The 144179-nt window shown below is 42.8% G+C and overlaps 3 protein-coding genes and 1 pseudogene across 3 annotated transcripts; 1 reads left to right on the forward strand and 3 right to left on the reverse strand.

Moving 5' to 3' along the window:
• Positions 1-41671: 41671 nt before the first annotated feature.
• LOC129865441 (immunoglobulin alpha-2 heavy chain-like) lies at positions 41672-42984 on the reverse strand. Its single transcript, XM_055938249.1, has 3 exons — positions 42909-42984; positions 42396-42764; positions 41672-42244 (listed from the first exon to the last, which is right to left on the reverse strand). The coding sequence occupies exons 1-3, from the start codon at positions 42946-42948 to the stop codon at positions 41886-41888; spliced, it is 768 nt and encodes a 255-aa protein (XP_055794224.1). The 5' UTR covers positions 42949-42984; the 3' UTR covers positions 41672-41885.
• A 15941-nt stretch (positions 42985-58925) lies between these two features.
• Positions 58926-77727, reverse strand: LOC129864692 (uncharacterized; annotated as a pseudogene).
• Positions 77728-96481: 18754 nt separating this feature from the next.
• On the forward strand, positions 96482-98197 carry LOC129864693 (uncharacterized). The gene is made up of 5 exons (XM_055937001.1): positions 96482-96698; positions 96928-97275; positions 97434-97517; positions 97619-97668; positions 97800-98197. Exons 1-5 carry the CDS (start codon positions 96482-96484, stop codon positions 97914-97916), a joined length of 816 nt encoding a protein of 271 aa, XP_055792976.1. The 3' UTR covers positions 97917-98197.
• A 17915-nt stretch (positions 98198-116112) lies between these two features.
• LOC129864694 (uncharacterized) lies at positions 116113-121106 on the reverse strand. Its single transcript, XM_055937002.1, has 6 exons — positions 121072-121106; positions 120880-120934; positions 117204-117570; positions 116707-116823; positions 116498-116547; positions 116113-116339 (listed from the first exon to the last, which is right to left on the reverse strand). The coding sequence occupies exons 1-6, from the start codon at positions 121104-121106 to the stop codon at positions 116178-116180; spliced, it is 786 nt and encodes a 261-aa protein (XP_055792977.1). The 3' UTR covers positions 116113-116177.
• Between the last annotated feature and the right edge of the window lie 23073 nt (positions 121107-144179).

Raw genomic sequence — 144179 nt, forward strand, 5'->3', positions numbered from 1 at the left:
TCCTGACAAATGTATTTATTTAGGCCATACTCAGGCATCTTTAAGTGTTGAACAGTTTTTTCTCTTCTCATGCCACTGACACCCCCTCACATATACAGCAACCTATTTACATGTACTCAGAGGTCTGTGCTGAACACAAGATTACGATTTCTCCATGATTAGTTAGGGCCTGCTGGCCTTGTACACACAGGACCTTCTACACTCTCTCTCTCTCTCTCTCCCTCCCTAAGGACCTGAGCCCTAGGATCATGCCTCAGGACTACCTGGCCTAATGACTCCTGGCTGTCCCCAGTCCACCTGGTCGACCTGCTGCTCCAGTTTCAACTGTTTTGTCTGCGGCTAGGGAACCCTGACCTGTTCATCGGACTCGCTACCACGTCCCGGACCTGTTGACTCTCTCTCTGCTGAAGACCAGCAACCTGCACCACAGGAGGACTGGCCTAGTTCGTTCTCTCTCTCTCTCTCTCTCTCTCTCTCTCTCTCATTTTAACAACAGTAAACCAACAATTTTTTTGAGGCAGATTACCTATTTATTGTCGACTGAACCATGCGAAAAAACACAATAAGCTATTTATCAGGTCACTTGACGTAGAGATCGGTATTGTCAATCAAACAATGACCTTGATTATAAGTGTGATGTTAGGCCACTAGAACCATTGACCTACTGAAGAACAATATCATGGGAGGGCACTCTATCCATATATACAATTGAGTGTAAATCCTGAATGAGGAATCACTAAAACAAGACTATTGTACTGTTATTGTTATGTCTTCCATAGATGTTTTTTAGTGAGGTGAAGTGACTGTGTGGTGATAGATGCAAGAAGGACAACAAGAACGACGCCTCCAGTTTGACCAATCATCTGTAACTCCATTGTTGAAGTGTTGTTTACATAGGTGGACTTTTTCCACTCAAGACAGGTTGTGAGAAGGATGACAATTTCAAAGATGATCACACTGTGTCTGATATTTCCACTTCTTCCTGCATCTACCCGGTCAAAATCATGTTATATTGTTTTATACTTTTTATACTGACCTGCACACTGCTCTCTACATTGTCCCTTATGGATCTGTATTGTCCACACCCCTTAGCGTGAAACAGACACTTAGTGCAACAAGGGCCTCTCAACCCAAATGTTTAGGTCAATGTTTACTTAATTATGTGAAGTCTAGTACCACACCATGATACGGTAAATGATTTAGGTCTCTTGCAACAGAACTACTCATAGCGAAAGTTGCACAACAGCCACCACTAGAGAAGGAGGGCAGGCTATAGTTATGCCTCATTCTCTAGTAGGGTAGGAATATGTTTGTTTTCTCTTTAAGATATAGACCTGTTCATTGCATGCCACATACACCCCCTCACATACACATTTAACCTATTTAGAGGTACTCTGAGGTAAGGCTGTGGCGGTCATGACATTTTGTCAGCCGGAGATTGTCAAGCAAATAACTGCCGGTCTCATTGTACTTGCCGTTAACCTGTTGGGGATGGGGGCGCTGTTTAGACTATTTATGCTAATGTGGCTAATTTTTTAAACGGCTTCCCACAAAATCCTTGATCGTACAATATGCATATTATTATTATTATTGGATAGAAAACAGTCTATAGTTTCTATAGGAGTTGAAATTTTGTCTCTAAGTGGAACAGAGCCCATTCTACAGCAATTTCCCTGACATGGAGTCAGATTTGAGAAATGTTGGGCACTTTTCTGAAGTCAGTTAAAAGGGCACTGTCGTTGCTATGACTATACGGACACTTCTTACGTCTTCCCCTGGATGCCTTTACGTGATGACGATTCCAACGGGCTCGATTGCTCGTTCACAGGCCCTACAAATGAAAAAACCTTTAGCTAGCAAGTCTTTTTTTGCTGCGTAACGCGCGTGGAAGACACCGACCCTCTCCTGTTCCAAGCGTTAGTTTAGCCTGTTATATTTCTCCGGTCATCTTTTCACTCGTTATAGGAGTTACAAACATCACAAAGTAGTTAATTTAAAGCGTTTTATAGCAATTTATATCCGTTTAGTGCGATTTTGGGACATTTATTTTTGCAACGATGTGAAAAGTTGGGCACGCTTTTCAGTTCATCCCGAACGTAGTTGACATTTCCACATGGCAAGAGGACAGCTTTCCACCAAAAGACGATTTCTCCCAAGAAAGGATCCTTTGCCCAAGATACTGATGGAAGAACAGCTCAAGGTAGGACATTTTTATTATGATAAATCGTGTTTCTGTCGAAACATTTTAGTGGCTTAGGACGCCATGTTTTTTGACGTAGCTTCGCTTGGCGCAAACTGTATTGAAAAGTAAGGATAAATTAAAAAAATGTAATAACGCAATTGTATTAAGAATTAAATTGTCTATCAATCCCTGTCCACCCTATATTTTTTAGTCACGTTTATGAGTATTTATGTATAAGAGTAGATCACTGTCTAAGTGGCGCAAGGACAAATTCTGACCAGCCGAGTTACATTTCACATTGTCTAACCATGATTTTGGTGGCTAAATATAAACATTTTCGATCAAACTGTATATGCATGTTGTAATGTGATGTTACAGGAGTGTCATCGGAAGAATTCTGAGAAGGTTAGTGAAAAAATTAATATCTTTTGGCGATGTTGACTTTTATCGCTCACTTTGGCTAGAATCAATGCTGGGCTGCTAATTGCTATGTGCTAAGCTAATATAACGATTTATTGTGTTTTCGCTGTAAGACACTTAGAAAATCTGAAATATTGTCTGTATTCACAGGATCTGTGTCTTTCGATTCGTGTATGCTGTGTATTTTTACGAAATGTTTGATGATTAGTAGTTAGGTAAACACGTTGCTCATTGTAATTATTCTAGTCCATTTGTGATGGTGGGTGCAATTGTAAACTATGCCATATACCTGAAATATGCACTTTTTTCTAACAAAACCTATCCCATACCATAAATATGTTATCAGACTGTCATCTAATGAGTTTTTTTGTTGGTTAGGGGCTATAAATATCTTAGTTTAGCCGAATTGGTGATGGCTACTGGTGTTGGTGGACAAATAAAAGATGGTGGATTATGCTAATGTGTTTTTAGGTAATAGATGTACATCTTTACATATTGTGTCTTCCCTGTAAAACATTTTAAAAATCGGAAATGTTGACTGGATTCATAAGATCTGTGTCTTTCATTAGCTGTATTGGACTTTAATGTGTGAAAGTTAAATATTTTAAAAAAATATTTTTTTTGAATTTCGCGGCACTGGTTTTTCAGTGGGGGGGGGGGGGGTGTGCCGCTAGCGCCACGCTGATCCTAGACAGGTTAATAAACATAAACACATTTAGCATCTCCTGGTTCCAAGCATAGCCTACAAGCCACTGATGCAGACCATTCGAACATCTACAGTATATTTTTTAAATCTATTAAATCCATTTAATATAGCATACACCATCTCAATAAATCATTATTTATTTTAGACAGGTCTAAAGAAACATGATATGAAGAAAATGTTGGAACAGAGGAACAGAGGAACAGCAAAGCATACTCTGAGTTGTCCTTATGTTGGGTCCTGATCTGGCTATGCCATATGGCTGTGGGCTACACTAGTTCCTTTAGCAGACAAGATTTGCTTAGAATTCTGATGGCATTATTTTATATTATTTTATAGTATGAAGAATAGAATTGAACATAGCTGAATAAAATAAAGGATATTTTCTCCAAACAATTTGACGGAGTGTGCACATGCGGTTATTCTGTGTTGAGCGCTTAACAAAGAAACAGGTCCTCCTATATGCTTAATTTAGAGTTATTTATGCAACATTAGTTGTGATATAAACATTTGGCTATATGTTTAGATTTTTTAGACATTCTAAGGCTGCATGATGCGACTCTAATGATGATTTGAAAAAAGTCACATGAAAGGCACGAGCTCTGCTTAGTTTTATTTACACGGGCTGCACACACTTCATCAGTCTCTCATTCACAATTCGACAAGCACTTGACAATGGCTCGAATTTCCCAGCAGCATCCCCTTTGTGTGGTTGTAATGCCCCCTAAAACAATCCATGTCTTTTGCAGCCAGTGGCTGTTGTGCCCTTGGGATAAATACAATAATTATAATTCCTCACATGGCTCTTTCAGATATCTCAATTCTTATTAACTAATATACAGTATTTTGATTTGTTTAACACTTTTTTGGTAACTACATGATTCCATATGTGTTATTTCATAGTTTTGATGTCTTCACTATCAATCTACAATGTAGAAAATAGTAAAAATAAAGCAAACCCTTAAATGAGTAGGTGTGTCCAAACTTTTGACTGGTACTGTATGTATTTCTATTGCTCTTTTTTTCTCTGTCTCTCTCTCTCTCTCTCTCTTTCTCTGTCGCTGTGTGGTTCTCTGCAGACTGTCTCAGGTGTGTCACAATCTACTGGCTCTTCAAGTTGACCGTCTATGCAACAGTAGACCACTATTTTCATAAGGCAGTTTGTTATTTATTCATAGTAAACTGAAATGTGTGAAAAAACATAATGAACTATCTATTGGGTAATTTAACCTAAACATCTGAAGTACTTTGCCACACACACATGACAGCTTTAAGTGTGATGTAAAGTATTATCAAAATCAGGGCCAAGAAGAAGGAGCCTCCTCATATTTATATCATGGGAGGGCTTATATCCATCTATACATTGGAAAATAAATTGTATATGAGATATTGCTGGTTAAGCAAAGACTATTATCATGTTTTCTGTAGATGTTTCTTTGTGTTAGAAGCCCTACAGGATGACAGTGTCATAACATGCGGCCAACAAGGTCACAACTACTGTATGACTCCCATGGACCACAATGGCAAGAACAACAGATTAAGTAAAGTGATCCATTGATGCTTATGGTTATGTCTTATACATTCAGGTGGAAAAGCCCTCAGGTGGACGGCTGTAGTACATAGTATTGTAGACAGTATGAGCTGTATTTAGGTCTAATGTCACGAATCCCGCTTCCTGAGTCTGGGTTTGCCTGTGTGTCTGTCCTGGAGTGTGTTTCAGGTGTCCTGGAACGCATCCTGTCTGGTTGCCGGGCGAATTAGCTCGTTGGGAGATTGATGTTCACCCGCACCTGTTTCCCATCAGTAATCTGCACACCTGTCCTGATCATCATCTCTCCCCTTCAAAAGCTCTGACCTGACTTCCATTCCCTGCCGGATCGTTAGCCATGAACAGTATGTTGTGCCTGAGTACCAGACTCCAGTTGGATAGTATTTGTTTTGTTGTTTTCATTTACGTATTGCTTGCCTTGAACTTACCTCCGTTTGTTTTGCCTTCAGTTACTCACCTGGATCATTCACTCCATTCCCGCCTGGTTGACAGAGGATTCTACTACTACATTGGATTCACCTATTTCCTCTCATCTATTCACCACCGCTGCCCGCTACGCCATCTGGATATATCTACCTTTTCACATTTAATTGTAAATAAAGACTCACCTTCTTCCTACGCTCCTTGTCCTGGTCTGCTTCTGGGTTCGATCTTGAAAGATCGTGACATCTAATAAAAGGATAAAAACACAGTAGTCACATTCAGTTTAAAAATACAACAAAAAATTGACATATTCAAACTTGCAATAAGATAAAGTTGTGCAGCACATGTTCACTGTATGTGTTCACATGTTCTGTACAAAAACATGAATGGACAGTGTTTGTTGCATTCATGACCTACTGGCCAGCCAATCAAATCTGAACATCCAGATCAGACGATACCAAAGATCAACCAATGAAAGCTAATGCAAGTTTACTTTCTGTTCTGTAGAGAGACTGCATTTCACACAGGTCAATCTCGTCACTTGAAGGAACAAGCAAGATGAAAAAACTCTTCATTTTTTCATCTGGAAAGCTTGTAAGTAACATCTAGCTCAATTTCCTAATCTTATAACTGTTAAACATACTTCACAGGTTCTTACTATATTTGGTGCATGTGTTGTCAACATAGTACATTTATTATTTTAAATCCAGTCCATCTCAAACACAAATAATTGTTCAGCCTGCTTCTTTTCAGAAAGCAGAGCTTGTAGGCAACGTGGCTACTGAGTGCCACATGACCAGGGAAAACATGAACTATATGGTATGGTACAAAACTGCTAAATCTTCCTCGTACCTAAATGATGTGCTATTCTACAATGAATTTGATGATGAGCGATTCAGGGGGACGGCCCCGAGAGTGAGGAACGGGATGGTCAGTACAGGGAAGGTGGATATCACAGACTATGTTAGGATACAGAATGCCCTCCACCGGAACCTAACACCGCTCCTCAGGACCGTACGCCTCCCAGTCCACCAGGTTATGGAGCCGACCCACACAACATCGGGAATCCAGGAAGGATCTGACGGCATAGGTGGGACCTCCCTCAGCGTCCAAGGGATTGCGGAGGGGTGTTGTGGGGGACAGCCTCAGCCAGGGGACCAGGGAGACATGAAAGGAGGGTGAGATACGGTAGCCAGTGGGGAGCTGTAATCTATACATAACCTCATTGAAACTCCGGAGAACCTTGAATGGCCCCACAAACCGGGGACTCAGCTTCTTACAGGGCAGGAGGAGTGGGAGGTTCCTGGTGGAGAGCCAGAGACAATCACCAGGATGGAACACGGGCGCCTCCCTGCGGTGGCGCTGCGCCTGCTCCTTCTGGCGACGGACGGCACGCTGGAGCCTCACATGAGCATCACTCCATTCGTCCACTGCAGGGGCTTCGGTCTGGCTCGGAGTCCATGGAGCCAGGGCTGGCTAATAACCCAGAACACACTGGAAGGGGGTAAGCCTGGTGGAGGAGTGACGTAATGCATTCTGGGCGTATTCTTCCCATGGAAGGAATCTGGCCCACTTCCCCTGCCTGTCCTCCCCAGCTCCTGGTTCATCCTCTCCACCTGCCTGTTGGACTGAGGCCGGTACCCGGAAGTGAGGCTGACCGGCACCAGAATCCACTAGCGCTGTAGAAACAGTACATCATGGACAGCCAGCTAGTGTGATCGACACTAAAAAGGGTTTGGCAGAAAATTTGGAAGATGGGATACTCATACCTGCGTTAGGAGTTGAAAGATCACGTGACTGTCCCTCTGCTCTCGTGGATCCAGAGTTGGGACGTACCGGACACTGCTGGAGCTGGTGCCCTCCTTGACCACAATAGGGACAGAACCCCAGCTGTTTCCGTCTCCATCGTTCAGCCGCGAGGAGGCCTGTGACCCCTACCTCCATAGGTTCAGGCTCTGATACAGAGTGGTCACTGAGGAAGGGAGAGAAGCGATGAGGGCACCGACGCGCCCAAAGTAGGTTATCCAGACGGATGGCCACCGCGATGAGTGTGTCCAAGGAGAGGTGGTCATCACGACATGCCAGTACTGTCTGGACTTCCTCGCGCTGTCTTCTTCTGAATAGCATACGGAGCACCGGCTCATTCCATCCGCTGTTTGCTGCTACAGTCCGGAGGGTGAGCTCGTACTCGGCAGTGGTCTGGTCATCCTGCTGTAGTTGGAATAGGCACTCACCTCCCTCTCTGCAGCGGATGATGGAAGATACCTCTGAACAGAGCCATGAACCCCTCATACGAATCCAGCGCCTGCTCTCCTCTCTCCCAGACGGCCATAGCCCACTCCAACGCCTGTCCAGTCAGCAGAGAAATAACCGTGGCAACCGTGGACCTCTCAGTGGTGGGGGCTCCCATCTGGCGTGCAAAATAGAGGGAGCACTGGGGTAGGAAGCCACCGCATTTAGATGGGGTTCCATCATATTTATCCGGGAGGGACAAACGGGCATCGCTGACCTGAGCGGACTGCTGAATGGACTGGTGTGAAGGCTCGCTGGGTCATCTAGTGGCAGAGTATCCTCTGAGACGTTGAAGACTGCAAAGGACCTCTTCCACAGCCTTCCCCAGTCGCGCCAGCTGGTCGTGGTGTTGACGGAGTAGTAGGTATCCCTGTTCATTGACCGTCTGGGAGATGTCCTGATTTCCTGCTGCTTCCATTTGGCAATATTCTGTAACGTAGATGTTGTGAGTTGGGAAGCAAGTGCAGGTGGTGAGTTTAGTAATAAAAAACAAAACATGGACCAATTCAAGAAACAAGGGTAGCGTATGGACATGAAACAACATCAATAATGCCTGGGGAATAAACCTAATGTCACGCCCTGACCATAGATTGCTTTGTATGTTTCTATGTTTGGTTTGGTCAGGGTGTGATGTGGGTGGGCATTCTATGTTGTATGTCTAGGTTGTCTGTTTCTATGTGTTTGGCCTAGTATGGTTCTCAATCAGAGGCAGGTGTCAGTCGTTGTCTCTGATTGGGAGCTATATTAAGGTAGCCCGTTTTTCATTGTGTTTTGTGGGTGATTATTTTCTGTTCAGTGTTTTTTTGTATTCACCGTTCAGGACTGTTTCGTTCTCGTTATTTTGTTTTGTGTTCATGATAATAAATTATCAATATGGACACTTACCACGCTGCGCATTGGTCCTCCTCTTCTCATTCCAACGACGAGCGTTACACCTAAGTTAGTGCCAGATATAAGGGAGGTAATGAGTGATGTGGAGTCCAGGTGTGCCTCATCATGAGGAGTAGGAGCGCGTAATGATTGATGCCAGGTGTGAGTAATAATGGTTGCCAGGACCGGTGGTTAGTAAACCGGTGACGTCAAACGCCGGAGAGGGGGAGCAGGAGTAGACCTGACAGTAGCCTAGAGGCATGTCTTTTTGAAGTGATCGTTTGACAATCAGATGAAAACATCATGACTGGTTGTGTTTATGCCACATTAAAAGGTAATAAATGTTAACCTTTTCATGCGTGAGTTCCAAATATGTCTAATGGGTGCCCCAGCGTGAGTTTTTTTATGCATGTGATGTCAGAATGCCCTCACTGTTCCAAATGTGATTGTTACACAACAGGACAGTTAACACTGGCTGCCCCAAACGCGTCTTTCTTTTCCCCAACGATGTTAAGGCAAAACCACGCTCTGTTATTCAGAGCAGCATTCTACAAGCTTTGAGCGCTCTCCAAGTCTCCAAGTTCGGAAGTGAATATCACGTAGCGCGAAATTTCAGTCACTGATTAACTACATTCGCCCTTGTATTTCAAGATTGAACCGAGCTAGCCATTAACGTCCCTTATCGCTCAAACACAGATTCAATGGCTGTAACATAGCATATTCGACTGAATGATAAGCTAATAAATATTTGAGAAATTATGAATAACAAACATATACTTTTACCTGATAATAGACTACTAATGATAAAACAACTTCAAATACCCAGCTAGTAACGTTCAGTAGCCTAGGTTAACTTAGCTGACCTTCAATTGAGGGAATTCAGCAGAGTTTGAGACATTTTTACAACTCATTGAAGCTCTGAAAGTAAGTACATGGGCAAATGTTACCAAAAATGATAATAATAGGCCTGCATTACGGTAGGCAGCTAATTGTTAAATTACACTTTCCATCCTTACCTTGGAAGGTCACTGTCTCTGCGCTGATTGCCTGTGAGTGAGATAATGCTAGCTAGCCAATAGGAGCATAGGTGAATGTCCCTCTGAATAACGGGGCGTGGTTTTGGCATAACTGCGTTGGGAAAAAGGAAGACGCGCCCCAAACCAAGGCACGCTGCCTGCTAATTATCTATAGGCTGTTTCAACTTCTCAATTTCTAATTATAATGAACTACTCACATTGAGGACATAAAGTTGTAAAGACTGTGTTTGTGCAAAATGTTTCAGTATAAAAACAGTGTGGCCAGCTCAAACGCTGACTGTTGCGTCAATCGTAACTGGACGTTCAAAATAAGTGTTCTAATCACAAAGGCTTGAGCATAAGCTGCAGGGACCACTGTAGACTGATCACACCCCTACATGTCAAAACGTTAAAAGTGATATGACAAATCTTTTACTAGGCCAAGGCTTCTAGACCCATAGAGATCATACATTAAATTAATAGGGATTCTATATGTAATTCTATAATTACACCTTGGCTATAAATAAAAATTGTGCGCGCTTGGGTGTCCCGTACTGGTAAGAAATTCTATCTACTTTCACCCCTGACTGAGATAGCTTGCATATGTAATGTGTTTTTCATCTTGTTTTTAATTTGAAGATGCGACTGATAGGTCACCAGTCGGTCAGGTAAACTCTTTGTTGTATCACTTTTTTCTCCATCTCAAAAGGGTTTATCTAGTAGATGTGACCAGTATAATGTCTTGTTATGGCTCCACCTCTGTCACACAGAACCAAGACAGTGACGTGGTAAACTATGCAGCTGTGAGTTTCACCACCAAGAAAATCCCCTCCAGAAGAGAGAGAGCCCAGACTAGCAGAGAGGATGCAGAGTACTCTGAGGTCAGGTACCTTCAGCAGGAGTAAGACATGGGAAGAACCTCACCACATTGAACGCAAACCACATCCATATACATTAGAGATAACTTCGAAGGCCTTGTGATGACTGGTTAAAAAAAAATGATTTTACTACGTAACTAATAACTAAATAAAATTGGAAATAGCTCTACTTGTAACCCATAAAAGCAACTTCGATGAGTAGGCTTTCATTGTTTCTCTAATGTCTTAAATATACAAATAGCCTCATAACTGAATAAATGTTGCTGATCAAAAATCACTGCTTCCATCATGAGTTTGTTATTACTCCCCAGTGTATTTTAATCACGTGTTATATGTTACGTTTAGATATATTAAACTGTTAAAAAAGATGAGAATTGTAAAGTCAAAGGGAAGACATGAGACTGACAACATGGGTGACCAAACATCATATTTTCAGGTTGTATTTTCTTGTATCCTTTCTTGCAAAGTGACACTGATTCAAACTTCATAGACAGACTGTTCCTGTTCCACAAGAGACCTACTGGGCAGCCAATCGGGTGTTCAGCTTAACACATCTGACAGATCAATCAGATGCCATCTAGATCTAACCAGTCAGACATAAGATGTGTGATTCTGAGACTTAGCACAGGATGCACTTAACAAATCACTCCAGCTCCAGAAAATCTAGAGGAGAGGACAAGATGGTTGAGCTCTTGGTCTTTCTTCTTCTCTGCAACTCCTGTACGTGACATATTTCCTAAGAAAGTCTACTTTCAATCTGGGTTCAATAATAAGTGTTTGGTATTCTGTCTTTTTCTCAATGGAAATACCTGATTTTGTTTCAGATGTGACCAAATCATCTGAGATTTCTCAGCCTGCTCCATTCCTAGCTGCAAAGTTGGGGACAACGTGACAGTTGAATGCTGTTTCACCAGTAATCTTGATCACATGTCCTAGCAATGGGCTTTTAGTGTATTGATGAAAGAAGGGATATTTCACCTAAATATATATTCTACAAAGCAAGACAACATTGTGATGTGCTGCTGTGGATCGGTGCTACAACATACTTTTAGCAAATGAAAGATTAACATCTTGTGAATCCAGCAATATTTCCGATTTTTTAAGTGTTTTACAGGGAAAACACAATATAGCATTATATTAGCTTACCACAATAGCCAAACACACAACCACATTTATTCACCGCAAAGATAGCATTCGCAAAAACAAACAAAAAATATTAAATTAATCACTAACCTAGACCAACTTCATCAGATGACAGTCTAATAACATCGTGTTACACAATACATATATGTTTTGTTCGAAAATGTGCATATTTAGAGGTACAAATCGTGGTTTACATTGTGAATACGTAGCCAAAATGCACAAAATTCTCCGGAGATATTTTGGACAGTCACCTAATCTAATCAAAGAACTCATCATAAACTTTACTAAAAAAAACATGGTGTACAGCAAATGAATGATACACTGGTTCTTAATGCAACCGCTGTGTTAGATTTTTTTAAATAACTTTAGTATGACATACAGCTTGCGTTATTGCGAGACAGCGCCCGTTAAAAGGGCGGAGAATAGGACTAAACATTTTCCACAGAAATACGAAAATAACATCATAAATTGTTCTTACTTTTGTTGAGCTTCCATCAGAATCTTGTACAAGGAGACCTTTGTCCAGAATAAATCGTTGTTTGGTTTTAGAATGTCCTCTTCTCCTGTCGAATTAGCAACCTTAGCTAGCCATGTGGCGCGAACATGCCCAAATTCTCCTGACGCAAAGAAAGGAAAATTCCAAAACTCGCAATAAACGTTGAATAAACTGATACAACTCGGTTGAAAAAAACTACTTTATGATGTTTTTATCACATCTATCAAATAAAATCAGAGCCGGAGACATCCACCGTCTATACCGAACGCTTTCAGAAGCAAATGCTGATGTCCTTCCCGCGCCTAGGTAGAGAAAGGAAATTGTGGTCACGTCATTCCAAGAGCTCTTGTTCGACCTCAGATCAAGCTAGACACCCCATTCCACCTTCCACTGCCTGTTGACATCTAGTGGAAGGCGTATGCAGTGCATGCAAATCCATAGAAATTAGGCAATTGAATAGGCAGGCCCTGGAACAGAGCATCGTTTTCAGATTTTTCACTTCCTTTCTGGAAGTTTGCTGCCAAATGAGTTCTGTTTTACTCACAGATATAATTCAAACAGTTTTAGAAACTTTAGAGTGTTTTCTATCCAATAGTAATAATAATATGCATATTGTACGATCTAGAATAGAGTACGAGGTCGTTTAAATTGGGCACATTTTTTTCCCAAAGTGAAAACAGCGCCCCCTATTCACAAGAAGTTAACAAACAGATCACCGACCATTTCGAATCCCACCGTACCTTCTCCATGCAATCTGGTTTCCGAGATGGTCATGGTGGACCTCAGCCACGCTCAAGGTCCTAAATTATATCATAACCGCCATCGATTAAAGACAGTACTGTGCAGCCGTCTTCATCAACCTGGCCAAGGCTTTCGTCTCTGTCAATCATCTTATTCTTGGTTTCTAGCCTTGGTTTCTCAAATGACTGCCTCGCCTGGTTCACCGACTACTTCTCAAATAGAGTTCACTCTGTCAAATCGGAGGGCCTGTTGTCCGGACCTCTGGCAGTCTCTATGTGGGTGCCACAGGGTTCAATTCTAGAGCCGACTCTTTTCTCTGTATATATCAATGATGTCGCTCTTGCTGCTGGTGATTCGCTGATCCACCTCTACGCAGACGACACCATTCTGTATACATCTGGCCCTTTTTTGGACACTGCGTTAACAAACCTCCAGACAAGCTTCAATGCCATACAACACTCCTTCCGCGGCCTCCAACTGCTCTTAAATACAAGTAAAACTAAATGCATGCTCTTCAACCGATTGCTGCCCACACCCGCCCGCCCGACTAGCAACACTACTCTGGACGGTTCTGACTTAGAATATGTGGACAACTACAAATACCTAGGTGTCTGGTTAGACTGTAAACTCTCCTTCCAGACTTACATTAAGCAGCTCCAATCCAAAATTAAATCTAGAATCAGCTTCCTATTTTGCAAGAAAGCCTCCTTCACTCATGCTGACAAACATACCCTCGTAAAACTGACTATCCTACCGATCCTTGACTTCGGCGATGTCATTTATATAAAAGCCTCCAACACTCTACTCAGCAAACTGGATGTAGTCTATCACAGTGCCATCCGTTTTGTCATGAAAGCCCCATATAAACTCAGCAAAAAAGAAACGTCCCTTTTTCAGGACCCTGTCTTTCAAGAATAATTTGTAAATATCCAAATAACTTCACATATCTTCATTGTAAAGGGGTTTAAACACTCCATCGTTCTATGGGGAGTTTATCAACCCTGAGTTTGCTGGTGAGAAGAGTGGAACTAGTTTTGTGCTAACCATTGCAAATGCCATACCAGCAGATGTGGGGATGTATTCCTGTGCTATATGCGATTATGCCACCATCATATTTGGAAATTGTGTGTTTTTGATGCATGAGGGTAAGTACAGAAGTTAACAAATAATATGTAATGGTGTCAGTCTTTTTGTATCTGTAAATAATGTAATTATACATTCATTGGAACCCTGGTTTTACTGTGTAAAATGTGCAAGTACAAGGAGCCAGCATGTTGTTCAGCAGGCTGTGTCTGAGTCAGTCCAGCCAAGAGACTCTGTGACTCTGAACTGTACAATACACACTAAGACTTGTGCAGGAGAACACAGTGTCTATTGGTTCAGACATGGCTCAGGAGAATCCCATCCAGAAATCATTTACACCAATGGAGACAGGAGTGATCAGTATGTGGAGGCTGGGTCTCCACATACTGATCCTGAGGTTGGGTCTCCTACACAGAGCTGTGTCTACAACCTCCCCAAGAGGAACCTCAGCCTCTCTGATGCTGGGACTTGCTACTGTGCTGTGGCCTCGTGGGGAGATACTGTTTGAAAGACGAGACCAAGCTCAATGTTGGTAATTTCAAATTAATTAGTAAATAGCCACAAATATATAGTCATAACAATTCATCTGAAAAAATTATATACTTTAATCTCAACAAAATAGAGATATACCACCATTAATTTATTGGTGCAATAATTTACAGTTTGATGATCTTACTACTAAGTGTTCATTAGTACAATACGTATGTACCTATATCTTCTCCACAGTTCCAGGGCATGATTCTCCATTTGATCTGAGTCCTACTCTTCTGTTGTTGGTGGTGTCCAGCAGTGTTTTGGGGATTGTGACTCTTTTGCTTGTCTGGGTGCTCTGCACAACTCGGAACAGAGGTATTATCATTCTCTAGTATCTCTATAAAATGTGCTTCCTGGAAACACCAATTCAACGTCTAACGTATAAGCATTGTTAATAACTATATTAGATAAATAAATAATAATAATAATAGATGGTCTTAAAATTAAGATGGCTTTCTTCTATTTCAATTACTTTGAAGAGACCAAAGATGGTGCAACATCCCAGGAGAATCAAGTACATTTGTCAACATTCATAGATACAATACAGGTCAAAAGTTTTAGAACACCTACTCATTCAGGCTGGCTGAGTGAATGCCAAGAGTGTGCAAAGCTGTCATCAAGGCAAAGGGTTGCTATTTGAAGAATCTCAAATATATTTTAATTAGTTTAAAAATAATTGGGTTACTACATGATTCCATATGTGTTATTTCATAGTTGCGATGTCTTCACTATTATTCTACAATGTAGAAAATAGTAAAAAATTAAGAAAACCTCTTGAATGAGTAGGTGTTCTAAAACGTAAAAAAAATGGTTACTTTACAAGCTTTCTTGGATGTAATAGGTCACTGTACTAGATGAATCCTTCTGATCTTTGTGATCGTTGTTCATTTTTTTCATGGAACTGTCTGTCTCTGTTCCACTGACTGTCGGGTCATTGTAGTGGGTGTAGTCTATACAGTCATGTCTTTTGTAGAGTGTTTTATTCCACAGGAGAATAGAAACATTATATAGTAGATCACGCTGTCATCATAATGGTTTTCCTCATGGCTCCACCCCCCTCAGAATCAAGACAGTGACATGTTGAACTATGCAGCTGTCAGTTTCACCCCCAAGAAGAAGTCCTCCTCTAGAAGAGCAAGAGAGAAGACCAGCAGAGATGATGCAGTGTACTCTGATGTCAGGCACTTGCAGCAGCAGTGAAAGATATCATCAGTGTCACAAAAACGTCATATCTCCAAGAATAACCATTTTAGTATTTGTAATAAAACTGCTTTTTAAACCTGAAAGTTTGTATGGAATTTAAAATGCAACACTAAAATAAATAGTACATGCTCTATTAAATGTATGCATTTTTGTATGTTCTATTTCTATCTCAGATACAGGTTGTCATACTCAAATCACACTGTTAGAAAATGATGTAAATCAAAACACATCCATTTCTTATCACGAAGGTGGTGCTTACACACTGTGAGCATCCCTCTTTTTATTTATTTCACCTTTATTTAACCAGGTAGGCCAGTTGAGAACAAGTTCTCATTTACAATTTCGACCTTGCCAAGATAAAGCAAAGCAGTGTTACAAAAACAACGACACAGAGTTTCACATAAATAAACGTACAGTCAATAACACAATAAAAAAATCTATGTACATTGTGTGCAAATGTAGAAGAGTAGGGAGGTAAGGCAATAAATAGGCCATAGAGGTGAAATAATTACAATTTAGCATTAACACTGGAATGATAGATGTGCAGATGATGATGTGCAAGTAGAGATACTGAGGTGCAAAAGAGCTAGAAGATAAATAAGAATATGGGGATGAGGTAGTTGGGTGTGCTATTTAAAGATTGGCTGTGGACAGGTACAGTAAGCTGCTCTAACAGCTGATGCTTAAAGTTAGAGAGGGTGATATAAGACCCCAGCTTCAGTGATTTTTGCAATTCGTTCCAGTCATTGGCAGCAGAGAACTGGAAGGAAAGGCGGTTAAAGGTCAACAGGTCGCAGTGGTGGGTAGTGAACTGTGTATATTTTCAGCAAACTTAACATGTGTAAATATTTGTATGAACATAACAAGATTCAACAACTGAGACATAAACGGAACAAGTTCCACAGACATGTGACTAACAGAAATGTAATAATGTGTCCCTGAACAAGGGGGGTGGTCAAAATATAAAGTAACAGTCAGAATCTAGTGAGGCCACCAGCTGCAATAAGTACTGCAGTGCATCTCCTCCTCATGGACTGCATCAGATTTGCCAGTTCTTGCTGTGAGATGTTACCCCACTCTTCCACCAAGGCACCTGCAAGTTCCAGGACAGTTCTGGGGGGAATGGCACTAGCCCTCACCCTCCGATCCAACAAGTCCCATACGTGCTTAATGGGATTGAGATCCAGGCTCTTCTCTGGCCATGGCAGAACACTGACATTCCTGTCTTGCAGGAAATCACACACATAATGAGCAGTATGGCTGGTGGCATTGTCATGCTGGAGGGTCATGTCAGGATTAGCTTGCAGGAAAGGTACCACATGAGAGAGGAGGATGTCTTCCCTGTAATGCACAGCGTTGAGATTGCCTGCAATGACAACAAGCTCAGTCCAATGATGCTGTGACACACCGCCCCAGACCATGACGGACCCTCCACCTCCAAATCGATCCTGCTCCATAGTACAGGCCTCGGTGTAATGCTAATTCCTTGGACGATAAACGCGAATCCGACCATCACCCCTGGTGAGACAAAACTGCGACTTGTCAGTGAAGAGTACTTTTTGCCAGTCCTGTCTGGTCCAGCGACAATGGGTTTGTGCCCGTTGTTGCCGGTGATGTCTGGTGAGGACCTGCCTTACAACAGGCCTACAAGCCCTCAGTCCAGCCACTCCCAGCCTATTGCGGACAGTCTGAGCACTGATAGAGGGATTGTGCGTTCCTGGTGTAACTTGGGCAGTTGTTGTTGCCATCCTGTACCTGTCGGATGTACCGATCCTGTGCAGGTGCTGTTACACGTGGTCTGCCACAGTGAGGACGATCAGATGTCTGTCCTGTCTCCATGTAGCACTGTCTTAGGTGTCTCACAGTACGGACATTGCAATTTATTGCCCTGGCCACATCCGCAGTCCTCATGCCTCCTTGCAGCATGCCTAAGACACATTCACGCAGATGAGCAGGGACCCTGGGCATCTTTCTTTTGGTGTTTTTCAGAGTCTATAGAATGGCTTCTTTAGTGTCCTAAGTTTTCATAACTGTGACCTTAATTGCCTACCGTCTGTAAGCTGTTAGTGTCTTAACGACCGTTCCACAGGTGCATGTTCATGAATTATTTATGGTTCATTGAACAAGCATGGGAAACAGTGTTTAACCTTTCACGAGCCTCTACCCCGGGTCCGGGAGCACCCTCCACCCCCCCCCCCCACACTGATTAGCATCGCTAGCATAGCGTCACAATTAAATAGTAGCATCTAAATATCATTCAATCACAAGTCCAAGACACCTAATGAAAGATACAGATCTTGTGAATAAAGCCACCATTTCAGATTTTTAAAATGTTTTACAGGGAAGACACAATATGTAAATCTATTAGCTAAACACGTTAGCAAAAGACACAATTTTTCTTTGTCCACCATTTTTTCTCAACACCAGTAGCTATCACCAATTTGGCTAAACTAAGATATTGATAGCCACTAACCAAGAAAAAACCTCATCAGATGACAGTCTGATAACATATTTATGGTATAGGATAGGTTTTGTTAGAAAAATTTGCATATTTCAGGTATAAATCATAGTTTTACATTGCAGCCACCATCACAACTCTCACCAAAGCAACTAGAATAACTACAGAGACCAACGTGAATTACCTAAATACTCATCATAAAACATTTATGAAAAATACACAGCGTACAGCAAATGAAAGACAAAGATCTTGTGAATCCAGCCAATATTTCAGATTTTTTAAGTGTTTTACAGCAAAAACACAATATAGCATTATATTAGCTTACTACAATAGCCAACCACACAACAGCATTGATTCAAGCCAACAATAGCGATAACGAATAAACCAGCAAAAGATATACATTTTTCACTAACCTTCTCAAACATCTTCAGATGACAGTCCTATAACATCATATTACACAATACACATAGAGTTTGTTCGAAAATGTGCATATTTAGCGGCACAAATCGTGGTTATACAATGAGAATAGTAGCCATGCTGCCAACAAAATGTCGGGAGAAATCTTGGGAGAGGCACCTAATCTAATCAGTAACTAATCATAAACTTGACTAAAAAATACAGGTTGGACAGCAAATGAAAGATACATTAGTTCTTAATGCAACCGCTGTGTTAGATTTTTAAAATTAACGTTACTACGACATACAGCGGGTGTTAAAGCGAGACCGCACCAAAATTAATGGTGGAATAGTAGTTTCACATTTTTCAACAGAACAACGAATTAACATCATAAATACTTCTTACTTTTTGATGTGCTTCCATCAGAATCTTGGGCAAGTTGTCCTTTGTCCAGAAGAATCGTTGCTCCGGTTGTAGATTGTCGCCTTCAACTTTGGAATTAGCAGTAAACATTAGCCATGTGGCCCAGACGTGCCCAACTCACTATAACGCAGCACAAAGAAATATCCAAAAATCGCAATATACTGATATAAACTGATATAACTCGGTTTAAAATAACTACATTATGATGTCTTTAACACCTATATCGAATAAAATCAGAGCTGGATATATCTAAGGCCTATAACGGGAGCTTTCCAGAACGCCATCCTGAGGTCTGTCTTGCGTCATGGCGAATGTTGAAAAGACTGCACCCCACGTTCCAAGACCCTTTATATGGCCTCAGATCTGCCTAGCAACTCCATTCCAATTCTTACTATTTGCTGACATCTAGGGGAAGGCGTATGCAGTGCATGTCGAACAATAGAAGACATGCAAATTAATAAACTTACCCCAGAACAGCCTGCCTGATTTCAGATTTCTCACAGGAAGTTTGCTCCAACTTGAGTTCTGTTTTACTCACAGATATAGTTCAAACGGTTTTAGAAACTAGATAGAAAACCCTATCCAATAGTAATAATAATATGCATATTGTACGAGCAAGAATTGAGGACAAGGCAGTTTAATTTGGGAACGAAATCTTTACAAAGTGAAAACAGCACCCCCTATTGAGAAAAGGTTAACTTCTTCTGGCTGCAAGCCCGAAGCCGGGCACAATATGACAACAGCCACTTCAAGTGCAGGGCGCGAAATTCAAAATATATTTTTTAGAAATATTTAACTTTCACACATTAACAAGTCCAATACAGCATTTGAAAGATAAACATCTTGTGAATCCAGCCAACATGTCCGATTTTTAAAATGTTTTACAGCGAAAACAGCACGTATATTTATGTTAGCTCACCACCAAATACAAAAAAGGACAGACATTTTTCACAGCACAGGTAGCATGCACAAAACCAACCAAGAACCAACCAAACTAACCAAGAAACAACTTCATCAGATGACAGTCTTATAACATGTTATTCAATAAATCTATGTTTTGTTCGAAAAATTTGCATATTTGAGCTATAAATCAGTTTTACATTGCAGCTAACATCACAGCTACCGTCAGAAATTGTACCAAAGCAGCCAGAGTAATTACAGACACCAACGTCAAATACCTAAATACTCATCATAAAACATTTCAGTTTTACAGCGAAAACACAATATAGCATTATATTAGCTTACCACAATAGCCAGAAACACAAGCCATTCCCCAGCAGCAAAAGTTAGCGATCGTAACAAACCAGCAAAAGATATATAATTTTTGACTAACCTTGATAAGCTTCATCAGATGACAGTCCTATAGCATCAGGTTATACATACACTTATGTTTTGTTCGAAAATGTGCATATTTAGAGCTGAAATCAGTGGTTATACATTGTGCTAACGTAGCATCTTTTTCCCACAACGTCCGGATATTTTTCTGGCACTCACATATTCTGACCAAATAACTATTCATAAACATAACTAAAAAATACATGTTGTATAGTAAATGATAGATACACTAGTTCTTAATGCAATCGGCGTGTTAGAATTCTAAAAATAACTTCATTACGATATGCAGTTTACGTTATGGCGAGAGCGTGCCCAAAACCTGGCCGCAAACTACTAGTACAACATGTTCGACAGATATATGAAATAACATCATAAAATGGGTCCTACTTTTGATGATCTTTCATCAGAATGTTGTACAAGGGGTCCTTTGTCGGGAACAATAGTTGTTTGGATTTAGAATGTCCTCTTCTCCAGTCAATTAGCACGGAAAGCTAGCAAAGTGGCGCTAAGCTCTCCTTCGTGAACAAACGCAGACAACGCAACACGTCTAACGTCCCAAAAAAAATTCAATAATCTAATAAAACTATATTGAAAAAACATACTTTACGATGATATTGTCACATGTATCAAATAAAATCAAAGCCGGAGATATTAGTCGTCTATAACGACAGCTGTACAGAAGGCAAAACCAGGTCCCTTCACGCACTCTCCAGAAAACAGGAAACTGGTGACACGTCATACAAAGAGCATTTATTCGACCCCAGATCAAGTTATACACTCAGTTTCTTCTCTCACTGCCTATCGACATCTAGTGGAAGACGTATGAAGTACATGTATACTGATATATATCAAGGACATTTATAGGCAGGCCCTAGAACAGAGCATCGATTTCAGATTTTCCACTTCCTGTCAGGAAGTTTGCTGCAAAATGAGTTCTGTTTTACTCACAGATATAATTCAAATGGTTTTAGAAACTAGAAAGTGTTTTCTATCCAATAGTAATAATAATATGCATATTGTACGAGCAAGAATTGAGTACGAGGCCGTTTGAAATGGGCACCTTTTATCCGGCTACTCAATACTGCCCCTGCAGCCCTAACAGTTTAATAACAAAGTTATATTTCAAGTGTTCTTTTAGCTAGCTAATGTTACATGTATGATCTTATTATTCGTATCTCAGAGCCATTGCTTGAATAGTTATAGCCTAATGTTAGCTAGCTAACATTGAAATTGGTTGGTTAGCTACCCGCAAATTCATGCAGTGTAGTAACGTCATGAGTTCGGATTATGGTTCACTGTTTACCTAGCTAGCTACATGTCTTGTTAGCTAGCTAATGTTGAACCTGGTTGGTTAGCTACCTGCAGATTCATGCAGGGTAGTGACATGAGTTGGGATTATGGTTCATTGTTTAGCTAGCTAGGTAGATACATATCTTAACAAAATAATCCACCATGCAAGTAACCATTTCAGGTGCGTTCGTAAATTCAGTCTGGCCATATACTCCGATGAGCACTCTCGTCTGAGTGTGCCAGAGAACAGAATAACTGATGAATTTACGAACGCTCAACACCTATTGAATATGGCCGGTGTCCGTAAACGTCGGCAAAAAAGCATAATTAAATTGTTGCTAGCAGCACAGTTACAGTCACCAATGCTCTGGATAACATGATAAACAGCCTAACCAGCTCTGCTAGGGTGAGGAAATTGGTCAGTGGGGTGTTCTCTCATTTGTATCTGTAAGTAGCTAGCAAGCTAGCCAATGTTAGCTAGTTAGCTTCGGTGCTTGACTGCCGTTGTGAGGTCAGAACGATCAGGAGCAACCCTACCATCGGCCAGAGCGTCCAGTGTGTGCTCTGAACGCTTCGAGAGCGAAACGCTCTGAATTTACGAACTGACAATCTGACAGCACAGTTGCAGTCAACAACGCTCTGGATAACATAACAGCCTAACCAGCTCTGCTAGGGTCAGCAATGTTCAGTGAGCTGTTCTCTCATTTGTCTCTGGAAGTAGCTAGCAAGTTAGCCTGGGCACTTGACTGCTGTTGTTAGTACAGAATGCTTTGATCAACCCATTATAGAGATGGCCGGGGCTAAATCTTGAGAGTGTGAATGATGCTGAATGGGTGTAGAAAAAGGGCTCTCCAGTAGTAGTACCAAAACATTCAAAGGCTTTCAACTTTCAAAGCAGATTTATTTTCCCATTGTTCCTCAACTGTAGTGTATGATATACCATTTTGTAGCTCTGAGTCTCTACATTTATCAAATTAAAAAAAAAACACATTTTCAAATGTTGCTACATAAGATCGATGAGCCGGTCGGTCACATATCAGACTGTCTTATGGTTGCAAGAGACCACCCTTACAAAAATATATGAATACTTGAATATCTTCACATGGTTTTGTAACTTCCTCATATGTACACTGTATGTTATTTCCAGGCAAAGTTCTGCCATACATTTCTAATGTTCAATGCTAATTGAAAGATAACATTGTTTTATACAGAACTGGAGTGAGGGACTACATGCTTGATTGGCTGCTGTGGCATCAGTAAACACAGAACGGGACAGATGCAGATACTTTTTTGTGCCACTGCAGATGGCTAGGAAAGGCCCAGTGCACTACTTTTGTGGTAAAAAGAACAACCTTTTGGTTGGTAGACCGGCTACGTCGAGTGCTAGATAGAGGGAGTGGGATTATGGGTGGCAATACCCCCCCCCCGACGCTCAGCTCCAGCCGCAGGACGACGCCGGTGGAGATGGAAACCCCGGATGATATTGGGGTCCAGGATGTCCGCCACCGGGACACAAGAGAGTTCCTCAGGACCGTACCCCTCCCAGTCCACCAGGTACCGGAGCCTACTCCCACAACGTCGGGAGTCCAGGAGGGACCTAACAGCATAGGCAGGTGTCCCCCTTGATGTCCAGGGGAGGCGGAGCGGTGTCACGGGGGACGGCATCAGCCAGCGGACCAGGAACCAGGGGAGCAGGAACCACCGGCCTGACAAGGGAAACTTGAAAGAAGGGTGAGATACGGTAGTTAGTGGGGAGTTTTAGATGATAGGTTACCTCATTGACCCTCCGAAGGACCTTGAAGGGCCCCACAAACCGTGGGCTCAGCTTCCGGCAGGGCAGGCGGATTGGAACTCCTTAGAAACGTCCCCAGCTCCTGGTTGGTACTGTCCACCTGCCGTTGGACTAAGGCCGGTACCCGGATATGAGGCTGACCGTGACCCCCATCTTCGCCATAAAGGCCTTTCATACACGCAACGTGAATTGGGGACCAGAGTGCTGGAAGACCTGCTGGAATAGTACCTCAGCGACCTGGAGAGCGTTAGCTAGACCAGAGATAGAGATAAAACGGCAGGATTTAGAGAATCTGTGAACAAACAGTGGACCGGAAAGGTAAAACCATCAGAAAGGGGGAGATCAGTTACGAAGTCTATAGACAGATGTGACCAAGGCGGCTGAGGCACGGGAAGGGGAAGTAGTTTCCCTACAGCATGCCGGGGAGATTTGGATTGTGCACATACAGAGCAAGAGTTGACATAGTGGGCACGTCCCGCACCAAGGTGGGCCACCAGTGCTTATCTGAGAGGGGTTGGATGGTACGGGTGATACCTGGGTGTCCAGCGGCGAGGGATGTGTGTGCCCAGGTAAACAGCCGATATCTTACCCCCGTGGGCACGTAGATGCGATCACGTACAAAGCGCATGAGAAAACAATACTACCTAATGATTGAGGGGGAGTAATCAAGGAGATAATGATGACCAGGTGTGCGTAATGATGGGGAGCAGGTGTGCGTAATAACTGTTGCCAGGGCCAGTGGTTAGTAGACTGGCAACTTCAAGCGCTGGAGGGAGCGGGAGTAGGTGTGACAATATTTACGATATGGATATACTTGTTCTCATTTCAGTTTTTGAATTATAATTTTTATGGGATGGCATGATTATGATTGGCCATCTCATATGTACACAGTCAAAGGTATCAGTATTATTATTCTGCTTATGAATGCCTTCTCAGAGAGCACACTAGTCATGCACTTTTCTGTGATATTATACTGTTGAATGTATAAACTGAAGAGTGCTTTTACATTTACATATTGTCTCATTCTGATGCTCTGAAAATGACCAATAATACTGTAGGCCCTGTCTCTGTACTTCCTCATACCTACTATATCTCCATAGGGCATAGGCGGAAATCCCAGGGGGGACGGGGGGGACACGACCCCCCCATCTTGGGAAAAATATGATTTGTCCCCCCCAATATATCACTGTAAACATAACTATGTAATTTCAATAATATTAATAATACGCAATGAAAGCACTTGTGCTGATTATAGACACTTAATAGCGCGTTTTTAAGTTTCAAAAGATTGCGACCTCCCCCTCCCTTTGCCTCATGATGGTTTGATCCACTGCCAGTTCTTTAGCTGGCAAGGTAATAAAGGGTTCGTATCTACTGTCCGAAAGGGACATGTACGTAACTGACGTGAGGTAATCCAGTCAATCCATAGCAGGTCCAAAGCAATGTTATTTATTTATTTTATGTTTTGCAGGGTTCACACACTAGCTGAATTTGCAGCGCTAGCGCGCAAACTAAAGCAAACATTAACTATCAAGCTAGTTAGTACCTATTCCATTTATGTGGCGTCGTCAAAGATGGAATCTTTGCTATCGTCAGTTTATTCCAAGATCAGCATGCAGCTGTAGTGCTTCGACGTCCCTGTGATAAGGTTAGCGACAAACTGAAGTCCAAATTGAACAGAACAGAACTACACTCTCTTCTACCATTGTCTTAAATATATATAATGGTCTCGTTGCAAAAGATAAATTGTCGCTAGTGAACTTTTTTTATTTTATTTTATTTCACCTTTATTTAACCAGGTAGCAAAGATTATAGCAAACACACAGAAACGGAATTGGTGCTCGCTAGCTTTACAAATTCAGCTTTTGTTGGAAGCCAGCCAATATGAAACAAACTATGTTAAAATTACAAAAGGTTGCAGCATGTGCTGTGTAAATGTGTGTGTGTGCAGCTAGGCCAGCCAGCCAGGTAGAAAAATGGCAGAAAAAAGTAAGAAGACGGACATCAGAGTATTTGTCAGTACACCAAAACGCATAGTAAGAACTCTAGTAGCCTAACATCTCAAAGACTAGTTGATAAAATGTTCATAAGAAAGAAGTGAAATGCTAATGGAAATGTTTCACAATGATGTCATTAGGCAGAGCAGGCAACAGATGGGACACAGACAGCAGAGCTGGGGACAGATATGCAGGGACAGATTGGCAGAGACAGGGAGTCTCAGGTAAGTTTGTTGAGTCTTTGTTTGGCAACATTATGAAAGGTTCTCAATTTTTTTGACTTGTAAAATAGGGACATAATTGGAAAATGCCATGGATACCCCCACTCTCAACTTAAACTGGTGACTAAACTAAGATTTGTTTACGGCAATGGTATTGCTGTTGTGATTAATTGTGTAGTTTTGGGTACCGGTAGTTAGGAGTACGGCAAACACCTTATTTATTTTCTTGGAGACAGACTGTGAGTCAGTTAGGGTGGTGAAAGGGAAAGAGCCAGGGAGAGAGACTTCAGAGGACAGTGTCACAGCCACGGCAGGACCAAGTGTCACCCTTGTTGCCAGCAGCACCAGTATAGGGGACAGTGGCACAGCATTGTCCAGTTACCACAGTGATGGCACAAAACCATATCAGCCACACCCACAATTTATAGAACCGCAAACTCTTGCCAACAGAGTGTTGACGTTTCAAGAGAGATGGTTTCGCGATTTCCCCTGGCTACATTATAATCCATCAATAAAAGGAGTGTTGTGTTTTCACTGTAGCCAAGGGTTTTCAAGCCAGCCATCTTTTGGCCAAAGAGCTGATGCTGCCTTCATTAGTGCAGGATTTAGGAACTGGAGAAAAGGCATTGAAAAATTCACAGCACATCAAAATTGCCAAACCCACCGCCACTTTGTAATTGTAACAGCACACCAGCTAAATCCAATCAGTGTCCAGTTATGTCCAGCGCGTGGGGTAAACAGCTGGATGACGCAAGGCATTGCTTGATGAAAATTGTTAGTTCGGTGCGGCATGTAGTAAGACAGGGACAAGCCTTTAGAGGCCACACGGATGACAGTGGGAATTTATACCAGATTTTGAAACTTAGGGCAGAAGAGGATTTTACTAAAGTGGTTAACAGAGCGTACCACAATGTACACAGGCCCCAAAGCACAGAATGAAATTCTGAACATCATGGCCAATAGTCATTCGAGGCATTGCAGCTGAGATTAGGTCTCTTCCGATTGTACAATTTTCATTAATTGTTGATGGTACTCAAGATGTCTCTGGTGCTGAACAGGAGAGTGTCTGTCTGCGTTATGTTGACCATGACCTTGTCCCTCACGAGGAGTTTATTGGGCTATACAGGGTGTCGGAGACAACAGGCGAGGGCATTGCGAAAGTGGCAACTGATGTGTTGTTGAGGAAAACCGCAAACATATGCTCGGTTCTTTTGTTCAGTAGTGTGTATAGCAGTGGTTCTCAACCTTTTTGGGGTACTGGAACCCCTGCATATTTTGAGGCAAGGCAAGGCAGGCAAGGTTTTGAGCGGTCCTCAGGGACCTCCACCCCCTCTATATTATAGGAAACCTTGTGGTACTGACTACATTCATTACACTTTTTTATTTCATGGACCCCTTGCAATTAGTCCATGGACCCCTGTTTGAGAACCCTTGGTGTAATTGATATTTGTTCTTTTGTTAAGTAGTTTTCAGTACACTTACAAATTATTTATTTCATGTTATTTTATTTAAAATTGCATAGTTTGTGCAACATACTTGTCCATAGCTGCTGTTTGAAGAGTTGAGACACTGACTGAAGGATATTTTGTTTGATTTGTTTGGGTTTTTCATTGAAGTAGTTATCTTGCTTTTAGAACTGTACTTATTTTAAGCTTTTTGTTCTTGCAAAGATATTGTAGTAGACTCAGGCCAGGTGCACATATTTAATGACTATATAAATGTATCAGAAAAAGTCAAATTAAAAGGTCAATTCAATACGGAGACCAACTTTGTGATGGGTCTCAATGGAGATTCTTTTAGATGTGATCACACCATGTTCATTGTATTTATGAAAACTACACCCATACAGTGTACAGTACCATTGTCACCTACTGACCTTTCTTGATATTGCTGGTTGTAAGTACGAATACCTGCATACATACTGGACTGGTAAGGAGCACTGCTATAACTATTATTAGTAGTAGAATTATAATGATTTAAACATTTGAACTAGTTGGGAAAACCCTTCAGTTAACTACTGTACCTATCAATTATCCAGTTGTAGGAATTATGGTTCCTCAATATACATTTAACATATTACAACATAGGCTATGTGTTACAGCACTACTTTTGGTGTCCCCCTCAGGAATTGCTCTTGAGAAAATTTAATGTAATTGTCCCCTCCAAGGTTGATATCAGATTTTCGCCCCTGCCATAGGGCTCACAGAAAGAGATTGTATCGATATAATTTGTACTTCCTCATACCTACTATATCTCCATAGGGCTCACAGAAAGAGATTGTATCGATATAATTTGTACTTCCTCATACCTACTATATCTCCATAGGGCTCACAGAAAGAGATTGTATTGATATAATTTGTATATCCTCACAATACTTTCTCAAGTTATTGAAAGAATTTTGATAGATGTCAGGCATTGCATGTCATAAAGTATTTTTTTTCGTTGTCTGATGAGTATAGTGACAAATGGTTGTGGTCTGCATATAAACATGTGGTATGAGTGTGGTTCAGAAAGAGGGTTTGGTGAAAGTTCACTATATTCCCTATATAGTGCACATACCTGTCCTGTACCTCTGACCAGAGGCCCTTCTTTTGACCAAGGCCCATAGGGTGCCATTTCAGAAGCACACTTGTTATTTGGTTGATGCTGTAGAAAGATAAGTTTTGTCAGCGAAAAAGTAAACTAAGCCCTGATGTGTGCACGGCCCACCCTCCTGCCTCCCTGAAAGTAACAATATAAAAACTATGGGCTGAAACTGTTGGACCTGAGGGTTTGTTATCAACCTCCTCAGAATCCCTCTGTCCAGCAGAAATAGTGAAATAGAGTGTGTTGACCAAAAACACAACAAGGCGTGTCCAAGACCTTAGCAACACAATTAGCAACATGATTACTAGTATGCACATCAAACTGCCTTGGTAACAAACCATAACAAATATAGAACAGATGAGGTGTGAAATCGAAAGTACCAAAGAAAAAAACAGGTATGTTTTGTTGTTCAGCGGAAACTTCTCACCACAAAGACCTTTGTATAAGATGTACGTGTTTTTTTCCATCCCTGTTCACACCAGCAAGGTGACACTGACCACAGGTCGAGGATGTTGTGTCTCCAGCGAATGCATCAGATGAGAGTTTGCAGAGAGCCTCAACCTGGACTCAGGAGTAGACGTAACATAGTAAATGTAAATCTGGGACACTCCAATTAGTATGATATGTTACGATAGTGTTAATGTTAGGGTTAGGAGTTGGGTAAAGGGTTACGTTTAGAGGAATGGTTAGCTAACAAGCTAACTAGTTGCTAAGTAGCTAAAATGTAGTAAGTAGTTGCAAAGTTATTAATTAGCTAAAATGCTAAAGTTGTCCATGATGAGACTGGAACAAGCAACCTTTGGGTAATTCTGTCTTATGTAACCATACTAAACATAACATACTAATTAGAACTTCCCTGATTTACATTTACTATGTTACGTCTAGTGTATGAAACCAGGCTGAGAGCATTGACACCTGCCGCGGCACACACAACATTAGTGCAGTAGGCCTATAGTTTATGGATGCGTTCCCTATTCATGCAAACACATCATGTATGCACTATGATTGAAGTATGTCTACAAGTGCACAAAAGTGTTCAAGAAGTTGAAAAAAATAACATTTTATGGACTTTTGAACATCGCCCACTAAATGCATGGTTATTTTACTAAACAGCAGATTGTTTATTTTTTCCCCCACCTTTATTGGCGGTGTACAGGTGGCGAGGTACAGGTGGTGTACAGGTGTCCCAAACCCCAGATGTCCACCCAAATCATTGTACATCATGCATTTAAATAAATTCAACCATACAATTATGATAACAACAGCAGATGTTTTGAAGTATTATAGTGTTTGTCATTGTGCACAACTCTCTAGTCTAGAGCCTGGAGTAGTTTGGTTTTGGTCAGGTATTTTCAGTCTGGCGGTATGGATGGAAATTGATGTGGGGCCTGAATGCTGAGAAGAGAGTGTGTGGTCAGAGACAGAGACAGAGAGACAGAGAGACAGGCCAGTCTTCCTTCCTGGTGCAGGTTGCTTGCAGAAAGAGAGAGAATGAGAGGACTTTACCTCAGTGGAAAATAACAAGGCCTATCAGTGTCACCATTATCATACACATTCAAATATATTACATAAACTAGTGCCCCCATTTTGTTGCGGTTTGCATTGTGGCAAACCTCTTCAAGGTTATGAGCGTTTGTCACAAATTGAGTGGGAAACTGTCACCAAATTACCCCAGAATGAGAGTTCTTTCAAACAGGACAGTACCTGTGTGTTTGTTTCTCCGTCATGGTCCACCCAGGTCGTAGGCAAGGTCAAGGATAGCAGGGTTCGGTACACAAATCAGGTTCTCGGTATGTCCAGGTCCAAACGCCAACAGGTAAGTCCAAAACAGTCCAGCTCATACACGGTAAATCCAGCCAATATCTATTGTCTCTTTCTCTACGGTTCATAGATCCTTCCACCCCTCTCTCCCTCTTCCTGGTTTTTCTTGACCCTTTATCTGTGTGTCGGCTCCACCTTCTGAGGGTTCCCCTTTCTTCGGGGACTTGTAGTTTTGGCAGTCGGCCATTTTGTGATCTGTAGTTCTGATCGGGGTGGCCATTTTAGTAATCGGGCAGAGCCCGTTTATTAGTTCTGCTCTCACATATCTGCCATTTATCACTCGACCCCCTTCTTTGCCACAGCATCCTAAATCTTATTACACAGAATTAGAGATACACGCCCAGGGCCATGTCATCTTTAATATCAAAAAGTAGTATAATATTGGTGATAAGTAAAAAAATATATAATAATATTACACTATCTTTCTGTCAAGACTTTTGATAGGCCCAGTGATGTTCACCTCAGCAGGTCCCACTCAACACTGAGCTGCTCCTTACTGTCACTTACAACACAGGAAGTGATGTGTTCCTCACTGGCCCCTCTACCTCAGCACTCAATCACGATGGCTGTCACAAGGGGATTGTTGACTACTACTATTCAATATATTACATCAGTTCTTTATCAGTGATACAGTACACTTTTTTTACTTTTTTTTTTTTTTTTACACTGATAAATTTTTTTTACACTGATATCAACATTACAACATTTGACAATTATCTTGTGGCAGCATAAACAACATTCGACTCCATCTCCATCATTTGACCTTCAGCTGTCTTCTTATTTCTGGACCTCTTCTGACGGAAACTCAGTGCTGAGTAGTTCAGAGACTCTGGGTCCTGATCCGGATCCTGTAGAAAACATATACTAAGGTTAGAGGTATCAAACAAATCTCAAAATAACACACAATTCTAATCAAGTACAAGTATCTGGATGTCATTTACGAAATACGACCGTTTCTATTACCTGGCTATTTTGTGGCTGCAGTTGAGCCTCGATACCTGATTAAGGAAAGAGTCATTTGGGTCAGTACACAAACAGTTATTCAAACATTCATTTTACGTTGTGTCTTACTGTAAAGAAATTTGGTCAGAGAGAAATACCCTAAGCATGTGTGTGTGTGGTTTGCGTTCAATTGATATAATCTGATATATACACACCTTTTAGAAAATGTTTATGGTCCTCCATCGTACCTGTGTTGTGTGTTTTTGTGTCTCGTCTGATCTCGAGGACCAGGATGAGGATGACTATCAGTAGAACAGCAGTCACAACAGCCAGGATCACAACCAGGGAACGGAGGTACGTCGTTCCATCGTCATCCTCTCCTACTAGACTGATAGTTTCATTACAATGTTTTGGTTTTGCTTCGGCAGTGCCTTCAGAAAGTCAAAGTGAAAATATGTTTTAGAAATGTTTACAAAGGAATAAAAAATGAAAAGCTGAAATGTCTTGGTTCAATAAGTATTCATGCACTTTGTTAGAGCAAGCATAAATAAGTTCAGATGAATGTGATTAATAACAAGTCACATAATAAGTTGCATGGACTCTGTGTGCAATATTAGTGTTTATTAACATGATTTCTGAATGACTACCTCATCTCTCTACCCCACACATACAGTTATCGGTAAGGTCCCTCAGCTGAGAAGTGTATTTCAAACACAGATTTAAAGAGACCAGGGATGTTTTCCAATACCTCACAAAGAAGGGCACCTATTGATAGATGAGTAAAAAAATAAGACATTGAAAGTCCCTTTGAGCATGGTAAAGTTATTAACCTGTCTAGGATCAGCGTGGCGCTAGCGGCACACCCCCCCCCCCCCCACTGAAAAACCAGTGCCGCGAAATTCAAAAAAAATATTTTTTTAAAATATTTAACTTTCACACATTAAAGTCCAATACAGCTAATGAAAGACACAGATCTTGTGAATCCAGTCAACATTTCCGATTTTTAAAATGTTTTACAGGGAAGACACAATATGTAAAGATGTACATCTATTACCTAAAAACACATTAGCATAATCCACCATCTTTTATTTGTCCACCAACACCAGTAGCCATCACCAATTCGGCTAAACTAAGATATTTATAGCCCCTAACCAACAAAAAAACTCATTAGATGACAGTCTGATAACATATTTATGGTATGGGATAGGTTTTGTTAGAAAAAAGTGCATATTTCAGGTAGATGGCATAGTTTACAATTGCACCCACCATCACAAATGGACTAGAATAATTACAATGAGCAACGTGTTTACCTAACTACTAATCATCAAACATTTCGTAAAAATACACAGCATACACGAATCGAAAGACACAGATCCTGTGAATACAGACAATATTTCAGATTTTCTAAGTGTCTTACAGCGAAAACACAATAAATCGTTATATTAGCATAGCACATAGCACATAGCAGCCCAGCATTGATTCTAGCCAAAGTGAGCGATAAAAGTCAACATCGCCAAAATATATTAATTTTTTCACTAACCTTCTCAGAATTCTTCCGATGACACTCCTGTAACATCATATTACACAATCCATATAGAGTTTGATCGAAAATGTTTATATTTAGCCACCAAAATCATGGTTAGACAATGTGAAATGTAGCTCAGCTGGTCAGAAAATGTCCTTGCGCCACTTAGACAGTGATCTACTCTTATACATAAATACTCATAAACGTGACTAAAAAATATAGGGTGGACAGGGATTGATAGACAATTTAATTCTTAATACAATTGCGTTATTACATTTTTTAATTTATCCTTACTTTTCAATACAGTTTGCGCCAAGCGAAGCTACGTCAAAAAACATGGCGTCCTAAGCCACTAAAATGTTTCGACAGAAACACGATTTATCATAATAAAAATGTCCTACCTTGAGCTGTTCTTCCATCAGTATCTTGGGCAAAGGATCCTTTCTTGGGAGAAATCGTCTTTTGGTGGAAAGCTGTCCTCTTGCCATGTGGAAATGTCAACTGCGTTCGGGATGAACTGAAAAGCGTGCCCAACTTTTCACATCGTTGCAAAAATAAATGTCCCAAAATCGCACTAAACGGATATAAATTGCTATAAAACGCTTTAAATTAACTACCTTATGATGTTTTTAACTCCTATAACGAGTGAAAAGATGACCGGAGAAATATAACAGGCTAAACTAAGGCTTGGAACAGGTGCGCGCCGGTGTCCTCTAGGCTCATGACGCAGCTCCCAAAGAATGACTAGCTTCAGGGTTTTTTGATTTGTAGGGCCTGTGAACGCGCAATCGACCCCGTTGGAATCGTCATCACGTAAAGGCATCCAGGGGAAGACGTAAGAAGTGTCCGTATAGTCATAGCAACGACAGTGCCCTTTTAACTGCCTTCAGAAGAGTGGCCAACATTTCTCAAATCTGACTCCATGTCAGGGAAATTGCTGTAGAATGGGCTCTGTTCCACTTAGAGACAAAATTTCAACTCCTATAGAAACTATAGACTGTTTTCTATCCAATAATAATAATAATATGCATATTGTACGATCAAGGATTTTGTGGAAAGCCGTTTCAAAAATTAGCCAAATTAGCATAAATAGTCTAAACAGCGCCCCCATCCCCAACAGGTTAATTACATTTTGGACGGTGCATCAATACACCCAGTCACTACAAAGACACAGTCGTCCTTCCTCACTCAGTTGAAGGTGAAGAAGGAAACCACTCAGGGATTTCACAATGAGTTACAGAGTTTAATGGCTGTGATAGGAGAAAACTGAGGATGGATCAAAAACATTGTAGTTACTCCACAATACTAACCTAAATGACAGTGGGAAAGAAAGTCTGAACAAAAAAAAATATATGTTATTGTTTGCAATAAGTTACTAAAGTAAAACTGATAAAAATGTTTCAAAGAAATTATCTTCATGTCCTGAGTAGAAAGCATTATATTTGGGGCAAATCCAACACAACACATCACTGAGTACCACTCTTCCTATTTTCAAGCATGGTGGTGGCTGCATCATGTTATGGGTAGGCTTGTCATCGACAATGACTAGGGAGTTAAAAAAATATATAAAAACATACATAATAGCGCTAAGCAGAGGAAAAATCCTTGAGGAAAACCTGGTTCAGTCTACTTTCCAACAGACAATGGGAGACAAATTCACCTTTCAGCATGATAATAACTTAAAACACAAGGCCAAATATACACTGGAGTTGCTTACCAAGACGACATTGAATGTTCCTGAGTGGCTGAGTTACAGTTCTGACTTAAAGTGGCTTGAAAATCTATTGCATGACTTGAAAATGATTGTCTAGCAATATGTTTGTCATTGCTAGACAGACATCTTCAAGTCTTTTCATAGATTTTCTAGCCGATTAACAGAGCTTGATGAACAATAAAAAAAAAAGGTCAAATATTGATCATTCCAGATTGTACATTCTTAGAGACTTACTCAGAAAGACTCACAGCTGTAATCGCTGCCAAAGTTGATTCTTACATGTATTGACTCAGGGGTGTGAATACTAATGTAAATTATATTTTACAGGGGCGGCAGGTAGCCTAGTGGTTAGAGCTTTGGACTAGTAACCGAAAGGTTGCCAGATCGAATCGCTGAGCTGACAAGGCTGACAAAAATCTGTCGTTCTGATCAAGGTAGTTAACCCACTGTTCCTAGGCTAGGAACATTGAAAATAAGAATGAGTTCTTAATTGACTCGCCCAGCTAAATAAATATATTTCTGCATTTAATTTTCAATAAATTTGCTAACATGTCTAAAAACATGTTTTCACTTTGTCATTATGGGTATTTTGTGTCAATCTATTTAATCAGTTTTGAATTCAGGCTGTAACACAACAAAATGTGGAATACGTCTAAGGGTGTGAATACTATCTGAAGGCACTGTACATGAGAAAGACAGAGAAACTCTAGAGACAACTCTGGTATTTCCTCACCTCCATTGTGCCCTATAACATCGAGATTAGAAAGAAAACATATGTATTTTTTTCAAAAAATTATAATGATGAAAAATATGTCCAATGGTTTGCCTTTGTTTCATGATAACACCTGATTCGGTCGATAGGCATTTTATCTTTGTCATTATAGGGTATTGTGTGTAGATAGGTGAGGAAATTTCTTTTTTAACCCATTTTGAATTCAGGCTGTAACACAACAAAATGTGGAATAAGTCAAGGGGTATGAATAGTTTCTGAAGGCGCTGTACATGAGAAAGAAAGAGAAACTCACTTTTTGTCGATGACTCTGGTATTTCCTCACCTCCGTTGTGCCCTATAACATCGAGATTAGTCAAAATAATGAATTCATTTTTTCTCAAAATTGTTATACTAAAAAATATGTCCAGCAAAGGTTTGCCTTTGTTTTATGACAACTCCTGATTAGCTTGTTACTCATTTTCAAATGTAACAAACGGCAGATAAATAATTGAAAACGTACCTTGAATTTTTAGAACTGTTGCGTTGACAAAGAACATGTGGCTATGTGGATAAAATCCACAGAAATACAGACCACAGTCAGCTATTTCCACTTTTGTGATTTTCAGAAAGATAGTGGTGTGGTTGCTGAACATTTCAAAATGTCTCCTTTGAAAACCATTGTGGAGATCAGGTGTTGAATTAAAGCCGTACATAGACGAGATACACACAGGCTCTGATCCATTGACTTGCTTGAACCAGGCTGTGTGTCCCACAGCTGTTGTAACATTGGAGCACTGCAAGGTGAAGGTATCCCCAGTACGGACCACCATAGTCCGAAACTGAGAAACCAAAACAGAGACCAAACCTGAAACAGATAGAACAAAGTTAATTACTATAGTCATTGAAATGACGTTAGAAATCAGGAAGAAGTGCTGCAACTGAACATTCTGGTTATACTTGATAGATGCAGTCAATCTTACTCTGTCTCCATGTTAGATTTAACAGTAGCTTACTTACTCAATCCATAGAGCAGTAGAGCTGGTAGGAAGGTTCTCGCCATTCTGTGTGTAAATCTATTCTGCTCTGTCTGGTTGTGAATCAGAGAACACCTCTTCATTCAGAATGAGATCAAAGGTGATTTCATTGGTAGTGGGCGTGATAGTTGGTATTGGACCACAATGTCTATTTACAGAGAGCAGAATTGACAGAGACATTTTATATGGAGTGTAAAAACAAAAGTTTAGCATAGTTATGTTGAATTAAAATGGAGATAAGTGTTTGGGTTCATATACAGTAGGTGTTTGGGTTCATATACAGTAGGTGTTTGGGTTTAGTGGGGTTAATAGGTGACAACAAGACTTCACCTTATCAGGGTTAGTGCTCTTAAGGCTTTATTTGTATTTTCCCCAACAGATGGATTATACCAGTTTTAACAAACTATGCCCTACCCAGCTAGCAATGAGGAATCTGGTCAGAAGCGGCCTTCTTCCGGGGGACCGGAACTGATTGAATCCGCCTGGAATCTGTTGTCGGACTCGGCCCGGAATCAAAATGAATGACTGCCCAGAATCGGCCCAAGTACATCGGGCCGTTTCCGTCTTAATTCATTCAGGCGACTATGCTGGCATCTTACCAGAATCCCCCCATAAAGTGTCCCGATGCAATTTTGCGACCTCCGAAAAACCTCCGAAAAACAACTCCGCCAAGCCGCACTGCTTCTTAGAACTTCTCTGCGCTACGCATCCCTTTTACGGGATCACTTTCCTAAACAACCGCTAAGAATTGCAGGCCGTCAAATGCATAAATATGACCTTTTTTTTTTATAATCATGCAATCTCAAGTAAAATATACCAAAACACAGCTTAGCTTGTTGTTAATCCACCTATCGTGTCAGATTTTGAAAATATATTTTACAGCGAAAGAAATCCAAGCTTTTGTGAGTGTAGCATTCAATGCTACATCAGCTAGCCCCAAATTAGCATGGTCACGAAAGTCAGAAAAGCAATAAAATTAATCGCTTACCTTAGATATCACAAAAAAACGCCATTTGGGTTGCGCGTTATGATGAGAAAACTACAGCCTAGCATTTTTTTTTTTAATCATGCAATCACAAGTGAAATATATCAAAACACAGCTTAGCTTGTTGTTAATCTACCTATCGTGTCAGATTTTGAAAATATATTTTATAGCGAAAGAAATCCAAACTTTTGTGAGTGTAGCTTTCAATGCTACAACAGCTTAGCCTTATATTAGCTTGGTTAGCTTGGTCACAAAAGTAAAAAAAAGTAATAAAATTAATCGCTTACCTTTGATAATCATCGGATGTTTGCACTCACGAGCCTCCCAGTTACACAACAAATGTTATTTTTGTTCGATAAATATTACTTTTATCACAAAAAAACGCCATTTGGTTGCGCATTATGTTGAGAAAACAAAAGCCGTGTTCCGTTCGTCAAATTCCAAAAAGTATCCGTAATGGTCGTAGAAACATTTCAAATGTTTTTTTATAATCAATTCTCAGGTTGTCTTTAACAAACATAATCGATAATATTTCAACCGGAGCATAACCTATTCTTTAAGAGACAAACGGAAAATGGTGAGCTCCTCCCGCGCGCGCAGGAAATATTCGGAGGACACTTGACTAGTTTTGAAAAAACTCGTTCATTTTTCAAAATAAAAGCCTGAAACTATGTCTAAAGCCTGGTCACAGCCTGAGGAAGCCATTGGAAAAGGAATCTGGTTGATACCCCTTTAAATGGAGGTTAGATGGGCCAGGGAACACAGATTAAAAAAAATATATATAACTTCCGGGTTACATTTTCTCAGGTTTTTGCTTGCAGAATAAGCATTGTTATTCTCACAGACAATATTTTGACAGTTTTGGAAACTTTGGAGTGTTTTCTATCCTAATCTGTAAATTACATGCATATTCTACGATCTGGGCCAGAGAAAATTTCCGTTTACGTTGGGCACGTTATTTAAATCTGACCCCTAGCGCTAAGAGGCAATGCATACTTATCCCGGAATGTAGCCGCACCAATGTGTCAGAGGAAACACTGTACACCCGGTGACCATGTCAGCATGCATGTGCCTGGCCCGCCACAGGAGTCACTACAGCGCGATGGGATAAGGACATCCCAGCTGGTCAAACCCTCCGCTAACCCGGACAATGCTGGGCCAATTGTGCGTCGCCTCATGGGTCTCCCAGTCGCGACCGGCATGGGTATCGAACCAGCATCTGTAGCAACGTAGTTTGTACTGCGATGCAGTGTTTCAGATCGCTGTGCCAATCGGGAGGCCCAATCTATAAAGTTTTTAATCCTTATCAACTTGAACAAAGTATCAAAATACTAAAATACTACGATTTTTGGTCCAAGTTCACCCCTTTATTTGCACATGGTGTAACTCAGAGGTAAAGGGCTCAAGTTTGGCTAATTGATGTAGAAGTAAAATATATAAATATACAGTTTGCATAAGAGTTACAGTGAAGCCATGTCAGTAATTTGAGCCAAGGTAGAAGACAATGTCAGTTATCTTTACTGTAAATAGCTACTTAAACACATGAGAAATGGACTAGGCAGTCTACTGTAGATATGCGCATACAGTACTTACAAGTGAGATGCAGAATCACCATACAGATAATAATGGGGTCATCTATGGGGCTTTGGTGACAAAGTGGATGGCACTGTGATTGACTGCATCCAATTTGTTGAGTAGCGTGTTGGAGGCTATTTTGTAAATTACATCGCCGAAGTCAAGGATTGGTAGGATGGTCAGCTTTACGAGGATATGTTTGGCAGCATGAGTGAAGGATGCTTTGTTGCGAAATAGGAAGCCAATTCTAGATTTAACTTTGGATTGGAGATGTTTAATGTGAGTCTGGAAGGAGAGTTTACAGTCTAACCAGACACCTAGGTATCTGTAGTTGTCCACATATTCTAAGTCAGAACCGTCCAGAGTAGTGATGCTGAGCGGGCGGGCAGGTGTAGGCAGCGATTGGTTGAAGAGCATGCATTTAGTTTTACTTGTATTTAAGAGCAGTTGGAGGCCGCGGAAGGAGAGTTGTATGGCATTGAAGCTCGTCTGGAGGGTAGTTAACACAGTTTTCAAAGAAGGGCCAAAAGTATACAGAATGGTGTCGTCTGTGTAGAGGTGGATCAGAGACTCACCTGCAGCAAGAGCGGCAATGTGTACAGTTGAAGTCGGAAGTTTACATACACCTTAGCCAAATACATTTAAACTCAGTTATTCACAATTCCTGACATTTAATCCCAGTAAAAATTCCCTGTCTTAGGTCAGTTAGGATTACCACTTTATTTTAAGAATGTGAAATGTCAGAATAATAGTTGATTCATTTCAGCTTTTATTTCTTTCATCACATTCCCAGTAGGTCAGAAGTTTACATACACTCAATAAGTATTTGGTAGCATTGCCATTAAATTGTTTAACTTGGGTCAAACGTTTCGGGTAGCCTTCCACAACCTTCCCACAATAAGTTGGGTGAATTTTGGCCCATTCCTCCTGACACAGCTGGTGTAACTGAGTCAGGTTTGTAGGCCTCCTTGCTTGCACACGCTTTTTCAATTCTGCCCAAAAATGTTCTATGGGATTGAAGTCAGGGTTTGTGATGGTCACTTGCAAGCCTCCCCCTTTTTTCTCCAAACATAACAATGGTCATTATGGCCAAACCGTTCTATTTTTGTTCAGACCAGAGGACATTTCTCCAAAAAGTACGATCTTTGTCCCCATTTGCAAACCGTAGTCTGGCTACTGTAGTCTGGTTTTGGAACAGCGGCTTCTTCCTTGCTGAGCAGCCTTTCAGGTTATTTCAATATACGACTCGTTTTACTGTGGATATTGATACTTTTGTACCTGTTTCCTCCAGCATCTTCACAAGGTCCTTTGCTGATATTCTTGGGTTGATTTGCACTTTTCGCACCAAAGTACGTTCATCTCTAGGAGACAGAACGCGTCTCCTTCCTGAGCGATAAGACGGCTGCGTGTTCCCATGGTGTTAATACTTGCGTACTATTGTTTGTACAGATGAACATGGTACCTTCAGGTGTTTGAAAATGTATAATCTGTCTGTAAACAATTGTTGGAACATTTTCTTGTGTCATGCACAAAGTAGATGTCCTAACCGACTTGCCAAAACTATGGTTTGTTAACAAGAAATTTGTGGAGTGGTTGAAAAATGAGTTTTAACAACTCCAACCTAAGTGTATGTAAACTTCCGACTTCAACTGTATATCTATGAGGTATGTAGAGTCAGAGAGATTCTTGCGGTGTGCAAGCACAAGGTCTCTCTTGAATTACTATAATTTTAAAAAAAATTCAACTAGTCTAAACATAATTAAATAAAGGTTCAATAAAAAGGCACTTCATCTGTGATAAGAAATAGATGTGTGTTGGTGTTCCTCCATTTCTAATGGTGTGATGGAGCCTGACACATATTCAGCTAAACTGCTATTCCTTTAATCATATTGTATGTTTGTATATGTGGTGGCAGAGATGTTCTGTAGACAGAGAATAGAGATGTACAGAGTGTAAAATTGTATGGTTTATTATGTTATATCTTTAAAAATGATATATAATGACGGCTGACTATGGCCTGTCCTCGTTCTGTGGTAGTGGCTGTTGTGCAACTTTCACTATGAGTAGTTCTATTGCAAGAAGCCTAAATCATTTTCCATAACATGTGGTACTGCTAGACATCACATCATTAAGTCAACTTTGACCTACACATTTGTGTTGATTGGCCTTTGCTGCACTAAGGGTCTGTTTCACACCCACTAAGTAGTGTGAACAGTAAGGGGCCCTAAGGGACAAAGTAGAGAGCAGTGTGGGTGCAGGTCAGTCTTCCTGTGTTAAATGTCTATAAGAGGATAGTTTCCATCAGTGGAAAGTCACTGCAACACCTCCACCTTCACCACAAGGCTTTGTAAACAGACCATAATGTCTGAGACAGTTAAGAACATCCGTCTGTAAAAAGCGCCATATCATCATATATGCAATGAATTCAATTTATTCACATTCAAACAGTTGGAAACACTTTATTTTTCTCTACACAAGTAACTGGTTTACTGTTGCTAAAATGGGCACACAAATAAATACAAATAATAACAATCTGTCACTGTGCCCTTGAGCAAGGCACTTAACCCTAATTGCTCCAGGGGTGCTGTACAATGGTGACCCTGGCTGTGAACCCACTCCCTGTGGGTGTCTCAGGGGGAGTTTGGATTAGCAACAACAACAACAAAAAACATTTTCATTACACACTTGTCTATCAAGACAAATATAAGCACCACCCCTAATTATTATTATTATTATTATTGTTATTCAAATAAAAAAATAGCAATGCATTCAATTATTCCAACATTGAATAACAAAAAAGCACCACTGTTTTCATCACATTTGACTGCTTATGCGTTCATAGATAGTTAATGAAGCTAGAACGAGTTATTAAAGAGTTATCTAGTATAAACTGATCATTGGTTAATTCATCCAGTTCTACTGTCTGATCCCAGCGTACACCACTGTCTCCATGTGACCTCTCTGTCTTCTAGACCTGTTCTTCTTGTTGCTCAGATTCAGAGCTACGTAATGGAGATGGTCTGCATCTTGGGCCTGTGAAGCACAAATTAGCATTGTTGACATAAAATAATTATTATAATTTTATTTTTTACCCACAATAGTGACGTTGGTTAAAGACAGGCTTCACAATAGACTTCAAACAATATAAAATGATTTCTGCTTACCCCTGCGTCTGACCTGGTAACTGCAGGACCTCTGGTCTGTGAGACGAGTCCTGAAAAGAATGACACAAAAGATTAGGATACTTCTACTTCTTCTACTACTGAAACAACAACAAATGGTGACATCAACGAATAGCAAGGGATAGTAACTTACCTCTGCACTGCACACATGTCGTGTTGTTCATCTTGTACATGATGCAAACCAGGACAATGATCAAGGTGAACGTGACTCCCAATACTACACCCAGACAGGACACCAAGAGAAGAGGATCTGCTCTATGGTCTGTTGAAATTCAAACAGTAATAGAAGAAACCAGAATAGCAAGTAAATGTATGTTCTACACGGTAGACTATACAGTAGATATAAAATGAAATAGAAGCTGTATCATATACCCTCAATGTCCAGCTTGGTCCCGTTCCCAAACAGTATCTCCCCACATGAGGCCACAGCACAGTAGTAAGTCCCAGCATCAGAGAGGCTGAAGTTCATCTTGGGGAGGTTGTAGACACAGCTCTGTGTAGGAGACCCAGCCTCAGGGCTCTTCTCATGCTGGTCATTCTTGCCTCCATGGGTGTAAATTATTCCTGGACGAGATTCTCCTGAGCCATGTCTGAACCAATAGACACTGTGTTCTCCTACACAGGTCTCAGTGTGTATTGTACAGTTCAGAGTCACAGAGTCTCCTGGATGGACTGACTCAGACACAGGCTGCTGGAGCACAGACATGCTGTTGGACTCTGAGTCTGAAGAGAGTGAGTAACTAAAGTAAGACTAAGTGGGTGAAAAACATGAAAAGCCATGTATTCATTACTAGCATTTGATGAAGCAGTTGTACTAACACACCAACATACAAGGCCACACATTTTGACATTGAAGAAGCAAATGTTTAGTTACTTTTGACAATTAAAACAGTTCCCTCTCCAAATGTTTGCTCATAGATGGCTGTAGTGGAACAATAGTATGTAGCTGAGTCCCCTGGCTCTGTCTTTGATATGGTCAAGTTACAGCTGTAGTCTCCTCTCCTCACACCCAAACGTTTTGTCCCGGTAAAGTCCTTGATAAAGTTTTTGGAATAATAACTCTCTTGGCCAACATAAAGAGATGATGTCATGTAGAGAGGTTTCTGTCCAAAACTCTGCTTGAACCAATTAAATCTGGTCACCGACACATTATGACAAAGGCAAGTGAGAGTCACAGTGCCTCCCAGCTCAGTAACCATCACAGGGGTTGGTTGGATTACTTTTGGTTCGGTGAAAGCACAAACTGTCAAAGCAAACAAACAAAATGGAACAAAGTCACAGGCCTTTCTACCCATTACAGACAACATCCACTTCACTTATCATATTTAAACTACATACATACTACAAATGATTAAATAAGGAACTCAATTAAATGTCTTACACTTACCCAAGTTGATGTAAAATATAAATACTTCTCTATTCATCATTGTAACATTAGTCCCTTCTTCACTGTATAGTGTGTGGGTCTGACAGTGGGTGACTTTATTTGCACCTTGTATATGATGGCACTTTACATGTACCCATCATACAGTAGGAGGGAACACTGAAACTAGAGATTTTATTGGCCGACTACAATCTCAGAAGTGTGTCCTCTGGTTACCATAGTTTGAGCTTCACGGGAATGACTTTTCAAGAAGACATTATAAAGCGATTCAGAGTTACTAGATCAAGGCAATCAAATATTTGCCTGATGTTTTTTTGAGAAAAATTTTACTTTTTCTGAAATGAGATGTTTGGACAAGAAACAGTGAAATATCTCTAGTGCTGCTAATACCACCGACCCCAACCCAACTCAGCCCAGCCCAGCCCAGCCCAAGGGTTAAAGTGATTCATAATGTAAATTTACCCACCACTGCATTTCTGGCTATTGGTTTTCATCATATGCCTCCAACATTAAATACGAATATTATTTGTAACCGCAATAGCATTCAATACTATACGGTACCAGTCAAAAGTTTGGACACACCTACTCATTCAAGGTTTTTTTTACACTGTAACTCTGTTTTCTACATTGTAGAATAATAGTGAAGACATCAACACTTTGAAACACATATAGAATCATGTAGTAACCAAAAAAGTATTAAACAAATAAAATTATATTTTAAATTTTATATTCTTCAAAGTAGCCAACATTTGCCTTGATGACAGCTTTGCACACTCTTGACATTCTCTCAACCAGCTTCAGCTGGAATGCTTTTCCAATAGTCTTGAGTTCCCACATATGCTGAGCACTGGTTGGCAGCTTTTCCTTCACTCTGCAGTCCAACTCATCCCAAACCATCTCAATTGGGTTGAGGATGGGTGATTGTGGAGGCCAGGTCATCTGATGCAGCCCTCCATCACTCTCCTTCTCGGTCAAATAGCCCTTGCACAGCATGGAGGTGTGTTGGGTCATTGTTCTGATGAAAAACAATGATAGTCCCACTAAGCGCAAACCAGATGGGATGGTGTATCGCTTCAGAATGCTGTCGTAGCCATGCTGGTTAAGTGTGCCTTGAATTCTAAATAAATGACTGACAGTGTCACCAGCAAAGCACCCCCACACCATAACACCTCCTCCTCCGTGCTTCACGGCGGGAACCAAACATGCGGAGATCATCCATTCATCTACTCTGCGTCTCACAAAGACACGGCGGTTGGAACCAAAAATCTCAAATTTGGACTCATCATGACCAAAAGACAGATTTCCACCAGTCTAATGGCCATTGCTCGTGTTTCTTGGCCCATTAAGTCTCTTCTTCTTATTTGTGTCTTTGCAGTAGTTAGACCATGTAGGCCTGATTCACACAGTCTCCTCTGAACAGTTGATGTTGAGACGTATCTGTTTGTCACGTCCTGACCATAGAGAGCCCTTAGTTCTCTATGGTGTTGTAGGTCAGGGCGTGACTTTGGGTGATCTAGTATAAATATTTCTATGTTGGTGCTAATGTGGTTCCCAATTAGAGGCAGCTGTTTATCGTTGCCTCTGATTGGGGATCATATTTACGTAGGCTTTTCCTCCACCTCTATTTGTGGGATATTGTTTTGTGTTTGTGCATGTGCACCACTTAGTCACATTTAGTTGTTCGTTTATTTGATTTATTGTTTTTTTCTTTAAGTTTCACTTTGCAATAAATATGACAGAATATCCCACCAACCAAGGACCAAACAGCGTGCTACGATGGGGAAAATAAGTTGGACCTGGGAAGAAATCATGGAAGGACAGGAGACCCTTCCTTGGCAGGAGTCGCAGTGGACGCAAGAAGGACGGCGACGACGCCAGGGACCGCGACCACAGAAACCCCAAGATTTTTTTTTTTTTGGGGGGGGGGGGACATGGACCTGGCCGGCTGAGCAGAGGGAAGAGCCAGAGAACATATGGGAGGAGATAGAGAGGTTGTCGGTCGACCCAAGGAGAGTACCAGAGCCCACCTGGGAGTCAATGGAAGAGTGTGAGGAGGGATACCGGAGAATGGAGTTGGCTAGGAGTATGCTTCAACGCAGGCGTTTGGAGGAGCGTGTCATCAGTCCGGTGAAACCTGGGCCGGCTCCACGCATCTGGCCTCCAGTGCGCCTCCCCAGTCCGTTACGTCCTGTGTCTCCTCCTCGCACTCTCCCTGAAGTGCGTGTCTCCAGCCCGGTACGTCCTGTGCCTGCTTCCTGCACTCGCCCTGAAGTGCCAGAGATGGTCAGGGAGGCATTGATGAGGTTAGGAGAGAGAGAGATGAGAGAGATGTTGTGCAAGTGTGTTCTGCTCAACATCCGACCAGGGGATCCGGTTAGCAGCAGTCTGGTGCAACTTGGGCTGGCTCCACCCTACACGTCTCCAGTGCACCTCCCCAGTCCTGTGTCTCCTCCTCGCACTCGCCATGAAGAACGTGTCACCAGTCCGGTACCACTTGTGTCGGCTCCGCACACTAGGCCTCCAGTGCGCCCTCCCAGTCCGGTATGTCCTGTGTCTCCTCCTCGCACTCGCCCTGAAGAGCATGTCACCAGTCCGGTACCACCTGTGCCAGCTCCACGCACTAGGCCTCCAGTGCGAAGAGGAGGAAGAGTTGACAAAACTATTGAGATTACACTCAATCTTTATCTGCACTATGTCCTCTTCCTGAATGCTTTCGGGTTCTTAAATGTTAACTCGAGACCCAAATGAGAAATTGACTGTCCCACCGTGAAAAATCAACTTCCAATGACTCAAAGTAAGAAGAACTAGTGTGTGATTATAGATGTATTCTCAGAACTCATAGTTTAAGAAACCCTGCACATTTTAGGGTTTGGAAAATGCTTCAGCTTGTTGCTAGTATTCTTGACATGGTTGGTATATCTAACTGAGCGGCAGGGGTCTGGTGTTTACCGTTCAGATGAAGAGAGGTGTGTAAAGAGTCCCACACCCTCAAATCACCAGGCATTTACTCTTACACACAACTATTTTGCACATTCTATCTGTTGGCAGGTGGACTGGAAATATGGCGAGACATAGAGAGAGACATAGAGAGAGACATAGAGAGAGAAAGAGAGAGAGAGAGAGAGAGAGAGAGAGAGAGAGAGAGCATAAGGGACATTTCATCCCCCAGTGTTAGTCTATGAGAGACCAAGTGATGTTCACCTCAGCAGGTCTCACTCTACACTGAGCTGCTCCTTCCAGTCACTCACACCACAGGAAGTGATGCGTACTCTCATTGGGCCCTCCTGTACCTCAGACCCCAATCATATTCTCCTTATAAGGTGCTTCTCGGAATAGGGGGCTGTGATTAGTGCAAAGCCAAGACAGGAAATACTAAGGGAAGAATAACATCATGACAAAGGCAATTTTGTTTTAGCTCTTTATTTGTCTTTAGAAGTGATCAGTATAATGCAATTCTCTACTGCTGGGTAGTTTGTCCCTCAGGGTCATCCTATAAAAAAATTACCAAATCACTGACACACACAACAGAGATCTAAGTTAAGAGAGGCCAAATGAGGCAACTACTCCTACAGCCATTAAACAGTTGTGTTTTTATTTCTAACTCCTCCTCTCTAACCACACTCTGAACCACTGAGCTGTGTGAACTAACTGACTTGGAGAGGGCTACAGTGGCCCTGAGGTACTTACAGAGATATTTACTGATTTACATTTCAATACATTTAATTTATCTACACATACAATATAGAAGGATTTAAACTTGAATTCAAAGACATGGCAAATCAATGTATTCAAAGATATGGCCAACCAAACTTCCATCCTCCTCCACTTTATCATCTTGTAGCAGCATACACTACATGGGGGTCCAGCTCCTTCTCTCTTCTCCTCTCCATCTTCCTCTTCTTAGAGGTGAAATTCAGAGTGGCATAATTGGAAAACCATGACATAACCAACATATGCTATTTTCAAGATTTCTGAACTGCTTATATTTCAGTATTTAATCATACAGTATTTACCTGATCATTGTGTTGTTGTCTTTGAGAATCAGGTCCTGAATATGATATAAAAGATAGACGAGACAACGGATTCATAGATCATTCCATTCTAGTGAACTCACTGACTCATGGGAAAAACATCCTCATTAAAGGTGTAGTTCACAGGTCCAATATAATCATGAAATGGGCTCCTACCTGTGTTGTGTCTGTTTGTGTCTCGTCTGATCTTGAGGACCAGGATGATGATGACTATCAGTAGAACAGCAGTCACAACACCCAGGATCACAACCAGAGGAAGGAGGTACATGGTGCCATCATCATCCTCTCCTACTAGACTGATCGTTCCATTACAATCTCCTATTAGATTACATTTTATTAAATCACTTGGTGATCCTTTAATCACAGACCTGAACATTTTGTGTTTTTTGTTCCTTAATTATAATGTTTACATCTACTTGACAAACATTGAGAAACTCACTCTCTTTAGGTAACTGGTGTTTCCTCACCTCCGTTGTGCCCTGTAACATTGAGAAACTCACTCTCTTTAGGCGACTCTGGTGTTTCCTCACCTCCGTTGTGCCCTGTAACATTGAGAAACTCACTCTCTTTAGGCGACTCTGGTGTTTCCTCACCTCCGTTTTGCCCTGTAACATTGAGAAACTCACTCTCTTTAGGCGACTCTGGTGTTTCCTCACCTCCGTTGTGCCCTGTAACATTGAGAAACTCGCTCTCTTTAGGTGACTCTGGTGTTTCCTCACCTCCGTTGTGCCCTGTAACATTGAGAAACTCATTATACTTAGGTGACTCCGGTGTTTCCTCACCTCCATTGTGCCCTGTAACATTGAGATTAGTAAGAATAGAGAAGTATATTTTCTCAAAATTATAATGCAAAAAAATATGTCCATCAATGGTTTGCCTTTGTTTCATGTTAACTCCTGATTCGATTGATAACATTTTATCCAAAGCCAGATAAATAGTTGAAAACTTACGTAGAGTTGTTAGAACTGTTCTGTTGACAAAGAACATGTGGCTATGTGGATACAGTCCACAGAAATACAGACCACAATCAGCTATTTCCACTTTTGTGATTCTCAGAAAGATAGTGGTGTGGTTGCTGAACATTTCAAAATGGCTCCTTTGAAAACCATTGTGGAGATCAGGTGTTGAATTAATGCTGTACATAGACGAGATACACACAGGCTCTGATCCGTTGACTCGCGTGAACCATGCTGTGTGTCCCACAGGTGATGGTATCCCCAGTACGGACCATCATAGTCTGAGACTGAGAAACCAAAACAGAGACCAAACCTGAAACACAGAGAACAAAGTCCTACATTAATGATTAGAATCATTGATATCACATTTACATGTTAAAAATCAGGAAGAAGTGCTGCACTGAACATTCTGGTTATACTTGATGGATGCAATCAATCTTACTCTGTCTCCGTGATAAACTATAGGACTGTTTTGCTATCACAGACTGGAACATGTTGGAACACCACATCAGTCACTGGCTTTATCAATTGCATTGAGGACGTCGTCCCCACAGTGACTGTACATACATACCCCAACCAGAAGCCATGAATTACAGGCAACATTCACACTGAGCTAAAGGGTAGAGCTGTCGCTTTCAAGGTGCGGGACTCTAACCCGGAAGCTTACAATAAATCCTGCTATGCCCTGCGATGAACCTTCAAACAGGCATATCGTCAATACAGGGCTAAGATTGAATCATACTACACCGGCTCCGACAAATGTCTTATGTGTCAGGGCTTGCAAACTATTGCAGACTACAAAGGGAAGCACAGCCGCGAGCTGCCCAGTGACACGAGCCTATCAGACGAGCTAAATCACTTCTATGCTCACTTCGAAGGCAAGCAACACTGAGGCATGCATGAGAGCATCAGCTGTTCCGGACGACTGTGTGATCACGCTCTCCGTAGCCGACGTGAGTAAGACCTTTAAAACAGGTCAACATACACAAGGCTGCGGGGCCAGATGGATTACCAGGAAGTGTGCTCCGGGCATGTACTGACCAACTGGCAGGTGTCTTCACTGACATTTTCAACATGTCCCTGATTGAGTCTGTAATACCAACAGGTTTCAAGCAGACCATCATAGTCCCTGTGCCCAAGAACACAAAGGCAACCTGCCTAAATTACTACAAACCTGTAGCACTCACGTCTATAGCCATGAAGTGCTTTGAAAGGTTGGTAATGGCTCACATCAACATCATTATCCCAGAAACCCTAGACCCACTCCAATTTGCATACCACCCAAACAGATCCACTGATGATGCAATCTCTATTCCATTCCACACTGCCCTTTTCCACCTGGACAAAAGGAACACCTATGTGAGAATGCTATTCATTGACTACAGCTCAGCGTTCAACACCATAGTACCCTCAAAGCTCATCACTAAGCTAAGGATCCTGGGTCTGAACACCTCCCTCTGCAACTGGATCCTGGACTTCCTGACGGGCCGCCCCCACGTGGTGAGGGTAGGTAGCAACACATCTGCCACACATTGAGCTACCATACCGAGAGGGTTTGGACGTCTGTTTTGAAGCCAGGGCATGAGTCTGAGTCATATGTCTGTGTTAGTGTTACACAAATAATTGTACATTTCCAGTTATAAAACAGACAATTGTTATTTTTTATTAGAAGTACAGGTGATGGGTGTACTGTTGCTTCATGTGTTGTACATGTGTGCTTACTGTGACTGTCACCCTGATATTGGCTACTACAGTAGGTAGCTACTTCCCACGCCTTTGCCGGACATTAGTGCTTGACAAACGGGAGCAAAGGGCACTGTGTCCTGGTGTTGTTGCCGTTCATACCCTCCCCATTGAGTAGTATAGTGTATGTACTGTATGAATTAATGTCACATCTAGATGGTTTTTAATATTACTTATTGCGTGTGCTGCTATCCAACTTGAAATAGAATAATGGGATGGTAAAACGTGGTCACGTTAGCTATCGCAGGCGACACGACCATGATATAGCTGTTCACTGGTCGCTGGCTTATCGTCATTCAGCAAAATCAACCATGCAAAACAGTCTGGATTGGCAACAAATCTGCACAATCAGCTGATTTGTTTCCGTACACCCAATCGTTTCGACACACTCACTCACCCATACTGCAGTATGGCTGCAGCTACCCATACTTGTTTTTAGCTCATGATCATATCATGCAGACCTGTCTGGGTGTCAGTGCTACTAACCCACTGGTTCCCAAACCTTTTTGCCCGTAACTCCATTTTGATATACATTATGTAGTCAACGGCCAATGATTACTTTTATAATTGGAGCTATGACAGACTATTACAAGTCAGTAGTTTTGACAGTTTTTTCAATGTGAAGGAAGTAAGGTTTGAAGTGACTGAAATGCATCCGAAAGGCAATGGGAAGTTGAGATGATCATCAGGCAATAATGTTGTATGATATTTTGTGTAGAAAAGAACATCATCATTGACGATATTCTTTGTTCCACAGTCTGATTTAGTGCCTGATCTTGTCCAGTTTGTTCTGGCTTCTGGGAATTGTAGAGGGAAACACAAGACACATACGTGTTCCTGAGAGTATTATCCTTCAGTGATGGGGTCATAATATTTTGTAGTTTAAATCATTCATAAGAAGGAGTCACATTTGTAGGAAGAAAACTGAAACCACTCTATTTACTACAACCGCATCTAGAGGTTACTGACGTAACCCCGGTACTATGAACCAAGCGCAAATGTTTTTATTTTATTTCAGTTTCTCTGGCGACCCATAGTTTAAAATCAGGTGACCCCACATCAGGCGACCCCTAGTTTGGGAAACGCTTCACTAACCAATATTATTAGGTCAACACTGGCTCCAGCCTTGTAGTTCCTGTCACCTCACACGGTGGTTGATGCATTTGTCACCTTTCTAATGTCAGTTATAAAACAAACAGCAGGAAATGGCCATTAGCTGACACCTATGAAGGACTCTTTTCACGCTTGAATCAAACTCTGCTGACGCAATAAACTGCGGTTGAAGTGACCGATCACACATAGGCAGTTCCTGGTGGACTTTGGAGAAAACGTACAGTAATTAATACTGTTCTACTTCATTTCACTTGAAAATATTGTTCATTAATGTACATATAAGTGTAGATATAGTGTAAAAATCTGAAACATGTTAATCATCATCAGTTTATTCAGGACTTTATTAACTTCAGAGTTCACTGTTAGAGGCAGGACTGATGATACAGTAGGCTGTCCTCTTCCTTCTCTCTGCCGTTCTCAGAACAGCCAATCAGGCCTAGGGACCATCATTATAGTCATGTAAGACAGCCAATCCCCTGCCTCTCACTGACAGAATGACAGACAGAATGACTAGTATACACCAGTGGTGGTCAGTGACGTTTAAGATAAGGGAGTATGATAATTTTTTGAATGAACATGGCCTTATTTCTATAATTGTCACGCCCTGACCTTTGAGAGCCGTTTTATTTCTCTATTTAGTTACGTCAGGGTGTGATGTGGGGTGGGCATTCTATGTTTTGTATTTCTTTGCGTTTGGCCGAGTGTGGTTCCCAATCAGAGGCGGCTGTCTATCGTTGTCTCTGATTGGGAATCATACTTGGGTAGCCTTTTTTCCCACCTATGTTGTGGGATCTGTTTTTTTTGTTAGCTCTGTGAAGCCTACAGAACGTGACGTTCGTTATTCTTTTCGGGGTTTTTTGTCTGGTTTTCCGAGTAATTAAAGAATCATGAACACTTACCACCCTGCACCTTGGTCTCCTTCAAACAACGAATGTTACAATAACAGCATATTGGATGACTGTCATTCATATTCCATTCACCCAGCTCAACGTAAAATCAATATGTTTTGTCTCCTACATGATTTTAAAATATTCCCTGTACTCATCATGAGGTTGCTACAATCTAGCCTATGAATGAAAGTTTACAACGTAGGTTCACTGGTCGAGAGAATTTGGAGTCATCAAGATACCAGACAGTGACACATTCAATACCGTCTTGCACACTGTTTCCTGCATCTAGCTGATCAAGGGTGTAATCATTAGTCCAACAGTTGCAAACTAGAGTTTTTATTGAACAAATTCAGGTATGTTTATCCCCATTTTGTTCCGTTTGCTTCCGTTTTACAAAGTTTTTCAACAGAATCGGTGCAATGAATACACCCCTGATCACACGCAAACACAGTTCACTTTCATAGCATCCACATACAAACAGCTCGTTGTCATGCGGGACTAGGTGGGTGAAAGAATCAGACGCAGAGAGAAAGCCGCTTGGAAAAAACATTCCTTTTTACTCTTTCACAAAAATGATAAGCCCGAACATCCAGGGCGCAGAGAAACACTTGCCAACAACCCAAAACACACACACGTAACAAAAAGACAATCCCGCACAAAACAAGGGCGGGTAAAACTCCTAAATATAGGGAAGCTCATTACGAAACCAAAAACCACAGGTGCAACTAATAAGACAAAACAAACAGACAAACGAAAAAGGGATCGGTGGCGGCTAGTAGGACGGTGACGACGACCGCCGAGCACCGCCGAACAGGCAGGGGAGCCAACTTCGGCGGAAGTGGTGACAGTACCCCCCTCCTGACGCGCGGCTCCCACAGCGCGCCGCCACCGGCCTCGAGGGCGACCCGGAGGGCGAGGTGCCGGGCGATCCGGGTGGAGGCGGTGGAAGTCTCTCAGTAGAGAAGGATCTAAAATGTCCCCCACCGGAACCCAGCATCTCTCCTCCGGACCGTACCCCTCCCAGTCCACGAGGTACTGTAGGCCCCTCACCCGGCGTCTCGAGTCCAGAATGGCACGTACTGTGTACGCCGGGGACCCCTCGATCTCCAGAGGGGGTGGAGGGACCTCAGGCACCTCACCTTCTTGCAGGGGACCAGCCACCACCGGCCTGAGGAGAGACACATGAAACGAGGGGTTAATCCGGTAATACCTAGGGAGTTGTAACCTATAACACACCTAGTTTATTCTCCTCAGGACTTTAAACGGCCCCACACACTGCGGCCCCAGCTTCCGACAGGGCAGGCGGAGAGGCAGGTTTCGGGTCGAGAGCCAGACCCTGTCCCCCGGCGTGAACACGGGGGCCTCACTGCGGTGCTGGTCAGCGCTCCTCTTCTGCCGTTGTCCTGCTAACTTTAGCGATTCCTGGACGGCTTTCCAGGTGTCCTTGGAGCGCTGTACCCATTCCTCTACCGCAGGAGCCTCGGTCTGACTCTGAAGCCATGGGGCCAGGACCGGCTGGTAACCTAACACACACTAAAACGGGGACATGTTCGTTGAGGAGTGGCGGAGGGAGTTCTGAGCGAGCTCAGCCCAAGGAACATACCTCGCCCACTCACCAGGCCGGTCCCGGCAATATGACCACAGAAACCTGCCCACATCCTGGTTTACGCGCTCCACCTGCCCATTACTCTCGGGGTGGAAACCCGAGGTCAAGCTGACCGAGACCCCCAGTCTTTCCATAAACGCCCTCCAAACTCTGGATGTGAATTGGGGGCCCCGATCAGAAACGATGTCCTCAGGCACCCCATAGTGCCGGAAGACATGGGTAAACAAGGCCTCCGCAGTCTGCAGGGCCGTAGGGAGACCGGGCAACGGGATGAGACGGCAGGACTTAGAAAACCGATCCACAACGACCAAAATCGTAGTACTTCCCTGGGACGGAAGATCGGTAAGAAAGTCCACCGATAAGTGTGTCCACGGCCGTTGTGGAACGGGGAGGGGCTGTAACTTCCCTCTAGGCAAGTGCAGAGGAGCCTTACTCTGAGCGCACACCGAGCAGGAGGAGACATTAAATCTCACGTCCTTAGCCAACGTGGGCCACCAGTATCTCCCTCTAAGACTCCGCACTGTCCTCTCGATGCCAGGATGACCCGAGGAGGGGAGAGTATGAGCCCAACGGATTAGCTTATCCCGGACCCCCCCGGCACGTACTGAACCCCCGCTGGACAGTTAGGGGGGGTCTGCTCTAACCGTGAGGCTCTCTCTATCTCCGCGTCCACCTCCCATACTACCGGTGCCACGAGACATGAAGGTGGAATGATGGGAGTTGGCTCAACGGACCGCTCCTCGGTATCATAGAGACGGGACAGCGCGTCGGCTTTGGTGTTTTGGGAGCCTGGTCGGTACGAGATGGTGAACTGGAACCGGGTGAAAAACATGGCCCATCTAGCCTGACGCGGATTTAGTCTCCTCGCTTCCCGGATGTACTCGAGATTACGATGGTCAGTCCAGATGAGAAAAGGGTGTTTCGCCCCCTCAAGCCAATGTCTCCACACCTTCAGAGCCTTGACTACAGCTAACAACTCCCGGTCCCCCACGTCATAGTTTCGCTCCGCCGGACCGAGCTTCCTCGAAAAGAAGGCACAAGGGCGGAGCTTGGGTGGTACGCCCGAGCGCTGGGACAGCACGGCCCCGACCCCCGCCACGGACGCGTCCACCTCCACTATGAACGCTACAGAGGGGTCCGGATGCGCCAACACGGGCGCATTGGTGAACAGCTCCTTCAGACGACTGAAAGCTCTGTCCGCCTCTGCTGACCAACGCAAGCACACCGGTCCTCCCTTCAGCAGTGAGGTAATGGGAGCAGCCACCTGACCAAAACCCCGGATAAACCTCTGGTAGTAATTGGCAAACCCTAAAAACCGCTGCACCTCTTTCACCGTGGTCGGAGTCGGCCAATTACGCACGGCTGTAACGCGGTCATCCTCCATCACCACCCCGTAGGTGGAAATACGATAACCCAGGAAGGAAACGGCCTGTTTGAAGAACTCACATTTCTCCGCCTTGCAATACAGGTCATGCTCCAGCAGTCACCCAAGTACCTTACGCACCAGAGACACATGCGCTGCGCGTGTGGCAGAGTAGATCAAGATGTCATCAATGTGCACTACCACTCCCTGCCCGAGCAGGTCTCGGAGAATCTCATCTACGAAGGATTGAAAGACAGCTGGAGCATTTTTCAACCCATATGGCATGACGCGGTACTCATAATGTCCAGATGTAGTACTAAATGCGGTTTTCCACTCATCTCCTCCCCGGATACGCACCAGATTATACGCACTCCTCAGGTCCAATTTTGTGAAGAAGCGTGCCCCGTGAAATGATTCCACCGCCGTAGCGATGAGAGGTAGTGGGTAACTAAACCCCACTGTGATGGAATTTAGACCTCGATAATCAATGCACGGGCGTAAACCGCCATCCTTCTTCTTCACAAAAAAAGAAGCTCGAGGAGACAGGTGATGCGGAGGGCCGAATGTATCCCTGTCCCAGTGATTCAGGAACATATGTCTCCATAGCCGCTGTCTCCTCCTGAGATAAAGGATACACATGACTCCTAGGAAGTGCAGCGTTCTCCAGGAGGTTTATCGCGCAGTCCCCTCTACGATGGGGTGGTAATTGGGTAGCCTTCTTTTTAATGAAGGCGATAGCCAAATCGGCATATTCAGAGGGAATGCGCACGGTGGAAACCTGGTCTCGACTCTCCACCGTAGTCACACCAACGGCAACTCCTATACACCTGCCTGAACACTCCTCTGACCACCCCTTAAGAGCCCCCTGTTGCCAGGAAATCCCCGGGTTGTGCTGAGCTAGCCAGGGAATTCCCAACACCTCTGGAAACGCAGGTGAGTCGATAAGGAACAGACTAATCTGCTCCTTATGACTACCCTGCGTTACCATGTCCAGTGGTACCGTGGCCTCCCTGACCATTCCTGACCCTAATGGTCGGCTATCTAAGGAGTGCATGGGGAAAGGTAGGTCTAACGACACAAGGGGAATCCCTAGCCTTAATGCGAGCCCCCGATCTATGAAATTCCCAGCTGCGCCTGAATCGACTAGCGCCTTATGCTGTAGAGAGGGAGAAAACGCGGGGAAATAGGTTAACACATACATATGACTGACAGGAAGCTCTGGGTAAGTCTGGTGCTGACTCACCTGGGGTGATCGAGTAGTGTTCCGCCTGCCCTCCCGACTCCCAGAAGAGTTCCTCCAGCACCGGTCGGCCGTGTGCCCTCGCCGACCACAACTGGTGCAGGAGGACACTCCTCCTCCGGTCCCCCTTGACGCTGCCCCCCCTAACTCCATAGGGATAGGAGCAGGAGGGCTGGGAGGTGGAAACGACAGGACCTGTTCCGAACGTCCACGGGCAGCCAGCAGGTTGTCGAGACGGATGGCCATGTCAATGAGTTCATCCCGCGTGAGTGTGGTGTCCCGACACGCTAGCTCCCTGCGGACGTCCTCCCTAAGGCTACATCGGAAATGGTCTATTAAGGCCCTGTCGTTCCACCCTGCTCCTGCAGCCAAGGTCCTGAACTCCAGGGCAAAGTCCTGTACGCTCCTCGTCTCCTGACGCAGGTGAAACAGCCGTTCACCCGCCGCACAACCCTCTGGTGGGTGGTCAAACACAGCTCGGAATCGGCGGGTGAACTCAGGGTAATGATCCCTCGCCGAGTCTGGGCCATTCCACACTGCGTTGGCCCATTCGAGAGCTCGTCCAGTCAAACAGGAGACGAGGGCGCTCACGCTCTCCTCTCCGGAGGGAGTAGGACGAACGGTCGCCAGGTAAAGCTCCAGCTGGAGAAGAAACCCCTGACACCCGGCCGCCGTTCCATCATACTCCCGTGGGAGCGCCAGCCGAAGAGCCCCGGAGCCGGATGCGGTAACAGGAACAGGAGGTGCTGGAGGAGGGGGTGCTGGAGATGAGGTGGGAAGGCCACTCCTCTCCCATCGATCCATCCTCTCCATCATTTGGTCCATAGCTGACCCAATTCTGTGGAGAACACTGGTGTGATGGAGGACCCTTTCCTCCATCGATGGGAGAGGAGACGCGGCTGCTCCTGCTGATTCCATTTGGTGGTGCGGGATTCTGTCACGCGGGACTAGGTGGGTGAAAGAATCAGATGCAGAGAGAAAGCCGCTTGGAAAAAATATTCCTTTTTACTCTTTCACAAAAATGATAAGCCCGAACATCCAGGGCGCAGAGAAACACTTGCCAACAACCCAAAACACACACACGTAACAAAAAGACAATCCCGCAAAAAACAAGGGCGGGTCAAACTCCTAAATATAGGGAAACTCATTACGAAACCAAAAACCACAGGTGCAACTAATAAGACAAAACAAACAGACAAACGAAAAAGGGATCGGTGGCGGCTAGTAGGACGGTGACGACGACCGCCGAGCACCGCCGAACAGGCAGGGGAGCCAACTTCGGCGGAAGTCGTGACAGTTGTATATATAATTCCTTCTTGTATCTATCTATCATTGGCTAAAGAGAACCACCTAACATTTCGACATTCTGATGGAAAATAAACTGAAATTCAAATTGGAAACATAGTTTGCTACTAAACTTTCAGTTTCTTCACTGACCTTCATGGCATATGCACCATCTCCAAAATATTATTCATTATACCAGAATATTCCACAATGATACGAACCAACATCAGTATGGGCAAATTAAAACTCAAGTCATCCTTTGCAGCTCAAGACAAAATGTATTTGCGGAATCTCCCTGGAATTATACTTTTTCATTGTAAGTTGGTACATGGGTACAAGTCCATGTCCCGGTGGTCGCAATATTGGAGATAGCTTCATGAGATCAGACATGCACCCTGAGCCCACTCAGACACTCTTGACACACATTCCAAATGGGAACTACAAATGTGTCTCATGCGCACAGTGCAATATCACAATAAAAACATCCTTCTTCAGACACCTTCATACAGGTTGAAAAAACCCTGTTCGGGGTACCACCTCATCTCCTGTTCATGTGGGAAAGCCTATGTAGAACAAATGAAAAGACAATTAAAATAACGCATAGCTGAACACCGCAGCTCAATCAGGTGTAAGAACATTGATTTTCCAGTAGCAGGTGACATTGTTGAAGCTAACCATCCAATCTCCTCCCTCAAATACACAGGCAATGAGCATGTGGCTTAACCAAGGAGAGGAGGTAACATTGAGATCCAACTTCTACAAAGGGAGGCTTACTGGATATCCTATGTAAAAACATTGACCCCTAGTGATCTGGATATTGACTATGATCTCAGGCCCTTCTTGAAAAAGTCTTAGAAATTGATATATTCTTTCTAGAGCTAATCAGAGCACACCCAATATGTTCCCCCAGTTAATGATCCTTATTATGCATTATGGTTGAACCAAAAAAACGATTAAATATGTGAAATTTAATTAAACTATAATGTATGTTGATGCTAATATTATGTACACTATCATTCAAAGGTTTGGGGTCACTTAGAAATGTCCTTGTTTTTGAAAGAAAAGCACATTTTTTTTCCAATAAATAACATCAATTTTATCTGAAATACAGAGTAGACATTGTTAATGTTGTAAATGACTATTGTAGCTGGAAACGGCAGATTTTTTTTATGGAATATCTACATACAGAGGCCCATTATCAGGAACCATCACTCCTGTGTTCCAATGGCACGTTGTGTGAGCTAATCCAAGTTTATAATTTAAAATGTTAATTGATCCCGTTTGCAATTATGTTAGCACAGCTTAAAATGGTTGTCCTGATTAAAGAGGTCATAAAATTGGCCTTTAGACTTGTTGAGTATCTGGAGCATCGGCATTTGTGGGTTCGATTCCAGGCTCAAAATGTCCAGAAACAAAGACATTTCTTCTGAAAGTCAGTCTATTCCTTGTTCTGAGAAATGGAGCTATTCCATGCGAGAAATTGCAAAGAAACTGAAGATTTTGTACAACGTTGTGCACTTCTCCCGTCACAGAACAGCGCAAACTGGCTCTAACCAGAAGAGAAAGAGGAGTGGGAGACCCTGGTGCACAACTGAGCAAGAGGATAAGTACATTAGAGTTTAGTTTGAGAAACAGATGCTTCACAAGTCCTCAACTGGCAGCTTCATTAAATAGTACCCGCAAAACGGTGTTAAATCAACAGTTCCTTTGATACTTTGAGAACTCCATACAAATGTTTGTTACTAAAAATAGTAACATTTCTTCTTGTAGTCTTTGTGACAGTGGTGACATCTTTCACTGCTGCTGCAGGTGCCTGACATCAGAGTACACTGCATCCTCTCTGCTGGTCTTCTCTCTCACTCTTCTAGAGGAGGACTTCTTCTTGGGGGTGAAACTGACAGCTGCATAGTTCAACACGTCACTGTCTTGATTCTGAGGGGGGTGGAGCCATGAGGAAAACCATTATGATGACAGCATGATCTACTATATAATGTTTCTATTCTCCTGTGGAAGAAAACACTCTACAAAATGCATGACTGTTCAGACTGTACACCCACTATAACGACCTGACAGTCAGTGGAACAGTGACAGACAGAAGTTCCACAGAAAAATGTAAAACGATCACAAAGACAAGTAGGCTACATCTAGCACAGTGACCTATTACTTCCAAGAAAACTTAATAAGAAAAAATGCACAAATAAGCTGAATACTAGCTGTAAAGAAAGTTAAATGGCAGTTTCTTGTAAAAACTACAAATATTATCTATTCATAAATGTTGACAAGTTTAACTGATTTAGAGATGCATGTAACATTAGATACATCAGCTATAACATTAGATACATTAGATATAAAGTAATACCTCTGCTATCTCTGTTCAGAGTCTTGCACAGCGCCCAGACAAGTAGAAGGGTCACAATACCCAGAACGATGTTGGAGACGACCAATGACAGAACAGTAGGACTCAGATCAAATGGAGAATCATGTTCTGGAACTGTGGAAAGGGTATCAGAGAATCCATATTGTATCATCATCAAACAGTAAAATATGGAATCAAAAGCTAATGGTGATATTGTATAGCTTGTTGCCACAAATGAATGAGGTCATTTGGAGGTAGGCCGTTTGCATGAATATACAGTATTGTTGAGGATATTTACAGATTAAATGGGATTTACCTTGAATGTTCAGCTTGGTCCCATTCCCAAACAGTATCTCCCCACATGAGGCCACAGCACAGTAGTAAGTCCCAGCATCAGAGAGGCTGAGGTTCCTCTTGGGGAGGTTGTAGACACAGCTCTGTGTAGGAGACCCAGCCTCAGGGCTCTTCTCACACTGATCATTCCTGTCTACATGGGTGTAAATAATTCCTGGACGTTATTCTCTTGAGCCATGTCTGAACCAATAGACACTGTGTTCTCCTACACAGGTCTCAGTGTGTATTGTACAGTTCAGAGTCACAGAGTCTCCTGGCTGGACTCACTGGACTGACATCCAAATCGAGGGTGGACATCTCATAAGCAGAGAAATATAAAAGTTGGACTTACCCATCTCTAGAAGAAGTGGAAATATCAGACACAGTGTGATCCTCTTTGAAGGTATCATCCTCCTCACAACTTGTCTTGAGTGGAAAAAGTCCACCAATGTAAACAACACTTCAACAATGGAGTTACAGGTGATTGGTTGAACTGGACCCATCATTTTTTTGACGCCTTATTCCGGTACTGCAATTTTCTTCACATTGTACAGAGTCACAGAGTATAGATTTAGTACAAATTTAGAAATAGTCATTCAAGTTTGACATCCCTTATTCTTTATCACTACAGCTAATGTTGTCTACGTCAAGAGACTGAGTTGTGAACTTGTTGGGAACATGCATGCAATGACACTCTCATTCACTAGGGCTTCTATCACCACACGGTCACTTCACCTCACTAAAATACATCTATGGGAAAAATATATTTCAGGACTTACACTCAATTGGATTGGCTGGATAGAATCCCTTCCCATGATTTTGTTATTGAGGAGGCAGATTCCTCTAGGCCTAATGGTGATGATAATACTTCACAGTTAAAACGGTGTTGTGTTTGACTAAGAACTACAGATCTAGGTGAAATGACCTAATAAATAGTACTCCCTGTTAACCCATGACTGAATAGCCAAGCTCGACTCCAACACCATTATTACATTTTCAAAAGACACAACGGTGGTAGTCCTGATCACCAACAACAATGAGCCACCCTATAGGGAGGAGGTCAGAGTCTTGGAAGAGCGGTGCCAGGATAACAACCTCTCCCTCAATGGGATCAAGACAAAGGAGATGATCGTGGACTACGGGAAAATGAGCACCGAGCATGCCCCCATTCTCATTGACGGAGCTGTAGTGGAGCAGGCTGAGAGCTTCAAGTTTTTTGGTGTCTACACCAACAACAAACTATCATGGTCCAAACACCCAAAGATAGTTTTGAACAGGGCACGGCAACGCCTAATTCCCCTCGGGAGACTGAAAGGTTTTTGCATGTGTCCTGAGATCCTCAAAAATGTCTCAAGCTGCACCATCGAGAGCATCCTGACTGGTTGCATCACTGCCTGGTATGGAAGCTGCTCGGCCTCCGACTGTAATGTGCTACAGAGGGTAGTACGTACGGCCCAGTACATCACTGGGGCTAAGCTTCCTGCCATCCAGGACCTCTATACCAGGCTGAGTCAGAGGAAGGCTCTAAAAATTGTTAAAGACTCCAGCCACCCTAGTCATAGACTGTTCTCTATGCTACCGCATGGCAAGTGGTACCGGAGCACCAAGTCTAGGACCAAAATACTTCTTAACAGCTACTACCCCCAAGTCTTAAGACTTCTGAACAGCTAATCAAATGGCTACACATACTATTTGCATTGATTCCCCCCCCCCCCCCCCACGCTTTTTTTCACGCTGCTGCTACTCGCTATTTATAATCTATTATCTATGAATAGTCACTTTACCCCTATGTACATATTACCTCAATTAGCTCGACAAACCTGTACCCCAGCACATTGACTCGGTTCCGGTTCCCCCTGTATATAGCCTCGTTATTGTTATTTTAGTGTTGCTTTTTAAATTTTTACCTTAGTTTATTTAGTAAATATTTTTCTTAAACCTTGTTATTCTTAAAACTGCATTGTTGGTTAACTGCTTGTAAGTCAGCATTTCACGGTAAGGTTGTTGTATTCGGCGCATGTGACAAATAAAACTGATTTGATTCAATCTCATTGAAAGCAAGTCTAAGAAGTGGTAGATCTGTTCTATGGGCTCTATTTCTAAGCATCCCGTTCTTAAGTTTAGTTTTTGCATCTTTTACTTTCAGTTATGTACATCAGTTTTTAACAGCTGATAATACAATATCTTTGGTTATTAGAAAGATATTTCACTGCGGTTTAGATTGTACAATGATTCTCTACACTATGCATTGCTTGTTTTGTCATATAAACTGAAATTACGTGAACAATTTGAATTTTAACAACCAGGAAATGGCATAGCGATTTCTGCATATTGCACCTTTAAAGATTCCTGAGTTTGGCCTAAATAAATACATTCAACTTCCTTTGTCTTGACTGTTGTTAAACGCTTTATTCATCTTTTGTCACGTTCTGACCATAGTTCTTTTGTGTTTTCTTTGTTTTAGTGTTGGTCAGGACGTGAGCTGAGTGGGCATTCTATGTTGTGTGTCTAGTTTTCCAGTTTCTGTGGTTGGCCTGATATGGTTCTCAATCAGAGGCAGGTGTTAGTCATTGTTTCTGATTGGGAACCATATTTAGGTAGCCTGTTTTGTGTTTGTCACGATCGTGTGGAGGATTGACGGACCAAAACGCAGCTTTAGGAAAATAAGCCATCTCCTTTTATTGACGAAGAAGGCAAAACGAAACAAAAACACTTACACACTAACAAAACAAGAAAACGATCGTGAAGCTAAATAACGATGTGCACACACAGGCTACAAACGTATAACATAGACAATTACCCACATCACATGAAAGCCTATGGCTACCCTAAATATGGCTCCCAATCAGAGACAACCGAAATCAGCTGTCTCTAATTGGGAACTCATTCAGGCAACCATAGACTCTCCTAAACAACTAAACCAACATAGACAACGCTAGACACATGCACTACACACAAACCCATACAATACACCCAACACCCCCTTTTCCATATAATCACCCAAAACCGACAAAACACAAACATTCCCCATGTCACACCCTGACCTAACTAAAATAATAAAGAAAACAAAGAATACTAAGGCCAGGGCGTGACATAACCCCCCCCTTAAGGTGCGAACTCCGGGCGCACCATTACACAGTCTAGGGGAGGGTCTGGGTGGGCTTCCATCCACGGTGGCGGCTCCGGCTCTGGTTGTGGTCCCCACGTCACCATAGTCCCTAACCACCTCCTTAGCTTCCTCCAAATGACCCCCCTCCACATTAACCCCATAGCATTAAGGGGCAGTTCCGGACTAAGGGGCAGCTCCGGACTAAGGGGCAGTACCAGGGTAAGGGGCAGTACCAGGGTAAGGGGCAGTACCAGGGTCAGGGGCAGTACCAGGGTAAGGGGCAGTACCAGGGTAAGGGGCAGCACCAGGATAAGGGGCAGCACCAGGATAAGGGGCAGCTCCGGACTGAGGAATGGCAGCTCCGGACTGAGGAATGGCAGCTCCGGACTGAGGAATGGCAGCTCCGGACTGAGGGACTGCAGCTCCGGACTGAGGGACGGCCCATGACTGGCTGACAGATCTGGCTGCTCATGGCTAACTGACGGATCTGGCTGCTCATGGCTAACTGACGGATCTGGCTGCTCATGGCTGGCTGACGGATCTGGCTGCTCATGGCTGGCTGACGGATCTGGCTGCTCATGGCTGGCTGACGGATCTGGCTGCTCATGGCTGGCTGACGGATCTGGCTGCTCATGGCTAGCTGACGGATCTGGCTGCTCATGGCTGGCTGACGGATCTGGCTGCTCATGGCTGGCTGACGGATCTGGCTGCTCATGGCTGGCTGACGGATCTGGCTGCTCATGGCTAGCTGACGGATCTGGCTGCTCATGGCTAGCTGACGGATCTGGCTGCTCATGGCTAGCTGACGGATCTGGCTGCTCATGGCTAGCTGACGGATCTGGCTGCTCAAGGCTAGCTGACGGATCTGGCTGCTCATGGCTGGCTGACGGATCTGGCTGCTCATGGCTGGCTGACTGATCTGGCAGATCCTGTCTGGTTGGCGGCTCTGGCAGATCCTGTCTGGTTGGCGGCTCTGGCAGATCCTGTCTGGTTGGCGGCTCTGGCAGATCCTGTCTGGTTGGCGGCTCTGGCAGATCCTGTCTGGTTGGCGGCTCTAGCAGATCCTGTCTGGTTGGCGGCTCTGGCAGATCCTGTCTGACGGACGGCTCTAGCGGCTCCTGTCTGGCTGGCGGCTCTAGCGGCTCCTGTCTGGCGGACGGCTCAGTAGGCTCACGGCAGACGGGCGGCTTTGCAGGCTCACGGCAGACGGGCGGCTTTGCAGGCTCACGGCAGACGGATGGCTCAGATGGCGCTGGGGAGACGGATGGCTCAGATGGCGCTGGGGAGACGGATGGCTCAGATGGCGCTGGGGAGACGGATGGCTCAGATGGCGCTTGGCAGACGGGCAGTTCAGGCATCGCTGTGCAGACGGGCGGCTTTGCAGGCTCAGGCGCACTGTAGGCCTGGTGCGTGGTGCCGGGACTGGTGGCACCGGGCTGGGGACACGCATCTCAGGGCTAGTGCGGGGAGAAGGAACAGGGCATACTGGACCCTGGAGACGCACATTAGGCCTAGTGCGTGGTGCCGGCACTGGTGGTATCGGGCTGGGAACACGCTTCTCAGGGCTAGTGCGGGGAGAAGGAACAGGGCATACTGGACTCTCAAGGCGTACTATAGGCCTTGTGCGTGGTACCGGTACTGGTGGTACCGGGCTGAGGACCCGCACATCAGGACGAGTACGGGGAGAAGGAACAGTGCGTACAGGACTCTGGAGACACACAGAAGGCTTGGTGCGTGGTGTAGGCACTGGTGGTAATGTGCTGGAGACACGCACCACAGGGCTAGTACGTGGAGGAACAGTAACAGGACGCACAGGACTCTGGAGACACACAGGAGGCTTTGTGCGTGCTGTAGGCACTGTCTTAACCAGACGGCTAGCACGCACCTCAGGACGAGTATGGAGAGCTGTTCCCGGTGACATTAACTCACCAACACGCTCATTCGGACGGATGCCGTGCCTCATGCACCAAACCAGTACATCCCTCATAACTCTCTCCTCCAATTTCTCCATTAATTCCTTTACTGTCTCTGCGTCGCTCACTTCCAAATCCGCCCTCACCGGCTCCTTACGGTAAGCAGGAGGAGTTGGCTCACGTCTCCCGACTGACCCAACTAAACTACCCGAGAGCCCTCCCCCAAGAAATTTTTGGGTTTGACTTACGGGGTTCCAGCCTTGTTTCCGTGCTGCCTCCTCATATCGCCGCCTCTCTGCTTTCGCTGCCTCCAGCTCAGCTTTGGGACGGCGATATTCTCCCGGCTGTGCCCATGGATCTTCTCCATCCAATATTTCCTCCCAACTCCAATAATCCTGTGTAGCAGGCCACTGCTCCAATTCACGCTGCTTGATCCTTTGGTGGGTAATTCTGTCACGATCGTGTGGAGGATTGACGGACCAAAACGCAGCTTTAGGAAAATAAGCCATCTCCTTTTATTGACGAAGAAGGCAAAACGAAACAAAAACACTTACACACTAACAAAACAAGAAAACGATCGTGAAGCTAAATAACGATGTGCACACACAGGCTACAAACGTATAACATAGACAATTACCCACATCACATGAAAGCCTATGGCTACCCTAAATATGGCTCCCAATCAGAGACAACAGAAATCAGCTGTCTCTAATTGGGAACTCATTCAGGCAACCATAGACTCTCCTAAACAACTAAACCAACATAGACAACGCTAGACACATGCACTACACACAAACCCATACAATACACCCAACACCCCCTTTTCCATATAATCACCCAAAACCGACAAAACACAAACATTCCCCATGTCACACCCTGACCTAACTAAAATAATAAAGAAAACAAAGAATACTAAGGCCAGGGCGTGACAGTGTTGGGTTTTGTGGGTGGTTGTCTTCAGTCTTCGTGTGTCTGCACCAGATAGAACTGTTTCGGTTTTTTACATTTGTTTTTTTGTTTTTTGTAGTGTTCACGTTTATTGTCTTTAATTAAACATTATGGACAATTACCCCGCTGCGCTTTGGTCCTCTCCTTCTTCCACAGAAGAAAGCCGTTACATCTTTTCACAAGCAAGTCCATTTAAAAGGAGTCTGGCAGAGAAGCAATGCACTTCATTCAAGTAGCTACAGTAACTATTAGTTACAGTAATACAGATAATAATGTTAATAAAGTGGGAGTTGATAAGAAGTGAATTCATTGGACTGTTTCATTCATCCAATTCTACTGTCTGATCCCAGCGTACACCACTGTCTCCATGTGACCTCTCTGTCTTCTAGACCTGTTCTTCTTGTTGCTCAGATTCAGAGCTACTTAATGGAGACTGTCTCCATCTTGGTCATGTAAGAAACAATTATAAAGGGGGAGGGGGAAATATGACTATGTTATTATTCAATATAAAAATGTTCATACATATTTTTATGGTAATACAAAATAAGGAATTCTACTTACCCCTGCATCCGTAGAAGAGACTGCTGGACATGGTGTCAGAGAGACTGATCCTGAAAAGAAACACACCAAAGATAAAGATGCAACTCCTTCTTCCAATGCAGATACATCTGTAGATGTCCTGACTAGAGTCCTGACTAGAACCAAAAGATGTGATCATATTACTCCAGTGCTAGCCTCCCTACACTGGCTTCCTGTTAAGGCAAGGGCTGATTTCATGGTTTTACTGTTAACCTACAAAGCGTTACATGGGCTTGCTCCTACCTATCTTTCCGAGTTTGTCCAGCCGTACATACCTACACGTACGCTACGGTCACAAGACGCAGGCCTCCTAATTGTCCCTAGAATTTCTAAGCAAACAGCTGGAGGCAGGGCTTTCTCCCATAGATTTCCATTTTTATGGAATGGTCTGCCTATCCATGTGAGAGACGCAGACTCGGTCTCAACCTTTAAGTCTTTACTGAAGACTTATCTCTTCAGTAGGTTATATGATTGAGTGTAGTCTGGCCCAGGAGTGTGAAGGTGAACGAAAAGGCTCTGGAGCAATGAACCGCCCTTGCTGTCTCTGCCTGGCCGGTCCCCCTCTCTCCACTGGGATTCTATGCCGTTAACCCTATTACAGGGGCTGAGTTACTGGTGCTCTTTCATGCCGTCCCTAGGAGGGGTGCGTCACTTGAGTGGGTTGAGTCACTGACGTGATCTTCCTGTCTGGGTTGGCGCCCCCCCTTGGTTTGTGCCGTGGCGGAGATCTTTGTGGGCTATACTCGGCCTTGTCTCAGGATGTTAAGTTGGTGGTTGAAGATATCCCTCCAGTGGTGTGGGGGCTGTGCTTTGGCAAAGTGGGTGGGGTTATATCCTTCCTGTTTGGCCTGTCCGGGGGTATCATCCGATGGGGCCACAGTGTCTCCTGACCCCTCCTGTCTCAGCCTCCAGTATTTATGCTGCAGTAGTTTATGTGTCGGGGGGCTAGGGTCAGTTTGTTATATCTGGAGTACTTCTCCTGTCTGATCCGGTGTCCTGTGTGAATTTAAGTATGCTCTCTCTAATTCTCTCTTTCTCTCTTTCTTTCTCTCTCTCGGAGGACCTGAGCCCTAGGACCATGCGTCAGGACTACCTGGTATGATGACTCCTTGCTGTCCCCAGTCCACCTGGCAGTGCTGCTGCTCCAGTTTAAACTGTTCTGCCTATGGAACCCTGACCTGTTCACCGGACTTGCTACCTGTCCCAGACCTGCTGTTTTCAACTCTCTAGAGACCGCAGGAGCGGTAGAGATACTCTTAACTTCTTCTGGCTGCAAGCCCGAAGCCGGGCACAATATGACAACAGCCACTTCAGGTGCAGGGCGCATAATTCAAAATATATTTTTTTGAAATATCACCCATTAACAAGTCCAATACAGCATTTGAAAGATAAACATCTTGTGAATCCAGCCAATATGTCCAATTTTTTAAATGTTTTACAGCGAAAACACCACGTATATTTATGTTAGCTCACCACCAAATACAAAAAAGCACAGACATTTTTCACAGCACAGGTAGCATGCACACAACCAACCTAACTAACCAAGAACCAACCAAACTAACCAAGAAACAACTTCATCAGATGACAGTCTTATAACATGTTATTCAATAAATCTATGTTTTGTTCGAAAAATGTGCATATTTGAGCTATAAATCAGTTTTACATTGCAGCTACCATCACAGCTACCGTCAGAAATTGCATCGAAGCAGCCAGAGTAATTACAGACACCAACGTCAAATACCTAAATACTCATCATAAAACATTTCTGAAAAAGACATAGTGTACAGCAAATGAAAGACAGGCATCTTTTGATTCCAGCCAATATTTCCGATTTCTTAAGTGTTTTACAGCGAAAACACAATATAGCATTATATTAGCTTACCACAATAGCCAGAAACACAAGCCATTCCCCAGCAGCAAAAGTTAGCGATCGTAACAAACCAGCAAAAGATATATAATTTTTGACTAACCTTGATAAGCTTCATCAGATGACAGTCCTATAACATCAGGTTATACATACACTTATGTTTTGTTCGAAAATGTGCATATTTAGAGCTGAAATCAGTGGTTATACATTGTGCTAACGTAGCATCTTTTTCCCACAGCGTCCGGATATTTTTCTGACACTCACATATTCTGACCAAATAACTATTCATAAACATAACTAAAAAATACATGTTGTATAGGACGATATGTAGTTTACGTTATGGCGAGAGCGTGCCAAAAAACCTGGCCGCAAACTACTAGTACAACATGTCCGACAGATATATGAAATAACATCATAAAATGGGTCCTACTTTTGATGATCTTTCATCAGAATGTTGTACAAGGGTTCCTTTGTCGGGAACAATCGTTGTTTGGATTTAGAATGTCCTCTTCTCCAGTCAATTAGCACGGAAAGCTAGCAAAGTGGCGCTAAGCTCTACTTTGTGAACAAACGCAGACAACGCAACACGCCTAACGTCCCGAAAAAAATTCAATAATCTAATAAAACTATATTGAAAAAACATACTTTACGATGATATTGTCACATGTATCAAATAAAATCAAAGCCGGAGATATTAGTCGTCTATAACAACAGCTGTACAGAAGGCAAAACCAGGTCCCTTCACGCGCTCTCCAGAAAACAGGAAACTGGTGACACGTCATACAAAGAGCATTTATTCGAGCCCAGATCAAGTTATACACTCAATTTCTTCTCTCACTGCCTGTCGACATCTAGTGGAAGACGTATGGAGTGCATGTATACTGATATATATCAAGGACATTTATAGGCAGGCCCTAGAACAGAGCATCGATTTCAGATTTTCCACTTCCTGTTAGGAAGTTTGCTGCAAAATGAGTTCTGTTTTACTCACAGACATAATTCAAATGGTTTTAGAAACTAGAGAGTGTTTTCTATCCAATAGTAATAATAATATGCATATTGTACGAGCAAGAATTGAGTACGAGGCCGTTTGAAATGGGCACCTTTTATCCGGCTACTCAATACTGCCCCTGCAGCCCAAACAGGTTAATGATCGGCTATGAAAAGCCAACTGACATTTACTCCTGAGGTGCTGACTTGCTGCACCCTCGATAACTACTGTGATTATTATTATTTGACCATGCTGGTCATTTATGAACATTTTAACATCTTGGCCATGTTCTGTTATAATCTCCACCCGGCACAGCCAGAAGAAGACTGGCCACCCCTCATAGTCTGGTTCCTCGCTAGGTTTATTCCTAGGTTTTGGCCTTTCTAGGGAGTTTTTCCTAGCCACCGAGCTTCTACACCTGCATTGCTTGCTGTTTGGGGTTTTAGGTTGGGTTTCTGTACAGCACTTTGAGATATCAGCTGATGTACGAAGGGCTATATAAATAAATTTGATTTGATATTAAAGAAGAGCAACTTCTCTAAGGTTGTCACATGCTTCTGCACTGCAGACACTTTCTCTGGTTAAACTTGTACATGATGCAAGCAAGGACAATGATCAGGATTAACAAGAAAGCCAATCCTACACCCAGGCAGTACACCAAGAGAAGAAGGTCTGCCCTATGGCCTGTGGAGATTCAAACATTGATAGAGGACACTCAGAATAGCAAGTAAAGTATATTCTACACAGTAGATTAGTAAAATAAAGAAAAAGATTTAAGCCGTATCAACTACCTTGAATGTCCAGCTTGGTCCCGTTCCCAAACAGTATCTCCCCATATGAGGTCACAGCACAGTAGTAAGTCCCAGCATCAGATAGGCTGAGGTTCCTCTTGGGGAGGTTGTAGACACAGCTCTGTGTATGAGACCCAGCATCAGGGCTCTTTTCACACTGATCATTCCTGTCTACATGGGTGTAAAGGATTCCTGGATGGGATTCTCCTGAGCCATGTCTGAACCAATAGACACTGTGTTCTTCTACACAGGTCTCAGTGTGGATTGTACAGTTCAGAGTCACAGAGTCTCCTGGCTGGACTGACTCAGACACAGGCTGCTGGAGCACAGCCATGTTTCTGGACCCTTATCCTGACAAGAGGATTTATAAGTCAGTAAATCTGTCCCCAATGTTGTGTCCCAAGTTATCATTGTTTAAATCATACACAGTCATATCTGATTATGCAAATATAGCATATTTAAGCCATTGTATCCAAAACGTAAAGTTCAAAAGCCCTCAAGATTATAGTTGCAGAAAATTTGTTACAATTTTGTCAGGATTTGGCCAGGATTGTTTTGGTCACTAGATGCCCCCATTGCGCCTTTTTTGAACCTTTTGTTTTTCCCTTGGTCTAATTATTGTTTGCACCTGTGCCTTATTTCTTTGTAGGTATTTAAACCCTTAGGGTTCCTCAGTTCTTTGCTCTGTGTTTTTATGTTAGCACCCAGCCCCAGCCATGCTGTGAACATGTATTTCTCCAGTTGGATTTTCATGAGGTACTCTGGTTTTGTTCTTGTTTGTTTTTGATAATTCTTTTGAGGTTTGTTTTTTCCCTGCTGTTCTTACCACTTTGTGGATTTTCTTTGTATCTTGGTGGATATTCATTTTTTTTCTCTTGGCGTTACTTTTTGACGTTGTGGATTTATATTTTTTGCCTGAAGATTTTTTCCTTTATTAAACCACCATCTCTAGTACTGCTGTGTCTGCCTCATCTTCTGGGTTCTGCCGACTATTAGTGACTGTTTCTCACACCGGGTCTTGACAAAAAAAAAATCTTTGTAAATTCAGATATTGTCCCTTTCACAATGAGAATGGCTCCTTCTTCAAACTCCACCTGGTTGGCATAAGAGTTCCCACAGTAATATGTGGCTGAATCAGAGTCTGAGATCTTTAGGTCATTCATTCCTTCACCGCTTTGCACTGAGAAGCGAGTGTTACCCTTAAATTCATGGTCAAATGTTGCATTGTTGTTATACTTCTAAAAGACTGATAAGATTTGAAGATTGTCACCCATTGTTTGCTGGTACCACATAAAGTACAGTGCCAGGTTGCCTTTATAGAAGCAGTGCAAAGTCACTGTTTCTCCAACATTGGCTCTAACAAGATGAATTTCCGAGGATTGTGCAGCAGCTAGAATACACACAGAGACATGATCCATTACTTACACAAGTCCTTTATATACATCAATAAAGTACCTGAGTCTACACCCCTTAAACAGAGAAATTTCACAGTTGGACTTACCCATCTCTACAAGCAGTGCCAGTATCAGACACAGTGATATCATCTTTGAAGTTGTCCTCTTCACAACCTGTGTCTTGAGTGGAACAGTCCACCCATGTAGACGACACCTCAACTATGGGGTTATTTATGATTGGTCGAACTGGACATTTTTGTTAACACCTTATTCAGCCAACCATGGTCTTCGTAAGTGAAAATCTCTCATATAATCCATGAAAAGTGAACCAATGCTTACTGTTTAGGATATTTTGTTGAGGGTGGGTGAAGATATTATCTGGTAAGTATGCAGTACATTTTCAAGCATACATTACAAAAGAATGTACCTGTATCCTCTTGTTATTAAACTCAGTTGTGTGCCTAAGATAGATTTAGCCCCTCCCCATGCAACAGTTACAGGCAGTACTCCTGATGACCTATAGGGGGACTGTTATACATAGAACGTCCTGATATGTAGGGTGAACAGGGGTGGAGCATTACTCTGAGGGTATGTGGGTGAAACACCTACAGAATGAAAGTCAATCTTATCCCTGTCATTCATGTACTAACTCAAATGTAGGCTACTAGTTGAGCGTTTAGTAGGGGTGTACCTCGGTGGGTAGGCCTCTTCACTGTAGCCTAATATACATCAATACAATTTCTACTTTAAACTCTGTAAACAAATGAGTGTAGTTTGAATGAATTAAACCTATGATATTTTAAGTGACAAGATACAGGCTACATGGCATACAGTATATAAATGGACTGTGATGTTAATTGTCATGGTTGTGAACAACATTGAAAGAATGAGAGAAAACAGAGTGACACCACATAGACATCCTGCTGAAAACCACATAGAGACACAGGGTGTGGAAAAGGCCAGCAGGCCTGTCCAAAGCGTAGAGACGGACTTGTTTTGTGCTCACAGCAGACCGCAGAGTGCAGGTACCTGTAAACATCTCGCTGTGTGGGTGCATGCATGGGTGGGACTAGTATTTATCAGTAGGTTGGGTCTGCAGATGCCCTCTGCACACATTCATACAGACATACTTTATGTACAGAACACAAGAGAAGGAACAAGTCTATTTTAGTCAGTATCAGTTGTTGAAATGGATATTTAATAATACTAAAAGAAGCAACTTAATCAACTTAATCAAGCAATTTAATCAACTGACATACAACTTTTTAAACAAGGTCACTGGCCATTTATTTTTAGAATGCATAACAACTCAGCAATCTCAACAAATACTCATTTTCAATACAAGTTGATGATATTTCCAACATTTACTGCAAAATGTCCATCGACATTTGTCTTAGATTGATCTATTTCCTGGTGGTGTAGATGATGATGAAGATGGTCAGACAGCAGAGGAGAACTCCTGTTCTTATGATGGAGAGAATGACCAGGATTCTCATCTGTGGATCATCAGAGTGACCACGTTCAACATCCAGCTTGGTCCCGTTCCCAAACAGTATCTCCCCACATGAGGCCACAGCACAGTAGTGAGTCCCAGCATCAGAGAGGCTGAGGTTCCTCTTGGGGAGGTTGTAGACACAGCTCTGTGTAGGAGACCCAGCCTCATAGTTCTTCTCACACTGATCAACCCTGTCTCCATGGGTGTAAATCATTCCTGGACGAGATCCTCCTGAGCCATGTCTGAACCAATAGACACTGTGTTCTCCTACACAGGTCTCAGTGTGTATTGTTCAGTTCAGAGTCACAGAGTCCCCTGGCTGGACTGACTCAGACACAGACTGCTGTACAACAGACATGCTGTTGAACTCTAATTCTAAAAAGAGTGACAAAGTGAGATCATGGTGTGTCAATTGTTTGTCCTGATAGATTTTTTAATGAACAATTTATTTTGTATATTTAGAATTTCATGAATGCAAAATGAAAATCCAAACAAAGACTTAAGTTAGTTTACCTTTGACAATCAAATCTGCTCCTTGTTTAAATGTGACTTTGCCCACTTCAATAGCAACACAGTAGTATGTAGCTGAGTCCCCTAACTGTGCATTAGAGATGGTCAGGTTAAAGCTGTCAACTCCTCTCTTCACAATCAGACGTTTAGTCCCAGTAAAGTCCTTGGTAAAGTAATATAACTTACTTATTTGTTTGAGAATTAGAAATATCTTAAACAGTGTCACCATCTGTGAATATATCATCTTGAGTGGAGAAAGTCTACCCAAGTGTACAACACAACGGGCAACACAAAGGGCTAATGGGTGATTTGTTGATCTGGACCCAATCTTCTTTCTTGACACCTCATTCAGACGACCATGGTCTTGTTGTCTATTGCACCCTACAGAGTCACGCAGTCTACTGGCTGGACTCAGACACAAGATGCTGTAGAATGCAAGTAACTGTCTTAAAGGTTTTACTTGTTTGGTGGTTTGTGGTTTTCTCACCTCTCTGGAGAACCCTGGGTCAACATAGTAGTCAATTTGTTTTCTCACCTCTCTGGAGAACCCTGGGTCAACATAGTAGTCCATTTGTTTTCTCACCTCTCTGGAGAACCCTGGGTCAACATAGTAGTCCATTTGTTTTCTCACCTCTCTGGAGAACCCTGGGTCAACATAGTAGCCTATTTGTTCTCTCACACTTACTTTAGTTAAATCAAGTGTATCTTGCCTCTGTTGCTGAAGACAAGAAAAACCAAGTGTACCTAAAGTATTTGAAAGAAAACAATTATTATTTTGAACAGGTCATTCAGCAGTCAGAGTACTCCAGATTACCCATAGGAGGGCTGTTTTACATCGACCATGTCTTGTCGAACGGTTAAGATCATTGGGCCAGTAACCAAAATGTCGCTTGTTTAGGTCCCCGAGCCGACTAGGTGAAAAATCTGTGGCACTTATCCCTACTTGCTCCTGTAAGTTGCTCTGAATAAGAGTGTCTTTGAAATTACTAAAATGTAAGTGTGAACAAGAGTCGAACATTGGAAGTGTAATGGGATAAACACCTACAGCATGAAACAAGTCAATTGTATGTCAGTCTCATTCCCTATCATTCACAGAAATATGCACAAACTGAAGTGTAACAGCTGAGAGTGCATCACTGATTGGACTCGCCAGCCTAATATAACCAATACACATGACACACTATATCCACTCTATATCACTATCTGGTTAGTGTGGTTCTCGTAGGAGGCAATCTATCAGAAGGAGTATCCTCCTCTATTGGTCTCCTGACAGAGAACACTGCAGTAGTCCTAGAACACTTGTCTGATTGAGAATGCACTAGTTCTCCCATGACGTCATCTTAAAATGGCCCCTCATCCTGAGCAGATAGATATAGAATAGATGGTTCTGTATTATGACATTGAGATGCTTATCTTGGAGAGTTCAATAGAGTTCATTACCAGTTCGTTGTGGTTTGAAACTGATTTCAGATAACTATTTTATGTCCAAGTAAGTTTATAAAGAACTGGTTTGCTGTGACTGCAAGCTGTCAGTAGAAACATGAACAACAGTAACAAATGTGAAAACAACAGACTGACACCAGATAGACATCCTGCTGAAAACCACAGAGACACAGAGAGCAGGTAGAAGGGTCCTGTGTGTACAAGGCCAGCAGGCCTGACCAAAGAATAGATATAGCCACGTACTTAGAGTAGACCTCAAGTACCTGTGAACTTGTTAGCTGTGTGTGGGGGGATGTGAGTGTCATGCTATCAACTCGTCTAAAAGATAGGTTGTGTGCCTTACTTATGCAAAGACTCCCCGGAACTCAATTACAAAACTACAAGGTGCACTTATACATATTCACATGTTGTCAATAGTTTGTGAAAACTGCTCCATTACAATGTGAACATGGTCATATGTATTATCAGTCTCTCAACCATATCAATTCTGTTCAAAGTATATTCAGCTAACACATTTATTTTTAGTTCAGTCTTTTCTTATGGAGAGAGAGAGTTGAACTCTTAGAGACATGGATGTTGGTGGTTTTGATGGTGTGTGTGAAGAGAGAGTGTGGTGAGGACTGACGGTCATTGCTGGGGGTTAGAGTTGAGTTTACGTGAGTGGAACATCTATTTAGGGCAGTCAGAACACCACAGAGAGCTGTGATACAGGATACAGCTAAAAGAAGACAGTTTGAGAGGCTAAAACACCAGCAATAGATACATATTTACAGTTATTTTGCAACCAACCATCTTTTTTACATTGAGCATAGGCTTGATATGGTTGTTACACACTGAATCTGTGGGTGAAAGTGTTGTAGAAATGTAACTAAAAACATATGAATGCTAATCAAACAATTCCTCTTAATGAAAGCAGTTTAATGTTTTATTTGATCAAAATGGAACAACAGTATCAATGTAAGTAATTGTAACTTACAATGAAAAAGACACAGTCAAACATACAGTGTAGAAAACACAGAGTCAATGCAAATTAATAAAGAGTAAAAGTTTACATTTCTATCCATGTTTTGGCGTCTCACACCAGAGCCACACCACACCAGCGCTCCTCTGTCTCCTGGCCTTTGGTTTCTTGTGGACGACGTTCAGAGCGGCGTAATAGAGAGTAACAGGCTCTTGATCCTGAGAGGATTAGCAAAAATGAAAATATTTGCAAGTAGACTAAATATTACAGTATAGTGAAACAATCCTCTAATAAAATGCATATTTTCATATTTTGATTGAAGGAAAAATACATTGATTCAGCAACAGCTAAACAAGTGTGAGGTCAGATTACCTGGTTATAATGACTAGGGACTGCAGGAGCACTTGGCTGAAGTTGGGTTCCTTTTAATCAAATACAAATAATCAATTTAATCATCATCATAATACAATGAAGAGCTTTTTTGACCAATTTTGACCAAATATGTCAACTAATGTAACTGGACCAACAATTGATAAGCATACTGTATCTTGCACAATAATATTGCTTACCTATGCACTTGCTCATCTTGTACAAAACACAAGTAAGGACAATGATGAGGATGACACACAGACCCAACGCTACGCCAAGGCAGTACATGAACAGAAGATGGTCCTCCTTACAACCATCTGTGAAACATCAAATAGGGATAGAGACACTGAGACACTGAGGGATAAAGCTATGACAATGTTAGAGACACCAACAAGACTCGGCCTGATCTGAGTCGTATTTTATTCTCTCACATTCAAAAATATCTGAATGATATAAGAAAAACAAAGATATCTGAATGATATAGAATAACAAAAATATCTGAATGATATAGAAAAAACAAAGATATCTGAATAATTAAAAAAGTATATGAACGATACCTTTTCTGCAATCTAAAGAACTTTGATTATATAGATGTCAGAAGTATCACTTACGGGCAATGTCCAGCTGGGTCCAGTCTCCAAACAGTATCTCCCTACATGAGCCCACAGCACAGTAGTAAGTCCCAGCAGGTGTGAGGTTCCTCTTGGGGAGGTTGTAGACAGCTCTGTGTAGGAGACCCAGCCTCAGGGCTCTTCTCACACTGATCACTCCTATCTCCATGGGTTTAAATGATTAATGAGCTGGATTCTCCTGAGCCATGTCTGAACCAATAGACACTGTGTTCTCCTACACAGGTCTCAGTGTGTACTGTACAGTTCAGAGTTACAGAGTCTCCTGGCTGGACTGACTCAGACACAGGCTGCTGGAGCACAGACATGCTGTTGGACTCAGAGTCTGAAGAGAGTGAGTAACTAACTGGGTGAAAAACAAGCCATGTATTCACCGCTAGCATTTGATTGTGTAGTTGCAGAAACATACCAATATGCAGTGCAATACATTTTTAAAATGAATTAGCAAATGTTTCGCTACCTTTGACAATTAAAATAGTTCCATCTCCAAATGTGAGCTCATAGATGGTTGTAGTGGAACAATAGTATGTAGCTGAGTCCCCTGGCTCTGTCTTGGATATGGTCAAGTTACAGCTGTAGTCTCCTCTCCTCACACCCAAATGTTTGATCTCTGTAAATTCCTTGATAAAATTGTTGGAATAATAACTATCTTGGCCAACATAAAGAGATGATGACATGAGGAGGGGTTTCTGTCCAAAACTCTGCTTGAACCAATCAAGCCTGGTCACCGACACTGGGACACTCTGTCTCTATACTGTGGCCATGAGGAGATAATCTCCTCCAGGAATTTACGACCTGAGTTCGCAGCAGCCTAGTGTAGGAGACAGAGACAGGGGGATGGGCTTGCTTTACCCAAAGAGGGCAACGTCATGACAACTGTATAGTCTGTGGGTCTGACAGTGGGACATCTTATATGCACCTTATATATGATGGCACTTTACATGTACCTTTCATGCAGTAGGAGGGAACACTGAAAAGAGAGATTTTATTGGCCGACTACAATCTTAGAAGTGTGTCCTCTGGCTTACCATAGTTTGAGCTTCCTTATAATTACTTTTTAAGACATTATAAAGCAGGTCAGAGTAACTGGATCAAGGAAATCAAATGTTTGCTTGATACGGTTGCTTCTTTTTTGAGAGAAATTAAACATTTACTTAAATTCTTTCTCTTTTGATGTTTGGAAATTATACAATGAATGATCTTTAGTGCTGCTAATGTAACGGATGTGAAATGGCTAGCTAGTTAGCGGGTACGCGCTAGTAGCATTTCAATCAGTTACGTCACTTGCTCTGAGACTTAAGTAGTGTTGCCCCTTGCTCTGCAAGGGCCGCGGCCTTTGTGGAGCGATGGGTAACGATGCTTCGTGGGCGACCGTTGTTGATGTGTGCAGAGGGTCCCTGGTTCGTGCCCGTGTTGGGGCGAGGGGACGCCGTAAAGTTATACTGTTACACTAATACTACCGACCCAAACCCAGCCCAGCCCAATGGTTAAAGGTACCCATCATGTAAATTTACCCACCACTGCATAAAAGCTGCACCAATAAAATCTAATATTAGTTGTAACCGCAATAGCATTGAATAATATGTTGCTGTTTTTTCAAACCTTTGTTTGGTACCAATACTTTCTCTTTTTTCATGAAGGAAGACTTGACAAAACTATTGAGATGACACTCAATTTTATCTGCACTTTGTCCTCTTGTTGAATGTTTACTGTAGGTTTCTTAAACGTTTTCAACCCGAGACCCAATTGAGAAATTGTCTGTCCTCCCATGACCAAAATCGTCCTCCAACGACCAGAAATTTGAAGAAATAGCTTGGGATTATAGATGTTTTCTCATAACTCAGGACCTATAGTTTAAGAAACCCTGCACAGTTTAGGGTTTAGGAAATGCTTTTAGCTTGTGGTTTGTATTCTTGACATACTTTGCACATCTAGCGGCAGGTGTCTGGAGTTTACGGTCCAGATGAACAGAAGAGTTGTGTTTACTCTTACACACAAATATTTTCCCGTACTATCTTTCGGCAGGTGGACTAGAGAGCGAGAGAGCGCGAGAGAGCGAGAGAATAATGGACATTTCATCCCCCAGTGTTAGTCTATGAGAGAACCAGCGATGTTCACCTCAGCAGGTCTTACTCTACACTGAGCTGCTCCTTCCTGTCACTCACACCACAGGAAGTGATGCGTACCCTCACTGGCCCGTCCTCTACCTCAAACCGCAATCATATTCTCCTTATAAACTGCTTCTCGGAATAGATGGCTTTGATTGTCCCCAAAAAATTGTCAAAGACTCCAACCACCCTAGTCATAGACTGTTCTCTCTGCTACCGCACGGCAAGCGGTACCAGAGCGTCAAGTCTAGGTCCAAGAGGCTTCTAAACAGCTTCTACCACCAAGCCATAAGACGCCTGAACACCTAATTAAATGGCTATCCAGACTATTTGCATTGCCCACCCCCCCCTCTTTTACTCCATTGCTATTCTCTTTTTTTACCTTTCTTTAACTAGGCAAGTTAGTTAAGAACAAATTCTTAATTTCAATGACAGCCTAGGAACAGTGGGTTAACTTCCTTGTTCAGGGGCAGAACGACAGGTTTTTACCTTGTCAGCTCGGGGATTTGAATTTGCAACCTTTAAGGACTAGTAATAGTCCAGCGCTCTAACCACTAGGCTACCCTGCCGCCCACCTGCTATTCTCTGTTGTTATCATCTATGCATAGTCACTTTAATAGTCCACCTACACGTACATATTAACTCAACTAACCGGTGCACCCCGCACATTGACTCTGCACCGGTACCCCCTGTATATAGTCTCGCTATTGTAATTTTACTGCTGCTCTTGTTACTTGTTACATTTATTTCTTATTCTTATCCCTATTTTTTAAAACTGCATTGTTGGTTAGGGGCTCGTAAGTAAGCATTTCAATGTAAGGTCTACTACACCTGTTGTATTCGGCGCATGTGACTAATAGAATTTGATTTGATTTGATCAGTACAACGCCAAGACAGGAAAAACTAAGGGGGGGATTACATCATGACAAAGGCAATTTTGGTTTAACTCTTTATTTGTCTTTAGAAGTGATCAGTGTAATACAGTTGTCTACTGCTTGGTACTTTGTCCCTCAGGGTCACACTATAAAAAAAATAACCAAATCACTAACACACACAACAGAGATCTAAGTTAAGAGAGGTCAAAAGAGGCAACTAATCTGTGGCTCTTAAACAGTTGTGTTTTTACTTCTAACTCCTCCTCTCTAACCACACCCTGTACCACTGACCAAACTGAGTTGGAGAGGGCTACAGTCGCCCTGAGGTACAACTCACAAACATACACTGCAGAGATCGATTGATTTACATTTAAATAAATGTCAATAAATTTCATATAACTACACAGATACAATATAGCAAGATTTAATCTTGTATTCAAACATATAGTAAATCAATGTACTCAAAGATATGGACAACTATTTGTCCTCCTCTTCCATCCTCCTCCACTTTGTCATCTTGTAGCAGCATACACTACATGGGGGTCCAGCTCCTTCTCTCTTCTCCTCTCCGTCTTCCTCTTCTTGGAGGTGAAATTCAGAGCGGCATAATTCAATGCATCTGGATCTTGGTCCTGTAGATTTGCAAAACACCATGTAGTAGTTGTCATTTTCTCCGTCTCTGAATTGCTGATAATTCCGTATTTAATCATACAGTATTTACCTGATCATTGTGTTGTTGTCTTTGAGAATCAGGTCCTGAATATCAAAGAGAGATGAGACAACGAACTAATGGATCAATCCATTCTAGTGAGCACACCGACTCCTCTGATCGTGTACAGTATGTCATGGGAAAAACATCTAAATTAAAGGTATAGTTCCAAGGTCCCATATTATCATGAAATGGGCTCCTACCTGTGTTGTGTCTGTTTGCGTCTCGTCTGATCTTGAGGACCAGGATGAGGATGACTATCAGTAGAACAGCAGTCACAACACCCAGGATCACAACCAGGGGAAGGAGGTACATGGTGCCATCATCATCCTCTCCTACTAGACTGATCGTTCCATTACAATCTCCTATTAGATTACAGTTTATTAAATCACTTGGTGATCCTTTAATGACAGACCTAAACATTTTGTCATGTAGACATTTTGTCACACTCTTTAGGTGACTCTGGTGTTTCCTCACCTCCGTTGTGCCCTGTAGCATTGCGATTAGTAATAATAGAGACGTTTTTTTCAAAATTATAATGCTAAAAAATATGTCCATCAATGGTTTGACTTTGTTTCATGATAACTCCTGATTAGGTTGATGAACATTTTCAAATGTATCAAAAGCCAGATAAATAGTTGAAAACGTACCTTTAGTTTTTAGATATGTTGAGTTGACAAAGAACATGTGGCTATTGGGATGCAATCCACAGAAATACAGGCCACAGTCAGCTATTTCCACTTTTGTGATTTTCAGAAAGATAGTGGTGTGGTTGCTGAACATTTCAAAATGTCTCCTTTGAAAACCATTGTGGAGATCAGGTGTTGAATTAAAGTCGTACAAAGACGAGATACACACAGGCACTGCTCCGTTGACTTGCTTGAACCATGCTGTATGTCCCACAGCCGTTGTAACATTGGAGCACTGCAAGGTGATGGTATCCCCAGTAAGGATCTCCATAGTCTGAGACTGAGAAGCCAAAACAGAGACCAAAGCTGAAACACAAAGAACAAAGTCCAACATTAATGACTGTAATCGGTGATATCACATTTACATGTTAGAATTCAGGAAGTGCTGCACTGAACATTCTGGTTATACTTGATGGATGCAATCAATCTTACTCTGTCTCCATGTTAGATTTAACAGTAGCTTACTTACTCAATCCATAGAGTATTAGAGCTGATAGGAAGGTTCTCGCCATTCTGTGTGTAGATCTATTCTGTTCTGTCTGGTTGTGAATCAGAGAACACCTCTTCATTCACTCTGAGATCAAAGGTGATTTCATTGGTTGGGGGCGTGATAGTTGGTATTGGACCACAATGTCTATTTACAGAAAGCAGAATTGACAGACATTGTATGTGCCTTGTAAAAATAGAAATGTAGCATATTTGTGTTGAATCAAAATAGAGATGGTGTTTGGGTTCGGTTGGGTTCATATAGGTCAGCATTTCCCAAACTGAAGGTTGCGACCCCAGGTAGTGTCTGTCCCCTGATTTAAAAATGGGGACATGAGAAAAAATCTGAAATAAAATGTACAAATTGCTATTGGATCATAGAACCAGGGCTACATCAGTAACCTACGGTAGCTGCGAGTTGCAGTTGTAATAAGCAGAGCAGTTTTTCTTTTCTTCCTACAAATGTGTTTCTATCGTTTGAACGGTTTACGTTAAAAAATATTATGACCCCAACCCCGAAAGATAAGACTCTTACGAACAATTATGTGTCTTCTGTTTCCCTCTACAATGTCCGCAATCACTCAGGACATATTTGTCACGCCCTGACTGTAGAGAGCTTTTTATGTCTCTATTTTGGTTTGGTCAGGGTGTGATTTGGGTGGGCATTCTATGTTCTTTTTTCTATGATTTGTATTTCTGTGTGTTTGGCCGGGTGTGGTTCTCAATCAGAGGCAGCTGTCTATCGTTGTCTCTGATTGAGAACCATACTTAGGTTGCCTTTTCCCACCTGTCTGTGTGGGTAGTTGTCTATGTGTAGTTGCATGTCAGCACTCTGTTATAATAGCTTCACGTTCGTTTTGTTGTTTTTGTTAGTTTGTTTAAGTGTTCTTCGTTTTATTAAAGAAGAATGTATTCACATTACACTGCGCCTTGGTCTCCTCACTTTGACAAACGTGACAATATTAGAACAGAGTGGACAGGACCAAGCACTAAATAAAGATGGGGGGGACATCATCCATTGTTTTCTACACAGAATATCACAACACTGATATAGCTGTTTGGGTTTGGTGGGGTTCATAGAGGACCACAAGGCTTCACCCTACAGATGGATTGCACAAGTCGTTACGTTCCCCAGTTTCTGTGTTGTTGTGGGTTTGTATGTGTGTCTATTTCAGGAAATGGCTTCCTGGATTCCTAAAGCAGCTGATTGGTCGACCCCATTGCTGATTCGAGCTCTGACCTCTCCCTCTTGTCAGGGGACACAGCTGTTTCTTCAATTAACAACTTCTTCTCCAGCTTGATAAAAGCCAGTGTTCCAATGCCATGGAGCTTTTTTTCTGTCCCTGAGTTGGTTGTTGTGGCGGTCAGTGAAAGGTTTTGTTGATATTATTTTGTAGCCGCTTCTTCAGATGTACGTGCATGACAATAGGACTTAGTGTTTGTGGTAATTGAAATTTCACACTTAGAGTATTGGTAATTTATTCTGTTTAATTTGTTCCCAGGGGGGTGCACTTTGGAAGTGTTTAGGCAAGAGGCCTGCGGGCATACATAACCCGTAGCATTTAATCTGTCTATGCACACTAGGTAAGACCTGGGCGGACCACCCCCTGTATTTTGGTTGGCGCGCCAGGTGTTGCTAAAGGTTAGGTTAGAAGGAAGGTAAGGTTGGAGAGGGGATTCCTTAATGTTTACTTTCTTTGCTTTAGTTCCGTCCAGCCCGTTTTTCCCCACATTACCGTGTGTTAGGAATAATACATTCCCTCTAAACGGTATTCTCTGCCTCTGTCGTCCTTCCCCGCACCTACGATCAAATACTTTTTTCACTCCACAGGGAGTTGAAATGTAGCGGGGTCTTGTGTTCCCTCCAAGAGGCGTACGCAACAATGTTCAAACTAACTGTTCACCAACCTTAACCCTTAACTCCAACTCTACCCTAACTCTAGCTCTAACCTCAGCCCTAACCCTAGTCCTAGCTGTAACCCTAACCTAGCCAAACCCTAACCAACCCGAACCCTAGTCTTTTATTTATTTAACTAGGCAAGTCAATTAAGAACAATTAAGAACAAATGCCAGAACCGGCTGGTGCCCCAATACACACTGAAAGGGGGAGAGGTTAGTGGAGGAGTGGCGGCCATCTCTGCCCAGGGCACGAACGCCGCCCACTCCCCCGGCCAGTCCTGGCAATAGGACCGCAGAAACCTGCCCACATCCTGGTTCACTCTTTCCACCTGCCCATTCCACCTGCCCGGGTGGAAACCCGACGTAAGGCTAATTGAGACCCCTAGACGTTCCATGAACGCACTCCAGACTCTCGAAGTGAACTGGGGACCTTGATCAGACACTATATCCTCAGGCACCCCGTAGTGCCAGAAGACGTGTGTAAACAGGGCCTCCGCAGTTTGTAGGGCCGTAGGGAGACCGGGCAGAGGGAGGAGACAACAGGACTTAGAGAAATGATCCACAACGACCAGGATCATGGTGTTTCCCTGTGAGGGAGGAAAATCCTTTAGAAAATCCACCGACAGGTGTGACCATGGCCGTTGTGGAACGGGTAAGGGATGTAGCTTACCTCTGGGCAAGTGTCTAGGAGCCTTACATTGGGCGCACACCGAGCAGGAGGAAACATAAACCCTCACATCCCGAGCCAAGGTGGGCCACCAGTACTTCCCAGTCAGACAGCGCACCGTCCGCCCGATCCCCGGATGACCAGAGGAGGGTGATGTGTGGGCCCAATAGATCGACTGGTTACGGACAGCAGACGGAACATACTGACGCCCGACGGGACACTGGAGTGGAGCGGGCTCTGTACGCAACGCCTGCTCAATGTCCGCGTCCAGCTCCCACACAACTGGTGCTACCAGGCAGGAGGCCGGAAGAATAGGAGTCTGATCCATGGGCCGCTCCTCTGTGTCATACAGCTGGGACAGTGCGTCTGCCTTCACATTCTGGGAACCTGGTCTGTAGGACAGGATAAACAAAAAACGGGTAAAGAACATGGCCCACCTTGCCTGACGAGGACTCAGTCTCCTAGCTGCCCGGATGTACTCCAGGTTGCAGTGGTCAGTCCAGATGAGGAAAGGGTGTTTAGCCCCCTCAAGCCAATGTCTCCACACCTTCAACGCTTTAACCACAGCCAAGTGCTCCCGGTTCCCCACATCATAGTTCCGCTCCGCTGGTCTGAGCTTTTTCGAGAAGAAAGCACAGGGGCGGCGCTTCGGTGGCGTGCCCGAACGCTGAGAGAGCACGGCTCCGATCCCAGCCTCGGACGCGTCCACCTCCACTATGAACGCCAAAGAGGGATCCTGATCGGCCAGCACGGGAGCCGAGGTAAACAGAGCTCTTAGGTGCCCAAAAGCCCTGTCCGCCTCAACCGACCACTGCAGACGTACAGAACCCCCCTTCAGCAGTGAGGTAATGGGAGCAGCCACCTGGCCAAAACCCCGGATAAATCTCCGGTAATAATTGGCAAACCCTAAAAATCGTTGCAACTCCTTTATCGTGGTGGGAGTTGGCCAATTACGCATGGCTGCAATGCGGTCACTCTCCATCTCCACGCCTGATGTGGAAATGTGATACCCTAGGAAGGAGACGGCCTGCTGAAAGAACAGGCATTTCTCAGCCTCAACGTACAGGTCATGCTTCAACAGTCATCCAAGTACCCTGCGCACCAAGGACACATGCTCGGCGCGTGTAGCAGAGTATATCAGAATGTCATCGATTATACACCACTACACACTGCCCATGCAGGTCCCTGAAAATCTCGTCTACGAAGGATTGGAAGACTGATGGAGAATTCATCAACCCGTACGGCATGACGAGGTACTCATAATGCCCTGAGGTGGTACTAAACGCAGTCTTCCACTCGTCTCCCTCCCGGATACGCACCAGGTTGTACGCACTCCTGAGATCCAGTTTAGTGACGAAGTGCGCCCCGTGCATTGACTTAATCACCATGGCGATAAGAGGTGGCGGGTAACTGTAACTCACTATTATTTGATACCTCTATAGTCAATGCACAGCCGCAGACCTCCATCCTTCTTCTTCACAAAAAAGAAACTCGAGGAGGCGGGTGAAGTGGAGGACCGAATGCACCCCTGACGCAGGGATTCGGAAACATATGTCTCCATGACCACCTTCTCCGCTTGCGACAGAGGATACACGTGACTCCTGGGAAGTGCAGCGTCTACCAGGAGATTTCTCGCACAATGCCCCTGTCGATGGGGTGGTAATTGAGTCGCCTTCTTTTTACAGAAGGCGAGAGCCAGATCGGCATATTCTGGGGAAATGCGCACGGTGGAGACCTGGTCTGGACTTTCCACCATGGTAGCACCAATGGAAACCCCTACACACCTCCCGAGCACTCTCGTGACAACCCCGTGAGAGCCCTCTGTTGCCAGGAAATAGTGGGGTTATGACGAGCAAACCAGGGAAGGCCTAGTACCATGGGAAGCGCAGCAGAGTCAATGAGAAAGGGACTGATTCTCTCCTTGTGACCCCCCTGCGTCTCCATGGCCAGGGAGATGGTGGCTCCCCTGATTAGCCTGGACCCTAATGGTCGACTATCCAGAGCGTGAACCGGGAAAGGTCTAACCACAGGAATAATGGGGATCCCTAAACTAAGAGCTTACGCTCTGTCGATAAAATTCCCAGCTGCACCTGAATCGACAAGCGCCTTATGCTGGGAATGCGGGGAAAGATCAGGGAAACAAACAGGTACAAACAGGTGGACAACAGAGGACTGGGTGAGAGGTGCAGACTCACCAGGGGTGACGCCAGAGTGCCCTGCCTGCTGCCTCGACTCCCAGAGGAACCAACCCGGCACCGACCGGCAGTGTGCCCTCTGCGGCCACAGATGGTGCACGTGAAGGCTCCTCCTCCAGCCTCCCTACGCGCAGCCCTTCCCAACTCCATGGGCACCGGAGCGGGAGTGCTGGGAGATGGAACCGACAGAGCCCCCTCAGGACGTCCACGGGTGACCAGCAGGTTATCCAACCGGATGGACAGATCCACCAGTTGGTCAAAGGTGATGGTGGCATCCCTGCAGGCACACTTCCGTTGGACGTCCTCGCGCAGGTTACATGGATAGTGGTCGATGAGGGTCCGGTCGTTCCATCCTGCTCCGGCGACCAAGGTCCGGAAGTCAAGCGCGAACTCCTGTGCACTCCTCGTCACCTGCCTCAAATGGAAGAGTCGTTCCCCCGCCTCGAAGCGGTCCAACGCCGCGTCTTCCTCTCCCCACACGGCGTTTGCCCACTCCAGAGCTCTCCCCGATAGGCAGGAGACGAGGGCGGACACTCTCTCCCTTCCTGAGGGAGCTGGTTGAACGATGGCCAGGTATAAGTCCAGTTGTAAGAGGAACCCCTGGCACTGTGCGGCTGTCCCATCACACTCCCTGGGAAGGGAGAGACGCATCCCACTGGAGCTGGTTCCGTACGGGACGGGTAGAGGTAATCCCGGTTGCGCTGGTCGAGGCGCTGGAGAGACTTCCTGTCTCTCCCAGTGGTCCATGGTCTGGACAACGCGATCCATCATGGCACCGAGATGATGTAGCATTGCTGCGTGTTCCTGGACGCGCTCCTCGATTCCTCTGACTGGGGTACCTGCTCCTGCTGACTCCATGGTAGGTGTAAGATTCTGTCAGGCGTGTGCGTACTGGTGCTGAAGTCAGGTGCACGAGAGCGGAGAATTGTGAACAGGCGCACACTTTATTTCGGCAGGAGAGAATATACAGACGGATGCAGATGCGTCCAAAAACCTACAACCAACAAGGCAAAGTGTAAAACGCACACAAACAGTCACAACCATCAAGTGTATACAAACAGGCTTCTTGTGTCACGTTCCTGACCTGTTTTCTGTTGTTTGGTATGTGTTTAGTTGGTCAGGGCGTGAGTTGGGGTGGGTAGTCTATGTTATGTGCTTTCTATGTTGGGTTAATGGTTTGCCTGGTATGGTTCTCAATTAGAGGTCAGGTGTTTGACGTTTCCTCTGATTGAGAGCCATATTAAGGTAGGTTGTTCTCACTGTTTGTTTGTGGGTGATTGTTCCTGTGTCTGTGTAATCCACATTGGACTGTTTCGTTTGTTCGTTCGTTTTAGGTAGTCTGTTCCTGTTCGTGCGTTCTTCGTCTATATGTAAGTTTGTTTGTTTCAGGTCTGTTGCCTTCGTTTATTGTTTTGTAGTTTGTTCTAGTGTTTTTTCAGTGTTTCGTCTGTTAACTTCTTGCAACTATAGGGGGTGCTGTTTCGCATTAGCATAATTTGCTCTACAGATTAAACTGCCTAGTACTCAATTCTTGCTCGTACAAGATGCATATTATTGTTATTATTGGATAGAAAACACTCTCTAGTTTCTATAGCCGTTTGAATTATGTCTCTGAGTGGAACAGAACTCATTCTACAGCACTTTTCCTCCCAGTGAGTGAGTTTTCAGAACTCTTGGCCTCTGGTTCCAGATCAGTTTTAAAGCCACTGTAAATCCTATGAGGATACAAACACTGCCCACGCCTTCCTCTAGATGTCAGTAAGCGGTGACAATTTGAATGGAGTCGATTGCGCAATCATGGGCTCTATAAATCACCAAATACCGGAGTAGCGTTCTTTTGGACTCTGCGCTCAACGCAAGAAGGATATCTGACTGGCCTTTTTCCAAGCCTTGGTTTAGCCAGTAATATAGCGTCGGTCATCTTTTTACTCGTTATAGGTGTTAGAAACATCATAAGGTAGTTAATTTAAACCGTTTTATAGCAATTTATATCCGTTTAGTGCGATTTTGAGGCATTGCTTTGTAATACACTTTGAAGCTCCGGGCACGTTTCGGGGTCCCGGTCGTACGTTAGTGGGCATTTCGATGGACAAGTGGACATCTTTCGACCAAAAGAAGATTAGACCCAAGAAAGGATTCATTGCCCAAGATTCTGATGGGAGAACAGCTCATAGTAAGAACAATTTATGATGATAAATCGTGTTTCTGTCGAAAAATGTTAAACGCTTATGCCGCCATTTTGTTTGCTATAGCTTCGCTTGGCGCAACCTGTATTGAAAAGTAAGGATAATTTAAAAAATGTAATTCCGCGATTGTATTAAGAATTAAATTGTCTATCAATCGCTGTCCACCCTGTATTTTTTAGTCAAGTTTATGAGTATTTATGTATAAGACTAGATCACTGTCTAATATGGTGCACAACATTTTCTGACCAGCTGGGCTACTTTTGTCATTGTCTAACCATGATTTTGGTGGCTAAATATGCACATTTTCGAACAAACTCTATATGTATGTTGTAATATGATGTTACAGGAGTGTCATCTGAAGAATTCTGAGAAGGTTAGTGAAAAAATTAATATATTTTGGCGATGATAACGATATCGCTCTCTTTGGCTTGAATCAGTGCTCGGGTAACGTTTGCATATGTGGTATGCTAATATAACTATTTATTGTGTTTTCGCCGTAAAACACTTAGAAAATCTGAAATGTTGTCTGAATTCACAAGATCTGTGTCTTTCCATTGCTATGTGCTGTGTATTTTTAAGAAATGTTTTATGATGAGTAAATTGGTAATACAAGTTGCTCTCTGTAGTAATTCTAGTCGCTTTGGTGAGATTTGTGATGGTGGCTGCAATGGCAAACTATGATTTATACCTGAAATATGCACATTTTTCTAACAAAACCTATCCTATACCATAAATATGTTATCAGACTGTCATCTGATGAGGTTTTTTCTTGGTTAGTGGCTATCAATATCTTAGTTTAGCCGAATTGGTGATAGCTACTGGTGTTGAGAGAAAATGGTGGACAAAGAAAAATGGTGTCTTTTGCTAACGTGTTTAGCTAATAGATTTACATATTGTGTCCTCCCTGTAAAACATTTAAAAAATCTGAAAAGGTGGCTTTATTCACAGGATCTGTATCTTTCATTAGGTGTCATGGACTTGTGATTTAATGATATTTAGATGCTACTATTTAATTGTGACGCTATGCTAGCGATGCTAATCAGTGTGGCGGGGGGCGGGGGTGCGCTCCCGGACCCGGGGTAGAGGCTCGTGAAAGGTTAAATAAATTCAGTATGTATTCATCAACCGCTGCGCCTTGGTCCGTTCAATCACCACAAGACGAACGTAACATCGTGAAATTACACGAGAGAAAACGCATGCAAGCCTAGTGCGTACAAAAACATGTACCACATAAAGAATCTTACACAAAGACATAAGGGGGAACAGAGGAATAAATACATGTAGTGTGATTGGGGAATGAAAACCAGGTGTGCAGGGAACAAGACAAAACAAATGGAAACATGAAAAATGGAGCGGGGATGGCTAGAAAGCCGGTGACGTCGACCGCCGAACGCCTCCCGAACAAGGAGAGGAGCCGACTTCGGCGGAAGTCGTGACAATCACCCATCTCATATGTATATACTGTACTCTATACTATGCCACTGTATCTTAATCCAATGCCGCTCTGACATATATGTACTGTATATATATTCTTAATCCATTTCTTACTTAGATTTACGTGTTTTTTGGGTACATGTTGTGAAACTGTTAGATATCACTTGTTAGATATTACTGCACTGTCAGAGCTAGAAGCACAAGCATTTTGCTACACCTGCAATATCATCTGCTAAACACTTGTATGTGACCAATTAAAATTGGATTTGATTTGAAGTATATTTCATATTTTCAGAACCAAACACTATCTAGGTGCTCTCCTCCTCTCAAATAACATCCTTCTCTGTTTGAGCCAGGTGTTTGAGTATGCTTAACAGCTCCAGTGCCACTCTTGATAAGGGCAAACATTTTGTATTTTTTGGAGGAGGGTGAAAGGATAGCAGGCCCAGCTGTCAAAGTGAGAGAGTAGTCTATTCTGGGTTAAGCAGGTTTTTGCCTTAGCACTACACAGCTGATTCAAATGATCAAGTCATGTATGTATTCATTTGTGATGCTATCCTTGATCTGATCCTGCTATTGTCACATGCTACACCTGTACATGTATCTATCTATCCAATGTTATCTTGTTTTGTTATAAATTTTATTATACTTATAATAAACAGGAAGTATTATTAAAGAGATGCTTTAAATTGAAATACAGTCCCAGAGTTAATTATCCAAGGTCAGTTTTGCATTTCACCTCCTGATGATTATGATGACTGACCGTGTTAGAATAAAAAAAACAAAGCTTAATCATGCTCTCTCTCTATTCATCTGTCTCTCGTCTGCAGGTATGTTTTGACGTGAGAGAGAAAGCCAGTCCCGTCATCGCCACCTCACCCCCTCTTAAGATAACCTTCTAGCCGACTGGGAGCCCAAGGCTGGTTAGGAGACACAGCAAGAATCAAATCAAATCAAATGTATTTATATAGCCCTTCTTACATCAGCTGATATCTCAAAGTGCTGTACAGAAACCCAGCCTAAAACCCCAAACAGCAAGCAATGCAGGTGTAGAAGCACGGTGGCTAGGAAAAACTCCCTAGAAAGGCCACAACCTAGGAAGAAACCTAGAGAGGAACCAGGCTATGAGGGGTGGCCAGTCCTCTTCTGGCTGTGCCGGGTGGAGATTATAACAGAACATGGACAAGATGTTCAAATGTTCATTAATGACCAGCATGGTCAAAAAATAATAATCACAGTAGTTGTCGAGGGTGCAGCAAGTCAGCACCTCAGGAGTAAATGTCAGTTTGCCTTTCATAGCCGATCATTAAGAGTATCTCTACCGCTCCTGCGGTCTCTAGAGAGTTGAAAACAGCAGGTCTGGGACAGGTAGCACGTCCGGTGAACAGGTCAGGGTTCCATAGCCGCAGGCAGAACAGTTGAAAAGAGACACTATGTAATTATGATGAACTGAGAGAATATTAGGGTAGCACTGTAATTCATTAACTTCTACTTCATCACAATCCCGGATCCGGGAGCACCCCCATCAGTAAAAAAAGGTGACTAGCATAGCCTAGCATAGCGTCACAAGTAAATACTAGCATCTAAATATCATTAAATCACAAGTCCAAGACACCAGATGAAAGATACACATCTTGTGAATCCAGCCATCATTTCTGATTTTTAAAATGTTTTACAGGGAAGACACAATATGTATTTATATTAGCTAACCACGATAGCAAAAGACACCATTTTTTTCCTGCATAGGTAGCTATCACAATTTCGACCAAATAAAGATATAAATAGTCACCAACCAAGAAACAACTTCATCAGATGACAGTCTGATAACATATTTATTGTATAGCATATGTTTTGTTAGAAAAATGTGCATATTTCAGGTATAAATCATAGTTTATACATTGCAGCCACCATCACAACTCTCACCAAAGCAACTAGAATAACTACAGAGACCAACGTGATTTACCTAAATACTCATCATAAAACATTTATGAAAAATACACAGCGTACAGCAAATGAAAGACAAAGAACTTGTCAATCCAGCCATATTTCAGATTTTTTAAGTGTTTTACAGCGAAAACACAATATAGCATTATATTAGCTTACTACAATAGGCAACCACACAACAGCATTGATTCAAGCCAACAATAGCGATAACGAATAAACCAGCAAAAGATATTAATTTTTTCACTAACCTTCTCAAACTTCTTCAGATGACAGTCCTATAACATCATATTACACAATACATATAGAGTTTGTTCGAAAATGTGCATATTTAGCGGCACAAATCGTGGTTATACAATGAGAATAGTAGCCAAGCTGCCAACAAAATGTCGGGAGAAATCTTGGGAGAGGCACCTAATCTAATCAGTAACTAATCATAAACTTGACTAAAAAATACAGGTTGGACAGCAAATGAAAGATACATTAGTTCTTAATGCAACCGCTGTGTTAGATTTTTAAAATTAACGTTACTACGACATACAGCGTGCGTTAAAGCGAGACCGCACCGAAATGAATGGCAGAACTGTAGGTCAACATTTTTCAACAGAACAACGAATTAACATCATAAATACTTCTTACTTTTTGATGAGCTCCCATCAGAATCTTGGGCAAGTTGTTCTTTGTCCAAAAGAATCGTTGCTCGGTTGTAGATTGTCGCCTTCAACTTTGGAATTAGCAGTAAACATTAGCCATGTGGCCCAGACGTGCCCAACCCACTACAATGCAGCACAAAGATTTATCCGAAAATCGCAATATACTGATATAAACTGATATAACTCGGTTTAAAATAACAACATTATGATGTCTTTAACACCTATATCGAACAAAATCCGAGCCGGATATATCTAAGGCCTATAACGGGAGCTTTCCAGGGCGCCATCCTGAGGTCTGTCTTGCGTCATGGCGAATGTCGAAAGGGGGGACACCACGTTCCCAGACCCTTTATATGGCTTCAGATCTGCCTAGCAACTCCATTCCAATTCTCACTATTTGCTGACATCTAGGGGAAGGCGTATGCGTTGCATCTCAACCAATAGAACACAAGCAAATTAATAAACTGACCCCAGAACAGTCTGCCTGATTTCAGATTTCGCACATCCTCACATGAAAATTGCTCCAACTTGAGTTCTGTTTTACTCACAGATATAATTCAAACGGTTTTAGAAACTAGAGAGTGTTTCTATCCAATAGTAATAATAATATGCATATTGTACGAGCAAGAATTGAGTACGAGGCAGTTTAATTTGGGAACGAAAATCTTACAACGTGAAAACAGCTCCCCCTATTGAGAAAAGGTTAATCTTATGCTGTCTTCCCTGCTCCTCTGTTTTACCTCTTTCCTTTTCTGTCGTCTACAACTCTCTCCCCACCTCCTTTCTTCCTCTTTATAATGCACACCATAGGTGCTTTGAAGTACATATTGAACTTGAATTTGTAATAGAATATTACAATTATAATATTCATAATGCATGTATTATGTATTTATAACACCTTGATAATGAACTTTCAATTAAGTGTTTCACATTCTCCACTGGTTGAAATTAGATACTTTATTTGCCAATTAAGTATCTTATTGGAATACTACACCTATCCTGTGTCCTCAGATTAATGCAGATGAAGGGAGTTAGATATGCATAGGTGTATTTATGTATATATGAATTACAAATCAGCCTTTACTTAAATCTTGTTTCTAGTCTATTGCATAGTTACAATGTGTAATCATTGATGTTCCAGGAGCAGGAGTGGTAAACACTGTTGAAGTGTATAATTGTAATACGTATATACATGCAGACACAGCATCATTCAAAGAATGGAGTTTGATACACCTGGTATTGGATATGACTGAAAAAGAATGTCTCACAGAGATTCATACCTGAGCCGCACCTTTATTTGCCAAGGAAGAGTACATGATCAGTGAATATATTCAATGTACAAGCTACAATGTGGGGATCTTTTGCGTGGAATTAACTACAGTACATGTATATAGGAATTGCATCCGTGGCACAATAAAGTTATTCTATTCTACTCTATCCATAGGCTTCATTAATGCCATTCAGACGTGAAGTCGATACAACAACTATGATAGCTGAGGTTCATAGATAGGTTCTGAACTAATATTCATAACAAAAGTTTTAGGGTCCATACACAGATCGGCTACATACTGTAGCTAGCTACACATCCATAGGCATACCGTTATTTTCATCCTCCACTACACAATAAGCAAATAAATAGTTAGCTAGCTATGTTACTTCAGCCTTATTGCCTGGCAAATATAAGCAAGGCAAGCTAACACAATTGTACTTTCAATTTACAGTAAATGCTTTAGCTAGCTATATTCTTTATGTCCACTGTTTCACAAGACGACAGCCTGGTTTGCTGGTTTTCACAGGAGTCCCTAAAACATGAACAACGAATTACAAATTCATTCTCATGTCATAACAATAGCAAGCTAGCTGGCTAATGTTAGCTAGTCAGCTAACTTGCTAAATAGCGATATTCGTAAATTTACTTTATGACAAAAAAATATGCACCAACATTTGCCTCAACCTTAACTTAGATCTCTGTTGTGTGTTAGAGATTTGGTTATTTTTTTATAGTGTGACCCTGAGGGACAAAGTACCCAGCAGTAGACAACTGTATTATACTGATCACTTATGAAGACAAATAAAGAGTTCAACCAAAATAGCCTTTGTCATTATCTTTTTCTTCCCTTAGTATTTCCTGTCTTGACTTTGCACTGATCACAGCCCCTTGTTCCGAGAAGCACCTTATAAGGAGAATATGATTGAGGTCTGAAGTAGAAGAGGGGCCAGTGAGGGTGCGCATCACTTCCTGTGGTGTGAATGACAGGAAGGAGTAGCTCAGTGTAGAGCGAGACCTGCTGAGCTGAACATCACTGGGTCTCTTATAAACTAACACTGGGGGATGAAATGTTCCTTATGTCTCTTTTTCGCTCTCTTTCGCTCTCTCTCTCTCTCTCTCTGTGTCTCTGTCTCTCTCTCTCTCTGCGTGTGGAAAAGTAAATACCTGGGTGATTTGAGGGCGTGGGTGGTCTTTACACACGTCTCTCTCTTCATCTGTTCATCTGGACGGTAAACACCAGACCCCTGCCATTCAGTTAGATGTGCAAAGTATGTCAAGGAGACATACAACAAGCTAAAATCATTTTCCAAACCCTAAACTGTGCAGGTTTTCTTGAACTATGGGTCCTGAGTTATGAGATTACATCTATAATCATGCACTCTTTCTGCTTACTTTAGGTCGTTGGAGGACGATTTGGGTCTTGGAAGGACAGTCAATTTATCATTTGGGTCTCGTGTTGAAAACATTTAACAACCCTAAAGCATATAACAAGAGGACAACGTGCAGATAAAGATTGAGTGTCTCAATAGTTTTGTCAACTCTTCCTTCATGAAAAAAAGAAAGTATTGGTAACAAACAAAGGTTTGAAATTAAGTCAACATATATTATTCAATGCTATTGCGCTTACAAATAATATTAGTATTTATTGTTGGAGCCTTATGATGAAGACCAACAGCCAGGAATTTAGCCTTTATGCAGTGGTGGGTAAATTTACATGATGGATTACCTTAACCTTTGGGCTGGGCTAGGTTGGGATAGGTAGTATTAGCAGCACCAGAGGTCATTCATGGTTTCCTGTCCAAACATCAAAAGAGAAATATTTTCACAAAATGTTTAATTTCTCTCAGCTGACAAGGTAAAAATCTGTCATTCTGACCCTGAACAAGGCAGTTAACCCACTGTTCCTAAGTCGTCATTGAAAATAAGAATTTGTTCTTAACTGATTTGCCTTGTTAAATAAAGGTAAAATAAAAATAAAATAGCTTAATAATGTCTTCTTAAAAAGTAATTCCCGGGAAGCTCAAGCTATGGTAAGCCAGAGGACACATTTCTAAGATTGTAGTCAGCCAATAAAATCTCTCCTTTCAATATTCCCTCCTACTGCATGAAAAGTACATGTAAAGTGCCATCATATATAGGGTGCGTGTAAAGTGCCCCACTGTCAGACCCACAGACTATACAGTGAAGAAGGGTCTATGTTACAATGATGAATAGAGAAGTATTTATGTTTTACATCAACTTGGGTAAGTGTAAGACATTTTAATTTAGTTCCTTATTTAATCATTTGTAGTATGCAGTTTGAATATGATAGGTAAAGTAGGATGTTCTGTCTGTAATGGGTAGAAATGGTTTATCCATGTTTTTGTCTTTGATACATTTTGTTTGTTTGCTTTGACAGTTTGTGCTTTTACCAAACCAAACGTAATCCAACCAACCCCTGTGATGGTTACTGAGCTGGGAGGCACTGTGACTCTCACTTGCTTTTGTCCACATGAGTCAGTGATCAGATTTAATTGGTTCAAGCAGATATTTGGACAGAAACCTCTCTACATGACGTCATCTCTTTATGTTGGCCAAGATAGTTATTACTCCAACAACTTTATCAAGGACTTTACTGAGACCAAACGTTTGGGTGTGAGGAGAGGAGACTACAGCTGTAACTTGACCATATCCAAGACAGAGCCAGGGGACTCAGCTACATACTATTGTTCCACTACAGCCATCTATGAGCTCACATATGGAGAGGGAACTGTATTAATTGTCAAAGGTACCTAAACACTTGCTTCTTCAATTTCAAAATGGGTGGCGATGTATATTAGCATGTTTGTACAGCTGCTTCAACTAAACATTTGCTTCTTCAATGTCAAAATTGTGTGGCCTTGTATATTGGTATGTTCGTATGACTGCTACGTAAAATGCTAGCGATGAATACATGGCCTATTATGTATTTCACCAACACATCTTAGTCTTACTTTAGTCTCTCTATCTGTCTTCAGACTCAGAGTCCAACAGCATGTCTTTGCTCCAGCAGCCTGTGTCTGAGACAGTCCAGCTAGGAGACTCTGTGACTCTGAACTGTACAATACACACTGAGACCTGTGTAGGAGAACACAGTGTCTATTGGTTCAGACATGGCTCAGGAGAATCCAGTCCAGCAATCATTTACACCCATGGATACAGGAGTGATCAGTGTGAGAAGAGACCTGAGGCTGGGTCTCCTACACAGAGCTGTGTCTACAACCTCCCCAAGAGGAACCTCAGCCTCTCTGATGCTGGGACTTACTACTGTGCTGTGGCCTCATGTGGGGAGATACTGTTTGGGAACGGGACCAAGCTGGACATTTAGGGTATATGATACAGCTTCTATTTCATTTTATATCTACTGTATTGTCTACGGTGTAGAAGATACATTTACTTGCTATTCTGGTTTCTTCTATTACTGTTTGAATTTCAACAGACCATAGAGCAGATCCTCTTCTCTTGGTGTCCTGTCTGGGTGTAGTATTGGGAGTCACGTTCACCTTGATCATTGTCCTGGTTTGCATCATGTACAAGATGAACAACACAACATGTGTGCAGTGCAGAGGTAAGTTACTATCCCTTGCTATTCGTTGATGTCACCAGTTGTTATTGTTTCAGTAGTGGAAGAAGTAGAAGTATCCTAATCTTATGTGTCATTCTTTTCAGGACTCGTCTCACAGTCCAGAGGTTCTGCAGTTACCAGGTTAGACACAGGGGTAAGCAGAAATCATTTTATATTGTTGGAAGTCTATCGTAAAGCCTGTTTTTAACCAACGTCACTATTGTGGGTAAAAAAAACTAACTTTAAAATAATTGAATGTCAACAATGCTAATTTGTGCTTCACAGGACCAAGATGGAGACAGTCTCCATTACGTAGCTCTGAATCTGAGCAACAAGAAGAACAGGTCTAGAAGACAGAGAGGTCACATGGAGACAGTGGTGTACGCTGGAATTAGACAGTAAAACTGGATGAATGACACAATGATCCTTTCATACTAGATAACTCTTTAATAACTAGTTCTAGCTTCATCAACTATCTATGAACGAATAAGCAGTCAAATGTGATGAAAACAGTGGTCATAGCTTTATTGTTATTCAAAGTTGAAATAATTGATTGCATTGCTTCTCTGACAACATTTTTTCTTTTAATAATAATAATACTAATAATTTCGGACGGTGCTTATATTTGTCTTGGTACCCAAGTGTGTAATGGAAATGTTATTTTTATGCTAATCCCAACTCCCCCTGAGACACCCGCAGGGAGTAGGTTCACATCCAGGGTCACCATTGTACAGCACCCCTGGAGCAATTAGGGTTAAGTGCCTTGCTCAAGGGCACAGTGACAGATTATTATTATTTTATTATTATTTTTTGCCCATTTTAGCAACAATAAACCAGTTGCTTCTGTAAAAAAAAAGTGTTTCCGACTGTTTGAATGTGAATAAATTGAACTCATTGCATACTATGATGATATGGCGCGTTGTACAGACGGATGCTCTTAACTGTCTCAACATTATGGTCCGTTTACAAAGCCTTGTGGTGAAGGTGGAGGTGTTGCAGTGACTTTCCACTGATGGAAACTAACCTCATTTAACACAGGAAGACTGACCTGCAGCCACACTTCTCTCTACTTTGTCCCTTAGGGCCCTGTATAGTTCACACCCCTTGGTGTGAAACAGCAACTTAGTGCAACAAGGACCTCTCAACACAAATGTGTAGGTCAAAGTTTACTTAATTATGTGAAGTTTAGCAGTACTGCATCATGTTATGGTAAATTATTTGGACCTCTTGCAACAGAACTACTCATAGTGAAAATTGCACAACAGCCAGTACCACAGAATGAGGACAGGCCATAGTTAGGCCTCATTCTGTTGCAGTGTTATTTTTTAAATTAAGACATCTGCTTACTTATTGCATGTGACACACCCCCTCACATACACAGCAACCTATTTAAAGGTACACTTTGTTCTGCTATGAACAAAACACAAGGTTGTAACTAGCTACACTTCGGTGAGGCCTGCTGGACTTCTGCGCAGGACCATCTCTCTCTCTCTCTCTCTCTCTCTCTCTCTCTCTCTCTCTCTCTCTCTCTCTCTCTCTCTCTCTCTCTCTCTCTCTCTCTCTCTCTCTCTCTCTCTCTCTCTCTCTCTCTCTCTCTCTCTCTATGTGGTTTCCAGCAGGATGTCTCAGTGGTGTCAGTTAGTTGTATACATACTCTATACTTGCTCTTCAAGTTGCCCATTTTAGCAACAATAGACCACTATTTTCATGAGGCAGCTTGTTATCTCTATATATATTCAGCTGAACTTTCTATTGGGTCATTTGACCTAGACATCTGAAGTACTTTTCCTAACACACATGACAGTTTTAAGTGTGATGTAAAGCATCATCATCATCTGGGACAAGAAGAAAGAGCTTCCTCATATTTATATCATGGGAGGGCTTTTATCCGTCCATACATTGGAGAATACTTTGTAGATGAGATATTGCTGGTTAAGCAAAGACTATTATCATGTTTTCTGTAGATGTTTCTTTGTGTTAGAAGCCCTACAGGATGACAGTGTCATAACATGCGGCCAACAAGGTCACAACTACTGTATGACTCCCATGGACCACAATGGCAAGAACAACAGAGGAAGTAAAGTGATCCATTGATGCTTGTGGTTATGTCTTATACTTTCAGGTGGACAAGCAATCAGGTGGACAGCTGTCGTACATAGTATTGTAGACAGTATGAGCTGTATTTATGTCTTATAAAGAAAAAATTCACAGTCACATTCAGTTAAAAAAAGTGCAATTAACATAGTCATTCAAACTTGCAATATGATAAAGTTGTGCAGCACATGTTCAAGCTGTACAACAACATGAATGTACATCGTTTGTTGCATTCGTGAGCCAATCAAATTTGAATATCCAGATCAGATGGTACCGGAGATCAACCAATGAAAGCAAACACAAGTTTCCTTTCTCTTCTGTAGAGAGACTGCATTTCACACAGGTCAATATCATCACTTGAAGAAACAAGCAAGATGGACCAACTCTTCATCTGGAAAGCTTGTAAGTAACATCTAGGTCAATTTACTAATCGTATAACTGTTAAACATACATTACATGTTCTTACTATATTTGGTGCATGTGCTTTCAACATGGTACATTTATTATTTAAATTCAGGTACATCTAAAACACAAATAATTGTTCAGCCTGCTTTCCAGAAGGAGGCAATGTGACTATTGATTGCCACATAACCAATGAGAACATCAACTACATGATGTGGTACAAACTCACCACCAGAACTGTGCTTCAATACATTGCTAAATCTTCAAAGTACCAGAGTGATGTGCAATTCTACAACGAATTTAATGATGGGTGATTCTCTGTTTTGGCTGGCAAAAACACATTTCACCTCAACACTTCTGCCACATGACAAGAGGACCTTGGGACCTACAATTGTGGGAAGATTTTCTTGAATCATATGCTGTTTGCTGATGGAATCCTGATAATGCTGACAGGTGAAAATATAACAAAATACTTTATTTGGTTTATATACACCACCGTTCAAAAGTTTGGGGTCACTTAGAAATGTCATTTTTTTTAAAGAAAAGCACATTGTCTGTCCATTAAAATAACATCAAATTGATCATAAATACAGTTTAGACATTGTTAATGTTGTAAATGACTGCTGTAGCTGGAAATTGCAGATTTTCTTATGGAATATCTACATAGGTGTACAGAGGCCCATTATCAGCAACCATCACTCCTGTGTTCCAATGGCACGTTATGTTAGCTTATTCAAGTTTATCATTTTAAAAGGCTAATTGATCATTAGAAACCGTTTTGCAATCATGTTAGCACAGCTGAAAACTGTTGTTCTGATTAAAGAAGCAATAAAACTGGCCTTCTGTAGACTAGTTGAGTATCTCGAGCATCAGCATTTGTTGGTTACACAGCATTTGTTGGTTACAGGCTCAAAATGGCCAGAAACAAAGTATCTTCCTCTGAAACTCATCAGTCTATTCTTGTTCTGAGAAATTAAGGCTATTCCATGCGAGAAATTGCCAAGAAACTGAAGATCTCGTACAACGCTGTGTACTACTCCCTTCACAGAACAGTGCAAACTGACTCTAACCAGAATAGAAAGAGGACTGGGAGGCCCCGGTGCACAACTGAATAAGAGGACAAGTACATTAGAGTGTCTAGTTTGAGAAACAGACGCCTCACATGACCTCAACTTGCAGCTTCATTAAATAGTACCTGCAAAACAGCAGTCTCAATGTCTTTCAATTCTGGTTAGAGCCAGTTTACGCTGTTCTGTGTGTAATGTTACATGCATCTCTATGCAATGTACATTCTGTGAAGATCATTTAAATGCCCAACCAATAAGCATTGCTGATAGATTGTCATAAAAAATAATAGCTGGCCTTCCTCTATTTCTGTGAGGACAGACGCCGGGAACAAGAAGCAGGTACAGGGAGTGAACATTTAATGAATAATGGACATGAAACAGAACAGGAACTGAACACGGAGAGCGTTTGGACAGGGGAAACGGAAACAACAACAATGTTGATACAGGGAAGACACAGGGAAGCACACAGAAAGAGGGAGGGCAATCAACAAATTAAAGGAGTCCAGGTGAGTCCATTGACACTCTTCTGCGTGTGATGGTGACCGGTGATGAAGGAGCAGGTGCGCGTAAAGATGGTGACAGGTGTGCGTAATGAAGGCAGTCTGGCGCCCTCGAGTGCCAGAGAAGGAGAGCGGGAGCATCTCTTTTAAGGGAGGACAAATGTCCAAACGTCTCAGGGCAATCAGATACATTTGTCAACATTAAATAAATAGATTATATATATATTTATTTTTTTACAAGGAACTGCCATTTAACTTTCCTTACTGCTAGTATTCAGCTTGTTTGTGCATTTCAGTATATTAAGCTGTTATCATAATGTACAGTGCCTTGCAAAAGTATTCATCCCCCTTGGTGTTTCTCCTATTTTGTTGCGGTACAACCTGTAATTTAAATAGATTTTTATTTGGATTTCATGTAATGGACATACACAAAATAGTCCAAATTGGTGAAGTGAAATGAAAAAAATAATCAATAATGAAGCCCCTAAATAAGATCTGGTGTAACCAATTACCTTCAGAAGTCACATAATTAGTTAAATAAAGTCCACCTGTGTGCAATCTAAGTGTTACATGATCTGTCACATGATCTCAGTATATATACACCTGTTCTGAAAGGCCCCAGAGTCTGCAACACCACTAAGCAAGGGGCACCACCAAGCAAGTAGCACCATAAAGAACAAGGAGCTCTCCAAACAGGTCAGGGACAAAGTTGTGGAGAAGTACAGATCAGGGTTGGGTTATAAAAAAATATCCGAAACTTTGAACATCCCACGGAGCCCCATTAAATCAATTTTTCAAAAATTGAAAGAATATGGCACCACAACAAACCTGCCAAGAGACTCACAGACCAGGCAAGAAGGGCATTAATCAGAGAGTCAACAAAGAGACCAACAAAGAGACCAAAGATAACCCTGAAGGAGCTGCAAAGCTCCACAGCGGCGATTGGAGTATCTGTCCATAGGACACCTTTAAGCCGTACACTCCACAGAGCTGGGCTTTACGGAAGAGTGGCCAGAAAAAAGCCATTGCTTAAAGAAAAAAAAAGCAACCACGTTTAGTGTTTGCCATAAGGCGTGTTGGAGACTCCCCAAACATATGGAAGAATGTACTTTGGTCAGATGAGACTAGAATGTAGTTTTTTGGCCATCAAGGAAAACGCTATAACATTGTACAAACCCAACACCTCACATCGCCCCGAGAACATCATCCCCACAGTGAAGCATGGTGGTGGCAGCATCATTCCGTGGGGATGTCTTTCATTGGCAGAGACTGGGAAGCTGGTCAGAATTGAAGTGATGATGGATGCCGCTAAATTCAGGGAAATTCTTAAGGGAAACCTGTTTCAGTCTTCCAGAGATTTGAGACAGGGACGGAGGTTCACCTTCCAGCAAGACAATGACCTTAAGCATACTGCTAAAGCAACACTAGAGTGGTTTAAGGGAAAACATAGCTACATATGCTCAAGTTTTCAGTTTTTTTGTCTTATTTCTTGTGTGTTTCACAAGAAAATATATCTTGGTGGTAGGCATGTTGTGTAAATCAAATGATACAAACCCCCCAAAAATCTATTTTAATTCCAGGTTCTAAGACAACAAAATAGGAAAAATGCCAAAAGGGTGAATACTTTCGCAAGTCACTGTATGTTATCATGGCTACACCCCCCCCTCAAAATCAATACAGTGACGTGTTGAACCACTCCACAAATTTCTTGTTAACAAACTATAGTTTTGGCAAGTCAGTTAGGACATCTACTTTGTGCATGACAAGTCATTTTCCAACAATTGTTTACAGACAGATTATTTCACTTATAATTCACTGTATGACAATTCCAGTGGGTCAGAAGTTTACATATACTAAGTTGACTGTACCTTTAAACAGCTTGAAAATTCCAGAAAATTATGTCATGGCTTTAGAAGCTTCTGATAGGCTAATTGACATAATTTGAGTCAATTGGAGGTGTACCTGTGGATGTATTTCAAGGCCTACCTTCAAACTCAGTGCCTCTTTGCTTGACATCATGGGAAAATCAAAAAAAATCATCCAAGACCTATAAGGAGTAGTTCGATGTAAATCTCTGGTTGTCTATCAGTGTTCACAATGTCCTTCTTAGTTGTAGGCTTCTTAGTCTCAGAGTGTTCTTAGAATGGATACCTCAGATGTACACACACAGTGGTGAGAGGGATCTGTCCTTCCCTCTCGTCTTTGGTCAAATTGTCCTAGACTTCTTTACATACCCAGCTGCAGACTGTGAATGTTTGGTCTAGTCTTTACCTTCTTCACTCGTCGAGTTTCAGAGGGGCTTACCATTTTCTGGTCTTGTAGTATTAACCATTTCAACGTGTGGACCATGTCCACGTCCACGGTCAGCTCACACCGTCCGCCTGCTTGGTCTAATGTTTCAAAAAGTCTTTATGACGAAAGCAGACCATGCAATTATCTGAGGACAGCGCCCCGCATACAAACACATGAAAATACATTTTCAACCAGGCAGGTGCGACACAAAAGTCAGAAATAACAATATAATAAAGGCCTTACCTTTGAATATCTTCTTCTTTTTGCAATCCCAAATGTCTCATTGACACAATGAATGGTCATTTTGTTCGATAAATTCCTTCTTTATATCCCCAAAATGTCAATTTATTTGGCATGTTTGATTCAGAAATACACCGGCTCCAATTCGCCCAACATGACTACAAAGTATCTATTAAGTTACCTGTAAACTTGGTCCAAACATTTCAAACAACGTTCCTAATCCAACCTCAGGTATCCTAAAATGTAAATAATCGATAAAATTTAAGACGGGATGAACTGTTTCTAATAAACGTGAAGCGCGTTCTTGTTCACGTGCACCAAAATAGTAGGGACCTTCAGAGTGACACATGGAATGAATAGTCCTACTTCTTCATTTCTCAAAAGAAAAACATCAACCAATTTCTAAAGACTGTTGACATCTAGTGGAAGCCATAGGAACTGCAACCAGATTCCTCATAAATAGGGTTTCCTATAGAAAACAATTGGGAAATCCTATGACCTCAATTATTTTCCTCCCCTGGATGGTTTGTCCTCAAGGTTTTGCCTGCCAAATCAGTACTGTTATACTCACAGACATCATTCAAACAGTTTTAGAAGCTTCAGAGTGTGTTCTATCCAAATCTAATTATATGCATATCCTAGCTTCTGGGCCTGAGTAACAGGCAGTTTACTTTTGGCACGCTTTTAATCCGGAAGTCAAAATACTGCCCCCTAGCCTTAAGAGATCATATCACCTCTACCTTACCCGACACCCTAGACCCAATGCAATTTTCATACCGCCTCAACATATCCACGGATGACGCAATTGATAACGCACTGCACAATGCCCTATACCATCTGGACAAAAGGAATACCTATGTAAGAATGCTGTTCATTGACTACAGCTCAGCCTTCAACACCGTAGCGCCCTCCAAGCTCATCATTAAGCTCGAGGCCCTGGGTCTGAACCCCACCCTGTGCAACTGGGTCCTGGGCTTCCTGACAGGCCACCCCCCAGGTGGTGAAGGTAGGCAACAACACCTCCACTACACTGATCCTAAACACAGGGACCCCACAAGGGTGCATACTCAGCCGCGCACGTCTTCAATTGAATTCTCAAGTTTGAAGACAACACAACAGTGGTAGGACTGATTACTAACAACAACGAGAACGCCTAAAGGAAGGAGGTGAGGGCCCTACCGGAGTGGTGCCATGAAAATAACCTCTCCCTCAACGTCAATAAAATGAAAGAGCTGATCGTGGACTTCAGGAGACAACAGAGGGAACAAGCCCCCATCGAACATGGCCGCAGTGGAGAAGGTGAAAAGCTTCAAGCTCCTTTGTGTACACATCCCTGACAATCTGAAATGGTCCACCCACACAGACAGTGTGGTGAAGAAGACGCAACAGAGCATCTTCAACTTCGAGAGGCTGAAGAAATTTGACTTGGCCCATAAGACCCTAACAAACTTTTACAGATGCACCATTGAGAGCATCCTGTCGGGCTGTATCACCACCTGGTATGGCAACTGCACCGTCCGCAACCTCAGGGCTCTCCAGAGGGTGAAGCGGTCTGCCCAACGCATCACCGGGGGCCACTGCATGTCCCCCAGGACATCTACAGAAACCAGGTCTCACAGGAAGACCAAGAAGATCATCAAGGACCTCAGCCACCTGAGCCACGGCCTGTTCACCCCCCTACCATCCAGAAGGCAGGGTCAGTACAGGTGCATCACATCTGGGACAAAGAGACCGAAAAACTTCTATATCAAGGGCATTAGACTGTTAAACAGTCACCACTAGCCGGCCCCCGACCAGTACCCTGCCCTGAACTTTAATCACTGTCACTACACGGTTACCACCAGGTTACTCTACCATGCACCTTAGAGGCTGCTGGAGAACAGTATGTACCTAGTCATGGAGCACTGGTCACTTTATTAATGGAACACTGGTCATTTTAAATGATGTTCACATACTGTTTTACCCACTTCATATGTACAGTGCATTCTGAAAGTATTCAGACCCCTTGACTTTTTTTGATACATTACAGCCTTATTCGAAAATGGATTCAATAAAATGCTACAAACAAGACCCCATAATGACATAGCGAAAACCAGTTTAGACATTTTTGCAAAAAAAAGAAAAGGAAAAAGAAATACCTTATTTACATAAGTATTCAGCACCTTTGTTATGAGACTCGGAATTGAGCTCAGGTGCATTCTGTTTCCATTGATCATCCTTGAGATGTTTTTACGACTTGATTGGATTTGGAAAGGCACACACCTGTCTATATAAGGTCCCACAGTTGACAGTGCATGTCAGCGCAAAAACAAAGCCATGAGATCGAAAGAATTGTCTGTAGAGCTCCGAGACAGGATTGTATCAAGGCACAGACCAGGGGAAGGTTACCAAAAAACATTTCTGCAGAATTGAAGGTCCCCAAGAACACAGTGGCCACCATCATCCTTAAATGGAAGAATTTTGGAACCACCAAGACTCTTCCTGGAGCTGGCCGCCTGTTCAAACTGAGCAATCATGGAGAAGTGCCTTGGTCAGGGAGGTGACCAAGAACTCGATGGTCACTCTGACAGAGCTCCAGAGTTCCTCTGTGGAGATGGGAGAACCTTCCAGAAGGACAACCATCTCTGCAGCACTCCACCAATCAAGCCTTTATTGTAGAGTGGCCAGACGGAAGCCACTCCTCAGTAAAAGTCACATTGGAGTTTGCCAAAAGGCCCCTAAAGGACTCTCAGACCATGAGAAACAAGATTCTCTGGTCTGATGAAACCAAGATTGAACTCTTTGACCTGAATGCAAGTGTCACGTCTGAAAGGCACCATCCCTACAGTCAAGCATGGTGGTGTCAGCATCATGCTGTGGGGATATTTTTCAGCTGCATGGATTGAGAGACTAGTCAAGATTGAGGGAAGGATGAATGGAGCAGGTACAGAGAGATCCTTGATGAAAACCTGCTCCAGAGTGCTCAGGATGTCAAACTGGGGTTCACCTTCTAATAGGTCAATGACCCTAAACACACAGCCAAGACAATGCAGGAGTTGCTTCGGGACAAGTCTCTGAATGTCTTTGAGTGGCCCAGCCAGAGCCCAGACTTTTTTTTTTTTTTTTTTTTTTTTCCACCTTTATTTAACCAGGTAGGCTAGTTGAGAACAAGTTCTCATTTGCAACTGCGACCTGGCCAAGATAAAGCATAACAGTGTGAACAGACAACAACACAGAGTTACACATGGAGTAAACAATAAACAAGTCAATAACATGGTAGGAAAAAGAGAATCTATATACAATGTGTGCAAAAGGCATGAGGTAGGCAATAAATTGAATAATTACAATTTAGCAGATTAACACTGGAGTGATAAATCATCAGATGATCATGTGCAAGAAGAGATACTGGTGTGCAAAAGAGCAGAAAAGTAAATAAATAAAAGCAGTATGGGGGTGAGGTAGGTAAATTGGGTGGGTAGTGAACTTGAACCCGATTGAATATCTCTGGAGAGAACTGAAAATAGCTGTGCAGTGACACTCCCCGTCCAACCTGACAGAGCTTGAGAGGATCTGCAGAGAAGAATGGGAGAAACTACCCAAATACAGGTGTGCCAAGTTTGTAGAATCATACTCAAGAAAACTTGAAGCTGTAATCGCTGTCAAAGGTGCTTCAACAAAGTACTGAGTAAAGGGTCTGAATACTTGTGTAAATGTGATATTTCAGTTTTACATTTTTTATACATTTGAAAAACATTCCACAAACCTGTTTTTGCTGTGTCATTATGGGGTATTGATGAGGAAAAAACAACAATTTAATCAATTTTAGAATGAGTCTGTAACATAACAAAATGTGGAAAAAGTCAAGTGGTCTGAACACTTTCCGAATGCACTGTATACTGTATACTAGTCAAGACCTATCCTAATGTACTATTGCTGGAGATTTACTATTATTCCGGCAAACTACATATTCTATCCATATACTGTCCATATTGTCTACATATCCCATCATATATACATATTTATACTACGCAATCGGACATTAATCGTCCCAATATTTCTAGATTTCTTAATTCCATTCTTTTACTTTTTAGATTTGTGTGTATTGTTGTGTATTGTTAGTGACGACTAATAAAATTTTATTTTATTTGATAAATATATGTATGCGACCAATAACATTTGATTTGAACCTAATGTAACTAATACACATGACACACTTTATCCACTCTGTACCACTGTCTGGTTAGTGTGGTTCTCATAGGAGGCAATCTATCAAAAGGGGGAGCCTCCTCTATTGGTCTCCTTACAGAGAACCCTGCAGTAGTCCTAGAACACTTGTCTGATTGAGAATGCACTAGTTCTCCTATGACATCATCCTACAATGGCCCCTCCCCCTGATCCCATAGCTATAGAATAGATGGTTCTGTATTACACATGACATGAGATGCTTAACTTGGAGAGTTCAAATATAGGTCATAACCAGTTCTTTGCAGTTTGTTACTGATTTCAGATAACAATATATATGCGAGTAACTTCATAAAGAACTGGTTTGTTGTGACTGCAAGCAGTCAGTACAACATGAACAACAGTAACAAATGTGAAAACATTAGCTAGACATCCTGCTAAAAACCACAGAGACACAGATAGCAGGTAGGAGGGTCCTGTGTGTACAAAGCCAAAGCCTAGATAAGGCCTTGTCCTTAGAGCAGACCGCAAGTACCTGTGAAGTTGTTAGATGTGTGTGGGCGGATGTGAGTGTCATGCTATCAACATGTCTAAAAGAAGGTCAAGGCATTTCGGAGAAGATATGACTTGAATAAATAGATTGTGTGCCTTATGCAAAGACTCCCTGGAACTCAATTACAAAACTACACACTACAACAAATTAGTCATTGTCTTCATCATACAGTTCACTCTACTACCGGTTTCATTTTCAGTGATTGTTGCTCCTTGTTACTAAGCTACACGGTATTATAACTATTTTGAGGTTAGTAGTAATTTACATTTTTGGCATAAGTTTGACTGCTATTTAGGCTAGACACATAAACTATCACAGAAAAGCACCCTGTTAATGATACTTCATCAAATTAGTGGACATTTTGAACACTTCTACAAGTTGCTGCCAACTCTACTGTTGAGGCAGTTATGGGGACTTCCATGTTCACTGCTGCTCCCTGTTGAAAGACAAATGGATTGCAGTCCTGCAAGGTGCACTTATACATATTCACATTTTGTCAATAGTTTGTGAAAACAGCTCAGTTACTACGTGAACAGTGTCATATTGGAAATCAGTCTCTCAACCATATCAATCCTGTTCAAAGTATATTCCGCTAAGAAGTTTATTTTTAGATTACTTATCTCATGGAGCAGTGGAGATTCCTCAGTGGAGGAAGTGATTTCATAAAAATAAAAACGTTTAAAAACGTATCATTTTTTAGATAAAACTATACTAAATATAATCACTTCACCAAATATTTGACTAAAGCATACTATTTTGCAAAGAAGGTCTACAGTAGCTTCAACAGCACTCAGTAGGGTAACACCATGGTGTAGCTGGTGGACAGCTAGCTTCCGTCCTCCTCTGGGTACATTGACTTCGATACAAAACCTAGGAGGCTCATGGTTCTCACCCCCATCCATAGACTTACACAGTAATTACAATAACTTCCGGAGGATGTCCTCCAACCTATCAGAGCTCTTGCAGCATGAACTGACATGTTGTCCAACCAATCAAAGGATCAGAGGGTTCATCTAGTACTGAAAGCATAAGCTACAGCTAGCTAGCACTGCAGTGCATAACATCTGGTGAGTAGTTGGCTCAAAGAGAGAGAAAGACAATAGTTGAGCAGTTTTGAACAAATTCATTTCTTCCAAAATGAAGGATTTTTTTTCACTTTTCAGTTTCACTTACTTAGCTAGCAAATACAGCTAGCTAGTTTAGCCTACTGATACACCCTGCTCAAACAGAGGGATGCTATGTTAGCTAGCTGGCTATGACTATCCAACACAATACTGGAACTCTTCCAATCTTCCAAGTCAAGGTAAGCTTTTGACTTTACTAACTTCTTGTCACCGGGGCCCGCCGGTGTACGGACCATACACTGTAAAGTTAATGCATGATTGTAGCGAGTTTACTAACGCGTTAGTTCTATTAGCTATGCTGACTATGACGTTACTTTAGCTAATATGGTGACAACGATGTAGGCTGTGTGTAGCAGTTTGGCTTGGAAAGGTTTTTTCCCCTGGTCACATACAGCTGATGTGCTGTGCATTGAAGTCCACAAGCGGTTCTGTTGAAAAACGTTTCTTTAATGGTAGCAAACAGAACAAAAAGGGGATTAACATAATTGAATTTGTCCAATAAGCACTCTCATTTGCAACTTATTGAATCCAAGATGGCGTAGCAGTCAGATGTCCTTTGTCCTCGTCCTGTCCCGTGTATATATATTTTATATATTTTTCTTCGCATTTCTTTTAATATATATTTTTTTCTTCTTAAAAACTCAACTTCAAAACACTCTCCTGCAACCCACCTCACCAAATGTGGTGCGGATCTGTTTTTTTTCCTCAAATGTATTATTCACCTCGTATCCGAAATCAACAACAGAAGCTAGCCAGAAGTTAGCCAGCTCACAAGCTAACGTTAGTAGTTCAGCTAACCACAGCTAGCGCTCATCAGCTATCCTTTAGCTCGGAAAACTATTGCCAGTTTTGTACAACGCGACTCAGACCAGAGCATACCAGACCTTTTTTCTCTCCATATCCCCGGATTTTTACCGCAAGCTCTGGACATTTACACCTGGATCTTGCAGCTAACCAGCTGCTATCCGAGTGACTATTGGCTAACATCAATTCCGGAGCAAACACCAATTATCCCGGAGCTAGCCAGCTGAAGAGTTCTATCAGCCACTCCTGGGCTACAATCACCTATCCGGACCCGTTTACTGCCGATGCGGAGCCCCACCGGGCCTTCACGACTGGGATACCGACGTTATCTGCCCGAGGGAGTTATTCAACTGGCCCCTCCATCGCGACGTAACCTGAACGCCCATATGCTAACTGCGGCACGCTAATCGTTAGCTGTCTTGAGCATATCGGCTGCTATCTGAACAGACAACCTCTCTTTCGCCATCCGGCTTGGATTCTCTGTCGACGCGACCACGTCTGGTCTGCAGACGAATAGCCCATCCGCTGTGCCCTCAACCGGCCTCCGTCTGAGCAGACCCCCTCCGTCTGAGCAGACCTCCCCCCGGGCTACTAACTTTAAACGCCGCGGGCTAGTTTAGTGGAAGCCTCACTGCCCCATCTACGGCTGCCCCCTGGACACTATGATCACTTGGCTACATAGATCATGCCTGCTTGACTGTCCATTAATTCACGGTACTCCATTCCGTTTATTTGTGTTTTATCTGTCGGCTCTGTGCTTTAACTCAGGATCTGTGTGTAGTTAATCCGACCCTCTCTGCCTAGCCGTCGCCATTTTTACCTACTGTTGCTGTGTTAGCTGACTAGCTGCTGTTATATCACCTGTTGTTTTAGCTAGCTCTGACTAGCTGCTGTTATATCACCTGTTGTTTTAGCTAGCTCTCCCAATCAAGACCTGCAATCACTTTACGCCTTACTGCATGTCTCCCTCAAATATCCATATGCCTTGCATACTGTTGTTCAGGCTAGTTATCATTGTTTTGGTTTGCAATGGACCCCGTAGTTCCACTCTCCGTACCTCTGATACCTCCTTTGTCCCACCCCCCACACATGAGGTGACCTCACCCATTGAGACCAGCATGTCCAGAGATACAACCTCTCTTATCATCACCCAGTGCCTGGGCTTGCCTCCGCTGTACCCGTGCCCCACCATACCCTGGTCTGCACATTATGCCCAGAATCTATTCTACCACGCCCATAAATCTGCTCCTTTTATTCCTTGTCCCCAACGCTCTAGGCGACCAGTTTTGATAGCCTTTAGCAGCACCCTCATCCTGCTACTCCTCTGTTCCTCGGGTGATGTGGAGGTAAACCCAGGCCCTGCATGTCCCCAGTCACGCTCATTTGTTGACTTCTGTGATCGAAAAAGCCTTGGCCTCATGCATGTCAACATCAGAAGCCTCCTCCCTAAGTTTGCCTTACTCACCGCTTTAGCACACTCTGCCAACCCTGATGTCCTCGCCGTGTCCGAATCCTGGCTTAGGAAGGCCACCAAAAATTCTGAGATTTCCATACCCAACTATAACACTTTCCGTCAAGATAGAACTGCCAAAGGGGGAGGAGTTGCAATCTACTGCAGAGATAGCCTGCAAAGTTCTGTCATACTTTCCAGGTCTATGCCCAAACAGTTCGAACTTCTAATTTTAAAAATTAATCTCTCCAGAAATAAGTCTCTCACTGTTGCCGCCTGCTACCGACCCCCCTCAGCTCCCAGCTGTGCCCTGGACACCATCTGTGAATTGATCGCTCCCCATCTAGCTTCAGAGTTTGTTCTGTTAGGTGACCTAAACTGGGATATGCTTAACACCCCGGCAGTCCTACAATCTAAGCTTGATGCCCTCAATCTCACACAAATCATCAAGGAACCCACCAGGTACAACCCTAAATCCGTAAACATGGGCACCCTAATAGACATTATCCTGACCAACTTGCCCTCCAAATACACCTCTGCTGTCTTCAATCAAGATCTCAGCGATCACTGCCTCATTGCCTGTATCCGCCACGGGTCCGCGGCCAAACGACCACCCCTCATCACTGTCAAACGCTCCCTAAAACACTTCTGCGAGCAGGCCTTTCTAATCGACCTGGCCCGGGTACCCTGGAAGGATATTGACCTCATCCCGTCAGTTGAGGATGCCTGGTCATTCTTTAAAAGTTACTTCCTCACCATATTAGACAAGCATGCTCCGTTCAAAAAATGCAGAACCAAGAACAGATATAGCCCTTGGTTCACTCCGGACCTGACTGCCCTCGACCAGCACAAAAACATCCTGTGGCGAACTGCAATAGCATCGAAGAGCCCCCGCGATATGCAACTGTTCAGGGAAGTCAGGAACCAATACACGCAGTCAGTCAGGAAAGCAAAGGCCAGCTTTTTCAAGCAGAAATTTGCATCCTGTAGCTCTAACTCCAAAAAGTTCTGGGATACTGTAAAGTCCATGGAAAACAAGAGCACCTCCTCCCAGCTGCCCACTTCACTGAGGCTAGGTAACACGGTCACCACTGATAAGTCCATGATAATCGAAAACTTCAACAAACATTTCTCAATGGCTGGCCATGCCTTCCTCCTGGCGACTCCAACCTTGGCCAACAGCCCCTACCCCCCCCGCTGCTACTCGCCCAAGCCTCCCCAGCTTCTCCTTTACCCATATCCAGATAGCAGATGTTCTGAAAGAGCTGGAAAACCTGGACCCATACAAATCAGCTGGGCTTGACAATCTGGACCTATTTCTGAAACTGTCCGCCGCCATTGTCGCACCCCCTATTACCAGCCTGTTCAACCTCTCCTTCGTATCATCTGAGATCCCCAAGGATTGGAAAGCTGCCGCGGTTATCCCCCTCTTCAAAGGGGGAGACACCCTGGACCCAAACTGTTACAGACCTATATCCATCCTGCCCTGCCTATCTAAGGTCTTCGAAAGCCAAGTCAACTAACAGATCACTGACCATCTCGAATCCCACCGTACCTTCTCCGCTGTGCAATCCGGTTTCCGAGCCGGTCACGGGTGCACCTCAGCCACGCTCAAGGTACTAAACAATGTCATAACCGCCATCGATAAAAGACATTACTGTGCAGCCGTCTTCATCGACCTGGCCAAGGCTTTCGACTCTGTCAATCACCATATTCTTATCGGTAGACTCAGTAGCCTCGGTTTTTCTAATGACTGCCTTGCCTGGTTCACCAACTACTTTGCAGACAGAGTTCAGTGTGTCAAATCGGAGGGCATGTTGTCCGGTCCTCTGGCAGTCTCTATGGGGGTACCACAGGGTTCAATTCTCGGGCCGACTCTTTTCTCTGTATACATCAATGATGTTGCTCTTGCTGCGGGCGATTCCCTGATCCACCTCTATGCAGACGACACCATTCTGTACACTTCCGGCCCTTCCTTGGACACTGTGCTATCTAACCTCCAAACGAGCTTCAATGCCATACAACACTCCTTCCGTGGCCTCCAACTGCTCTTAAACGCTAGTAAAACCAAATGCATGCTTTTCAACCGTTCGCTGCCTGCACCCGCACGCCCGACTAGCATCACCACCCTGGACGGTTCCGACCTAGAATATGTGGGCATCTATAAGTACCTAGGTGTCTGGCTAGACTGCAAACTCTCCTTCCAGACTCATATCAAACATCTCCAATCCAAAATCAAATCTAGAGTCGGCTTTCTATTCCGCAACAAAGCCTCCTTCACTCACGCCGCCAAACTTACCCTAGTAAAACTGACTATCCTACCGATCCTCGACTTCGGCGATGTCATCTACAAAATAGCTTCCAATACTCTACTCAGCAAACTGGATGCAGTCTATCACAGTGCCATCCGTTTTGTTACTAAAGCACCTTATACGACCCACCACTGCGACCTGTATGCCCTAGTCGGCTGGCCCTCGCTACATGTTCGTCGTAATGCCCACTGGCTCCAGGTCATCTACAAGGCTATGCTAGGTAAAGTGCCGCCTTATCTCAGTTCACTGGTCACGATGGCTACAACCACCCGTAGCACGCGCTCCAGCAGGTGTATCTCACTGATCATCCCTAAAGCCAAAACCTCATTTGGACGCCTTTCCTTCCAGTTCTCTGCTGCCTGCGACTGGAACGAATTGCAAAAATCTCTGAAGTTGGAGACTTTTATCTCCCTCAACAACTTTAAAAATCTGCTATCCGAGCAGCTAACCGATCGCTGCAGCTGTACATAGTCCATCTGTAAACTACCCACCCAATTTACCTACCTCACCCCCCATACTGCTTTTATTTATTTACTTTTCTGCTCTTTTGCACACCAGTATCTCTTCTTGCACATGATCATCTGATGATTTATCACTCCAGTGTTAATCTGCTAAATTGTAATTACTCGATTTATTGCCTACCTCATGCCTTTTGCACACATTGTATATAGATTCTCTTTTTTCTACCATGTTATTGACTTGTTTATTGTTTACTCCATGTGTAACTCTGTGTTGTTGTCTGTTCACACTGCTATGCTTTATCTTGGCCAGGTCGCAGTTGCAAATGAGAACTTGTTCTCAACTAGCCTACCTGGTTAAATAAAGGTGAAATAAAATAAAAAATAAAAAACTGTTGGACTAATGATTTTCTCCTTGTTCAGCTAGATGAAGGCAAGAGTGTGCAAGGCGTATTGAATGTCACTGTCTGTCCATGTGTCACTGTCCATCACCTCACATTTGTCTTCCGACCTGTGTGCACCTACATTGTAAACTTCTGTTCATAGGCTAGGTTGTAGCAACCTCATGATGGGTATAGGGACAATTTGAGTACCATGTAATTGCCTAAACCAATTGCTGTTACATTGAACGGGGTCACAGTCACCCATCATGCTGTAATAGAAATAAGGCCACGCTCATGAAAAAAAAGTCTGAACGCCACTGTCATGGAGAGGCAGAATTGTGTTCTTAGTGAAATGGATCTTTGTTGTTTGGATGGACAGAGGTGTGTGAAGAGAGAGTGTGGTGAGGACTGACGGTCATTGCTGGGGGTTAGAGTTGAGTTTACGTGAGTGGAACATCTATTTAGGGCAGTCAGAACACCACAGAGTGCTGTGATACAGGATATAGCTAAAAGAAGACAGTTTGAGAGGCTCAAACACCAGCAATAGATACATATTTACAGTTATTTTGCAACCAGCCATATTTTTTACATTGAGCATGGGCTTGATATGATTGTTGCACACTGAATCTGTGGGTGAAAGTGTAGAACTGTAATGAGAAAAATTTGAATGCTAATCAAACAATTCCTCTTTATGAAAGCAGTTTAATGTTTTATTTGATTAAAATTGAACAACAGTATCAATGTAAAAATGAGCATGGCAGATTACAAGTCATTGTAACACACTGAAAAACCCATAATTATACATACAGTGTAGAACACAAAATCAATTCAAGTTATTAGAGAGGAAAAGTTCACGTTTCATGTTTTGGAGTCTCACACCAGAGTACACAGTGTCTGTCTCCATGGCGCTCCTCTGTCTCCTGGCCTTTGGTTTCTTGTGGGTGACATTCAAAGCGGCGTAATGGAGTGTGTCAACACCTTGATCCTGAGAGCAATAGCAAAAATGTAAATCCAAAATTTGGTATTAGACTAAACATTGTGGTATTGTGAAAAAACTTCTAATAAAATGTATATTTTCATATTTTGATTGAAGGAAAAATACATTGATTCAGCAACAACTAAACAAGTGTTAGGTCAGGTTACCTGGTTATCATGACTGGGGACTGCAGGAGTACTTGGCTGAAGGTGGGTTCCTTTTAATCAAACACATTAATCAAAATAATCATTATCATCATCATCCTACAATGATGATAAAGAGACTTTATGACCAATTTTGACCAAAACATGTCAACTAATGTAACTGGACCAACAATTGATAAGCATACTGTATCTTGCACAATATTATTGCTTACCTATGCACTTGCTCATCTTGTACAAAACACAAGTAAGGACAATGATGAGGATGACACACAGACCCAATGCTACGCCAAGGCAGTACATGAACAGAAGATGGTCCTCCTTACAACCATCTGTGAAACATCAAATAGGGATAGAGACACTGAGACACTGAGGGATAAAGCTATGACAATGTTAGAGACACCAACAAGACTCGGCCTGATCTGAGTCATATTTCATTCTCTCATATACAAAGATATGTGAATGACATAGAAAAACAACGATATCTGAATGATATAGAAAAACAAAAGATACCTAAATGATATAGAAAAACAAAAGGTACCTGAATGGTATAGAAAAACAAAAGATACCTGAATGATATAGAAAAACAAAGATATCTGAATGATACAGAAAACAAAGATTTCTGAATGAAAGAGAAAAACAAAAGTAACTGAATGACACCTTCCCTGCAATCTAGATTATAACAAAACACAATGTCAGAAGCATCACTTACGGTCAATGTCCAGCTTGGTACCGTTCCCAAAGATTATCTCCCCACATGAGGCCACAGCACAGTAGTAAGTTCCAGCATCAGATGGGGTGAGGTTCCTCTTGGGGAGGTTGTAGACACAGCTCTGTGTAGGAGACCCAGCCTCAGGTCTCTTCTCACACTGATCACTCCTGTCTCCATGGGTGTAAATGATTCCTGGATGGGATTCTCCTGAGCCATGTCTGAACCAATAGACACTGTGTTCTCCTGCACAGGTCTCAGTGTGTATTGTACAGTTTAGAGACACAGAGTCTCCTGGCTGGACTGATTTAGACACAGACTGATGTACAACTGTCTTACTGTTGGACTCTGAACCTGAAAATAAGTAAATCTTTTTTTATTTTTTTACCCCTTTTTCTCCCCAATTTCCGTGATATTCAATTGGTAGTTACAGTGTTGTCCCATCGTTCCATAGAGGGGTAGGCCATAACAGTTTGTAGGCCAAACCGATCGAACACTACAGACGATTTTGTGAGAAGACAGATTTTCGGAATGTCTCATGGTCTGACAAACACCGCTCTAGCTCTGTCACCTTTCACCGCAGATGCGGAAGAGTTGGATAGGCAGTTGCAGTGGATTGAGACTCATCCAATGCAAAAAAACAGATATCTCTAGCATAAATTGAAGGATTTGTTTGTTTTTGTGTGTATTATGCTAATTAGATTAGACATTTGATTGTCACAATAATTCAATTTCCTTTAGCTATTATTCTAAACTCTTAGTTAAAAATCTTAGATTATACACAATCTGAAAATAAGAATTCTCTCTGTACCTTTCACAATGAGAATGGTTCCTTCTCCAAACTCCACCTTGTTTCAATAAGAGCTCCCACAGTAGTATAAGGCTTAATCAGAGAGTTCCATGTCTGAGATCCTTAGGTGATTTTTTTCCTTTGTCACTTTCCACTGAGAAGCGAGGGTTACCTAAAAATAGTTTTTGAATTCTCCCCAATTCCATGATATCCAATTGGTAGTTACAGCATTGTCCCATTGCTGCAACTCCCGTTCGGAATCGGGAGTGGGGAAGGTCGAGAGCCGTGCGTCCTCCGAAACACGATCCCGCCAGACCACATGGCTACTTGGTACAATGACGATGTCAGTAAATCTTTTGAATATCCAAAACATCCCTACCTAACATTTGTTGAATAATGATAGGATCTCATTATGACAATACTTTACCAATAAGAGTCACTTTCTACTTTTTACAACCCCTTTCTTTTTTTTTACTAAAGTGTCTAAGCCCTGTCTAAGCCGGCGAAGGTGGTGGGGGATTCTACTAACATATATGGACTTGTTTTAAGAAGGTTATACCAAGGATCGTGTTGCTATTTGATTATTCATTTTAAGACCCCTTGAAATATCCCACAAAAAAATATTAAACAAGTATTTGATTGAAAATTGTACTTGGCTTTAATGCTATTAGCACATACAAACACATTGAGTAACATATTCACTACATGGAACAACAGATAGTCCCCCCAAAAAAAATCTTAAGGAAGTTTGTTCTGGAGTGTCTGTCCTTTGTCTGAGAGATTTAATATATATTTTTTAAACATTTATTTAACCCCTTATTTTTGGCAGTAAACAGTCTTCATATATACCTCCATGCTCTAGACTCAGACGAGTCTAGTGCAAAACAACCAACATGTACGTTTTCGTGAAAGTCAGAGCGGTGATATTAGTGTGTAGCCCAAACTGTTCAGACATTACAGACAGAAGTTGGCAGATCGGCTGTACCGACTGCAGACAAGTCCCAAGACGCAAAACGTAGAACACCATCATGTTCATGAGAGTCTCATCGTCCCATAGATGGGTAGGCCATAACAGTTTGTAGGCCAAATCGAATGCTACAGAAGATTTTGTGAGAAGACGGATTTTCGGGAATTGTCTCATGGTCTGACAAACACCGCTTTAGCTCTGTCACCTTTCACCGCAGATACGGAAGAGTTGGATAGGCAGTTGCAGTGGATTGAGACTCATCCAATGCAAAACAGATATCTCTAGCTTAAACTGAAGGATTTGTGTGGTTTTTTGTGTATTATGCTAATTAGATTTCCCCGGGGCGAGGACATCAACCTTTTATGTACATTCGATTGTCACAATAATAAGATTTGCTTTAGTTATTATTCTACACTCTTTGTGTATAATCTAAGATTTTTAACTATCTGAAAATAAGAATTCTCTCTGTACCTTTCACAATGAGAATGGTTCCTTCTCCAAACTCCACCTTGTTTCCATAAGAGCTCCCACAGTAGTATAAAGCTGAATCAGAGAGTTCCATGTCTGAGATTCTTAGGTTAATTTTTCCTTTGTCACTTTCCACTGAGAAGCGAGGGTTACCTTTAAATTCATGGTAGAATGTAGCGCCACTATCATACTTCAAAAAAAATGTTGACATGACGCGAGGAATATTTCCAAAGGGTTGCTTGTACCAGGAGAATGTTACTGCCATGTCACCTTCATAGAAACAGTGCAAAGTCACTGTGTCTCCAACATTGGGTGATATGAGACGAATGGCTGAGGATTGTGCTACAGCTGGAACTTGATCTATAACACACACATCAACAACAAAAATTGCTTAGCTACTCACATATATTAGACAGCACATACTTAAAAATGCTATCATTCTAGGTGGATTGCCTGAAATCGACTGTAATAAATGTTATAGTACACATCACACAAGCAGAGAAATAAAACAATTTTACTTACCCATTTGTTTAAGGAGGAGAAATATCACACACAGTCTGATCATCTTTGAAGGTATCACCTTGAGTGGAAAAAGTCTAACCATGTGTACAACACTTCAACAATGGGGTTATTGGTGATTGGTCGAACTGGACGCGTCATTTTTGTTTACGCCTCATTCAGACAATCTTTGGTCTTGTATTGTACCCTGACTCCTGAATGGTCTTGCAAGAAATTGTGGTTTGTATTTCTCCAATTCACTCTGGTCAGACCTTTCTGAAAATTTTATTTTCTATCTGTTTACCATTTGTGTTCCCGCAGTCACTTTTTTAGGCGCATTTGATGTAGGCTATCTTGTTTCCATTGCACTAGTTAAGATAAATCAAGTGCCCCTAAAGATAACATATACTCTTTTGACCAAGTCATTTAATCAGATGACAGGATAAAACAAATCAATTGTATGGCAGTCTCATTCCCTATCATTCACAAAAACATCCACTGCACCACTGATTGGAAACCTCAGCCAATCACTCTCTGGTGAATGTTGTTCTCATAGGAGGGAATCTATCAAAAGGAGGTTCCTCCTCTTTTGGTCGTCTTCCAGAGGACCCTGCAGTAGTCTTTGTGCCTCACAATAAATGTCTGATTGCGAAAGTACTGAAATTTCTCCCATGACATCATCACTAACTTGTCCCTCCCCCTGGACTGAGATTGTTAACTCAGAAGGTTCAAACAGAGTTCACTAGCAGGTCCTTGTGGTTTGGAACTGATTTCAGATAACTATACACATATCAGAGTAGGTTTACGGCTGCAAATTGTCAGTGGCAACAAGTAAAGATTGTAAGAACAACAAACTTACATCAAATAGACATCCTGCTGAAAACCACAAGGAGACACAGAGTGCAGGTAGCAGGGTAGATACGGCCTCATCTTGCTTAGAGCGGACCGCAGTGTACCTGTGAACTGGTTCTCTGTGTGTAGGTGGGTGTGAGTGGCATGATATGGAGACGTCTGAAAGAGGACAAAACATTTCAGGGGAGGGGCCTCCCGGGTGGCGCAGTGGTCTTAGGCACTGCATCGCAGTGAACCAGTTCACAGGTACACTGCGGTCCGCTCTAAGCAAGATGAGGCCGTATCTACCCTGCTACCTGCACTCTGTGCCACCAGAGATTCTCTGTGCCATCAGAGATTCTGGGTTCGAGCCCAGGCTCTGTCACAGTCAGCCGCGACCGGGAGGCCCATGGGACGGCGCACAATTGGGGCCGGCAGGGATATCGGGCAGGGATATCCTTGTCTCATCTCACACTAGCGACTCCTGTGGCGGGCCGGGCGCAGTGCACGCTGACCAGGTCGCCAGGTGTACAGTGTTTCCTCCGACACATTGGTGCGGCTGGCTTCTGGGTTGGATGTGCATTGTGTCAAGAAGCAGTGTGGCTTGGTTGGGTTGTGTTTCGGAGGACGCATGGCTCTCGACCTTCGCCTCTCCCGAGTCCATATGGGAGTTGCAGCGATGAGACAAGACAGTAACTACTACCGATTGGATACCACGAAATTGGGGAGATACGGCCTCATCTTGCTTAGAGCGGACCGCAGTGTACCTGTGAACTGGTTCTCTGTGTGTAGGTGGGTGTGAGTGGCATGATATGGAGACGTCTGAAAGAGGACAAAACATTTCAGAGGAGGGGCCTCCCGGGTGGCGCAGTGGTCTAAGGCACTGCATCGCAGTGAACCAGTTCACAGGTACACTGCGGTCCGCTCTAAGCAAGATGAGGCCGTATCTACCCTGCACTCTGTGCCACCAGAGATTCTCTGTGCCATCAGAGATTCTGGGTTCGAGCCCAGGCTCTGTCACAGTCAGCCGCGACCGGGAGGCCCATGGGGCGGCGCACAATTGGGGCCGGCAGGGATATCGGGCAGGGATATCCTTGTCTCATCTCACACTAGCGACTCCTGTGGCGGGCCGGGCGCAGTGCACGCTGACCAGGTCGCCAGGTGTACAGTGTTTCCTCCGACACATTGGTGCGGCTGGCTTCTGGGTTGGATGTGCATTGTGTCAAGAAGCAGTGTGGCTTGGTTGGGTTGTGTTTCGGAGGACGCATGGCTCTCGACCTTCGCCTCTCCCGAGTCCATATGGGAGTTGCAGCGATGAGACAAGACAGTAACTACTACCGATTGGATACCATGAAATTGGGGAGAAAAAGAGAAAAAAAAATCTAAAAACATTTCAGAGGAGAGATGACTTGAAGAAATAGGTTGTGTGCCTTACTTACGCAAAGACTTTCTGGAACTAAATTAAAAAACTACACACAAAAACATGTCACTGTCTTCATTATATCGCTCTACTACCTGTTTCATTTTGAGTGATTGTGGCTACTTATTTGACATAAGTAGTAATGATCCTATGAGGAGGACAGTTTGACCTGTCAGATCCTGGCTATTCTATGAAGCTGAAATATATTTATAACATGTTATAAATGTGTAAAACAATTGTTAACATTTAAACTGCATTTTTTAAATTGGTTTTCCATTAAAACAATAAGAAAAATGTCGCAAATTTCATATAAATTCACAATGCAGCACTGCTGCTGCCAGCACCGCTTTGGGTTTCACAGTGCGTCCCTTTCAGATGGCTAAGCATTGCACCTTTACTACTATTACTGTATCTCATTTCCACCTCGCAAAGTTAGCATTTTATTCTCATTTAATTTCTCAAATTATTGTCATACAGGACTTTGCTGCTGTTGCTTGCCTTTCTCTGCGATTCTTCCAACTGTTAACGACTTTGACGTAGTGGTGGAGAGTCTACACCAAAATAATTGATTCCTCTACTCCCGCCTTCCGAAAGGAATCGACTCCTAAGATTCAGTATTTTTGGAACGGAGGAAACTGATTAGTTACTGTACTTCTGATGCCCGTACACATTGTGATGTATTTCATTACACCTTATGTAATCTTTACGTCTGTAATCTTTAAGTCTTACCCCAGTATACGGAACGGACAAGTGTAGTGTTTCTAACGCAAGTCTCTTGTCAGAGATCACATTTATTTTGGGAGATTGCAAAATATGACCTTTTCATTCAAAACAGGAAAAAGATATTGTTTCATGTGATAATAGAACATGTTTTGTTTAGTTATTTTTTCCTCGAGCTAGCTTGCACTGAAGAGCGGCTAGCTAGCTAGCTAAAAGCTAGGCTAGATTAAAGACACCACTAGTAGCTAGGAACCTCTACCTAATAATTATCATCAAAAACAAACATCATTACCATCACAAAAAAATTAAACAGGAGGCAACAGTCATATAATATAATTGGCTTAACGGCCAATGTGTATTTTTTTAATTAGTATTGAAAAAATAACTCACTTATAGGAATGGGTAAATGTTTACAAGTTGGCAGCTATCCCAGAAAGCCCATCACCGAAAACCACATATTTTCATCTTCCTCTCTGGTTTGGTAACTTCCTGTTCTTCGATGGACTCTGGCAGGACTGAAGACGACGCAAAGTTTGAAAAATGTCTAAGTATGACGTGTCCAACTCACAACGGAGTCTTCAACTGCAAGGGTGCGTTGCGATTCCACTCCATTGTGGACGTTCCCATTTAAATGCATGACAACCGGCGCAACCTAACAGAGTTCGTATGGGTAATGTGAACTAGGCTTGAGAACATAAACACTTGCATCTTTCATAGCGAACTAGCGAGGGACGGAGAGAGAGGGAAGTCAGGCAGACAGTCAGGCACCTGAATCGGTGCACTAGACCTATCTATGGGAAAATCTAAAGCTGTAACTCACAATAGAATGCTGTATATCGCAAATTCTTGGCTTGCAGTGTCTAGCAACATCAGTAAAGCAGGGCCTTTCTTCGATGAATAGGCTAGGATATTCTATGTGCAAAACACTGAAGACTGAACACACTCACTGAAAACTGAACACACTGGCATTATTAGTGAAGAGAAAGAGCAGGCAAGCCAGTGTGAGGCTGTATCGCATTAGTGGAAACCAAGGCTGTTCTCAGGACTGGTCTGCAGACTTTTTGTAGCAGGTTAGGAGAACTTACGCAGCAGGTTAAGATAATTAACATGGCAGGTTCGGAGTATTAATGTGGAGAATTAGGTTAAGGTTAGAAAATAGTTATCTAAAATGCCCCAAAAAATCCAGATGACGTGACTTCAGAATAATATTGTCTATTGTATAATTTGTTGGACCACTATTTCTACTAGACTCATGAGATTCCACAGGAAAGTGAGTTCAATGACTGTTCATCAAATTAGTGAACTTTTTTGACAACTTCTACAAGTTGCTGCCAACTCTACTGCTGAGGCAGTCATGGGGACTTCCATAATAGTACACTGCTGCACCCTATTGAACAATACATGAATTGCAGTCCTTCCTTCTGCACAGATACATATACTATATTTAAACAAGTATGTGGACACCCCTTCAAATTAGTCGATTCTACTCTTTCTGCCACACCCGTTGCTGACAGGTGTATAAAATCGAGCACACAGCCAGGCAATCTCCATAGACAAGCATTGGCAACAGAATGGCCTCACAGAACGGGACCGCCGAGCTTCATGAAATGGGTTTCCATGGCCGAGCAGCCACACACAAGCCTAAGTTCACCATGCGCAATGCCAAGCGTTGGCTGAAGTGGTGTAAAGTTCACCGCCATTGGACTCAGGAGCAGTGGAAACGCGGTCTCTGGAGTGATGAATCACGCTTCACCATCTGGCAGTCCGACGGACCTATCTGGGTTTGGCGGATGCCAGGAGAACGCAACTTGCCCGAATACATAGTGAAAACTGTAAAGTTTGGTGTAGGAAGAATGATGAGCTGGGGCTGTTTTTCATGGTTCGGGCCAGACCCCTTAGTTCCAATGAAGGAAAATCTTAATGCTACAGCATATAATAACATTCTAGACGATTCTGTTCTTCCAACTTTGTGGTAACAGTTTGGGGAAGGCCCTTTCCTGTTTCAGTATGACAATTCCCCCGTGCACAAAGCGAGGTCCATACAGAAATGGTTTGTCGAGATCGTTGTGGAAGAACTTGACTGGCCTGCACAGAGCCCTTATCTCAACCCCATCGAACACTTTTGGGATGAACTGAAACGCCGACTGTGAGCCAGGCCTAATCACTTAACATCAGTGCCCGACCTCACTAAATCTCTTGTGGCTGAATGAAAGCAGGTCCTCACAGCAATGTTCCAACATCTAGTGGAAAATCCTCCCAGAATAGTGGAGGCTGTTACAAAAGCAAAGGGGGGACCTACTCCATATTAATGCTCATGATTTTGTAATGAGATTTTCGAAGAGCAGGTGTCCACATACTTTTGGTAATGTATTGTATGTAGGGTGAACATGGGTGAAGCATTACTGTGAGGGTATATGGGGGAAACACTTACAGAGTGAAAGTCAGTCTCATCCCTGTCATTCATGTACTAACTCATGTGTAGTCTACTAGTTGAGCGTTTGGTAGGGGTGTACCTCGTGGGTAGGCCTCTTCACTGTAGCCTAGTATACATTAATACAAGTTCTTATTTAAACTCTGTAAACAAATGATTGTAGTTTGAATGAATTAAACCTATGATATTTTAAGTGGTAAGATACAGGCTACATGGCATACAGTATATAAATGGACTGTGATGTTAATTGTCATGGTTGTGAACAACATTGAAAGAATGAGAGAAAACAGAGTGACACCACATAGACATCCTGCTGAAAACCACATAGAGACACAGGGTGTGGAAAAGGCCAGCAGGCCTGTCCAATGCGTAGAGACGGACTTGTTTTGTGCTCACAGCAGACCGCAGTGTGCAGATACCTGTAAACATCTCGCTGTGTGGGTGCATGCATGGGTGGGTTTTGTATTTATCAGAAGGATGTGTCTGCAGAAGCCCTCTGCACACATCCATACAGACATACTGTACAGAACACAAGAGAAGAAACAAGTCTATTTTAGTCAGTCAGTTGTTTAAATTGATATATATTAATACTAAAAGAAGAAGCATACTCAGGGATTTCTGAAGAGCTATTTAATCAAATGACATCCAACTTTTAAACAAGGTCGCAGGTCATTAGATTTAAAAAAAAAATGCAATATTAAACAACTCAGAAATCTCAATAAATAATAATTTTCAAGACATAGTGATAATATTTCCAACATTTAATGCAAAAAGTCGATCAACATCTAGCTTTGATGTATTTCCTGGTGGGGTAGATGATGATGAAGATGTTCAGACAGTAGAGGAGAACTCCAGTTCTTATGATGGAGAGAAGGACCAAGATTCTCATCTGTGGATCATCAGAGTGACCACGTTCAACATCCAGCTTGGTCCCGTTCCCAAACAGTATTTCCCCACATGAGGCCACAGCACAGTAGTAAGTCCCAGCATCGGATAGGGTAAGGTTCCTCTTGGGGAGGTTGTAGACACAGCTCTGTGTAGGAGACTCAGCATCAGGGCTGTTCTCACACTGATCACTCCTGTCTCCATGGGTGTATTTGTATTTGTATTTGTCATGGATCCCCGTTAGCTGCTGCAAAGGCAGGAAAGGATTAGTCCTTCCAACAGGACAACGACCCTAAGCACACAGCCAAGACAACACAGGAGTGGCTTTGGGACACTCTCTGAATGTCCAATCAAGTTGTAGAAATATCAAAGATGATCAATGGAAACAGGATGCACCTGAGCTCAATAGCAAATGGTCTGAATACTTATGTAAATAGGATATTTCTGTTAACATTTGCAAACATTTTGAAAAACCTGTTTTTGCTTTGTCTTTATGGGGTATTGTGTGTAGGTTGATGAGGGAATTTTTTTAGAAGAAGGCTGTAACGTAACAAAATGTGGAAAAAGTAAAGAGGACTGAATTCTTTCCGAATGCACTGTACAAATACAGGTTTGCCAAGCTTGTAGTGTCATACCCAACAAGACTCTGTAATCGCTGCCAAAAGTTCTTCAACAAAGTACTGTGTGAAGGGTCTGAATACTTATTGGTTTTGGGATATAGATTTGATATTTCAGTCATTTTCTAATACATTTGCAAGCATTTATAAAAAACAGTTTTTGCTTTGTCATTATGGGGTATTGTGTGCAGATCAGGGTTCGTAAAAAATATTTTAGCTTGTTTGTTTCCAAAAGTGTTTTTTTAGCTGTCCCAATAGGATAGCCCTTTTTGGTTACAGCTAAAACCCTTTTCAAAGAGGGTTCAACATATAACCCAAAGGGGATCTACCTGGAACCAAAAAGGGTTCTCCAAAGGCTTCTCCTATGGGGACAGCCGAATAACCCTATCAGGTTCTAGATAGGACTTTTTTTTAAAGAGTGTACTTTGCACATTTAACTGAGGGGCAAAAGTCTGGAGTTTATCGTCCAGATGAACAGATGAAGAGAGGTGTGAAAAGAGCATGTGGTTTTGATGCACTGAGAGGTGTGGTGAGAGCTGAATGCCAGTCTTCCTGTAGTGCAGGTTGTTTGTCTTCAGCAGAGAGAGAGAGAGATAAAGAAAGAAAGAAAGAAAGAAAGAAAGAAAGAAAGAAAGAAAGAAAGCGAGTGAGAGAGAGCGGGAAAGAGAGAGCGAGAGAGAGAGCGAGAGAGATAATGACGCATGTAAGGCTCACCACAGTGGAAAATAACAGTTGGTCAGTGTCACTGTCTAACCCCCTTAAATCATCCCTTCATTTACAGTCACTTAAATACTTTGCCCATTAAAAAAAGAGATTGAACAGCGAGAAAGAGCGAGAGGAAATACTAAGGGACGAATAACATCATGACAAAGGCAATTTTGGTTTAACTCTTTATTTATCTTTAGACGTGACAAGTACTGTTGGGTACTTTGTCCCTCAGGGTCACCCTATAAAACACATACCAAATCACTAACACAACAGAGATCTAAGTTAAGAGAGGCCAAAAGAGGCAACTACTCCTCTGCAGCCATTAAACAGTTGTGTTTTTATTTCTAACTCCTCCTCTCTAACCACACCCTGTACCACTGAGCTGTGTGGCCTAACTGAGTTGGAGAGGGCCGTAAAGACACGGCAAATCAATGTATTCAAAGATATGGCCAACCAATTTTCCTCCCCTTCCATCCCCCTGTACCACTGAGCTGTGTGGCCTAACTTAGTTGGAGAGGGCTTACAGTAGCCCTGAGGGACAACTAACAAACATACACTGCAGAGATTGATTGATTTACATTTAAATCCATTTCAGTCCATTTAATATAACTACACAGATTCAATTTAGCAAGATTTAAACTTGTATTCAAAGATATGGCAAATCAATGTATTCAAAGATATGGCCAACCAAACTTCCATCCTTCTCCACTTTGTCATCTTGTAGCAGCATACACTACATGGGGGTCCAGCTCCTTCTCTCTCCTCCTCTCCATCTTCCTCTTCTTGGAGGTGAAATTCAGGGCAGCATAATTCAATGCATCTGGATCTTGGTTCTGTAGATTTGCAAACATCATGAAAGAGGTTACAGTTGTAATTTTCTGTTTCTAAATTTCTTACAAAATAATGTCACTGAAAATAGAGTATTTAACGATACAGTATTTACCTGATCATTTTGTGGTTGTCTTTGAGACTCAGGTCCTGAATATGATGTAAAAGAGAGACGAGAGAACGGAATAATGGATCATTCCATTCTGGTGAGCACACTGTCTCTTCTGATAGTCAGTGTGCAGTATGTCATGGGAAAAACATCCACATTAAAGGTATAGTTCAAAGGTCCCATATTATCATGAAATGGGCTTCTACCTGTGTTGTGTCTGTTTGTGTCTCGTCTGATCTTGAGGACCAGGATGAGGACGACTATCAGTAGAACAGCAGTCACAACACCCAGGATCACAACCAGGGGAACATGGTTCCATCATTATCCTGTCCTACAAAACCAATAGTTAAACTATACCCCATTAATCTAACAATTACTTGCTCAGATTAAAGATATGGGTTAAAATGTATGTTTTAAATGATTTTCACCATACAATAACAGACTAAGCATATCTTCAGGACATTGCTCTGGCTCTTTGTCAGAATCCTTGTAACCTTTTGGATGAATAGGAGAGTTTAATATTCCAGCTACATAAAAGTTGATTGAAAGCTAACTTGTTTCCAACCCTTTTATGTGCATATCTGTAGCACAACATTTCATTGCATCCAGTTGTCACAGCTGAGAATTGATTGAAAAGATCACCTGGAACCATCAGGAAAGTCATGTTGGTGAAGATGAAGTATTTATCGTACATTCCACAGCAGTACAGACCAGAATCAGCTACATCCACCTCTGTGATTTTGAGGAAGATTATTCTATTGTTGATGAATATTTCCATATGGCTGGGCTGAAAACCATTGTGATGCGTGACATACGGTTGAGAGCTGTACATCGACGCGATGCACAGAGGCTCTGAGAAGTTGACTTGTTTGAACCAAGCAACGTGTCCTGGATCTTTAAGGACATAAGTGCACTGCAGGGTGACATTATCCCCAGGATGGACCACCATTGAGGGTGGCGGAGAGAACAGGATGACAGGGGTCAAAACTGAAAGAGAGAAAACTAATTTAGAAAACATAACTTTCTGTGTAAATCGTATGGAATGTATATCTGGTGTGATTTAATAAAAAGCTATTGTTCCCACACAAAATCATTTTTGCACACATATACTACATACACACCTAGACAGAGTCACAACGCTTTGAATGACCAATTCTGTTAAAATCTGAACTGAAGATAGAGTAACTTACAGAAGCCGTAGAGGACCAGAGCTGGTACATATATGCATGCCATTCTGTGTGTACATCTACACTGCCAGACCATTAAGGAAGGACTGAATCTTAAAATAAGAGAGAGTAACGTAATTTCGAATAATGGGCAGGACATAGTGTGACAACCATATAGCTGCATACACCACAGATTATTAACAAGCCACTAGTTTTCCACTTTTGCATTTGGTTTGAGAGAGAGAACGATAAGACTGATTTATATCATGATCATAGGGGTTCCCAAAATCTAAAATTGTAAATACTCAAAATTGATCAAATCTATTTCAGTAGACCAGCTGGTTAAAAATATTTTGTTCAATTTAAAGTAATAACTTTTGAAAAAAAGAGTCTGTATTAGAGAATATATTCCAAGTATGAATCTGTTTTCTCAATGATGATGCACAGCATGGTTGGATCTAATCTAATAATTGCATTGGTCAGGAGACAGAGTGGGTAAGTATTGGCGGGAATTGGTGGTGGTTAACAATTGGGGGCACTCTTCTGACTGCACCAAGTAGATCACTTAATTTAGGAATTCTTACGGTTGGCAGGAGCCAGGGGCGGACCAGCCATCTGATATTTCGGGAAAATGTCAGATGGGCTGATCCATCTTTAGCCCACTGGGCCTGTCTAACTTTCTTCTTTTTTTTTTGCACAAAATGTTCATTATCTGGCTAGTAATGAAATTCATGAAATTGACAACTTGCTAAACATCCGAAAACATTCATTTTCTGGCCATCTCTGAAAGACACTTAGATAATTCCTTTGACGATGCAGTAGCAGCTATACATGGTTATAGCATATACAGGAAAGATAGGAATGCAAAAGAAGGTCTTGCTATGTATGGCCAGAGACACATATGGTGTTTTTTTTTACATTAGATAAAAGTATAGACTCAGAGCTAGAAAATGTTTGAGAAACAATGGGAAAGTAATTATGTTTTGGAAGTAGATAAACTTGAAACCTCCCTTTTGAGAAACCCTGCCCTTAATTGTTTTAGTGCACCTACTGGAGAGCTCTTCTTTATCCACACCCATTAGGCATTGTTCACACCCTCTAAAGTCTTAGCCCGACCCATCTCTTTAAGGATTCACATGTGAGGCCATGTACAAAACAACCAAAGACTTAAAGACTTAAAATTGGTTTATACCATGGGTGTGTTCGTAAATTTAATCTGGAGTGCCAGAGTGTGCTCTGGACGTTCGTAAACTTAGAGCGTTGTCAGATTGTCCGTTGTCAGATTGGACGCTCTGGCCGAGGAGTAGGGTTGATCGGCGCATTCTGACCTTACAAGCTAACTGGCTAACGTATACTAGCTACTTCCAGACACAACTTAGAGAACAGCTCACTCTGACCATTTTACTCGCCCTAGCCGAGCTGGTTAGGCTGTTCTTATGTTATCCAGAGCATTGGTGACTGCAACTATGCTGCTGGCAACAATTTAATTACGCTCTTTTGTTATCGTTTACTGACACCAGCCAAATTCAACGGGTGTTGAGCATTCGTAAAATCATCTGTTATTCTACGCTCTGGCACACTCAGACGAGAGTGCTCTGAAATTGGAGTAGATAGCCAGAGCGACAGTTAGACGTAACTGGTAAGTTCATGAACATTCTTTTGAAATGGTTACTTGTAGAGTAGGTTATTTTGTCTAGACATGTAGCTAGCTAGCTAAACAATGAAAAGATAATCCCAACTCATAATGTTACTACCCCGTATGAATATTCAGGTAGCTAACCGACCAGGTTCAATGTTAGCTAGCTAACATTAGGCTATAAGTAGCCATGCAAATGGCTCTGAGATATAAATAATATTACTACTCAGATCATACACGTAACTTTAATGTATCGACTTGACTCAGACGAATCATTGACTTTATTGCACTTTATTCCTGGTCTCTTGTCAGCTCGGGGATTCAATCTTGCAACCTTTTGGTTACAAGTCCAATGCTCTAACCACTACCTGCCGCCCCTAATCTATGCATTATAACGTAACAAAACATTATCTAGTACTCAAAATAAAGTACCTCTTGTATACAGTATTAACATATTTTCCAACAACATTGTTTATTTTCTACTTTCTTTAAACTACCAACCATAACTCTGGATACATTGCTGGAACTCTTTTGTTAACAATGTTTATTTGCCAAGAATTCTTGCCGGAACTTTTCTGTGATGGCTAAGGGTAGACTGCCCTGACATTGAGACTGTGCCGGAGATTATTCTGCTCCATTATGGCAACATATCTATCTAACATAGTCCTTCAGATGCACAACTTGTTGTCTTGAGTTTTCATGGTCAAGGCTGTAGTTGAATGGCCTCGTCGGGTGCAGGCACTTGTCTAGGCAGTGTGTCAGGCTCTGCCACTTGTAGTCCATTGTGTCTCTGTCACTTGTAGTCCATTGTCCTGACTGTGGTTGTATCCAAAGTTTCACAAAAGAAACGTCTCATGATGCTTTTGTGAGTCTTCTCAGTGGTTTAGATGTGGTGTCAGATTAGGGATAAATCTGCCACAGCAGTTCACTAGTCCTAAGTAACGCCTTACTTCAGCAGCGTTTGTCGGTCTGCGTGTGTTCTGCACCGCTTCCACCTTTGACTGTGCTGCTCCAATGCCGTTCTTCGAGAGAACGTGGCCCATGAACTCCATCTCCATCAGTCGCAATTCACATTTGTCTGTTTTATAATTGTGTATAGCAGGTGAGTTTGTGACTTGATTTACATTCAGTTTAGTCTTTGTCCTGTACATTTTGGAGAAATGTCCATCTTTCACATTTTTTGCATTGTTTACCTTGTGTGATGGAACATGCCCGTCCAGTATGGTCCTCCTGACCACATCTGAAACATTTAACAGTTTGGTCATCATTAGATGGCTTGCTTTTGTTGGATGAAGCAAATATTGTTTTCCTTTTTATAATTATTTTTGCTCTTGCTTCATTCATTATTGCGGTGAGAGTGTGGTCCCTCTTGCGCAGAAACCATTTGCGCAACACATTTGAGTGACACTTGTCAATCACTTGGTCCCTTATGAAATCACATTTGAAATCTCCATAATCACATGTAGCAGCCAACTGTTTCAGTCTGCTCACAAACGTGTCCAATTATTCCCCCTGCACTTGTTCAGCTTGCCTAAACAAATGTCACTCGAACGTGTTACGCAAATGGTTTCTGCGCAAGAGGGGCCTCACTCTCACCGCTCTAATGGATGAAGCAAGAGCAATGGAGGCTGTTGACCAGCAGGTGTAGAGTGAAGTACTTGTTTCTCTTTGTCACTTCGATTTCATAGTCCTTGTCTTCCCCCGTGTCATCTAACGTGGCGAATATACCCTGCAAATCCGAACCTCCCAGGTGCAATAAAATAGCTTGTTTTTTTGCTGTATCTGACTCTTGAAGCAGTGATGAACAGTTTGAAACTATTAATCCATTTTGCCCATCGCAAACCAACACTGGCTGGGTCGGAATGCACATCAAACGGCGGGAGAGAAGGTAAGCTCAGTGCCATTATTCTTAGCTAGCTGGCACACTTGTTTGCTTGTTAGCTGTGGTAACTGAACGGCTAGGTTTTTGTGAAAAGTCCCTTTACAAATTCCCTTTTCCTGCACTTTTCCTGCTTCTTGAGTGGATAAGGTTTATTTTAATTCCATGTCTCCGTCACTAGTTGAATCGACTTGACTCAGACTCGGGTATCATGGACTTGTACTTTATTCCTGGTCTCTCAAGCTTAGCCTCCCTCTGTTCCTCCAGTGACTCCTTATGCCCCGCTGGTATTGCACTACTAGGTGTCGCTAATACACTACACTAACGTTAGCTAGCGAGCCAGCCAGCTAATATTAGCTAGCTAGCTAACAATACACTTTAACTTGAAATGAAAATGACTTTCTGACAAAAATCATAACTTGTAATATCTCAATATTTTTTATTTGTATTTACAGATGGCATGCAAGTTTGTTAATAAGGCACATGAAAGGTCACATGTTCCAGAAGGCATTTCTGCCAAAAAAACGTGTTCAAATGGCTCTCGTGTGAAGTAGTGACGTGCGACATTTCCTGAGCCTAGTTTCCTGAAACAAGTTACATAGTCCTGTTAGGCTGACAAGGGACCTAATCTCAGATGATGTGGAAGTAATATGGCTACAGGTTCATTTGCCTCACCTAAAACCTATTTTTGTAGGAAGATGCTAAAAGTCAGTATTTGGACTTTAAGTGTGAAATGCTCAACAATGCATGTGATATCAACAGAGAGTTATATTTTCTGAGTGACCTAAATGTTGACTGGTTGTCATCAAGCTGTCCACTCAAAAAGAAGCTTCAAGCTGTAACCGATGCCTGCAATTTGGTTCAAGAAATCTGTCAACCTACCAGCACAATTATAAACAGAAGAGGAACCTAAATGTTGACTGGTTGTCATCAAGCTGTCCACTCAAAAAGAAGCTTCAAGCTGTAACCGGTGCCTGCAACAGAAGAGGAACTAAATCCTCCATGTGTATTAACCACATTTTTCTAATTTGGCAGAAATCTGCTCTAAATCAGTATCCACACCCATTGGATGTAATGATCAGAATATAATAGCCATATGTAGACTGGGACTAAAATTGTGTATAAGTGATCAAAGGGTTCCAAAAGGGTTCTTCAGCTGTCGCCATAGGAGAACCGATTTTGGGTTCCATGAAGAACCCTCTGTGTAAAGGGTTCTACAAGGAACTCAAAAGGGTTCTACCTGGAACCAAAAATGGTTCTTCAAAGGGTTATCCTATGGGGACAGCCGAAGAACCATTTTAGGTTCTATAATAGCGCCTTCTTTTCTGAGGGTACAAGAGGTTATACAATGATTCCTATGTCAAAGACATGAAACATATTTGTTGGTTTGATTTGTGTAATGAGGGACAACCTGACGATGCACTTGAATCATTTACTGTATGAAAATGCTCCTTCCGGTTACTGAAAGGCATACGTCAATCAAGAAACTGACTATTAGAACTGCCAAATCCCCATGGATAGATGATTAATTCAAAAACTGTATGGCTGAGAGGGATGAGGCAAAGGGAAGAGCAAATAAGTCTGACAATATAGCAGATTGGCAAATATTCAGTAAATTGAGAAATCCTGTAACTAAACAAAAAGAAGAAGAAACTATAATATGGAACAAAGATACAATTATATAAAGAATGCTTAACTGAGTCAGATGGCTTGTTCATCACAAAGCCCTTTGATAATGCAAACCACTGTAATTAGTGCGCTGAGAGTCGGGAAGCAAGTTCAGGGAGGGAGTGTTTTAATAAATGAATGAAACAATAAACACGTAACACAAACAAAGCACCGACATGAAAACAGAGTCAATAACAGGAAAGGACAAAGGGGAGTGACAGATTTAGGGAAGATAATCAAGGAGGTGAACTAGTCCAGTTGAGTGTCTTTAGGCGCAGGTGCGCAAGACGATGGTGACAGGTGTGCAGGATAATCAGCAGCCTGATGACCTAGAGGCTGGAGAGGGAGAATACGTGACAGTACCCCCTCCCCAACATGTTGCTCCAGCCGCAGGACACCATCAAAGGGGACGAACGCAGGGATCAGTAGCGGACCGGTCACCCCTGCTGATACGCGGGGATACTGTCATGCCAGCTGAGGCACGGGAACCTGTCGAGTCAGCTGGGGCGTGGGAACCTGACAGATCAGTTGAGGAAGGGGAGCCTGGCGATCCGGCTGAGGCATGATAACCTGACGAGCCGGTGGTAGCAGGGGAGCCTGGTGATCCGGTTGAGGCATGAGAGCCTGTAGAAGTTCCTGACCCGACGTCATTACTCTGACACAAAAGATTAAAAAACACTTCCCTGATTACCTTCCCTATATCTGTCACTCTTTGGTTCCTTCCCCAGGCGTCATTGTTTCTGTTTCTGTGTCATGTCTGTGCGTTGTTCGTGTTTTCTTGTTTTGTATCATGTTACGTTTATTTATTAAAACACTCACTCCCTGAACTTGCTTCCCGACTCTCAGCGCACATCGTTACAACCAATTTAATAGCTTTTTTGTTGACAAGATTAACAAACTTAGGCAAGACATGCAAACAACAAACGCTGAGCCTTCATATTCATGCATAATGGACCAAATAATGAAAGACAAGCACTGTAGTTTGTGTAATTATTGCTATTTATAAATAAGGATAAACCACCTGGTACCAACAACAAGGATGGTAAATTACTGAGGTTGGTAGCGGAATACATTATGAATTCTATTTGCTTCATCTTCAATTTAAGCCTAGCAGACGGTGTGTTCCCTTAGGCCTGGAGGGAGGCAAAGGTCAAACAGCCTGGTTCAAACAGCCAACCAATCAGCATGTTAATGGTGTTGATGCAAACTTTTTTTTTTATCCTGGTTGACCAAATATAATTTTATTTAACAGAAAACAGAATAACAACAGACTTTCAGCATGCTTACTGGGAAGGGCACTCAACATGTTTGGCACTGACACAAATGACTAATGATTGGCTGAAAGAAATTGATAAAAAGAAGATTGTGGGAGCTGTTTTGTTAAACTTAGGTGCAGCTTTTGATATCATTGACTATAACCTATTGCTGAAAAAACGTAGGTGTTCCGCATTTACAGGCTCTGCCTTATCATGGATTGACCATTACCGATCTCATAGAAAACAGAGGGTTTTCTTTAATTGAACTCTCTCGAATGCAAATTCGGTATGGTGTACCGCAGGGCAGCCGGGCCATTTTTGTTTTCTGTTTTTAATAGTGACCTTCCAATGACCTTAAATGTAGCCTGTTTGTCTATGTATGCCGACAACTCAACCGTATACACCAGACCTGGGCAAAGGCCGGCCCGGGGGCATATGTGGCCCGCGACCTGATTCAAAACGGCCCGTGGAATCATGCTCAGATCACATAAAGAATTTGCGATAGTAAAGTTTTGAAAAACGTATTAGTTATTCAAATTAAACGCCCAATCAATACTCGCCTTTGTGTAATGATTTAACTCTCACCGGTTGTGGAACATTTATTTTTGAAGACACATATAAATAACAACTGCACAAGGACAGACAGTGACTGACAGGCTGACACACACGTCACAGTTACAAATAGTAGCTAGCTAAGAAAAGGAAAGCTGACAATGAATGTTGGGTGTTCCAGCAAGAATGGGCATCGAAATACTTCTTTATTTGAGTTATCAGGGAAAGCTGTGTGCTTCGTGTGCAAAGAGAGCATCGCTGTCTTGAAAAACTACAACTTGTCCTGACACTTCCAGACGAAGCATGCAGAGAAATGCAGGAATATGTCTTCTGAGCAGGAGGCAAATGCATCGAAAGAGTTGCTTTCTCAGTTGTAAAATCAGCACGGACTTTTCACAAAAGTGCATTCAGCAAATGACGGAATTGCGAGAGTTAGCTATGTACTGTCCCACAAAATTGCTAAACATAGCAAGCCATTCCCTGAGGGCGTTAAAGAATGTTTAATTGACTCTGCAGCAATACTTTGCCCCGACAAGAAAGAGCTGTTTGAAAATGTTTCCCTGTCAAGACAAACAGTGACACGGCGTGTTGAGGACATCACAGAGAATATGGAACAACAGTTGAAAAACAAGGTAAAGGATTTCACCTATTTCTCCTTGGCCCTGGATGAGAGCGGTGATGCAGGTGACACGGCGCAGTTGTTGATATTCTTACGAGGCATAACCCCAGACTTTGAAATTACAGAGGAACTTGCTTCACTGCAGTCAATGAAGAGCACAACCACAGGGAAATATTTATTGGAGGAGGTTAATAAGTGTGGCAAAGCTGGGACTGAGTTTTGAAAAGTTATCCAGTGTGACCACTGATGGGTGCCCAAACTTGACAGGAAAAAACGTTGGCCTTTTGAAAAGGATACATGATCAAGTAGCTGAGCTGAACCCAGATCAGAAAATGATTTTCCTGCATTGCATTATTCATCAGGAGGTGCTCTGTAAATGTGTTCTGAAAATGAGCCATGTTGTGGATACAGTCACTGAAGTGGAAATCTTCATAAGAGCAAACTCTTTAAACCACAGACAGTTTGTCTCACTGCTGGAAGAGACAGTCGGGTCATGCAGATCTCTCCTACCACACAAGATGGCTGAGTTTGGGGAAGGTGCTTAAAAGGGTGTGGGACCTGAAGTCGGAGATTGCTGAGTTTTTGCAAATGAAAGGAAAATATGTGGATTTCTCTTAACTGCAAGATAAAGAATGGTTAGCTGATTTTGCCTTCATCGTGGACATCATGGCCCTCATGAATGAACTGAATTCTAAACTACAAGGGAAGGGCCTTTTTGCACATCAGATGTACAGCCTTGTCAAAGCCTTCAAGGGAAAATTACTCCTCCTGACCCGCCAAGTAGAAGCCCACAATCTTACCCACCTTCCGACACTACTAGTCTGTTCCCTATCAGATGACCAGCGGGAAAAGTATACATCGCTGCAGCATACTTTGAACGGGGAGTTTTCTTGTCGTTTTTGGGGATTTGGAAAATGACATGCTGTTGGTTTCCTCTCCTTTCACCTTCAATGTGGATAACACTCCCACTGACCTGCAAACTTTTGAATGGAAGTGTATATATATTTCTCTTTGACCTGCTGCTGCTGACTATCAGGCAGTGAGCAGGCTGTGAGTGAGTGAGTGAGTGAGTGAGTGAATGAGTGAGTGAGTGAGTGAGTGAGTGAGTGAGTGAGTGAGTGAGTGAGTGAGTGAGTGAGTGAGTGAGTGAGTGAGTGAGTGGGTGGTGGAGAGGACGGAGGGGTGTGTGTTGCATTGAGAGCACTGGTTGAGAGAGTGCTGCAACCATCCGTAGCAATGAAAAAAAAGCCATGAAGTGCTTTGAAAGGCTGGTAATGGCTCACATCAACACCATTATCCCAGAAACCCTAGACCCACTCCAATTTGCATACCGCCCAAACAGATCCACAGATGATGCAATCTCTATTGCACTCTACATTGCCCTTTCCCACCTGGACAAAAGGAACACCTATGTGAGAATGCTATTCATTGACTACAGCTCAGCGTTCAACACCATAGTACCCTCAAAGCTCATCACTAAGCTAAGGATCCTGGGACTAAACACCTACCTCTGCAACTGGATCCTGGACTTCCTGACAGGCTGCCCCCAGGTGGTGAGGGTAGGTAGCAACACATCTGCCACGCTGATCCTCAACACTGGAGCCCCTCAGGGGTGCATGCTCAGTCCCCTCCTGTACTCCCTGTTCACCCACGACTGCATGGCCGGGCACAACTCCAACACCATCATTTAGTTTGCAGACGACACAACAGTGGTAGGCCTGATCACCGACAACGACGAGACAGCCTATAGGGAGGAGGTCAGAGACCTGGCCGGGTGGGGCCTATCCCTCAACATAACCAAGACTAAGGAGATGATTGTGGACTACAGGAAAAGGAGGACCGAGCACGCCCTCATTCTCATCGACGGGGCTGTAGTGGAGCAGGTTGAGAGCTTCAGTTTCCTTGGTGTCCACATCCCCAACAAACTAGAATGGTCCAAACACACCAAGACAGTTGTGAAGAGGGCACGACAAAGCCTACTCCCCCTCAGGAAACTAAAAAAGATTTGGCATGGGTCCTCAGATCCTCAAAAGGTTCTACAGCTGCAACATCGAGAGCATCCTGACTGGTTGCATCACTGCCTGGTACGGAAATTGCTCGGCCTCCGACCTCAAGTCACTACAGAGGGTAGTGCGTACGGCCCAGTAATTCACTGGTAAGCTGCCTGCCATCCAGGACCTCTACACCAGGCAGTGTCAGAGGAAGGCCCTAAAAATTGTCAAAGACCCCAGCCATCCCAGTCAGACTGTTCTCGCTACTAATGCATGGCAAGCGGTACCGGAGTGCCAAGTCTAGGACGAAAAGGGTTCTCAACAGTTTTTACCCCCAAGCCATAAGACTCCTGAACAGGTAATCAAATAGCTACCCAGACTATTTGCATTGTGTGCCCCCCCAACCCCTCTTTTACGCTGCTGCTGCTACTCTCTGTTTATCATTTATGCTTAGTCACTTTAACTATACATTCATGTACATACTACCTCAATTGGCCTGCACTTTGGCTAACCGGGCTATCTGCATTGTGTCCCGCCACCCACCACCCGCCAACCCCTCTTTTACGCTACTGCTACTCTCTGTTTATCATATATGCATAGTCCCTTTATCCATATCTATATGTACATACTACCTCAATCAGCCCGACTAACCGGTGCCTGTATATAGCCTCGCTACTGTTATAGCCTCGCTACTGTATATAGCCTCGCTACTGTTATTTTTCACTGTCTTTTTACTGTTGTTTTTATTTCTTTATTGTTCACCTAATACCTTTTTGCACTGTTGGTTAGAGCCTGTAAATAAGCATTTCACTGGTCTACACCTGTTGTATTCGGCACACATGACAAATAAACGTTGATTTGATTTGAGTAGAGGCAGCTGAGGCACTGAGACAGAGCAGCACGCGACCACATCATGACCTACTTACAACTTTTTACCAGTTGTAAGTAGGCGATTTAGATAGGTCATCATCAAGCGAAGGGTTTTACTCATGCTCAGATCTAGGGTCTGGAGCGCTGGCCGAGTGGAAGTTATGGAACTCCCTCACATGCTTGTGTTATGGGAAAAAGTCCAAAATTAAAATTACATTAAATGTGGAGAGTGATAGGCTACATTTGCATCTGTTAGCCATCAAGTAGGCTATTAATTTATATGTCATTGTATGCTACTGTAGCCTACCAGTTGATACAGTAAAAAAAATAATTGCAAATCAATTTGTGCCACTTGTGTAGCCTACCTGGTGCTGGCAAACGGATTTAATAAATAACCTATAACTCAGTTTGTTCTTGTAGCATTGTGTAATTATGCAATTATAAATAAAGGCCATGTTTAGTTAATTAAATTGCAAGTTATTAATTGTGATCATGGTCACAGACCTATCAAAAATATATCACTCTCTACATTTAATGTCAGTTTCATTGTAGTCGTTTCCCTGAAATGAGATGTTGGCATATTGGCCTATGAGGGGCTGTAAGCTACCTGTATCTAGCTCAGCAAACCATCGCAAAGTTGAATTGCAATTAAAAACCAGATTTTAGTCAGTAACCTGAATAGACATCCGGTTTGGAGCGAGCGGTCGCATTTGCATTCGCTCTGCAGGTAGTATAACTTTTCATTTCATTTTCATTACATTTCATTACATTTCATTATAGTACAACGGTTTAATTTGTCTAACCTTAGCAATTTCTTCTTAGCTAGCTACTTAGCCGTCTGTGTATAAAAGATAATTGCGTAATTATCGTATTCCGTCGTCTATCGTAGTCCACACTTATCTGCCCAGCAGCTAGCAAACGTCCACCGAATAGTAGTATAAACTTTTCATTACATTTCATTATAGTACAACGGTCTGATTTTCATTTTCACTACAGTACAACGGTTTGATTTGTTTGATCTTAGCTAGCTACATAGCCGTCTTTGCATCAAACATACTTGTGTAGTTATTGAGGTTCGCCAGCCAGCTATTTTCGCCCTAACGTAACGCAACGTAGCAAACACTGCTAGCTAGCCAGCTTGCCACCGAATAGCAGCATTGTAGAAACGAGTGCATTACAACGGAACGACTTGATCAGTGTAGTGTTGGCTGACTACACAGTTGTCTTTGCTATCTTTGATTTGTATTTGTTCGATCTTAGCTAGCTACTTAGCTGGCTCCATAGCCGTCTTTGTATCGGTGATACTTGTGTAGTTATCAAGGTTCGCTGAGGTTCGCTAGCCAGGTATTCTCGCCCTAACGTAACGTAACGTAGTCAACCCTGCTAACTAGCCAGCTAGCCACCGATTAGCAGCACGGTAGAAACGATTACATTACAACGGAACGACTTGACTTGTGTAGTGTTAGCTAGCTACATAGTTTTCTTTGCTATCTTTTTTATCTAAGATAATTGTGTAGCTTTGAGTAATTATCGGTTAGCTAGCCAGCTATTTTTCGCCTGCCGCGCTGCCGTCCTCCTACCTAGCCAACACTGCTAGCTAGCCAACTTCTACCGAATAGCAGCACTATAGAAACTTACACTACAACGGGACGACTTGATTAGCGTAGTGTTAGCTAGTTGTCTTTGCTGTCCTTGTATCCATGATAATTGTGTAGTTTAGAGAAATTTAGTGAAATTGTCGAGGTTACCTAGCCAGCTTCACTTTCAACAACGTAGCCACTGCTAGCCAGGCTACTTCACCAGCCAGCAGTACTATATCATTTTAGTCAATAAGATCTTGTATTTTATTTTTATCTTTTTGCAACGTAAGCTTAACTTTCTGAACATTCGAGACGTGTAGCCCACTTGTCATTCTAATCTCCATTGCATTAGCGTAGCCTCTTCTGTAGCCTGTCAACCATGTGTCTGTCTATCCCTGTTCTCTCCTCTCTGCACAGACCATACAAACGCTTCACACCGCGTGGCCGCGCCCACCCTAACCTGGTGGTCCCAGCCCGCACGACCCACGTGGAGTTCCAGGTCTCCGGTGGCCTCTGGAACTGCCGATCTGCGGCCAACAAGGCAGAGCTCATCTCAGCCTATGCGTCCCTCCAGTCCCTCGACTTCCTGGCACTGACGGAAACATGGCTCACCACAGATAACACTGCTACTCCTACTGCTCTCTCTTCGTCTGCCCATGTGTTCTCGCACACCCCGAGACCTTCTGGTCAGCGGGGTGGTGGCACCGGGATCCTCATCTCTCCCAAGTGGTCATTCTCTCTTTCTCCCCTTACCCATCTGTCTATCGCCTCCTTTGAATTCCATGCTGTCACAGTTACCAGCCCTTTCAAGCTTAACATCCTTATCATTTATCGCCCTCCAGGTTCCCTTGGAGAGTTCATCAATGAGCTTGATGCCTTGATAAGCTCCTTTCCTGAGGACGGCTCACCTCTCACAGTTCTGGGTGACTTTAACCTCCCCATGTCTACCTTTGACTCATTCCTCTCTGCCTCCTTCTTCCCACTCCTCTCCTCTTTTGACCTCACCCTCTCACCTTCCCCCCCTACTCACAAGGCTGGCAATACGCTTGACCTCATCTTTACTAGATGCTGTTCTTCCACTAACCTCATTGCAACTCCCCTCCAAGTCTCCGACCACTACCTTGTATCCTTTTCCCTCTCGCTCTCATCCAACACTTCCCACACTGCCCCTACTCGGATGGTATCGCGCCGTCCCAACCTCCGCTCTCTCTCCCCCGCTACTCTCTCCTCTTCCATCCTATCATCTCTTCCCTCTGCCCAAACCTTCTCCAACCTATCTCCTGATTCTGCCTCCTCAACCCTCCTCTCCTCCCTTTCTGCATCCTTTGACTCTCTATGTCCCCTATCCTCCAGGCCGGCTCGGTCCTCCCCTCCCGCTCCGTGGCTCGACGACTCATTGCGAGCTCACAGAACAGGGCTCCGGGCAGCCGAGCGGAAATGGAGGAAAACTCGCCTCCCTGCGGACCTGGCATCCTTTCACTCCCTCCTCTCTACATTTTCCTCTTCTGTCTCTGCTGCTAAAGCCACTTTCTACCACTCTAAATTCCAAGCATCTGCCTCTAACCCTAGGAAGCTCTTTGCCACCTTCTCCTCCCTCCTGAATCCTCCTCCCCCTCCCCCCCCCTCCTCCCTCTCTGCAGACGACTTCGTCAACCATTTTGAAAAGAAGGTCGACGACATCCGATCCTCGTTTGCTAAGTCAAACGACACCGCTGGTTCTGCTCACACTGCCCAACCCTGTGCTTTGACCTCTTTCTCCCCTCTCTCTCCAGATGAAATCTCGCGTCTTGTGACGGCCGGCCGCCCAACAACCTGCCCGCTTGACCCTATCCCCTCCTCTCTCCTCCAGACCATTTCCGGAGACCTTCTACCTTACCTCACCTCGCTCATCAACTCATCCTTGACCGCTGGCTACGTCCCTTCCGTCTTCAAGAGAGCGAGAGTTGCACCCCTTCTGAAAAAACCTACACTCGATCCCTCCGATGTCAACAACTACAGACCAGTATCCCTTCTTTCTTTTCTCTCCAAAACTCTTGAACGTGCCGTCCTTGGCCAGCTCTCCTGCTATCTCTCTCAGAATGACCTTCTTGATCCAAATCAGTCAGGTTTCAAGACTAGTCACTCAACTGAGACTGCTCTTCTCTGTATCACGGAGGCGCTCCGCACTGCTAAAGCTAACTCTCTCTCCTCTGCTCTCATCCTTCTAGACCTATCGGCTGCCTTCGATACTGTGAACCATCAGATCCTCCTCTCCACCCTCTCCGAGTTGGGCATCTCCGGCGCGGCCCACGCTTGGATTGCGTCCTACCTGACAGGTCGCTCCTACCAGGTGGCGTGGCGAGAATCTGTCTCCTCACCACGCGCTCTCACCACTGGTGTCCCCCAGGGCTCTGTTCTAGGCCCTCTCCTATTCTCGCTATACACCAAGTCACTTGGCTCTGTCATAACCTCACATGGTCTCTCCTATCATTGCTATGCAGACGACACACA

This window comes from Salvelinus fontinalis, chromosome 11 (genome assembly GCF_029448725.1).
Source record: "Salvelinus fontinalis isolate EN_2023a chromosome 11, ASM2944872v1, whole genome shotgun sequence".
Taxonomy (NCBI): Eukaryota; Metazoa; Chordata; class Actinopteri; order Salmoniformes; family Salmonidae; genus Salvelinus; species Salvelinus fontinalis.

Coding starts and splice junctions, on each gene's coding strand:
- LOC129865441 (XM_055938249.1), bottom strand. CDS start 42,948: ATGATGAATAGAGAAGTATTTATATTTTACATCAACTTGG. Junction 42,765..42,908: donor TATATTTTACATCAACTTGG/GTAAGTGTAAGA, acceptor TTGCTTTGACAG/TTTGTGCTTTCACCGAACCA. Junction 42,245..42,395: donor AACTGTTTTAATTGTCAAAA/GTAACTAAACAT, acceptor CACTCTCTTCAG/ACTCAGAGTCCAACAGCATG.
- LOC129864693 (XM_055937001.1), top strand. CDS start 96,482: ATGACGTCATCTCTTTATGTTGGCCAAGATAGTTATTACTCCAACAAC. Junction 96,699..96,927: donor AACTGTATTAATTGTCAAAG/GTACCTAAACAC, acceptor ATCTGTCTTCAG/ACTCAGAGTCCAACAGCATG. Junction 97,669..97,799: donor TTACCAGGTTAGACACAGGG/GTAAGCAGAAAT, acceptor TGTGCTTCACAG/GACCAAGATGGAGACAGTCT.
- LOC129864694 (XM_055937002.1), bottom strand. CDS start 121,106: ATGGCACAGAGAATCTCTGGTGGCACAGAGTGCAG. Junction 117,571..120,879: donor CACAGAGAACCAGTTCACAG/GTACACTGCGGT, acceptor AAATAAAAAAAG/ATTTACTTATTTTCAGGTTC. Junction 116,548..116,706: donor CAAGATGAGCAAGTGCATAG/GTAAGCAATAAT, acceptor TTTGATTAAAAG/GAACCCACCTTCAGCCAAGT.